Here is a 142,625-nt window from a genome sequence, read left to right as displayed (position 1 = left end):
GTGCGCACTCTCTCTTTCTGAAGTGAAAAAGAAAAAGACTTTGTAATGAATAATAAAAATGCTCCTCTCAGCCCATTACTCAGGAAATTCCAAGGATTTTATTTATTTATTTTAAAAAAATGTTTTAATGTTTATTCATTTTTGAGAGAAAGAGAGAGAGAGGGAGAGAGAGAGAGAGAGAGAGAGAGAGAGCGCTCCAGCCGGGGAGGGGCTGAGAGAGTGGGAGACACAGAAACCAAAGCAGGCTCCAGGCTCTGAGCTGTCAGCACAGAGCCCGATGCCGGGCTCCAACTCATGAACCTTGAGATCGTGATCTGAGACGAAGTCGGACACTTAACCGACTGAGCCACCCAGGCACTCCCCAAGGGTTTTAGAAGCTCTGTGCCAGGAACCAGGGAGGAAGACAAAATATATATTTCTTATTATATCACAAGAGCACAAAATAATGAAGTTATAGAACAAATTCATCTGTATTATGAAATATTAGATAGCTTTTTAAAAAAATGTAAGATCTATATGCTGTGACCTATGAAGTAAGTGTTCATGACATTTTCTTAAGTGAAAGGTTGGAGTGTAGTATATAAGGCAGAGAAGGCCAAACATTTTCTGTAAAGGGCCAAATAGCAAATATGTCAGGCTCTGCCATTGCAGTGCAAAAGCAGCTGTAGACAATATGTAACCAAATAGGCTTGTCTGTGTTTCAATAAAACTTTATTTATAAAAGCAGGCAGTGACTCAGAGCAGTCACGGTTCACCATGATTTGCTGACACTTGACACAGGGTCTTTGAAAAGGGTTTTTTGAAAAGAACCCTTGTATGTTCTGTGCATGTTTTGTAAAGATAGCCTCCAAACTGTTAATACTGGTCACTTTGAAGAGAAAAGTAGTGAAATGGGGAGCAGGAAAATTATTCATTTTTTCTTTATTAGGTTCTCTTTTGTTTGACTTGAAATGGAACACATGTATTGCTTTTGGAATTTCTTTTTCAGATTCCTAAAATGACATAACAAAGCATTTGGCTTTTTCAACTGTACAGGAGTGCCTCTGCCCGTATCATCTTGGAATAGTTTTGATTTGATTCAAAGAGGTTTTAGTTGACCGCAAGCTCCAGACAAACCTGCAATTTCTTAAACCTAGTGCAGTTTGAAAAGGGATAATGAAAATGTGATTTTATGATAAATAAAGGAGACGGTCTCAATGTTCTTTGTACCAGGCAAGTCACATGCAGGGCTATCTTTTGAGTTTGGGATGCTGGGTTGTAAGGCAGGTATGGACAATCTAGATTATTGCTTGGAGACAGAGCCGGGAAAGGTGAAGGGTGTGGAAGTTCTGCTAAGAGGAACACGGTTAGCCTGGAGAAGAGTGCGTGGGCGTGGGGGAGGCGATAACCTTCACCTAGTGGAGAGTGGAAAGGACCCGCTCACCAAGCTCCAGCATCTGTACCTGAACCACTGTGACCCATCGTCTCCTGTCAAGCAGAGGATGGTCTAGCCACCAGGGGTACTGAGTGAAAGCAGGCTAGATGTTCCTTACGTGGCCCTTCCTGACGTACTTCGGAACATGCTGGTCTCTGCAGCACTGGGTGTCAGCCGCTATGGTGGTTCAGCACTTGAGCTCTGGGGTAGAAAGACCTGGGTTTGCAGTTGGCCTCGCCTGTAGAGGGCCCAGCCACCTTGGGGAAAGTTTCTGAACCTCTCTAAGCCTCTGCTTTTCTTCTGTAAAGGAGAAAGAGTTAATAATAATGATAATAATGATAATAATACCTATTTCATAGGGTTACCATGAGAACCGAATGAGTCAATACACAGCATTTCCCATGATGCCTGGCACAACAAATAAGTGCTTACTAATTGTTAATAGTTTGTTGTCATGGTTATTATTGCTCGGGTTTTTACTAAGACAACTGCCAGATTACTTTTAGTTTCCTCCTGAAGTTGTGTTTGACAGGCCTGCCTCCTTAACCTTACAACTTTTTACCCCACACTCCATGGTCTTCTTTGGCAAAATCAAGCTGATTAGCGCTTGGCTGCTTGTCTTTCTCTGGGTCTCAGTCTTCTCATCTAGAAAAGAGATTTCATCGTACTGTTGTGCCTCTCCGGTAAGGCAGGCGATGCATGAAAGATGCCAGGGATATGTACCCAGAGAGCACAGAGAAGGTGGCAGGACACCCAAAGCCTGGAGCTCCGCACCTCACCTTTCTGCACACCACGCTCCTGCTCTTCTGATCACGTAGGTTTCTTCCTTTACAGAACATACGGGCACTTCTGTCCATGTGCCCATCTGGGCTGGTAATGTTCTGACATATTCCTGGTGTCATTAAAGCATCATTTCCCATGTATGCGTCACAGCCACAGCTGAAAGCAGGAGCTTGGAAAGCTGGGATCTGTCCTATGTATTCTCAAGTGATATCTATTAATAAGAGATGTATTAAAAACTAGTAATAGATGCTGAACTCAAGGAGATTGCTGTGCATCAGATATGGGCCTAGATGCCTTCACATCGAATTAAAATTTAATAATATCACAGCACCCTGCAAGGCAGCTACCAATGTTCCCGCTTTATTGATGAAAAACGGGGTTCAGGAAAGTACTTCAGCAGCTTCAGTGATTAAGTACCGTCCGAGCACATTAAGAGGCGGACTCTTTCCTTCTCTTTCAGTGCTACACAGAGCATCAGTACACAGTAGATGCAGGGTGAACAGGAAGGAAAGTACCTTCAGTGCCCCTCTCTGATGAACCGGAGATTTTAAAAATTGTTCTTTCTTTTTTTTAATTGTTCAAGTTTATTTATTTATTTTGAGAGACAGAGAGTGAGCAAGGGAGGGGCAGAGAGAGAGAGAGAGGGATAGAGAGAATCCCAAGCAGGCTCCACACCATCAGCATGGAGCCGGATGCTGGGTTCAAACTCACGAACTGTGAGATCATGAGCTTGGCTGAAACCAAGAGTCAAACGCTTAACCGACTAAGCCACCCAGGGGCCACTAAAAATTGTTGCTTCTAAAAGCATTCGAGTTAAAGTGAACACACACACACACATACACACACTGTATGAGTGTGCACTTGGCCCTTTCTGGCATCTGTTTCTCAAACAGGCGGAGAGCTCACCGGGAACTGAGCCAGGGGCAGTGAGGGAGGGGAAGCAGGAGGCCCCAGCAGGGCCCAGGTTTCCTGCAGGGAAATCCAGGGGCTGAGTGTCCCTGCTTCCTTCTGGCCAATTGTTCGTGGGAAGGAAGGCTAAGACCTCCTGTTCTTTCTCCAGAATCCCATGATGCCCACTCTTAAGCAAGCAAGAAGAAGTCACCCCCTCACCCTGCCCCAGAGCTCTCCACATCTTCCCCTACTTAGGGGGCTGTGGGGATGGGGTGCAGCTTCCTTCATTTCTTCCTTGATGGCAAGGACATGAAGCTTTAGCCTATCATTTTCTTAACAACTCATTTTCTGAACCCCACAGCACCTAAGGCATCTTGGGGTGGCCCAGATGTAACTGGGCTCATTCTTTCCTCCAATAACCAGAAAAAAAAATACTCTGAGACCTGCCCATCCGCACAGAGGACTCAGCAAAGGAGAGAGACCAGCACCATCTTGGATCGCCTGCCGCCTGCCTCCTCCCCATCACCTCTAGCCCCATCCTCACTGATGCTAGGGGCTACCTTCAGCTCTGTGCACCACTTGGCCTCCAGGGTAAGGAAGGTTCATGTAGTTCTCCCTCAGTTTTACTTCCTGTATTTTTCTGGGCTAACAGACTTACATCACAAAGCAAACACACTCATCTGAATTATTAATAAAGTCGTTAAAAGCACAAATCCTCAAGTCAAACTGCCCAGGTTTGTATCCCAGTTGTGCCTCCTACCAGCTGTGTGGTTCCCTGTGTCTCATTTGTAAAAAGGAGATAATAAATAATACCAATGGGATTATTGTGGAGATTAAATGACCCGGTACTCGTAGGGGGCTCAGAACCATGCCTGGTGCATAGTTAGCACCAGATGATCAGCTATGAAATAATTGCCAGAGTGTCTAGGATGTCTCTGACTTTGACCGGGTCAGTTTCGTGTTGCTGGGGCCTCTGCCCTGCCCTGACCCTGGGGAGCGACTGGTTTTTTTTCTTCCCTTACAGGATTCCAGGGCCTGTCCAACATGTGTACGTCTCGAGTTGCAAGGGGAAAACAGAGAATTCTTGTTACTTAATTATGGAGACCACTTTCCGCTTCCTTTATTTCTGCTTCCTCATTGTGGTCTGAGCTCTTTTATATTGTTCAATCTCCATATTTTTCTAAACAAAAGATCAGTCCACTCCTCCCCTCTCTCACCCCTGGGACAATAGCGAATATCCCTAAATGTGCACACAATGCAGAAACAACCATGGCCAGTAGTTTAATAATACTTTGGGACGCCTGGGTGGCTCATTCAGTTAAGCATCCGACTCTTGATTTCAGCTCTGGTTATGATCTCACAGTTTGTGGGATCGAGTCCCGTGTCAGGCTCTGCACTGACCTCCCTCCCCCCACCTGCTTGGAATTCTCTCTCTCCCTGTATCTCTCTGTCCCCCCCAAAATAAATAAGTACACATTTGAAATAATAATAATAATAATAATAATAATAATAAAATACTTTTGCCTTTGTAGGGGAAGGAAACTTTTCCTCCACCCTCTCAGATTCCAAGACTCAGAACTGTGAGCTAAGCTGACAAGTAACAGAAGAACAGGAGAAAAGCACACACCTTTTATTCGATGTTAATATTTTTACGTAGCATGGGGATCTTCATAGAAAAGAAATGAAAATCTCAAAGAAGCAGTGTTATTAGGGGGCTTAGTTGCCACTTTAAGATTTAAGGGCAATAAACCTCCGAAAAGGGGTTAGACGAGGGAAAGGGCTTTGGGCCTCTGGGGGTGGCAACTTGTTGGACAACGACTAGGAAATAAATGGGGGAAACTGAGGCAAGATAAGGGCTGTTTATTGTGCAGGCTCATCTCAGGGTCAGCTCTCCATCTTGGGCAATAAGAATGTTCTTTACTTCCTGGTACCAGGAGGGCATCTTTCGCAGGGGAAATTTATGCCCTGCTTTTAGGCAGAGAAGGGTACTGGAGTGTGAACAAAGAAGAGGTATTTCTGCTGACTCTGCGGAAATTTCCATGAGGAAGGATTCTGAAGCATCCGCTGCCCTCCAGGGAGGGTGGAGAGCAAGAAGATGAGAGAGAACGTGACTTAGGTCACATATTAGGGGCTGCTGGGAATCCTGGTCAAGCTGCCGAATCTCCTGAGAATTTACCCTGGAGAAAAGGGGGTCAATTAGGAGCGGTGCCCTGTAATCCAGGCGGAGACAGTGAGGGCCTGGGTGGAGGAAGTGTGTGTCTGTGGAGAGGCGATTGCAAGAGGGTCTTAAAAGTGAACATAAACCTATAAATCTTGACGTGCGATTGGTTGTGAATCGGGGGGATAAATTTATATATATATTTTTTAACGTTTATTTATTTTTGAGACAGAGAGAGAGACAGAGCATGAATGGGGGAGGGGCAGAGAGAGAGGGAGACACAGAACTGGAAGCAGGCTCCAGGCTCTGAGCCATCAGACCAGAGCCCGACGCGGGGCTCGAACTCACGGTCCTTGAGATCGTGACCTGAGCTGCAGTCGGACGCTCAACCGACTGAGCCACCCAGGCGCCCCAGGGGGGATAAATTTAAAAAAGAAGTTTAACTTTTGGAATTTGTTAAAACTGGAGGTATTTTAGAGCTAGAAGGGCTCCCCTCACACACACACATATTTTACAGATGAAAAGTTGGATCCAACAACTTGCCTGCAGCAGTAAATCATGTTAATTCTAGGTCTTAGAGCCAGAAGTTAGATCTCTGGATCCTCTAGCTGGATCCCCAATTTCTCCTGTTCCTTCCATGCAAATAAGAGGCCAATGCCAACCCTGGGCTTCAGTAATTGGCACTCAGATAATCACTAGGGCTTGTACATCGCTGGCCCATCTCGATCACTAGGACACTAGTTTTAGGAAGACAAACACTTACATCAGGTTTCTCAGCCTCAGCATTTATTGACATTGTGGGCCAGATGGTTCTTCATTGTGGGTTGTAGGACCTTGCCATTAGATGCCATTGGCAACCTCACCCTTTCTCCCCACCCTCAGGTGTGAGAGTTAAAAATGCTTCTAGGGGTGCCTGGTGGCTCAGTTGGTTAAACTTCCCACTCTTGATTTCGGCTCAGGTCAAGATCTCACGGTTCGTGGGTTCGAGCCCCACATCAGACTCTACACTGCCAGCACAGAGCCTGCTTGGGATTTTCTGTCTCCTTCTCTCTCTGCTGCACACCAACTCCCCACCACCCTGCTCATGCTCTATCTCTCTCTCTCTCAAAAAAGAAATAAAAATAAACATTAAAAAAATGTTTCTAGACGTTGTTGAATGTCCCAGGCAGGGTGGAGGTGGGGGTACAAAATTGCTCCTGGGTAACAACCAAGGCCTTATATCAGTGTGCTTACAGTGAGTTTCAGCATTGCATGGGCCAAAAAACCCAAAATCTTAAAAGATGAAGCTCTTAGATCATTCATTGAGTAAGAAATGATTCCTATTTTCCAAATAACCATTAGAAAGGTGATTTGTTCATTCATTCAACAATAGGGATTGTGTATATACTGTGTGCCAGGAGCTATGGAAGTCTTTAGAGAGATGGGGGTAAATGCGATGGCTTTGAAGAGTTGACAGGCAAGAGCAGTGATGTGAAAATAAATGCTCACCTCTAGGACAGAAAGAGTCCCACAGGGAGTGGGAGAAGGGGGAGAAGCCGGGCAAGACATGGGCCATCAGATGTGGATGGAAAACAGGGATAGCATCTTGCTGTACACATCAACCCATAAACTGAGCCCCGGAGAGCCTGGGCTTTGAAGTCAGATGCACCTGTGTCTGAACCTCGGCTTAGTATGACTTGGGCAAATTGTTTTCTTAACCTCAGTTTCCTTATCTGTCAAATGGAGATAATAACAATACTCGGTTCATGGTTGTTTTGAAGATTCAGTGAGATAATGCATGTAAAGCTCTCAGCACAGAGCTCGGGACCCGGTAAGCACTCAACAATGCTAGAGAAGTTTCACTAATCATTTCGGTTATGCTATTTTATGATTATATCGTTTTACAGAATTTTCTTAAGGAGGCTCCACACCCAATGTGGGGCTTGAACTCACGACCTTGAGATCAGGAGTCGCACATGCTACTGACTGAACCAGCCAGGCACCCCTATTAGTTTATACTTAAGAACAACGTTGTGCTCTAGGCAGAAAATAACATCCGTCATCCCCAAAGAGAGGAGTAAGTCATCGGGGCCGTTATTTTAGCTTCAGCCACCTGATGGACTCTTATTTATGGCTTCTTCGTTGTACGTATGCTTGGTTTTGAGGTGTCTTACCAATAGTACTACTAAGTCCTTCATTTCCTATATGCACAAAAGCAGTGAGATTGTTGAACGTGCCACTTAAGAGATGTATCTGCTCATAATGGAAATGAGAGCAAAGATTATTTTTTTAAAGTTGACAGTGAGAAAATGCAAAATTCTTCATGTGCGTTTGAGGCAAAGCATTGGAGAGTGGGGATGATGATACATATAAAGTGCTTAGAAACAACTTTTGCACATAGTAAGCACCCAAGAAGTATCTTCCATTACCACCACCACCAGCACCACCATCATCATCATCATCATGCGGAACAAGGAGGGAATCATATAGTATATGGAAGATTTTGAGCTGATGCACTCTGCAGTTACAGCCAGAGGCAAGGACAACTGAAAAGCAAATTGGAGAAAATCCCAAGTATGTGGCTACAGCTGAGCATCAGCCTTAGCGACCTCATGCAAATTTAGGACCCTGCTGGGGATTGGAGAACACGAGGGCTTAGCTTATGGGAAGTGGAAATTGCCATTGGGCGATGTTTGTTGCAAACCATGGAGGTCCCATGGATTTAAGGTTCATTTAAATGTGTTCCTCGTTAAAATGAATCTTGGGTGATCGGGCTCTGGATCCCATAAGGTCTCTGAGACACTCAGGGACACCATCTGGGGAAGAAGGGTCATTTGCCTAAACAGATTTCCACATTGTGAAGGAGAAGAATGTATGAGAGCAGCAAGGAGCGTGGTGGCTTTGCACGTGGATACTGCAAATGTAAACTCTTATTGGACACCTCAGACTGATAAATTTTATATCAACCACTCACCTTTGTTGAGCATGTATGATGCGCCCAGACTGTGTTCTAAGTATATTTCATGGACGTTCACCCAAACTCTAAGAGCGAGACACTGTTGTGTTCCCATTTTACAGATGTGGAATCCGAGGTGCAACTTGCTTAAGGGATCCAGCCAGTCAATTTTGCAAGCAAGAGGTGAATCAGGCAGTCTGCCTCCGAAGCGCATGCTTTTACCTAACTGATTTACAAATGTCCTTTTAACACGACCTATTTTTAAGCATAAAAGTTTCCACATTATCACGACACCTATCACTCTTAGGGAAGCATGGCTGTTGAAGGCGAGGAGAAAGCCATTTGATTTAGAAAGAAGCACATCATTGACCCTTGAGTGGGTGGTTTCTGCAAAGCACTGGGATGGCAGCCAGACTGTCAGGGCTTACCGGAGTCAAGGGAGGTGAGAGAAGGGAGGCCTCCATGTATATATCACTTCCAGGAGTTTGGCAGTAATAGGCGAGAAAGAACTAGAATTACAGCCACAGGGAGCAGCCGACCATGTGAGGGCTTGTTTTTTTTCTTCTCCCCAAGGTGATTGAAGACACATTGGAAAGAAGGAGAGGGTGCTGGTGGAGGGGAAGAAGATAAAGACGTTGAAGAGGAAGGCAAGATGTTGCGAATAAACATCTGGGAAGGGAGAGCCCTCGGGGCTAGAGAGCAGAGGGTTTGAAGTCTGGCTGAATTTGGAAGAGATGTTTTGGGTTTTACTTGTTAGTGATCCCCTGATGAATCATGGTTTAAATTTTCCGTTATCTGGACTCACCTTGTCCTGAAAGCCCACATTCTCCTGGTGTGGATGGTCCATTGTCTAATTTTAGGAGAAGTGGGTGTGTGTCCCACAGCTGCTACTCGATAGCTGTGTGTTCTTGGACAAATAAGTCTCTTCTTGTCTCTGAGCCTCAATTTCCCCATCTGTGGAGTGGCGGAGGCCAACTACAGGTCCTGGGTCCTTCCACCTGCAACGGGATGAACTTCCGATATGAACAGAAAAATATCCTGCCATTTTAGGGAAGAGATTAATTCCCTTATTGTGTGATTTTTGTTTGGGTGGGAGAAGCAACCACAGTCGCTTCCCTCTGCAGGAGAGCGGGTGATTTGACCAGAACTTAAAGTGGGTCTGCATTATTTATAAATGTGTGTAATGTTCATTCAAATGGATTAATTTGTTACCAAGATTCTAAGGGCATCATCCTAAATACTATAAAAACGTATGTCCTTCACTAGCCATATACATACCTGAGCCTCAGGTATGCTCTCTCGTTGCTGGAGAGAAGTGCACTGTCATTTGAATACACAAGTCCACCCACTGGTAGTGGGATTGCCAATCTCCCTAAGAGCCTAGTTCTCAGGAAGGAGGACAAAAGGGTGTACTTTCGTTGCCAACCACCTGTTGTTAACAGCATTTAATGAGTAGAATTTCCCCCACCAGAACTATAACTCGACAGATGCATAGAGTGCCTACTGTGTGTCAGGCACCAAACAGGAAAATGGGGACCGTAGATATCAGTCTTGCTGATCAAAGCCTGTAACCACAATAAAAACACAAAACAGGAAACCATGACAAGTATCTGACTATCTGGTGTGCAGCCATTTGGAACACAAGGGGTGCAGCGCGTCAGCTAGAGGTGTGTGTGTGTGGTCAGTATGGAATAATAAATAGGTGGTATAATAGGGTAGAAGTGTTTGCAGCAAGCACCCAGGAGAGGCCTGCACAATTACGCCTTTATCTCGTTATGGATAGATTATAGATCAAGAATACTTATACCTACTGGTCCTGCAGCTCCGACAACACACGCACACACACACACACACACACTCCTACCTCTACAGCACCTTGGTGTGTACTATGGCCCTAAGCCAGCCCTTTGATTCGAGATGCAGGTAGCATTCTATAGAAGCAGTTCTCACAATGTGGTCTGGGGACCTTTGAAGTTGCCCTCAGAACCTTTGCAGTCACAAGGGGCCCCAGGCTCAGAGGGGCCCCGTGTTGAATGTAATTATTACTCTGCTGTGGCTGTCTTGAAATTCTCACTAACTTTTGGACAAGGGACCCCCACGTTTTCAGTTGCACTGGGATTATGTAGCTGGTCTTCGTTGTTTGAGGTCCTTTCATGGGGCTCATGAGCTCAAAACTATTTTAATAATGATAATGATACATTATTTGCCTCCTTTTTTCTCATTCTTAACACAAGAACACGGTGGAATTTTCTGGCAGCTACATGACGTTTCCAGCAGCTACTGCAACAGACTGAATACAGAAGCAGATCTGAGGACCCAGCTCTTTTCTCTGAAGCCAGGCATGAAGGAGATTGACAGAAATGAAAAACAATGCTAACTCTTCCACTGCACATCATTTGCTTTTGGAAAATATAGCCAGTTTTCATAAAAATCTTGGTGTGCAATGGGTTTTTTAAATTGTTTTGAAACGAATTAACTAACGATGTTTTTTTTCTCAGTTTTAGTTTTTAACATATTAAATCTCAACAGATAAATCTCACGAAAAACAAAGTTTTGGAAGATTATCAATAAATTCTAAGAGTGTGAAGGGTGAGCTCCCGGCTAGCCTAGTTGGTAGAGTGAGTGACTCTTTAATCTCGGGGTTGTGAGTTTGGTGCAGTGATTACTTAAAAATAAAATCTTAAAAAAAAAAGAGTATAAAGAGGTTTGGAGTTCAAAAGTTTTGAAAGCCACAGCTCTATAGATATTTACTATTTCTATTGGAGGAAAGAAACTATTGAGGAAATGTGATCGGAAGGTATAGTTTATCTTTGTTTATACTTGTTGTATTAGTCAGGGTCCTCCAGAGAAACAGAACCAACAGGAGAGATATATCTATATATCTGTGTCTATATGTTTATATCTATATCTGTATCTGTATCTATATCTATATATCTATCTAAAAATGGAGATTTGTTATAGGAATTGGTTCATACAACTTATGGAAGCTGAGAATTCCCACAATCGGCTGTCTGCAAACTGGAGACCCAGGAAAGTCGGTGGTGTAATTCATTACGAGCTCAAAGGCCTGAGAAGCAGGAAGGGCAATCATATAAAGCCCAGTCTGAGTCTGAAGGAGAAGCAGGAGAACCAGTGTCCAAGGGCATGAGAAGATCCCAGAGCAGGCAGAGAGCAAATTCACCCTTCCTTTGCCTTTTGTTAGATTCATACCCTCAACGGATTGGATGAGGCTCACCCACGTTGGTAAAGATGATCTTTACTGGGTGCACCAATTCAAATGCTAATCTCTTTGAGAACACCTTCACAGACACACTCAGAAACGTTTCACCAGCTATCTGGGCATCCCTTACCCAGTCAAGGTGATGCACAAAATTAACTGTCACACTCGTTCGTTGATGTAAGTACATCAATGTCTATTAAAAAATGAGGCAGACACAATCTGTTCCTTACCGTTGCACTTCTGCAGAATTTCCCAAAGTGTCATCCAACACAAATCACTTGCTTTACTTGTTTTTCTCTTCCATAAAAGTTTCAGGGGCTCCCGGGTGACTCAGTCGATTAAGTGTCCGATTTTGACTCAGGTCCATGATCTCATGGTTCGTGAGTTCAAGCCCTGCATTGGGCTCTGTGCTAGCCTGGAGCCTGCTGCAGATTCTGTGTCCCCCTCTCTCTCTCTGCCCCTCCCCTACTCGTGCTCTGTCTCTCAATAAATAAAAACATTAAAAAAAATTTTTTTTAATTAAAAAAAAAAGTTTCAGATCGGCTGGTTCTGGGTCACATCTGGCCACTGGAGTGTTCCAAAATGGAAGAGCTGCTTCAAGAGGCAGTGAACACCTCTTCCCTCAAAGGGTCCAGGCAGAAGCCAGCTGTTCACCTCCAGATGGGTTCCTGCCCCTGCTTCCTATGGGTGCTGGAGAAGGTTTGGCGTGAGGCAGAGTTGACCTCTGAGGTCCCTTGCACTTCTGGCATGTTAGATGAGAAAGTCCTTTGCCTTACCAAGTCCAAACTCCCTGGTTGAAGTGATCATGAACGGGCCCATATCTTAAGAGGAAGACAGAGAGAGAGAGAGAGAGAGAGAGAGAGAGAGGACATTTTGTCAGCATCAAAGCAGTGATACAGTCACTAGAGATTCCAATCTTCCTTATGAGACTGAGGTACCAGCTGTAGCCTGAAGAGAGAACTTTCTCTCAGGGATGTGTGCGAGAGAGAACGGGGTTGATGGGACAGAGTGGGAATAGGAATTGTGTGTTCACATTCTGATGACTCTGACTCACTGAGGTTGACATTTAAAAAAAATTTTTTTTAATGTTTATTTAATTTTGGGGCGCCTGGGTGGCTCAGTCGGTTAAGGGTCCGACTTCAGCTCAGGTCACGATCTCGCGGTCCGTGAGTTCGAGCCCCGCGTCGGGCTCTGGGCTGATGGCTCAGAGCCTGGAGCCTGCTTCCGATTCTGTGTCTCCCTCTCTCTCTGCCCCTCCCCCGTTCATGCTCTGTCTCTCTCTGTCTCAGAAATAAATAAACATTAAAAAAAAAATAATTTTGAGAAAGACAGAGTGTGAGTGGGGGAGGGGCAGAGAGAGAGAGAGACAGACAGACAGAATCTGAGGCAGGCTCCAAGCTGTCAGCACAGAGCCTGACACGGGGCTCGAACTCATAAACCGTGAGATCGTGACCTGGGCCAAAGTCAGCCGCTTAACCAACTGAGCCACCCAGGCACCCCAAGGTTGACATTTTTTTAAGTCACTGACATCTCTCTTCCCCTGTTTGGGGCCCCCTTTCCTTCACTTTTAGCACCAAAGCCCTGACAGGCTTTTTCCCCACTTGCCTTTTGAAAATCCATCTTATAAAGGAATGCTAAGGTGCTTGGCTGTTAATAGTTTAACACATTACCTTTGGAAAAGAAACAAGGAGATCCTGGAGATAATATCTCTACCCTGAGGAACAAATCTCCTTAAGCAGGAAATTTTAGATGCTGGGCAGGCTGTCCAGACATTTGGGGGAAAGAACCATGCCTACTGCTTTCAAGGGGTAATCAATTATGTCTGTCCTCCCTTCCTCTCTGCATCCGCCTTTCCTTTTTCACTCCCACTTTTCCTCTTCCATACAAACCTCTGTTATATCTGAGGAGTAGCCTAGGTATTGGGATTCGGAGATGAATAACTTGGCGTCACTGATGACTTAACCAGTGAGTGGAGACAGGGGAGGGGATCATGTGATGCACTGGGACAAGGCTGTAAGGGAGGCTGTCCTAACTGCTAGTGCAGCTTGCCTGGGGTGCAGGGGAAGGATGATCCCTTGACCTGACTCGTGGAGGGGGGGGGGGAAGGATGATCCCTTGACCTGGCTCGTGGAGGGGGATGTGGGTGTTTATCAGGGGGATCAAGAGAGCAAGGGGCTCCAGGCCCAGGGAGGTGAAGTGAGGTGCCCGAGTTCACACTGGTTATGTTGCTGGACCAACACTGAACCTGGTCTGGCTCCACAGCCTGCACCCTTGACCTGTATGTGGTACTGCCTTTGCCCAAACCGCCAGCCATTCAGTGTGGCCCGGCATAGGGTGAGGTGGGGGGAGAGAGTGGCCAGGAATGAGGCCACGGTCAAGGTTTCACACAGCATCCCTTTAGTCGTCCAGGGAAACAGAAAAGCATGGTAAACATTTATGGACCAGAGAAAAGTAAGGCCCAACTCTTTGAGGCGTTGTTAACTTATATTCATGTCCCGAGATGATATTCATTGAATGCCTGCCCTGCTTTTGGACAGCTATCACTCCCTCCCTCTCGAGCTCATGCCTCACATCTTCACAGTCTCCACAGCATAGGTGGGGACAGTCTTACTGAGCTAAGCAGGATTCACCGTTGAGGGCTCATTGTCATTTCCACCGGAGCTGTATGTAGCTCTTCGTCACTTCCTTCGAAGACCTTTTGCCCCTTCTAACAAATAATCCCACGCGTCTTTTCTTTCCTCTTTTCCTTCCTCTTGCTCCCTGCGTCCAGGTTCAGAAGGAATGTGAATTGACCCCCCGGGCAGGTTTCCTGCAGTGGGGAGGATGGCCCGGCCCCTACACCAGCCAAACAAGCAGGAGTTGACCCATCGGTGCCATGCACTCCTTGCTACAGGGTTTTGGTCCCCGTTACCTGCCTGACGCTGGCTGACAGCTACTGTTCCACAAACAGAGGCTCAGGAGAATGGCCCACCCCTCCCGCAAGAATGCAAACAATCAGCTATGAATTTCCAGTGGGACGAACAGGAACCCATTCAGCCAGGAAATCTAAATTGAACAGGATTAAGTCACTCAAGCTCCCTGGCCCCACTTAACTTCCAGGACTGTAGATGATGCCGTGTTCCTGTTTGCGACCATTTTCGCAGCTGCTCTCGGGAGGGTATCTCACTTTTAAATGAGGTGCCTGCTTGCTCTGTCTGTGCAGGCGGCACTCTGTGGTGGGTCAGCCCAAGGACTAGGGAGCCAGACAGTCTGGGTTTGAATCCCATGTCTTTCACTTGCTGTGTGGACAGGTTTCCCATCTCTGGAAACTATGTCTCAGTTTCCTCATCTATGAAATGGGAATCATAACAGTACCAGCCCCATGCTGTTGTTTCATGGTATTATGAGAATTAAGCGAGTTGATACTAGTGATGTGCTTAGAACTACGCGGAGCAAACACTTTTAAGGGTTAAAGTAATGAAATAAATATGTTTCATTATCCGGCTACGGGTGGTACTTGCCCCTGTCTCCTTCCTTCAGGATGTCTGTCGTTCGACAGAGGGCACGGATTTAGGGAAGAGGCTACGAGCAGGGATTTAAGAATTAAACCGCCTCCGTTCAGATCCTCCTTCACCTCTTAATGGTGGGTTGTCACCTAATCTCTCTGCTCCTCAGTTTCCTCGTCTGTAAAATGGGGGCTCTAATTGTACCTATTTCTCAGGAGGGGCATGGGGAACGAATTCTGTCAAGTTCTTAGTGTAGTATCTGGCACAAGTAAGTACCCAATAAATTTTAGCTGTTATTGTCAGGCACTCCAAAACAAGTGGCTTATAAATGCACCAATTTTGAGCGCACAAACAACAATAATGCCAAAGCAAACGCCCCGAGAAAGTGTGGCCAGGGCCTCGAGGCAGCTCCTGGGGGCTGGCCGTGTGCGAGCAGACAAGGAGCGTGGCGGCTTGGCAAGGCGTGGAAGAACCCAGCCGCTCTGCATCTGAGCCCTGGCTCTCCTCCTTGCGAGAGGTGTGGCGTCGTGGGGCCGGTTACCATCTACAAACCTCAATTTGTTTCCTTCCTCCCTCCCTTCCTTCCGTTAATAAATATTTATTGAGTGTCTACTCAGCAGAGACACAGTGCTAAGTGCTGGGTATTCCCCCAGTGCACAGGCCGCTGGCGGACCACGGACAGAGAATGTGCTGGCCTGGGGGCCTGCTGCTGAGTGTGTGCGCAGTCAACGCGCGGCTCGTGCGAATTTGCTATCAAATACCCTTACTTCACCTCTTTCTCTGGTCTCATCAGCCTTTCTTATGAAGAAGGTGACTGGTTCTGACTCTTTTCTCCGGCCCAGACGAGGTGCTTAGGCAGGTCAGGAGAACGATTGTTCAAGGTTACTCGTTTTGTTTCTGCGGTGGAAAGTGAAGCAGGGATATTTTCCCCCTGTAAATTTAGGAATACTATCAGTAGATTAGTCATCCAAGAAATTAAAAATCAGAAAGCAGAGTCTACTGAGTAGACTCAATTAAGATCTCCCCTTGATCTTATTTAGTCCTGGGCCCCTTTCAAAGCAAATTTGACTGGCGTGCAATCCTTCCGTCTAGGACAAAATTTCCCCAGTTAGGTTCCGTGGAACGCCATATCCTCAAACTGTTGATTGGAAATGAAAAAGGAATGAAATTATTGAATTTCTTTCCTGCAGACCGCCTGCACTTTCTCAATACACTGATGCGTATTATGCTCTCGTATGTAGTACTTCCCGAGATGATTTGGCTAAGGAGCCTTTCTCCTGCAGCAATAGCTACCTCTTGTAGTATTGCCTTTCCTCAGAGAACAGTCTAAGAAATACCCATCCGTGAGATCTCATGGGCCGGTCTGTGCTCCTGTCAGACCAGAACTGGCCCATTTAATGCTAGAGAATGAACAGAGAGTTCTTTGTGAAGGGCAGCCATCCACTTGCCGGCTTGGCTCTCTTTGACGGAAGGAGACCCTCAAGCACTGCGAGGAACCGTTGTCCTGGGGGACGGGGCATCTTTGCTCCATCCGCTTTTGCTACTGCGGAGTTCTCCTTATTTCCTATGTCCAGCAGAAAACCTCTCTGCAGTTGGTGGTTTGGATGAGAATATTTATCTTCCCCAAACAGCTATGCAACTTCCTCTCCACCAGTTGGGAGGTCAAGTTGACCAAGAGACGAGGGAAGCGCTTACAATGGGAAATAAAACCTTGTAGTTATTTTTACTCCTGACAAGTGTGTGACCTTGAGAAAGGACTAAACCATTCGTGTGAGCCTTGATTTCCTCATCTGTAAAATGGCAATAATAATAATAGTACTCATGTCATGTGTTGTCTGAGGAGTGAGAAACTGCCTTCAAAGCACCTGGCACTGTATCAGCGGAACATACGTCTGCAGTTAATATTAATGTCGATTGTAATTGTCGTTAGTGTTGATTCCGCATTTGTGTTTTCCTGTGTGTGTGTGTGTGTGAGAGAGAGAGAGAGAGAGAAGAAGAAGAAGAAGAAGAAGAAGAAAAATAAGAAGAAAAAGAAGAAGGAGGGGGAGGAGGAGAAGGAGGAGGAGGTAGAAGGAGAGGGGGAGGGGGAGGAGAAGGAGAAGGGAAGAAGGAGGAGGAGGGGAAAGAGGAAGAGGAAGAAGGAAGAAGGGAGGGAAGAGAAAAGCAGGTGCAACGCTTAGGGTATAACGGGGATTCCATCTTGCAAAGGAATATTTACATTAAAATGGAAAATGAATAAATTTCCTACTAATGCTGAGTCTTTCACCTAAAGAGATCATTTATCAATGTGATCCTAGGTTGACTCCTAGAAACCAATATTGCTGGTTATAGATTAACTCGTATCTTAGTTTATACATTAGTCTCTAGAGAATCTTATTAGTAGGAGTCAATCCCAAAAAGCTTACTTTGCATGGGATGTGCCTTGTGAATATACCATGGTACCCAGAACACCAAACTCATGGATAGGGTTGTGTGCTGGGTTCTGACTCTAAGGAAAGTGGCCTAGATTGCCTCAAGGGGTTTTTCATGAGGCCTCTTGACCATAGCCTAGATGAACTATCCTGGCCAGGACTCTTTCTCTTTCTCTCCCTGCCTCCTTCTTTCTCCTCTTCCCATAGCTTCCCCTCCCTCTCCTGCCCTCCCCTCGCTCACAGACAGGAATGAATAAGCATAAACCCATTCTTGCTTATTCCATTTGTCTTTGGATATATCCAATGCAGACTACCGTCTTAGGGTCGTTATGTTAATGTAGTTATGCTCTTTATTTTTTTTTTTATCTGTTTTCGACATGGGGAGGATATGAATGTCATGTTTTAAGGTTACCATTTTGCTTCCATGTTCTTGGACCACTAGTTGAAGTCTCCCTTACATTCAAGAGCATTTTTTAATACAGCGGTATGTTGTGTTGTAGTGATATAATAAACATTTGAGTGTAAAGAAAGGCTAAGACATATGTGAACCAAATTGGGAGTCAAAGATAATATTGGGCTTTCCCATAAAGGAATCGGGATTATTTATCTAGGGAAACAAACATTATGGACAAGAAACACACAAAGATCTTTTATGTTGAATGCAGTATTTCATTACTTTTCTTTAGCCAATGAACATATCGTACAAGAGTGTGGCAAGCACTATACACATATTTCACATAACTCTCATAAATCTCACTTAAACCTTACAAAATCCCTGAAAACCAAGTTGTGTCTGCAACTGGGATTCCAATGGATTAAGGAATTGCCCCCAAACAGTACCACTCAGTCTAAACCAAAGTGGGGGCTTCTTTCCCGAAGGAACTATTCCTTGTCTACAAGGTTGTGCCTATACTAGGATGACTGTCCTGATCCAGACATGTGTTGCAAAGGACAGCCTTACCCGTGCCCTGTACTATCTCAAATGAAGGGGTCAGAGCCTTTCACAAAAACAAGTACAAGCTGGGTTTCATGGGACCTGGGGCCAAGAAGAGTCTTCTCACCAGCCTTTCCCAACCTCTCTCTACCTGGGTGTGTGTGTGTGTGTGTGTGTGTGTGTGCATATGCAACTCTTCTATTGTGAGGTCCTCATGATCTGAGGATCTACCTTGAGGTCCTCATGATCTGAGGACTCATTCATCCATTCCTTCAACAAGTGTTTGTTGAATTCTTATGTGACATGGAGATCACCGATAACCTTGACAGTGGTTTCATCAGAATGGAGAGGATGAAAGCCTGATTGGAGAGAGTCAAAGAAAGAACAAGAGAAGGAATGGTAGGGACAGTGAATATGGAAAGCTCAAGGTGTTTTGCTCTATGTAAACAAAGATGGTGGGAGTGGAGGGACGTCCCACACACCCCACGAAAAGATGAGGAATGTGGGGGACGGGGTCTGGTGCACAGTGGAGGGTTTAGCCTCAGATTCAACTCCAGAAATAGGAGGGAGGCAGAATAGGGCTGCGAATCCTGGCAAGTGGATTGGTTCGGCAGTGGCAGCATGCATGTCTTGGCTTGGGGGCTGCTAGAGCAAGTACCCCAGGCTGGGAACCTTGACAATAGACATCATTTTCTCACAGGTGTGGAGGCTGAGGTGTCCAAGATCAAGGTACTGGCAGATTTAGTTCTTGGTGAGGACCCTCTTCACGGCTTGCAGATGCCCTCTTCTTGCTGTGTGCTCACGTGACCTTCCCTTGGCTGAGAGACAGAGAGAGACAAAGAGAGAGACAGAGAGAGATGAACAGTCTTGTGTTTCTTTCTCTTTTCATTCATGTATTACTTATTTATTTTAAAAATGTTTATTTATTTTGAGCAAGAGAGTGTGAAAGAGATTTAGAGAGAATGAGCAGGGGATGGGCAAAGAGAGAGAGAAAGAGAGAAAATCCCAAGCAGGCTCTGCACTGAGCACAGAGCCTGACTCGGGGTTCAATCTCATGACTGTGAGATCATGACTTGAGTCAAAGTTAAGAATCAAACATTTAACCAATTGAGCCACCCAGGTGCCCTCTTTCTCTTTTTATAAGGGTGCTGAGTGCCCTATCCTCATGACCTTATCTAACCCTAATCACCTCCCAAAGGACCCAACTCCAAATGCCATCACACTGAGGACTAGGGGTTCAACATATGAATTTGGGGGATGCAAACATTCAGTCCACAGTATTCTGGAAATTTTGTTTCCATGTTCTTGCTGAAAGAAGGAAAAAAGGTTCTCAGATGCGAGTGAGGCTATGTGAGAAAATTTGGGAATGTTGGAGAGAGTGGGACAGTGACTAAAGACATCTAGTGTGAGTGCTGAGAGACATTAGAACCCAGGAGGATGGTGAGTGTGAATTTAAAGTGAAGTCAGGCAGTGTGGTTTTGTGTGTTTTTCCAGCCACGTTCAAAGTGATGCAAGCACCAGGTAGGAAGAGAATTGGACTGAGCAACCTTGACCTAGCAAAGCAAATTCAGTGAAGTGAGTCTAGGATGCATGCAAGAAAGTTAATATAATAATGGAATTTAATCTGGGTGAGGAGGGAAGTGATGGGTGACAGGCCACGAAAGGTAATAAATTTCAGGGAGTTGCAGAATCATGGGAGTCCGGGTACTGGAGGGGTGAACTGGGAAGTTAGAGAGTGGGAGAGGGTAGCAATAGGAAATGACAAAGTCAAGGCTGACCATGAGAGTGAGTGGCCATGGTCGAGTGTAGAATGAGGTCATTGGAGCAGAGGTCAAGGAACTGAGCTGCCAGGACATTGGAAAGATTTTGTCTACGAATATTGAAATCATCAGCAATTGTGACAAGAGCAGTAGCTAAGACAATGACCATGAACCAGGAGTTAAAGCATCAAGAAAAGGGGAGGAATAACCCTGGAATCTGCAATGGCCACCACAAGGAGGGGAAGTGAGTAAACTAGTCCGATGGTTCGATGGGGATTTTTAGGAAGGGAGTGTGATCTCAAAAGCGGCTCAAGGAGCAAAGAACACAAGCCCTCTCCTTCACAGTCCACTGTTAGAAGGAGGGTTGGAGAGAACCTACCACCATCTGAGAGGATTTCGGGGGAGGGAAGGTCCTCAGAGGGTTCAATTAGAACAGTGATTCTCAGGGCATCTGGGTAGTTTAGTCGGTTAAGTGTCCAACGTTGGTGGAAGTCGTGATCTCATGGTTCGTGAGTTCAAGGCCTATGTAGGGCTTTCAGCTGTCAGCTGGAGCCTGCTTCATATCCTCAGTTTCCCTCTCTCCCTTCTCTCTCTGCCGCTCCCCCTCGCCCCCTCTCTTAAAAATAAATAAATATTAAAAAAAAAAAAAAAAAGAACAGTGATTCTCAAAGTGTAGTTTAGGAAAGTTCAGGAACTCTAGGGAGTCTCTGAGGCCCTGTCAGGGATCCACAAGTCAAAAACTATTTTCATAGTAAGACTACAATATTATTTGCCTTTTCACTCTCATTCTCTCACAAGTGCACAATGGAATTTTCCAGAGGCTACATGATGTGTGATAACACCACAGATTGAATGCAGAAGTGGATAGGAGAGTCCAGCTGTCTTCTATTAAGCCAGAAGTTAAAGAGATTTGCAGACATGTAAAACAACGACATTCTTCCCATGACTTAAAAAATAGTTATTTTTCATGGAATATTTGATGGTTTTATTAGTTATTTTAAAATCATTAAGTTAATGTGAACGTTTAGTTTCGAATCCAGTATGCACTGATAGATATAACCTGCACAAACAAAAGTTCTTTGGGTCCTCAGTGATTTCTAAGAGCCTCCTGAGACCAAAATGTTCAAGAACCACCAAGCGAGGGCGTAAAGGCTAACGGAATGTTCAGAAAAGAAGCTGAAGACCCTATGGGAGATTTTTCTGATGATGGGCCGTGGGCTCCAGAGCACACAACAGAAGGTTCTAAGGAGTGGGGAAGGGCTGGGAAACAGGTCAGAATGGAAACAGTCATGTGGTGATGACAGTCTGGAGGATTAAGGGCAACCTTGAGCCCTGGCTTCTCATGTTGATGGACAGAGACCGGGTGTGAAGGCCATAGGGAGGCCAGTCCTGAGTACCTACAGGCAGAGGGTAGTGATGATTTTGTGGGTGCCGCCAGGAAGCCAGGAGCACACCGAGCCAGCTCATGCTGGGAGAGACGTGGCTCCAGGAGACCAGCCATCTTACATAGTCTTTGAAATCTTTTTTTTTTTTATGGGGGTAGGGGAGGGCGTTGACATTTCGTTTGTTTATTTTTGAGAAACAGAGTGAGGCAAAGCATGAGCAGGGGAGGGGCAGAGAGAGAAGGAGACACAGAATCTGAAGCAGGCTCCAGGCTCTGAGCAAGCAGTCAGCACAGAGCCCGATGCAGGGCTCGAACCCATGAACTGTGAGATCATGACCTGAGCCGAAGTTGGACGCTCAACCAACTGAGCCACCCAGGCGCCCCTAGTCTTTGAATTCTTGAAGAGAATCTGGCTGGTGCTCCTCACCTGCTCTTGGGTCAGGTGCCCTCTCCCAAGACCGGTCACCTGTCACAAGTTGTAGGATGATCCACTAGCCCATCCTGCAAAATCTGAGGTGTGCAATGGTTCCTAGAAAGGAGGGTATGGTCTGGGCAGGCATTCCCAAATGCCTATTACAATGACTAAGGGAAATGAAAAAAACAAAAACTTTTTTTGGAGCAACTCTGAGTATTTATTTGGAATGTTTCCCATTTAGTCTGGCCTGAAGGTGCAGAGGTGGATTGAGCATGTGCTGATCTTACACTGTGACACAAAAAAATTGGGGTACGCGGTCCGCTACGAACTTCTTCCGTTGCCTCTGGATGCAAAAGGCCTTCTGAGAGGGGAATCGGGCAATACAATGTCAGCATCTTCGGATGTGGCAGTGGTGAGTGGGTTGATGTACACAGCCAGATTCCTGCAGCAGTGGAGATAGACAGATTTGCACCAGTAGTTGGCTGGTGGAGGGGCTGGCCCAAAGAATCTTTAGGTCCAGTCTGCCATTTTGCACAACTTCAGAAGACACTATTCACACTGTAATTCAAGCGACGGATGTCCCCTATAGTTGTGTAATGCACCAACCCTGACATGGGAACCCTCCCATGGGTCAAAGCCTCCCATGGGATTTTGTCAGTCCCAAAATCTGACTTTGACAGCGTTCACCCAGACACCTTTTCATTATAGTCTCAACACATGAATGTATTGCATTTAACAATGTTTAAACCTTTCAAGCAGATCAGCACAACATCATAGTCACAGGAAACATAAAACAGTTTGCAAACATGAACATTCAGTGAAGAAAAAATAAGATTTTAAATAACGTGTTTAAATGTGCCATATTTGGAGAATGTGCTCAAAAGAGCATTTATGTCTCCTACCCTGTCCCAACAAGCTGTGAGTAGGAACATAAATCAATTTCCCTCTCCACTGGATAATTCCAATCAGCCTTCAAAATATAGTAAGGTTACTAGTTATCACCCATTTATATAGTTTTTAAGTTTATTTATGTATTTTGAGGGAGAGAGAGAGCCGAGTGGGAAAGAGGGGCAGAGGAAGAGGGAGAGAGGGAATCTCAAGCAGACGCCATGCCCAGGGTGGAGGTGGGGGTGGGGGCGACACAAGGCCCAACCATGACCACGTGGGGCTCAATCTCACAATTGTGAGATCATGACCTGAGCCAAAACCAAGAGCCAAATGCTGAACCGACTGAGCCACCCAGGCGCCCCAGGGATCACCCATTTTAAAGTAATCAGACCATCAAGTCAACAGAGTTTCTCTTGACCCTGCATCCTGTCCAGGTTCAGCCCCACTTCTCTGCTTCCCTTCACGGCAGAACTCTTCAAAGGAGTTGTTAGTGTTCCCTGTCTCCTTCTCTTCAACTCTATCTCCTTTCAGCCCACTCTGATGGGATTTCTTCCCACACCACTCCACTCAAAAGGACCCTTATCAAGATCACCAATGTGTCTTTGTCAAAGAAAAGTTAATTCTCTGTTCTCATTTCACCTTTTGACAGCATTGGACATACTTGACCAAGCCTTCCTTCCAAAACACTTTCTTCTCTAGGACTCTGTCTCAGACTCCCTTGGACTTTCCCATCTCATTAACAACTCATTTCTTTTTTTTTTTTTTTCCTCTGCTGGTTGCTCTTCTTCTATAAGACCTCTCTATAATTTCTGGCTTCTGCTTTCCGTCCACACTCACTCCCCAAGGCATTGCACATAGTCCCTTGGTTTTCAATGCTGTTTATATACACTGATGGGTCTCAAATTTACCCATCCCTCAATGCCATCTCATATATTCAAATGTCTATTTGACATCTCTGCCTGGCTCTCCCTCAGGCATTTCAAACATAACAGAGCTGCCACAGAACTAGGGATTCTCCTTCTAAATGCACTCTCCATTCTGTCTTTCCCATCTCAGTAGTGACACCGCTGTCCATCCCACTGCTCAAACAAAAAAGTCAAAGCCTCACCTGTGACATGTAGCTTTCCTCATGTGGCAAATCCATCAGAAAGTTCCATCATCTCCGATTCCATGTTTTACAAATAGAATTGTTCCAGACCGAATCCAAGCATCATCATCTCTTCTTTGGTCTACTGAGGCCACCTCCTCAAAGTGACTGCCAACCCTCACTTTTGCTCTTTTTCTAGTTCATCTGCAACCTGTTAGCCAGAGGGATCTTTCTAAAGCAGAAATCGGATCATGTTACTTCATTCCTAAAACCCTCTGATGACTTCCAACTGTGGCCAAGCTCTTACCCTGACTTACCAGGTCCTTTACGATCTGACCCGGAGCTGTTTCTTGGACCTTATTTTGTTCCCCTCTCCACCTTGTTGCCAAGCTTTAACCACAATGGTTTTCTTTTCATCCTTCTTACTTGTCAAGCCTCTTCTTGACTCAAGGTCTCCGTATTGGCCACGTCTTCTGTTTGGACCATCTCTTCGTTCCTATGGATTCTTCTTTTCATCATTTAAGTCTCAGTGTCGGAGCTCTGGGCTGAAAGGCCATCCCTGCCAACCCCGGATGAAGCAGTTCTCTTCCCCACAGTCACGCCAGTGCCCCATAGCCTATTCTCCTCGTGCACAGACCAGTACTTGAAATAATCTCCCTTAGGTGTTCATTTGCATGTTGACTGTTTTCTGCCCCTTGATGGTAGAGCCTTTGTCCTGCTCACTGTGACATCCCCAGGACTTGATACCAGTAAGTGACCCTTAGTATTTGTCAACTAACTGACTGACTTGGAACTGTGAGAAGGAATCACTGAAATCCAGATTATCCAGGGAGAATTCATGTAGGGTTGCTAAGCTCTTTTCACTTTTAAGATTTGCTCATTTAAGTCATTCTTAAAACACAGTCTCAAAATAAATACCAGCCCCTTTAGTGGAGGCCAGATACTTCCCCACACCAAAAGACAAAAAAGAGACCAAAACCAACATTCCAGAAACACCCCATGTTTGCCAAGGAAAGGATGAGGCAGACAAAAACAATTTTTTGTTTGTATCATCCGATGTTCTTCAAAAAACAAACTTCGGTTTCTTCCATGTTTGTGCTGTAGAAGTTAAAAAGGGGCGCCTCAGTGGCTCAGGTGGTTAAGCATCCAACTCATGATTTTGGCTCAGGGCACGATCTCATGGTTTGTGAGTTCGAGCCCCACGTCGGGCTCTCTGCTGTCAGCGCAGAGCCCACTTTCCATCTTCTGTGTCCCTCTCTCTGCCCCTCCCCTGCTCGTGCTCTCTCCCTCTCTCTCAAAAATAAACATTAAAAAAAAGAAGACAGAAGGAAGCCAAGCTTTTTTTTCATCTGTGTGTTAAGTCTTCCTGCTGTACCAAAGTCACTGATTTTACATCCTGGTGTTGGATCAGATGCTGAGCTTATCCCTCAATGGCTCTGCCTTCATGGATGGTGCAGTGCTGTGGATGTATACTGCGTGCTTACGCAAGTTCTATGTCTAGATTGGTATGTATCCTGAGTAACGACATTAACTTATTTTATGACCGGAGCTCTGAGAACCTGAAAACCTGTGTGTTCTAACACTGCACGTACCTGGGGGACCTACCTGTGCTTCTCACAAACTCTGTGGCCAGGCATTAGCAAAGGATCTTGGATTTTCGGGGCCTCTGTTTTTCCACCTATGAAGAGGAGAAAACGTATGAAAAGGTATGATGTTTTTCTTCATTGGAATGCCTTTAAGACATTGTGTGAGACATTGAAGCAGTATGGAAGGAGGTCTAACCTTGAACGCCTGAAGTTGGCAGATACGTATTTTACACCCACTGTATACTATAGATCCTCAAGGCATTAAATACTCTGATTTTGTAAACTGAAGTGACTTTAATTATTATTCAGAGACAGACGCCGTTACCCTCACCGAGAGGGAGTATAGTGGAGTCAGGGAATCCCTGCCCTAGCCTATCTTTACCTTGTGTATAACTTCAGACAGGTCACCTTGCCCTTTCTGAACTTGGCCCGATTAGACTTCTGGGGGTAGAAATGAGTTATGAAGATGGGTTGAGCAGGCATTGTTGCGGAAACAAAGAAAAAGGAGAACGACGCATCTCTGGAAGAGTGGGAACCGGAGGGTGGTTTTGATCCCAAGGCAGCCCAAGGAGGCCTCTGCTTCTCCCTGGCTTGATGCCCACTTGCCTCCGTATTTATCCCATAGCTTCCTTCACCTCAGTAGTGTTCAAGCTATGCAACGTCAAGCAAGATTTTAAAGAAAAGGTTCTCTTGCTAGGGAGAAAAATGATTTGAACCTATGCTGTTCTATTGCATCGTGTCTGCTTATCCCCAGCTCTGGCGCCTCCTAGGTGCCAGCATCCCTTCCCTCACTGCGCCGCCACGGGTGGCCGGGAAGTGGGTGAAGCAGGCTGGGGTCAGGAGAAATAGGGAGTATGAGTGGTTGGGACTGTGGCAAACTGAACACCCCATATCCCGTCTACAGGGAGAAGCATTATAGCAGTAGCCCGTTGTGGCTGTACCAGCCTACGGCACAAACAGTGCCACATATTTCTGATTTTCCAAGGCAAGCTGAAAATCCATATTTTTGCACGAGGTGTTCTGATTTTTACATATCGGCAAGTAATTTAAAAAACGTTGACGCTACTGGGTTCAAAAAATATGCTACATCTAATATATATCTAGCTGGTCCACAGGTGGCCAATCTGCAGCTTCCAGAATCCAGAGTTTAGATAAAGTCATGACCTCTCAGCTTCTGTTCTGGATACTAGCTGTGTGTGTGTGTGTGTGTGTGTGTGTGTGTGTGTGTGTGTGTTCTCATTCCTGAAATGGAATCTGATTGGTCCAGTATACCATTGCAGGGCCAGAGTTTGTCACAGAGGTTTGTCACAGAGTTTGGCTGCATTTGGGTTAGGCACCTGCCCTTGATCTTAAAGGCGTTGTCTAAGGCCTGCCTTTTCAGGAGGGACCTTGATTGGGCCAACTTCCATTCTAGGGGCTGTGGCCATGGCAAGCTGTGTACCTGATATGTCTTATAAAGACCTAGACTTTTCACCTCCATGAATGAATATTTACATAGAATGATCTCTGTGTTGGTTTCTCCTAACAAAATCCTGTTTCTTAAGAAAAGGCAATGTTGCAGGAGCATCTGGGTGGCTCAGTCCATTGAGCATCTGACTCTTGATTTCAACTCAGGTCATGTTTCCCAGTTCATGAGTTCAAGCACCACCTCGGGCTCCACACTGTCAGTGCGGATTCTGACACATGGGATTCTCTAGCTCTTGCTCTCGCTCTCAAAATAGATAAATAAACTTATAAAAAAATTTTTTTTTTTGAAAGAAAAGGCAATGTTCCATTGGCGTTTAGTTGAAGTTTTGGTAAAAATGTGGGTGGTAACAAGTGTGAGATATTGGTGGTAGGAAGCATTATTAGAGAGAAGCTCTGACTGATTTACACCAGTGTCGGCTACTTCTCACTTTGAGAAAATTCAGATTACAAAATTAGCAACTCTTAGGTTTAGAAGAGACTGTAACCTCTTTAAACCTCCATTCCAGTCCTTGAATATGCTTTTATGGCATCCCCACCAAGCTGGTGTTGCCTACCTTGTGGGTACTTCTCTTTACTAGGGAGTATACTTCTTCCAGAGGGAGCCTCTTTTATCCCTATCCCTGGATAGGCCTAGTGATTACATTTTTTTTCTTATTGCACAGTGCCCAATCCATTCACGGATTCACTCATCTGATATTTACTGGGTGCACACTGTGTGCCAGGCACTGTTCTAGGATCTTGAGCAATATCAGTGAATGGAATAATTCCATGTTCTTGGAGAGCTGATGGTATGGCCTAGAAGTAGGAGGCGGTGGGAGAGAGATAAATTTTCTTAAAAAAGTAAAATCTGTAATATGTTACAAGGTTATAGATGCAGTGGAAAAAAAGATAAAGTAGAGTCTAATGAGGGGGCTTGGGAGGGAGGGCTGAGTGAGTTACAATTTCACACGGACAGAAGAGGATGGGCCTCACTGAACAAAGACTTGAAGGAGATAAGGGAGTTAGCCATGTAGAATGAGTGTAGAATGAGTTCGAATGTAGAATGAGCCCAGCGAAGGGCTTCCTGTAGCCCTGTAGAAATAGCTCCTTTTTCACTTCCCTGACCTGCAGGATAATACAGTAATAATAATGGCTTAAGTTCTGTTGAATCCAGGCAGAGATTCTAAGCTCTTCCTCCATCTGAATTCATTATGTTCTCATAACAACCCTGTGATCACCACTACTTTCCTCCTCATTTTCATAGGAGTAAACTGAGGCATAGCACTGCTAGGTAACTTGGCTAATATCCTGCAGCTAATTACAAGAGGAGGTGGGATACAAACTTTGACCTTCTGGCTCTAGGCTTGGGCTCTGAAGACCTCAGCACAGCTGCCTTGAAGATGTCTCCCAAGTCACTGCCCCTCAAGCGTTTCTTTCCGAAGCACATGCTGGAGCCTGGTCCTCTCCTTGTGTGTGCTTTCTGGGATGAGATTTCATCACCCTGGGGTTTGAGAATACTTTAATATCATTGGACAAGTGGGGCTCAGGGAGCTTCACCAAACCCCTTCCCTTGGGCACACCCTGACCAGCAACCCATCCTCAAACGTAAGTTTTTTTTAGGACACAGTGATCAAAATAAACACTTATTTTTTTTTTCTCTCAGTTTTGACATAAAAAGACACATACATCTTTTCTTCAGCAAATGTCACTGTGGTTTCAAAGCCTAAGTGTGATATTTGAGCGGGCAGCATTTTAAAAGTATTTCCTGCTCAACCATAGGCTGAAATTATACAAGCCAGTGAGTCCTGAAAACAGCTGCCTCAAATTCTTACCACCTGCAAAAAAAAAAAAAAAAAAAAAAAAAAAAAAAATTGAAAATAATTTTACATTGTTTTTAATTTTGCGATTGGTTGGCTTTCTCTTGTTTCAAACTCTGAGGGACCCTCCAACTCACTAAACCTTCAGCTGGAAAGAGAATTTGAGAGCTTTAAAAGGGTTTTGCAAATCTAAGGGAGACTTCACCGGAATTACATTTTCATTAATGCACTTAAAACAACTGTTCCTGGAATCGGCCTGGGGACTGTTCCTTGAAACAACAAAAGTCCCTAATCTCTGGGACTCTAGTGAACCTTAGAATCAACCCCATGGCTTCTTGGTAGAGTTTCCCAGGGTGGGGGGACGCTGCGGAGATCCCTTGGTGGATCTCTTGGGGGGGTGGGGAGTGTGTCGTCTTGTGGGAGCTCCCTTGACCTGTTGCATCCTCCCCCGCTTTTCAAGTTAAGAGTTGGATTTCCTGAAATTGTTGATCTGGATGAAAGTGCAGGCGCCCCCTCCCCCTTGCTCTCCTCCCCAGCAGAGTGCGAGTCGCTGCAGGGGAGGAGGAGTGGGAGGGGTTGAGGTGGGGTGAGGTGGGGTAGGGGCTGCAGGAGAAAAACTAAAGCGATGAGCACAGGACAGGAAAAGTGGGAGGAGGAGGAGGAGGAGGAGGAGGAGGAGGAGGAGGAGGAGGAGGAGAAGACGAAGCAGGGGGAGGAGGCGGCCTTGAGAGGAGAGAGGAGGGAAACGTGTCACCAGCCCGGCTCGGGGAGCTCCGCGGCCGCGGCTTTTGTGGACCCGCGCTGGGGGACCCGAGGCCAGACGGGACCCCGCGGAGGCCAGCGCCGCGCAGGGAGGGAGGAGGGAGAGCTGGGCAGAGCGCGGCGGGAGAGCCATCCAGGTCCCTCGTTGCTCTTTGGTGAGAAAACTTTCTCGGGAACACCGGAAACTTTGTCCTGGGCGCGCAGAGGGGAGCTGCGGGTGTGTGCGACTCGAGGTGACTCAGCCCCGGGACCCCCAGGGGGGGAGTTGGGAAGTCCCCGGGAGGGGCTGGCGTTGTCGGCTCAGCAACCGCTCTGGATTGAGAACGAAATCGCCGTGGACTCCGGTCACAGGCTTGCGGGGCGCGGGCAGGGGGTGCCTGGGGAGAGCGTCACATTTGGGGGCAGCCGGATGGGGACCCCCGTGCGGTTAAGGATCCTCGGATCCCACGCAGCAGGCGGGCGTAGAGTACCGAACGGGCGACCCCCGAGTTGAGGCGGGGGGAAGCGGTGCCCAGCGTCTGCGGCTTAGCGCGGGTTGGGGGCGGGGGGATGCCGCCGACCGCGGGACCCAGGCTGGGCCAGGAGATCGAAAAAGAAAGTTTGCTTGCTTGCCTCTCTAGTTGTCCCTCGGCCCCAGGGTGCAAATCTAAAGAGCTGCCCCGGCTGGGGCGCGGGCGATTGGGAGCCCAGGAACAGCCCATCTTTTCCTGCGGTCCCCCTTTTGCAGAAGCAGGCGTGGGAGGGAGGACAGCCGTTTTGTCCCGCGGGCCACTGGGCTCCGCCGACTGGGGCGGGCCGGGGCGCAGCCCGCGGGACACCCGGCTGGGGCGGGCGGCTGTCGGCGTCAGCCGCACCCCGGTTCCGCGTCGGCTTTCCAGCCCGCCCTCCATTTGGCGAGGCTTTCTCCTGCGCGCCTACTGTGCGCACGCGGGCTGCCCCCTGCGCGCTGGGGGGCGCTCTGCAGCCCCGGCTCCCGGGGCCGCGACCCTCCCTCGCCGCCCTCTGCCCCTGTTCCCGAGGGCGGGCGCCCCGGGTCAGATCAGGCTGTGTGCTTGCAAACTGTGCTTCAGGAATCGGTTCTGGGGTACCTCCCTGTTTGGCAACAGGGTTTTTCCCCTGTTGTAGCCAGCCCCTGCCCTCGGTCACATGCCGCCGCCTCTTCCTCCGCGGTGCCGGGAGCCCGCGTTTTGTTTGTCAGCAGTAAAGCGGTGAGTATTTATAGACGCCGCTGCAGTCCTGCGGTATGTAAGGTTTCAATTACTGCGATGCGCCCCACAAGACGGAAGGCTCACGCGCGGCAGCTCAGAGGCACGTTTACAACGGAGACCCGCATGGAAAAAAACTCTGTGCTGGAGTCTCCGGGCATCCCTCCTGGGGCGGGGTTCTGGACCTGTTGCCCGCGTGCAAATTCAAATGGCCCACGGGGAGGACCAAAGCAGTCAAGGACGCCGATGGTCCACACTGCCTCCATAGTCTGCCCTGCTTCCCCTCAAACGGTGCTCGCGGATCAAGCCTCGAACACTGCCTTTTTCGACCTCCCTTTGGTAATCCTGACCACCGTGGGTTGCTGTCATGACATTTCGTTGGCCTACACGCTGCAGAATGTCCCAGTGCTGCTCTCTGGGGAAAGGCTGCTCTTGACACCATAAAGCAGCAAGTGGATCAGGAGGGGAAATGGAGCTTGCAGAAGCTAATTTAGCCACACATTAAATTTAGCCCCTGGTGAGTTCTCTACCGCTGAGAAAGGTGACTGAGAAAGGTGTGGTGGGACCCTCCTCTCCGTGGAACCTGACTGGTAGGTTTTCTCTGGTGGCAGCGTGGAGCCCTTCTAAGCCACGAAGGGTGCTGTTGAGAGCTTTTTCTACAGGAATCTAGCAGATACAGGAAACAGTGCTTGATCAATCCACAAAATCGTCTTCAGTGTTTCCAACCACAACCATTGATTGTCCTTTTGGGATTTTATTAATGCTTCTTCTAACGTCCAGAACCACGAATAGTGTAAAAAAGAAAGGCCTTAGCAATGAGCTAGTCTAACTGGTTTATTTCTCTAGAGCCTAGTTGAGACTACCATGTTTCTCAACGAGAAGACCTCATTTCGTTCACAACCAGAAGTTCACGCATATGTATTTATTTCAGTGGGTGAGATTTCAATAATGGTTATTATTTGAACATTATACAGATGTTCCCTTTATTTAAAAAAGGAGGAAGGGGACAAACACCTCTTGAGTTCTTATTATGTCTTAAACTTGGCCCTAAGAGACATTGACGATGTTGTATAATCTGCACCAAAACAATGTTTAGGTAGGTGCTATTATATCTCCATGACTATAACAATGAGCCCACTGAGGCTTAGAGAACTTGGGTAGTTTGTTCAAAGTCACACACATGCAGGGGTGGAGCTTAGGGTGAGTTCTGGGTCTGCTACTCCAGGCTTATAGTGGCAGCCAGTATTGGAGATGACTTTCCCTCCAGTTCCTCAGCTGTTAATTAGATCATCTTATGGTCGAATAACTTGGTGGCTTTTTCTTTCTTTTTCTCTGTGTCGCATAATATCACAGAATGGCTCAATTGTTGAAGAAAAAAAAATCCTAATCTTACATTTAGAAAACTGTTCCACTGCTATTGACAATTTCATTCTGGGAGCCCAGACCCCAATGTCATAATCTTCAGTGTGTTCACTAACAGTGTGTGTGCAACATTTAAACCATTTATCTGTGGAAAATTGGATTGTTGGGACTTTATGGATTTCTTCATTATTTCTCTTTTCTAATTACTTCCTGTGGTCATTCCTTTTGTAGTGCCCTTGTACAAGATCAAGTATACTGAAATCTTTCTTGAATTTCAGATTGAATTGAATTGAACTGACTTTTTCCTATACTGAAATCTTTCTTGAATTTCAGATTGAATTGAATTGAACTGACTTTTTCCCTTTAATTGTTTTTGCAGAGCTAGACCAATACAGAATTGATTTGAGAAATAGAGTGTGGGCCCCTCAAAGATCCCTACTGTGTTTAATGTTTGCCATTAAAAGTTTGTTCTCTAGGGGCGCCTGGGTGGCTCAGTCGGTTAAGCCTCTGACTTCAGCTCGGGTCACGATCTCTCGGTCCGTGAGTTTGAGCCCTGCATCGGGCTCTGGGCTCTGGGCTGATGGCTCGGAGCCTGGAGCCTGGAGCCTGCTTCCGATTCTGTGTCTCCCTCTCTCTCTGCCCCTCCCCCGTTCATGCTCTGTCTCTCTCTGTCTCAAAAATAAATAAAACGTTAAAAAAAAATTAAAAAAAAAAAAGTTTGTTCTCTAGAACTGCCTCTCTATATGCAAATGTTAAAAGTAATGCTTGCTGAAAAGTATCATCTGTTAACAAGTCGGTGTGAATATCTGTATTGCTGAAGGAAGGTTGAGAACACAATATTTTGTGGATTTTATACTGGGTTAGGAATTTGGGAACAGAGAGAGCGATATCCTGATAAGCAGAAAGCACGTTTTTACAAAGGAAGATTGCACTTTGGAACCAGAAAAGAGGTTGGGAGTGCAAATGATGCAAAGCAGTGATGAGACAACAGAGGTGAACTTGAGCTAATTAACATTTTTGTCAGGGACTGGTGATCCAAGGTTTACTTTGAAACTTACTCAGTTAAAACAAACAAGCCAACTTATGTATTGGGCAACTATTATGAGCCAGGTACAATCATGGTAATGTTATTTGAGCCTCTCAGCAACGCAAGCAGGTGAATATTCTTTTCTCTATGTTGAGATGGGAAAATGGAGGCTCAGAGAGGTTAATTACTTTCCTGGTGTAACACAGCCATTAACTCAAGCCCCTTGTCCTCTGCAGCACATTTTGATATCTATCCTTGAAGGCCTTTCATGAAAAATCTAGGGTGCCAAGTACTCAAGAAAGGCCTGGCGGTTCACATGGAAGTTCCTGGATCAGAAGTGGGTGCAAGGGCAGTGTGGGAGCTCTAAAATGAGGGGTTAGGAGGTGGGTGAACAGTGGAGGAACTGAAGGGACAGTGTGGATCATTCTGACAGTTGTTATTCCATGGAAGAAGGAGAGAAGCCCTGCAGATACTTTGAATATAGAGAATTGGTAGCATTGGTCTGGCAGGGGATGGCTGTCACACTGTACAAGACCTGGAAATTGGCATGCCGCACGACGTACCCAGAGGGGGGACCCCCATCTCCCTCAGCATACCTTCTGTTGTGATGATGCCTGGTTAGGAGCCCCAGTTCGTAGGCAATATAATTTAGGGAGCTTGTGAGACCTGTTTCCATTTTAATTGGACTTGGCCCTTTGTGGTAATAGTCACCCAATCTCTGGCTTTAAATATTCTTTTCTTATGCTTTGCCAGTTTATGGCCTTTGTAGATCAATCCTTGGATTCCATTTAGAGGAGAGAGAGGGAGGAAAAAACCAGCAAAGGTTAGTGATTACCTAAATTGGATTAAGTTCTGTCTCGCAGCGTTTAAAGAAATGCTGCTTGCTCTCTAATTACCGTCAACTAGGAATTTAAACGGTCTATTAAATTTAAGCTGACTTTTTTTTTTTTTTTAATCCAGGATAGTTCTAGTTCTAACATATTCCGGGATTTTGGAAGCTTTTTTTTATATTCTTTAAGTGTGGAGAGGGCGTTCTCTTGTTCCCCACCTTTTGAAAATATTACATTTCTGTAGCAGGATAATGAATGATGTTATTATATACCTGCTTCATTGAGAAGCACACTCACAGCCAGGTTCATCCAGCTTTGTCAGACTCTGGAAAGCAAGCCAGTGGGATGAATTCTTTGTCAGAAATTTAGGGGCGCCTGGGTGGCTCAGGTCCGACTTCGGCTCAGGTCATGATCTCACGGTTCGTGAGTTCGAGGCGCACATCAGGCTCTGTGCTGACAGCTTGGAGCCTGGAGCCTGCTTCAGATTCTGTCTCAATCTCTCCGCACTGTCCCCCTCAAATATAAAAAATAAAACATAAGAAGTTTCTTTTAAAATAAAAAAAAAGAAATTTAGGGACACCTATGTGAAGGATGGGGTATGGCTTCCTCCTTTATCTCTGTAGTGAAAGAATAGGCCTATGATGCAAATCAGCCACCTTTACTCTGCTTGAGCTTTGAATAGAAAATATGAGTTATTCTTTGTCGGAGTGGGTGGTGGGTATGCTCTGGGGCTGAGACTAGGTAGGCATCAAGGCTGCAACCTTGAAGGGCATGACCCCGAGAGACAGGGCCTTACTTGCCTCCTCCTCTCGTGGGCCCTGGTGTGCTTATGATGAACTGCACCCAGAGGGTTTCAGTGAGTGGTAGAATTCACCAAAAGATCTCTCCTTCTTTTGACCATGGCCTATGGGAAGATAGGGTCAACCCCTAAACAACCTATCGTAAGTATTTGTACGATTGATTTTGTGTATAATTGTACATTACCTAAAAGCATGGATTTACCTCTCTAGGCTTTCATTCTTGTTCCCTCTCCTCAATTTTGGGGTACAAATAGATGATTTTTCGAATGCATTCATCAGTGTTCTGGTTTCGCTTTAGCTCGTTGCCAAATGGCAGCAACATCTCCAGTTTCCCGCTTCTCTTTACCTGTTACAGAACTTTGTCCAGCTTGGCTCGTTCCTTTTGATGCACGCTGAGTTCAGTGTCTTGTTGAAGGCGTCTGTGACTGCGGTTACGTTTTTAGTAAACGCTAGGATGAAGGAACCGCTTTGGGCTCCCTCGTTCAGGAACTAGAGTATATATATGTCAGCTTGAGCTGAGCCCGGGAGGGCACCTGAAGGAAGCATTTGTTTTTGTCTTCTTCCCAGGGACTGGGGGCCAGAGTCCAGCAAGCGCTGGGATGTGTGTGTATGTTGTTCTGAACTAAGCTGCCTCAGACCCTGTCGCAACCTGCTCGTGACCTCAGCCGCGTAAATCCTCCCTGGAAACCCATTCACGCTTGCTGTTTAATTCCAAATACTCCTTTGGAACTGGTTTACCTTAATCCCCCAGACGTCTTTGGGGGAGATCACGTCAACCGTGCCATCATTTTGGGGAATTCTGCCCAGTGTGCCAGCTGCTGGAGTCCACCACTGTGGGGGTGTATGGCCCCTTTCGCTGTAAAGTATCTGGAGGCAAAATTAGTGGGTGAGCAAGGTGATCCCTTGTGGCGTTCTGAGAAAATGAAAAAAAAGAAAATTCTTGCCAGCGGAACAATTGATTCCTTTCAAGATACCTCGAAAGGTGTCGGTGTCAACTTTGAAGAGCGGGGAGCTGGTGAAAGAGTCCCCGCATTGGGGCTAGCTGGCATCTTGGAGACAACGCAGGTCAAGGAACTGAGATCTGAATCCTGATCTCCATTCTGCCAGGGGCAAGCTGTACGAGTCACTCGATTGCTCTGGGTGTCAGTTTTCCTAGCTACAAAATAATGGGATTGGCCTACTGCTGGTCTGTTAAAATTTAAAAATTGGGAGACTTGACATCTAAACTCAGGTTTCCAGCTTTAAAAAAAAAAAGTTGGGGGGGGGGACTGGATTCTCTAACGCGGTGGCATTCCCTGCCTTGGCCCCACTGAGAATCGAGTTTACTGTGCTGGCTTCAGGCCTTCCTGTCTTTGTTTTTAATCGTGACCAACTTATTATTCTCTCTCTTCTTGTTTCTTTATTATTGGTAAGACTATATCTGGCTTGCCTTTGTGTTCGGGATAGTAGGTGCTCATGAAATATTTGTTGAAATGTGTGGGTTTTTTTCATTCCTGTCCTTGTCTGTCACAAATGAAAAAGGATACTCAAGCTTGGGAAGTGCTTACCTATGAAAGCTTGTGTTTCCTTCCCCAGATTTCCTTTCTAGGCTCCAGTGTCCATGTTCTTTAGAGGAAGAAAATGGAGAGCCTTATTTTTCAGTTGACCGCATATTAGCCTTGCCTTGTAAACTGGAAAAGGCGAGCTAACCTTTCCGCCTCAATCTTGTCTCAACTGCCGTTCTTCCCTCATAGTCGTCAGCTTGCATGTATAATGTTAACTTCTGAGTGTTTACAATGAGCCCCTGAGCCCCACAGAAGCACGTATTTTATTCTTCTTTACCCTCTATGCTTCCTCTTCTCAGATCCTGGCACACACCCAGACCTCCTAATGTTTGGTTGTTGAATGAAATGGAGTTGACCTCATGAGCTCCGTGAAGTGATCAGATCCCGAGAGCCTCTTCGGTTTTCTGAGTCTCTGTGCAGTGCTCTTTACACCTGGCTACGTGTCATGAAGAGAAGTTTCCTTTCCCTTGATCCCGTTTTCTTATGAAAAAGCATTTCATCCATGGGAGGGTGAAGCTCCTTTTGAACAAACGGCACAAGTTAATCTGGAGCACGCTTCCCCACACGGAGAGCTCTTGTCTGCCGGGCAGTAGCTTTTGTCCGCTGTGTCCCCCACCAGGGTTTTAGAGGGTACGTGTCAGAAATGCGATTGCTCACGTAATGGTCAGTCTCAGCCACTGCTTGTGTCTAGACTTTTCAGTTTATCATCTGGTAGGCCCTGTGGAATCGTTCTGGATGGCATTTATGGGCCACACCCTAACAATTTGCACTCCAAGAAACTTAATGCTTAAAGTGGGGCTTAGAGATGAGTAACTGAGATGTGTTGCTCTTCCCCACAGTTTTGCTTGAGTTGTACCAGAGGAGGGGATTTTTCTGGTGATTACATAGTGGTTTGCAGGCCAGGCTGATGGTGATGATCTGATGAATAATTACTGCTAGCTGCATCTGAATCGTCAGTGCTTTGAGTCGTGTGGGCACTAAGAAAACTTTGCTAAGCAAAGATAAGGGCTTGAGCTTGCATCCTGTTTGCGCTAATATTTACTGTTGCCTAAGTTCAGATTCTCAAGACTCTGTGTCTGCATTGGCGTCCAGTGTGAGCACTGAGAAAGTGGTCTCATTCTTCCTGTGGAGCCTTTTGCATAGTCCACACTTGACCCTTGACATCTTCTTGCTTGTGGGAGTGTCTGTCCCTCCGCTGGCTTTTGTCTCCTAAGCGTTGTGAAGTTTGGTCCTTAAAACAAACGCTCTGTGCTATGCAGCAGACACCTGTCCCCTGCCGTGTCTGTAGGCTCCACTGACCGACACACAGACCCAGGATTCCTGGCCCACGCGGCCGAGGTCCACATTCCTGTGGACAGTAATACTTAGGTGGACTCCAGTTCAGTCATCTGGGAAGGGAATTTTTCTGGTTTCTGAAAAATAGGAAGCCTGTTCTGCCCGGTGGCCTAGAAGCCACATGTCGCTCCATCATTCAGAGATGTGGTTGTGGTTGTTGTTTTAATTTATTTATTTGGAGAGAGAATCCCAGGCAGGCTCCAAGCAGTCAGCAAAGAGCCCAATGTGGGGCTTGATCCCACAAACCGTGAGACTATGACCTGAGCCGAAATCCAGAGTTGAAGGCTCACCTGACCGAGCCCCCCAGGGGCCCTGGAGATGTTTACCTTGTATGTGCCCGGCACTGTGCTTGCAGTGGGATACAGCAGGGAGGAAGAGAGGCAGGTCTTGGGCTTTGAGGAACTTACATGCCATCGGGGCTAGTCAGTGAACAAGTAAACAAACACGATGACCTCACAAGCTGGTAAGGGCCTGAGAAACAAAAGCCTCATCCTGTGAGAGACTGAGTGTTCCTCATGCCCGGGCCCGGCAAGAAGCTGTTGATGAAGGGAAGCCGTGGGTGACGGTCACCTCTTACCTCTGCGTGTGGCAGACGTGAGTGTTGCTTAAAACAGGCGGTGTAGGAGGTCAGGCCCTGGAATCAGGTAGGATCTGACTCTTGGTCCCTCTTCCTCCTCTTCTGAATTTGGACAAGTTAACCCCTGTGCTTCAGTTTCTTCATCTGCGAAATGGGATGAATTAAACCTACCTTGTTACTTTCAAGTGGAGATGAACCGAGATGCTAGATGCAGATAGGGGGTTGATACCATCCCGGTCATCCTGGCCATGATGAAAAGTAGTGTATTCCTTTTTTTTTTTTTTTTTTTTTTTTATTTATTTTGAGAGAGAAAGGAAGAAAGAGAGAGAGAGAGTGCACGAGCAGAGGAGGGGCAGAGAGAGAGGGAGAGAGAATCCCAAGCAGACTCCACACTTTTCGACACAGAGCCCAATGCGGGGCTTGAACCCACAAACCGTGAGATCGTGACGTGAGCCGAAATCAAGAGTTGGGACGCTCAACCAACTGAGCCATCTGGGCTCCCCAGGAGTATATGCTTTTCAGGAAAATTTTAACAAAATAGTCACGGTAGGCAATTTGCAAAATGGTCTCAGTATTCTTGAATACCTACTTCTGACTCAGTTTCCATCTGGTGAGCTGGGGTGGGGTGTGTGGGGTTCAGATCTAGTTTCCTGGGCTGGCTTGGGGGCTTCTGTTTGCTGTGTGTTTCTTCTAGAAATATCCCAAGCCAGCGAGCTGTTGGCTTGCCCTGTTTGAAGAGTGCATATGGATATGTCTATACTACAGGAATGCTTGTGGTTCCAGAACGGAATCAGTGATGGGGTAGGACTGAGAGAAGACAGTTGATGAGGTAAGAGGCTGGTCAACTAGATGACGTGGTAGGTGGGAGCTGAAACACCAGAGGAGGCCAGTTCTGGGTTTGTGCTGTATCAGGGGGTCATCCGCTGCCACGTCTCTCAGAGGCTCTCAGTTCTGTAGGGCAATGAGGGGAGGGACTGAACATAGAGCTGGCGATGCTGAGGTAATCATGGCCACTAGCTAAGCCAGACTCTTTATTTTTCTTTAATGTTTATTTTTTGAGAGAGCGAGCATAAGCAGAGGAGGGGCAGAGAGAGAGGGGGACAGAGGATCTGAAGCGTGCTCTGTGCTGACAGGCTGACATCAGAGAGCCTGACGTGGAGCTCAAACTCACGAACCGTGAGATCATGACCCGAGCTGAAGTCCGATGCTCAACCAACTGAGCCACCCAGGTGCCCCAGGCCAGACTCTTAATCAACTGATAAGCCAGCAGACCTCAGGAAGACCACTTGTGTGCCCAAGCCCATAGTGACTGGTTTGTGAGGGCTTATGTTATACCTGACTTAGGCCCTGGGGAAGGGGTGTGAGAAGGCTGGTGGTCATAGTTGTGAGGGAGAAAATAAAGGTCCCAAACCTATATGTTAGTCCCCTAAAGTGCTAGTGGGCTTGGTGAGTTCATTGCTAACACTTATAAATCACATGGTTTAGCATTTTAAAAAATCTGGGTTTTTGGCATCTCTGGGAAAATTCAGATCCGGCAAAACTGAACTTGTGCCCCGAGGTGGCAAAAACCAGATTGGATTGAGTAGTGACTGCCTCCTTTAGCCTGGGCAGATCCTGCCCACTCTCTGTGATGTTCCACAAAGTATGGCAAGTATGTGGCATATCATGCAGAAAGGAAAGAAATCAGTCTTCCTTTTGTTTGCTTTTTTCCCCAGGGTTTGTTTTTCTGGCCCATGTGTCCCTGTATATATACAAGGCAACTCCTGTTGTAGAATAAGTGCTAAAGAAATAAATTTGCGGGGGTGCCTGGGTGGCTCAGTCGGTTACTGATCCTTCAGATCTTCTGTCTCCCTCTCTCTCTGTCTCTCCCCTGCTTGCACACGCGTGCTCTCTCTCCCTCTGTCTCTCTCAAGAATAAATAAACATTAAAGAATGGTTATGATGGTAAATTTTTAAAAAAGAAATAAATTTATGTCGAATGAATGAATGAACGAACGAACTATAATTGATAGAGCATCGCATTTGGGATCAGAGCCAAGTTCAAATCCTCACTTCTTCCGAGCAGCTGAGGGACTTTGAACAAATCAATAACCGTTTTTTGCCTTTCTTTTGAGGGGCTGGGGGAAGGCATCACTGTTGTTTTTAGTTATTTCTTTGAATAAGTCGTACGTGTTCACGTTTCAAAATTCAAAGGCACAAACAGGTTTATGGAGAAAAATCTCCCTACTGTGTCCCTGTCACCCAGCTCTTTTCCTTGGGGGAAACAGGTGTTCTCAGTTTCTGGTTTGCCCCTTCCAGAGATTCTTTATGCCGTGCAATGAGATTTGTAAATGCTCTTTTTTTGTCTGTTTTACCTAGATCGTAGCATACTGCACGTGCGGTTCTATGTTTAGCACACTTTCCTTCGGATTGGAGAGCACGCCAGTCAGTACACAGAGCCCTCCCCTTCTTTCCTAGAGCTGCACGGGCTTCCAGAGTGTGAGATACTCAAGTTCACCTAGTCGGTCCTCTGTGGCTGGGCATTTCGGTTATTTGCAACCTGTTGCTGTTGTAAAGGAGGCCGTAGTAAAAACCCTGCTTATGTAAGTCGCTGGAGGTCAGAGGGCACAGCCTTTGTCACTGTGGCAGATCTTGTCACATTTCCATCCACAGCAGCTGCCCCGAACTGCTCTGCTTCCAGTAATGTGTGAGAGTGCCTGTCGCCCAACACCCTAGTCCTCTGTCACCTCTTCGAAACGGCGAGCGTTTCGTGAAGAACACAGAGTGTTACAAAAATATTGACACTAGCTATAGTTTGAGGGGGCCCCTTCACGGGCCCAGCTATGCTCTAGATTATCTCGTGTAGATGCATACCCCACTCATTTGAAGATAAGGCAACTTGGGAGTCATTGACTCGGGTCACCCAGCTAATAAACTGTAGATGCTGGATTCCAGGCCGGGCTTGTCAGATTGCAGTACCAGGATGTTTTCGTATGGGAAAGCTTTATGTAATTTTAGGTGCTGGAATTCTCAGCTGACACATGCATAAAGTTCCTGTGTCTCCCGGTAGTACCTCTCATGTGGCTGGTTCATTTGCTCATTCATCAAGTGTCTGAAGCATTCCTGTACTGTAATAAGCACCCGAGAACAAGGTAGACATAGTCCCTGCCTTTATGGACCTCACAAAAATAAGAAATAATTCTGTAGTCATTTATAGGATGCCAAGACAACAAAGGGGGTGAGGAGGGTGTTCACTGGGGTCTCCTAATCAGGAGAAAAAATCAGGGGAAAGAGAGCTCTGTGAGCAAGTGCTTATCAAGATAAGTGATAAAGGGTCTGTGGGTTTGAGCCTGGAGAAGTGGATGGAAAGTATTTCACACAGAGGGCATGGTATGTGCAAAGGTCCTGGGGCAGGGAAGAACTGGTGGTGTTGGAAGAAATGAAGGAAGATCAGTGAGCTGGCATGCAGAGTAGCAGGTGGTTGGTGAAGGTAGGAGGATGGGGTATTTATTCTAAGAGCTGCGGGGAGCCTTTGAAGGCATTGAAGTAACATGAGCACCAAGGGCCTTGGGCTGTGGGGTTCTTGTCATGGACAGTATGACCTTAGACAAGGTCAACATTGGGCACATCCATTTTCTTCTCTGTAAGGTGAGGATGGTCACAGCACACAGGGGTTTTCAAACATTTTGAGTGTTACATTCATACATATGAAATGTGCAATTCACTTAGACTCTGTACACATGGGCATGTGTGTCATATACACGTGTCCCCAAAATGTGAGTCACGCTGATATTTTCTATCCTAGTCTGTTAAAGGTTTTGGCTAAGACCCCTACAATCCTTTTAGAAACACTGAGATAATATATGTCAAGTGCATGCTTCACAGCTGGCACTCAGTAAACTGTGCTCTCACTCATCACTCATCATGATGCTGGTTGCGGTTAGAGAACACATCGGTCACGTTAAGGGACAGTATCCAAATCCTGACCGATGCTGAAGGACATTGGCTCTTCATCTCTGTGTTCAGGCCACAGGGAAAGGAGTCGCACCCAGGGCCTCCTGGCTGCAGGAACTGCTGAGGGGAACGTGGAAATTGTACCATCTGTACAGTTTCCCTGGGAACTAGCTTCTCCTTGTTTTCTGGGCGGTCACATCCGACTCCGTTTTCTTTGACTTCTTTGTTATTTACACTCAGAATGGCTTTTTCCTGGAAGCCTCAGAGTCATTATAAGCCACTCACTTCTTTATTTTAAGTTGTGCCATGGTTCTCCTTCCCTTTTCAGAGTTAAGGGTTGGAGCCTGAGTGGAATTTATTTGCATTTTCCACCAAGTGTACTGCCTTCTTCTGCCCGCGGGGCTGGTTTGCGGGGCTGTGCCCCACTCCCCGTGCCCTGGCCGCTGGGAGAAGAAAGAGAGGCACATTTTTTTTTTTTCTCCAAGAAACATATTCTGGATCCTGTGTGTGGCAGTTTTCAAAGAAATCCCTGTGCGGTGAGCCTGGGAGAGTAAGGCCAGTGATAATACCCAATAACCCTGTAACCACCACAGCCCTTCCTGTGTCCAGGACCCCGGCTTTCCAGATCGCTGAATGTAAGCACCCAAAGCTGCACCATTTAAATCATTTTAGATGCACATTTCTCTACATGTTAACTGCATTGGCCCTTCACAGGAGAATATCCACCAAAACACTGGTTTCTTTAACTCAGAGACATTAGGCCAAGAACTTTTTGTGATGATGACGGTGGTGGCTGAGTCGTGTTCCTCCCACTACCTTAGAATGTGACTGTATTTGGAGATGGGGCCTTCAAAGAGGTGATGAAGTTAAAGGGAGCCTGTCAGGTGGGCCCTAATCCAGTCTGACTGGTGTCCTTGTAAAAGGACGCGTGGACACACAGCAAGAGATGCGTGTCCACAGAAGAAAGGCCATGTGAGGACACAGCGAGAAAGTGGCCACCTGCAAGTCAAGGAGAGGCCTCAGGAGAAACCAAACCTGCTGACATCTTGATCTTGAGCTTCTCGCTTCTGGAACTGTGACAAAATCCATTTCTGGTGTTGACAGCATGCGGTCTGTGGTCTTTGGTTACGGTGGCCTGAGCAGACTGATACAGTGGTGGTGGTGGTGGTGATAGGAATAAACAACAGGTAGTATTTATCCAGCACTTACTGTATACCGGGACCGTTTTAAGCCTTGCTTGAGTCATCTCATTCAACCCTCAGACCAAGCCTAAGTCACCTGCCCAGGTCACACCATAAGTGGTGGCACTCAGCCCGGCTCTGGCAGCTGTGCTCAGAACCTCCACTGTACCTGTGTCGTGCCCAGTAGTTCCCGGATCCCTGCCAGGCACTTCCTAAATCATCTTTCTCAACACCGCAACGCTCCAAGGTCACACTTCCTGTTCCCTTTCTTTCCGATGTAGAGACTGCAGTTCAGAGTGGCCCAGGGCCACACAGTGAGTGTATTTATTTCTTGTGGCTGCAATAAGACATGACCACAATCTTGGTGGCTTAAAACAACAAAAATTTATTCTGTTGTAATTTTGGATGTCAGAAGGCCAGAATCAAGGTGTCACGGGGCCATACTGCCTCCAGAGGCACGATGGGAGAATCTACTTCTTTCTTCTAGCTGCTTCTCATGGCTGCTGGCATTCCTTGGCTTGCAACAGCATCCCTCCAGGGTCTGCCTCTGTCTTCACATCACCTCCTCCTGTGGATCTGTGTCTCCTCTTCTGTCCCCAGTCTCCTTCTGCATCCATCTTATAAGGAGACATGTGATTATATTTATGGCCCCCCTGGATAATCCAGGATGAGCTCCATATCTCAAGATCTTTCACTTAATTACATCATTTGCCACCTAACATAATATCTACAGGTTCTGGGGACTAGAAAGTGAGTATACCTTTGGGACACCAGTGTTTCTGCCTCTCACAGTCAGTGAGCAGCAGAATGAACATTGGTGCCAGGGCTTGCCTGATTCCCAAGCCACCCATCCTTCGGAGCTACAGGCAAGAGACCTCTCAAGTCCCTTTCTGCAGTGCTATTTCTGGCTGCCGTGGCATTGGGTGTAAGAGGCAGGATCCCTGAGACTGGCAGATATGCTCATTCTTTGCAGTAATAAAAAAACTGGAGGCTACCAAAATACCCATCCATAGGGGACTGGTTAAATCAAATATGGTGTCCCCTAAATGGAATAAAGAAACCATTATAAAGAATGAAATAGATCAATCCATGGTGCTGTGGGAAGGTAGCCATGATGTGTTAAAAGGAAAGAACAAATTACCCATTTTAATTGAAATACCGTGTGTACACATCTATATGGCCTTAAAAATCACATTAAGACAAAATAAAATGAAAGTTTGCTTCCTCAGCCACACTAGCCACATTTTAAGTGCTCGATAGCCACGTGGCTGCCACAAGTAGCCACCACGTTGGACAGCACAGATATAGAACATTTCTGTCATCTTAGAAAGTTCTGGGCAGAGAGCTTCTCCACATTCAGTGGCCAGAGCGAGAAGCCTTTCTCACTTTGTATGTTACAGGTATACATGTGTGTACCTTTGTCGTGATAAATAAGGAGGTGTGCTATTATGAGAAAAATAGGAACACATGGGGTTTCCAAGGAAACATTCTTTCTTAAGCAGGTGGTAGTGTATTATTGTTTACGATACATGCAATTGATTTTTTCTTTTTTAATTAGGCTTCTTGCCCAGCGGGCAGCCCCACACGGGGCTTGAACTCATGACCCTGAGATCAAGACCTGAGCTGAGATCACCTGAGATCCTCAACTAACTGAGCCACCCAGGTGCCCCTAAGATACATGTGTTTGTATGTGTCTATGAACTCTTTTTTATGTATGTTGCTTAATGAAAATATTTTAAAATATATAGGGAAAAAAGAAGAATTTCCTGGCAGGGCAGGTTTGAGGTTGGGAGACTTTGGGTGGGATCTGGTTCCCTGACCACGTAGCCTCCCAGCCATGGCCATATCACGTATCCTTAGAGTTCCGATCCTATGGAATCCCTACTCAACCTGCCTTGTAGGGTTAGGTTAAGATTTACAAGTGTGGGGCTGTGTGGAAACACTCTGAGACTGAGGGATGTCCACACGGAGGTGAAGGGTCAGTGAATAAGTGAGTTACCCAAGGCCTGAGGAGGCAAGGCCTCAGTACTCTGTGACCACAATGGCAGCTTGGAGGCCTCGCATCCTCCCGAGCGGAGTATTTTCCAGATGTTGCTGAGGTCGCCAGAAGCAGGGGGGACGTGTTCTTGTATTTCAGCTGCTGTCATTGCTTGGAGATTTAGAAATAACAAAGTATTTAACTTATTTCACAAGCACTTACCTAGCACTTACTATTTGCCGTGCACCGTCCTATCTAAGTGCTTTACAAATAGGTACTCGTTTTATCCTCACACATCCCTGAGGCAGTCACTGGCTGTGACCGTACCTGGCACCACGACAGGCAGGCAGTTGATTCCTTATTCGTTCCCGTCCTTCTTTGGTCTGTATCTAAAGCAGTGAGCTTAGGCCTGGGGATACAGAGACGAGTAAGCGCTGGGGACTCTCTTTGAGGAGTTTACAGAATGGCCCAGGTGGGGCCTGGGGAACTTTCTAGATCGGGAGTCAGGGAACCTGAGTTCTGGCCAGTGCTGGCTCTCCGACCTCAGAGACACTGGCCAGGCTCCTCTGGGCTTCACTTTTGTCGTCTATAAACGGGGGCCCCGCCCGTCTTGTCATTTTCTGACTTGTCCTATTTGGGTCAGGACATGCCTGTGCCTGAGGGGCCAGCGTGGTAGCCGGTGGATCCAGGGCGCACCGGCTTTGACCTTGAGGCCGCTCGTGTCATCCCACCAGCATTGCTGGCAGCCCCTCTCGGCAGGGCTCTGGGGGGGCCTCGTGGCTCTGTCCGGAAGCAGGAATGGTGGAAACAAAGGCGGCTTCCAATGGTCTTCAGCCAGTCAGGGTCTGAGGGTGGCAGATGGTATGGGTGAGAAATGAGTCAGAGGCACCTGCTTGTCGTGTGTGACTCTACACCCAGGGACAAGGTCATGGGAGCCGTGCTCATTGTTCTTTTGCTGAAAATTATCCTTATTTAAAAGGGGACGCAGGCCAGTGGGGCTGCCCGTCTGTGTGCCTTGCTGGATACGCAGCCCGGCTTGCAGTGGGGAGCCTGGGGGCTGCTGGCTGAGCGGCAGAGGGGGACGGGAGCCGGCCCCGTGGTCCTCAGTGTCGCACAGCCTCCTGGAGAAGTGGCTGTTGCAGCGGGAAGCCGGGAAGTAAACACCTGGATGATCCATTCAGCTCACCTTTCCACTTCCCTGCACGAGTGCCTCTGAGTGGGAGGCGGCTCCTTCACCTCGAGTCTAAGGTCCTCGTAAATGGAGTTAATATCCTGTAATTACGCAGATGTATTGCACTTAGCAGGCCCATTTAAAGAAGGGCAAAATGGGTCCTCTTTTAATAGTATGACCTTTACCAGGCAAGTTAAATCCCGAAGCCATCTGGAGTAAGGATTCTGAAGGGGCCCCATGGTTTTATTTCTTCTTTGCCTCATTCACTGATTTGCATAGATCTTTCCAAATTCTAGTGGCTCTTGCGTAGCCATTGAGACTCTCTGAAATGGAGCAGGCCTGTTTTGACTTCTGTGGTACTTACCGATAAATTTGTTACTGTTGGTTCACCCTGAGAAGCAGGTGGAGGGGCAGATCACTCGAAAAAGAAATGGTACATGAGCCTGCTTTCGTTTAAAAAATTTTTTTCCAAGAGGTAGTCCACGCCATTCCTTTTTTGGCTCTTGGTCTTGCCAGTTCATTGCCAGCGTGCCCGCTGTCTGCAGACAGCATCTGGCACCTCCCATGCCTTCTTGATGGATCGCCTGGGTGCCCATCCCCAAGCCTCAGTCCTCTGCTGACGGGAGCAGCATGTTTAACTGGGGGCGGCCCCTTGGTTCCTCCTTCTTCAGACGCTGTAGCTGGGACTGCAGAATGTACTCCCCTCTCCACCTGGAGACTGACGTGTATGGCTGGGATCCATCTTTTTCTTCCAGCACTGGTTCGTGGGAAACAGCAGCATTAGCTGGTGGGAGAGGTGGCCTTGAGAATACGTCCGGGCTCAACCCTAACCCCTCGAGAAAAAAGTGACTCTAACCTTGGTGCCGTTTCCTCTGTCCTTTACTCCGACCAGCTCCCAAACTCGTTTTAACTCAGTGATTTAGACTTTAGGTTCACTGGAGAGTCAGAGACTGAAATGAAAGGAATAGAGGCTGTGAGGAAAGCAAGCTTTGGGCTCCAGCAGAAACAGGACCACGCTCGAGGGTCTTGGGTCTGCCATTCTGCTGGACACACATCACACCATCTCATGTCGTCTCTCATCGGTCCTGTGCAGTTGGCACTGCTAACAGCTGTGGACTCTTGGACTCAGTGTGCCCAGGTCACACAGCTGGGGAGGGGCCCAGTTAAGACTCGAACCCGGGTTCACTCCAAAGCCATTGCCATTAGCCACAAAGTCATTAAGTCCTAGGAACTGCTCAGGGGACAGTATCCTTGAACCTAGTTCTGCAAGGTAGGGTAGATTTAGATAAGCATAGGGGAAGGAAAAGGAAGGGAATTCCGGGGAAGGGAAGCAGTAAATATAGTTCAGGTGGGGAGAGGGAGGAAGCATAGGCTGGAACCATGCCTACCGGTTTGTAAGCTCCACAGGGCAGCCACCACGTTGTCCAGAGCCACCATTATATCCCGGATACGTAAGTGAGTGGCTGTTGCATAGGGTGTGGTCAATAAATATTGATTGCTTAAAAATCGAACTGCCCTACAATCCAGCAGTTGCACTACCAGGTAATTACACAAGAAATACAAAAACACTAAGTCAAAGGGATACATGCACCCGTATGTTGATAGCAGCATTGTTCACAATAGCCAAACTATGGAAACAACCCAAGTGTCCGTCGACTGATGAATGGATAAAGCAGATATGGTGTATACATATATACAATGGACTATTATTCAGCCATAAAAAGGACAAAATCTTGCCATTTGCAATGACATGGATGGAGCTAGAGAGTATCATGCTAAGTGAAGTAAGTCAGAGAAAGACAAATACCGTATGATTTCACCTATATGGAATTTAAGAAAACAAACGAGCAAAGGAAAAAAAAGAGGGAAGCAAATCAAGAAACAGACCCTTCACTACAGAGAACAAACTGATGGTTACCAGACGGGAGGTGGGTGAAGTAGGTGTTGGGGATTAAGAGTACACTTACTGGGGAGCCTGGGTGGCTCAGTCAGTGGATCGTCCTACTCTTGATTTCCACTCAGGTCATGATGTGAGTTCGAGCCCCACATCGGGCTCCACGCTGATAGTACAGAGCCTGCTTGGAATTCTCTCTCTGCCCCTCCCCCCTCCAAGATAAACAAATTAAAAAAAAAAGTATACACTTCTCATGATGAGTACCGGGTGTTGTATGGAAATATTAAATCACTGTGTTGTACACCTGAATCCAATACAATGCTATAAGTTAATTAACTAGAATTAAAAGTTATTAAAAAAATAAAATCAGGAAAGAAAATAAATATTGATTGTGTGTGTGAATACACAGACAGCTGTTTTCTCAACAGACCTTGAGCCTCTTGAGGGCAGGGATCACATCTTAGAAATCTTTGGATGCTTTACAGCTCCCAGTGGTTAATAAATAATGAACACTCAGTAAATATGCTCTTACAGAATGAATGAATGAATGAATGAATGGCAGGTAAGGGATGGTGGGATGTGCCTGAGTGAGGAGGTATTGATACTTTGGAAAATACTGAGCAATACACATGGGCTGGCATGCTAAGGGCATATCATGGAAGGTCTTTAGTGCCAAGAGAAGGAGTTTTTGTGTTCTCCTTGAGGCACTTTTTTTTTTTAATGTTTTTTTTTTTTAATTTTTTTTTTTTTAACATTTATTTATTTTTGAGACAGAGAGAGACAGAGCATGAACAGGGGAGGGGCAGAGAGAGAGGGAGACACAGAATCCGAAACAGGCCCCAGGCTCTGAGCTGTCAGCACAGAGCCTGACTCGGGGCTCGAACTCACGGACCGTGAGATCATGACCTGAGCCGAAGTCGGACGCTTAACCGACCAAGCCACCCAGGCACCCCAATGTTTATTTATTTTTGAGAGAGACAGAGACAGAGTGTGAGTGGGGCAGGGGCAGAGAGTAAGGGAGACAGAATCCGGAGCAGGCTCCAGGCTCTGGGCAAGCTGTCAGCACAGAGCCTGACGCGGGGCTCAGACTCACAAACCACAAGATCATGACCTGAGCCAAAGTCGGACGCTCAACCGACTGAGCCATCCAGGCGCCCCCAGGCATTTTTGAAAAAGCCATCTCTTTAATGCGCAATGTTGCAGGGTCTACAGAAACCCAGCCAGTGCCCATGCTTTGGCATTTGTAGGCATTTAGAACCACATTCAAGCACAACTTAGAAATCACTTTTCTGTAGGATTGACTCAACCTGTTCCCATTGTTGCTGCCTTCCCACTTTGGGGTAACCAGACGGAGCCCCGTATAAATGCATGAGTGGGAGCGTGTAGGGTATAGATGTTATTTCAGGACACTGGAGTTGTTTTTAACATAGCGCGGCCGGAAAATCCCAGCCAACCTCGTCTAAAAAATGTTCTGCCCGACGCGGGAGTTTTCAATAAAAGCTTCCCTCTCTTTTCAGGTGTGGGCTAAGTTTGTGGTTTTAAGAAAGCCTGAGGGCCGGAAGGCAGCCCCGGAAGAAGCCCCTGCCCGTGGGCCGCTGGAACCTTGTGGTACAGAGGAGAAGCCGTCCCCTCCCCCGGACTTATGACCCGTGGCTTCGCGCCCAGTGTGCCCACCGCGTTCCACGAGATGGGCTCCTTCCGCAGGCCCCGGCCACGCTTCATGAGCTCCCCGGTGCTCAGCGATCTGCCCCGCTTCCAAGCCACACGGCAGGCCCTGCAGCTGAGCTCCAGCTCGGCCTGGAACAGGTAACGGGGGCTGGTAGTCCTGGGGTGGAGGGCCAGGGGACTGGCTTAGCGTCTGCTCCTCCTGAGAGCCCTGCTTCAGAAGGTCGGCATTATGTATACAGGCACATTTTCTTGCGGAGACCGTATCCGCTGGCCTGCCTTGTTTGGGTGGAGACGAGGTGGGCCACCGGGGGCCTCCGTGCTACCAGAGTCTGTTAGCCAGTCCGGGACAGTTGGGTTGGGATTTACAGTGACAGTTCATGCTCCTTAGTCACGCCCAAGACTGTTCGAGTACCCAGGGCTGGGGCCATGTAAGTCACCTATAACCTATTTGGGAAGATAAGACCTGTATCTGTGAAAAGCTAAGTGAGGGGTATAAACCAAGGACTAGCCGTACCTGTGAGCCACAGGTGGATGGGAAAGGAGACACTGCGCTTTTATGGGTGTCTGGCTGACTTTTTGTACACCAAGCATCGAGTAGCGACTGAATCAACACTGCGTCTTGTGTTCCTGTGGGCTACTACTTTTCAAATCTAGCAGTTACTCTTTGGATGAATTAAATGCATCACTATTTTAAAGCATTCCTGAATTCTTTGTCCTTTGGTTCATTTTGGATTTTCTCAGTGAATGCGCACCTCTTCTGATGGGGAAGAAGAGGGGGCTGTGAAACGTTCTGCTATGGATGGATCCATGTTCTTTAAAAAAGGCTTTGGATCCTTGATAAAGACAAGATTGTAATCTGCTCCTTGCTGAAATACCTGGCTGGAGTCTCAGGGCACCTAGAGTTAAGACTTAACTGTGGCTCCTCGAGGGACTAACCCCCTACACCTCACAGGAGGGGGAATGGAAGGGGCAAGAGAGGCTGGCCTCGGTGAAACTCTTCCAAAGAAAAACTGTTTAAAGGCAAGGAATTAGCATTTTATATTAGCCCCAGGCATGGAGGCTGCCTTGTGAGGACAGGGACCTTCTAGGTGAAGGAACCCAGTTGGCTCCTGCTTGTAGCAAGCGCCATTTTGGATTCCTCCAGGCACAGATCCTGAGAGCAGATCCCACCACCTGCCCTTGATCAGTGCTGTTTGCCATCAGGGCCACCAGCGAGGCAAGCGAGGAAGACCTTCAGGCCTTTGAGAGAGTGGAGGGAGAGGAGCTGCTTTTGGATCCTTTTGGCCTCGGTCTTTGTTTCTCTCCAAGGACCCTGGGAAGGAAATGATGGTTTCCAGGGATGGAAAGTGGGCCATTTTTGTGCCATGTGCTTCCTGGCCCTTACACTTGCCTTTAGCTCAGAGCTGCTTGTTGAGTTTGCCCCAGGCAGGCAGATCCTCTAACCAGGGGTCATTTCTGTTTACCCTGTAGTGTGCAGACTGCCGTGATCAATGTCTTCAAAGGGGGTGGCTTGCAAAGCAACGAACTCTATGCACTGAACGAAAACATCAGGTACGTGGATGGCCAGGTCACGGACTATTCTCCCCTGGTGGGATTGAGCTGGGGCAGGGGGACTATCCCCCATCGGGAGCCCTATCTTAAGGTTTTTGTCTGCTTGGTTCTTGTTGCTTCTGTTGACTTTGATGTGGCTCATGTGGCTATTAAGTTCTGAGACCCTTACCTGTCTAGACTTCTGATCCGTAGATGGTTCATCCATTTATTCATGTATATAACATCTGTCAGGGGGGCAGAGGGTTGATACACAGGCAGATATCACATACTGTGTAAAGATGTATTGTGCCTTCCTTAACCATTTGGTGCCATCGTAGGCAAGATGGCCTCGTGGTTGGAACCAGACTGCTTGGGATTTTGTCACTCTTAACACTTCTGTTAAGACCTGGCCAAGTGACTTACCCACTTGGTATAAAGTGGTTTATACCCCTCACTTAGCTTTTCACAGATACAGGTCTGTGACTTAACACTTCTGGCCAAGTGACTTACCAACTTCTTTGTGCCTCAGTTTCCTCTTACATGAAACAGGGATGAGAAACGTGCCTCCTTCCATAGGATTCTTTTTTTTTTTTTTAGTGTTTTTATTTATTTTTGAGACAGAGAGAGACAGAGCATAAGCAGGGGAGGGGCAGAAAGAGAGGGAGACACAGAATCCGAAGCAGGCTCCAGGCTCCGAGCTGTCAGCACAGAGCCCGATGCAGGGCTTGAACTCACAGACTGTGAGATCATGACCTGAGCCAAAGTCGGATGCTTAACCGACTGAGCCACCCAGGTGCCCCCATAGGATTCTTATGAAGGTTTAAATCAAGTTATTCTATAAATGACCTGTTAGAACAGGGTTGGAGCACACTGAGAACTGATAGCTCTTATTACTGTCCATGTTGTCTCTGTCATTACCGTTACGTCTTGGAGATACAGCCCTCAACAGGACGTGGTCCTTGAGGGGTTTATTGCCTTCCAGAATCTTCCCAGTAGAATAGTGTCAGCTTTTCGTAAATGTATTCACTCGTTCAACAAATATTTGAGTGCCTCCTTATTGGCCAGGCACTGGAGAGACAACTTGGAGCAGAGATAGATGTGGACCCCGCTCTTCTGGCATTTATATCCAGTCAGGGAGATGATCGTTAGCCAACTAATCATACAAGTAAGATGTTAAAGAGCCGCTTTGACAGCTCCTGTGATGCAGCTGATGTGATGAAAGCATGTTAGCGTGACTTCCTCTTGCCAAGGAGTGGCGATGTCCTGCCGATGCTGTCTTCTGGAGGATCAGTGGGAATTAACTAGGTGAAGAGGGTTCTGGCTGGTGGGAACTGCAGGTGCAAAGGTCCTGTGGTGGCAGTGAGCAAGAAGCCAAAAGAAGGCCCACGTGTGTAGAATACCAGAGGCTGGGGGGTGGGTGGTTGGGTTTGTGTCTTGGTGAAATGAGGGCAGAGAGGCAGGCAGGGCCCAGAGCACTAGGACCTCCTGGGGACAGGAGGTTGTACATCAGCCGTTCTGGTGTGTTAAGTGCAGAACATCAAGGCTAAAGCCCCAACCCTGGAGGGAGCAGAACAATAAACAAGGCCATTATCTGAGTCCTGTTTACATTTAGTTAAGTCTTATTTTAAGGGTCAGTGAGGTGTTTTAAGAGCTCATTAAAACCTTTAGGGCTCCGAAATAAACCAGGCTGTGTTGAATTTCTACCCAGGAGCTTGAATTCCACCTAATAATTACACAAATATGGGAAGAGACAATAGAGCTTGTCTAGCCCAAGGCCTCCTTTTACAGAGGAGGAAACTGAGGCCCCACAAACTTGAGTGACAGGGGCAAAGCTAGGTCAGCCAACCTCTGGGTTGTAAGAAATCTATTTTACTCCAAGAACTAAGATCCTGGCCTCTCTGTGAGGGTTCTTGAGCTCACAGTGGAAGTAAAAATAAATAAAACAGTGACTCAGGAATGTGCTAATTGTTCCTCACTTTGGAAGACTGGTCCTGAAATTGTACTTAAAATCTTTGTTCGTGGGCAGCTAGGAAAAGTACTGGCCACACCAGATTCCACCAGCCCTTTCAGCCCAGGGGCTGCTAACTCAGAAGCCTTCAGGTGCCAAGTGGGTGTTCTGAATGGGTAAGGTCGCCTGGGTGCATGGAGGTGAGAGGTCACCTTCTGATGAGAGGGGATTGCCCTGGCAGAACGCAGGGCCGGTGACATGTCAACCTATCTCTCAAACAGAATTTGAGATTTTTTTTTTGCATGAAACTTCCTGGCTTTTAAATGTTGATTAAATAACCCAAAGTTCCCCCAAACATTAGTTCAGGACAAACAAAACACATCTGTGGGCTGAATGTGACCAATAGGCTACCTATTGGCAAGATGAACCACGGCGTGCATCAGGTCATTGCTGATGGGGGCTGTTGTAGCACAAAAGCCGTGTGAGGGATGGACGTTCCAGGAAAAGCTCTGGGCACCTTTCACATACATCGTCCCATTCAACTGTCCTCACAGCCCTGTGAGGCGACCATGGTTCTCATAGTTTATCCATAAAATTGTGGATAAGAAAAATCAAATGACTCGTCCAAGGTCACCCAGCTGTGTAAAGGGTGCAGTCAGGATCTGAACTCCTGGCTGATTCAGGCACCTGTATTAGTTTGCTCAGGCTGCCATAACAAATACCGCAGACTGGGGGTTTAATAATAGACATTTATTTCTCACTGTTCTGGAAGCTGGGAAGTCTCAGGTCAAGATGCCAGCAGGTTCGGTCCCTGGTGAGAGTCCAGTTCCTGGCCGCTGGCTCACCGCGTCCTTACAGGCCTCTCCTTCGTATTTAGCAGCCTCTCTGTGTTTCTTCTTATAAGGCCGCTAATCCCATCTTGAGGACCCCATGCTCATGACCGCATCAGAACCTGATGACCTCCCAGAGGCCCCATCTCCAAATATCATCACTGGGAGGGTAGGGCTTTAGGTTCTTTGTACCGTATTGTAGAGTCTGAGAGGTTTTAGGCTGGAAGAAAGGTTAACCTGGCGGTCTTGGTGTTTCCTTCTGCATTCCTTCCACGAGGCCCCTGGGACCCCATCTTTCATCATGCACTGTGATTCTTAACACCCCTCTGAGAGGCGTAACACCCTCCCCCAAACTCCCTTCCAGTGTTGGGTCTAGTTCCCTATGTTTGGGGCAATTTTCAGGCTGGTGAGAAGTACATGTAGTTGGGGTTTGACACTGATTGTCCAGATATGACCTGAGTCCAGAATAAGTCAAAACTGTCAAAAACCAGAGTTTGAGTTGCCACGATTGTGGACCTTCTATTCTCTGGCCTTCTCTAGGATAGTGATTAAAATAGAGATGGGTTTTCACATCACACTCAGAGTTACATGACTGAGAATGTGAAACACACCCTGGGCAGATGTGTGACCTGGTCCCAAGTTGAGTAAAGTGAGCTGGCCTGGCACGTGTGCCCACGTCTGCAAGTGCCTGCACAGAAATACATGCCACTGTCCCTTAGTTCAGCAATTAAAATGCCAAAATGGGCATGCCACTCGCTGGTTACATTCAGGTAGACATTTGGGATTTGATTTTCCTTTTCTTTGCTCTTTTCGAAGACCTGTTCGCAGAATAGGTCCATACACTCAACAGGGTTGAGGCATGACCGGTGGGGAGGGTGTATGTGAGGGTGGGGGAACCGGACAGTAGGCACATAGAGAAGAGAATATGGAAGGAGGGGAGACTAGTGATTCTCAAGCCCACTTTGCAATCAGTTGTGAGAGGTCTTTGTCCCAGAAGATCTGTGTGGGTCCAATAGAATTTGTGAACATGTTAAGAGAGTAGCGTCCCGATTCAGAGAGACTGGGGATCAAGACTTAGACTAGCTGTGTGACGTTGGGCAAGTTACTTCATTTTTCTTGGTCTCTGTTTTTCCTTTTATAACATGAGGATAATAATAGCGTCAACCTGATGGTGGTCTGGGGAGACTGAGATAATGCCACACACACCATTAGTCCAGGATCCAGTGCATAAGAAATGTTAACCATTATTGGGGTGCCTGGGTGGTTCAGTCGGTAAAGCATCGATTTCGGCTCAGGTCATTCATGATCCTCATGGTCTGTGAGTTCAAGCCCCATATCTGGGTCTGTGCTGACAGCTCAGAACCTGGAGGCTGCTTCGGATTTTGTATCTCCCTCCCTTTCTGCCCCTCCCCTGTTCACGCTCTGTCTCTCAAAAATAAACATTGAAAAAAAAATGTTTTTTAATGTTAACCATTATTATTCCTACTATTGTGAGATTTTAGTAATAATGAAGTGATGAATGATGGGTGAGAGCAGAGGGGCAGTATGATGACTCATTGCATGAATGGAATTGTGTAGAGATTTCTCTAGCAATTTGGATGCGGGGAGCTCACTTTGAATGAGAGCGGTCCAGGACAGGCCCCTCCAAGAATGTGCTGGACTTGAAATTTGGGTGAGCCGGAGTTCCAATCAGGAGCCAGCTGTTTCTCCTTTCCTCAGAGACAAGAGTGAGAGGAAATGACTCCATTCTCCATTCTACTCAAGCCAAATGGTAATCAACTTTGATGGACTGTCCAAGTCCAGAGTCAAAGCTGAAATCAGCTTCCTCAGGCCACCCTGGCCAGCCCTGGCCTTCTTTCTAATGGCGGACTTAGTATGTGCCCAGGAAATGTGAATTCATTTACACATTAGCCGATGCAAAGGATGACCAGGAAGGTAGAGGCCTTATGTAACTAGGTTTTATAATGCAGTCAGTACAAACAATTGGTCCTTCAGTTATCAAGAATGAATTCCAGTTTAAATTTTGGCAGGTAGAGTTTGGGGTAGTTACGGGGAAGAACTTTGGTAAGGATGGGCAAGTTCTAAAACACATTATTAGATCAAGAGTAAGATGTGGAGACCTTTTAAGAGCAAATTGATCAGGAATGTCCACACCTCAATAAAGCAGCAATTTTTCCCAAATACGTCCAGGCATATGGTCATTCAGTATGAAGACTGTAAATCAGAGTTGCCTTAAAGCAGGCCTTGCATATTCTTATATCCCTAGAGGCAAGAAAATGACTGTTTAGAATAGACCTATTCTAGTGAGATCGCTGGTCATCACCGTCCACAATTCTGCCTGCCTTCAAATTCCATCTGCCCTGACTGGGGCTGGCCCTGAGTATCCTGTTGGTTTCGGTTTTCCGTGGGGCATTGATGTGGTTTTCTGTTTGTTTGCTTTTAAAGTTTACTTATTTATTTTGAGAGAGAGCAAGCGTGAGTGGGGAGGGGCAGAGAGAGAGGGAGAGAAAGAATCCCAAGCAGGCTCCACACTGTCCGTATAGAGCCTGACTCGGGGCTCGAGCTCACGCACTGTGAGATCATGCCCTGAGCCAAAATCAAGACCGACTGAGCCACCCAGGTGCCCCCGTGTGGTTTTTAATACCCTCCCAGCTTCAATCCTGATGTGGCTGCATTTTGGCAGTGGGGACGCGTCTGGGTCTGAGGCCTGGGTTCCCTGGGTTTTCCCAGGAACCAGACTGTCCAAACCTCTCTGACACAGGAGCACCCTCCTTCCTTTTCAGCCAAGTGTTCTACGGATTGTGTGTGACTACGAAGAGTTAGAGAAGTATGAGAAACCTATGATTTACATTTGCTGGTTCTTACGAGAACCTGTACAAGTAGATTCTTGAAAGTGCTTTCAGTTTTTGATTGGTGGGGGGGCGTGTGTGGAGGGAGAGGCCACTGGTGCTTTTATTCATGTAGTCAGTGGATATTGGTGGATGCTGTACCGGATACTGGGCCAGGTTTGGAGGAAGCTATTGAAGTAGGTGGTTCTAGCTCTTGGGGAGCTTCCTGCAGAGTGAGTGGGGGGCCCTGCATAGGTGGTGGTGACCCTACTGTGTCTTCAGTGGGGTGTTAGCAGAATCCAGAGTGCGGGGGGGGGGGGGCAGAGGATAGGCACGTAATTATTTGGGGGAAGGTGACACCTCAGTTGAAATCTGAAGGATGAGCAGGCAAGGGTGAGGTGGAAAGGGCAACTGAGGCCATGACCTCCTTGCTGTACTTCTGTCTCCATGGCCTCCCACCCTCTGCTTCTCCCCCCAGGAGGATTTTTTTTTTCTCTCTCTGCAGAAATGAATGCTCAGAGACAAGGGTTCCGGAAACCAGAGATGAGTTATCTGCAGCTGGCCTGAGGCAGGAAACTCACATTTTCCTTCTGTCTCCAACCACACTGCTTCTGTTCTTGTTGGGAGGGAGGCAGCATGGAGGAAACCCCAGAGATTTTCAAGGAAAGAGGAGGTTCCAAGAACCATGCTTGATCTTTGATGGCTCTGAGTCGACACGCCCTCCTTCTGAGTCATTTGGCTGCCCGAGTCCCCCCGAAAGGGAACGCACCTCAGGTTTTCCCATCTCTGTGAGGGAGCCTGGTGACTGTGGCAGGACCCTCAACCCCGGGGAAGAGCTGGGAAGAGCTGGAAAAGGAGGAGACTTTGGCCGCGGCCCACAGGCTGGCAGAGTTTGAGGCGAGACTCCCTGAGGTGATGATAATAGCAGACATTTACGTAGTGTTTAGTACATGCCAGGCTTGCTTCTGAGTGCTTTCACTGTGTCAGTTCTTCTAAAACTCACCACACCTCTGTGAGACGGGTACTGTATCCCTGTCTTGTGGATGAGGAAATAGAGGCACGGAGAAATGGGACGACTTGCCCAGAGTCGTACTGCTGGGATTTGAACCCGAGCCTCCCGTGATCTTAAACTTCTAGTAAGTAGGCTGCAGGAGGCACACAGAGATGGCCTTGTCCAGATTTAGGCCTGACGTCCCAGGGCACAGAATCGTTACCACATCAGAGGGAAGCAGGGTGCTGTCTTCTGAGGGCCCTACTTTGGGAGGGCTTGAGGTGGAGTCTCTTTTCAGCCCAGGTGGCCCTGCCTGAGTGTGTGTTGTTTTTCTCTCTGCTCCGGTTGGTAAACACATTTGATTTTGGGGGAGGGAAGGGTAGCTAAAGGGAAGTGACAAATGGGAAGCCTCTGGGGCTGGCCCCGTGTGGTGGTTGGTCTGCACAGTGTTTAGAAATGTGGATATCTCCCCTAAAAATCCAGGCCTCTCTGGAAAGTTCACGTCGGGCAGCGCTGGATGTGCAGCCTGGCCTGGAACTGATCAGCTCCCCTCCAGGAGCCAAGGCCCGGCTGCTGGCTTTAGAGAAGCCCACTACAGCCCCCCCGCTATTCATGCCCACCTGCTTCCCTCACCCACCTTGCCTACCTGCCCCTGTGAGCCTGTGGGGTGCCATGGACCGACTTTCAGGTTGGCCTCGCGTTGAGTGAGGATCTGTATACATGGCCCTGGGCAAGGTTCTGAGCGTCTGTCTCATCTTGCAGATGAGGATAAATTCCTACCACAGAGGCACTGGAGAATCAGCAGCCCTGTGCGTCAACTGCCTAGCAACGTGCGTGTGACATAATTAGGTCAACCTTTCCTCCATCTTTTTCACTGTCCCCAGTGCCACCCACTGGGGTGCAGGAAACTGAGATGTATGGGAGTCCTGGCATTTTGCCTGAGTCATGGACACCACTTCCAGTGGCCCCGATAGAACGGACCCAAGGAGGAAATGGGGCATTTCCATGTTAGTGCTTAAAGGTGCCACTTCCTTGGGGCGCCTGGATGGCTCGGTCAGTTAAAGCATCTGACTTCAGCTCAGGTCACGATCTCACGGTTTGTGAGTTTGAGCCCGGCTTTGGGTGAGCTCGAGCCGCACTTCTCTCTCTCTCTCCCTCTCTGTCTCTGCCCCATCTCTCATCTTCGGAGGATTTCGCAGTCGGGTCGGCGGGACACTGATCAGCATAGCATCAGTAACCGAGTCTGCAGGTCCCCTGCTGTTCCTGGATCCTGAGGAAGTGGGGTTGGACCCCGCCAAGGGACCAGGTTGGAGGGCCTGAGTACGTGGGGCAGCCCCTAATTGCCAAATGGCACAGAAACGTCGAACAACTCATCTGGCTGTCCTGACGCGTGCTGGTTAAACACGAGCCCCGTGGCATCTGTCTCCAAACTGCTTCGTCATCCCTTGGGATTTTGCTGCTTTGGGTCTTTCCGCACGTGCAAGGGAGATCATGGCTCATACCCGAGGTGGTTTCTCTACATCCTTCGTGCCGCTCCTGCGCTGCCTGTCACCCTGTGGTCCCCACGCCCCCCAACCAGCATCCAGCTCCGGCAGGGCCTTGTTTACTTTCGAGTCCACAGAAGTGGGAAGTTGACAAGACGGTGAGGGGCGAGATGGCGAGTCTGTGTAATAACAGGAAATCTTGTCATCTGGGGTGGTGTCTCGCCCAGTCAGCCTGGGAGGGAGAAGGGGTGAGATAATACAGACCAGTGAGTGGTTCCCCATTTCTTTCCCTATTGTGGCCTTTTTGGCTTCTGACTGAACTTCATGCTCTGTTTCGCTTTGGGGCCGGGTCCACATAAGTGTTCCTTTGCCATTACTCCTGGGGCGCATTACTCCTGAGGCCCCACTTCCTTCTTCTGGCTCCGTGGCTGCAGCTGCCACTAGGGGTGGTGGTGGTTAGCTTAGGATTCGGTTTCCACACGAAACCTGGCATGGAGGCCCCGTACGTGAAACAGATGAAGCATCTCATTAAGCTGAGATGTTACTTCCATCTTCGTCACAGCCACATTTCCCCCCAAGTATGGCCCCATCCTATGCCTTTACCCTTAAATCAGTGAGGTCTGGCCCTAGTGTCCAGGCCCCTTCATGAGTCTCACCTGGGTCCTTAATGTCAGGTCTGGGAAATGCTGGCCCGGCTGTCCTTTTAAGAAGATGCTGGAGCTCCTGGGTGGCTCAGTCGGTTGAGCATCCAACTCTTTGATTTCAGCTCAGGTCATGATCCCAGGGTCATGTGATCAAGCCCCATGTCAGGCTCTGTGGTGAGCGTAGAGCCTGCTTGACATTCTCTCTCTCTCTCTCTCTCTCTCTCTCTCTGTCTCCCTCTCTCTTCCTTCTTCTGCCCCCTCCCTTGCTCATGCATGCACTTTCTCTCTCTTAAAAAAAAAAAGATGCCAAGAAGCAGTGAAATTGAGTTCTTGGGAGTGTGGGCTTCAGGGTCTGCAGCCCTGGGTAGAATATGCACCTGCTGAGTCTTGTGTGTGCCAGGCTTCTTCTGGGAACTAACTGGTCTAGGATGAACTCCCTTAACCCTTACGCTATCTGCGGAGTAGGGATCCTCATTACCCCTGAACTCCAGCTGGGGAGCAGATACAAGGGACTAACCTGGGACATTGACTTACAAAGGTTATTGCTGACAACAGTTTTGAGGCCCAGGAGCTGCCTCTTGGTCCTCCCACTCTGTGAGGCTCCTCCCATCTTGTCCTGTGCTTGCTGCACACCCTCCTGAGTGACCTCTGAGCATTGGTTTCCTTAAAAAGTGGAGCTGTCACTACAACTGTATGGCTTTGTTTCTAGCTTACAGGAAGAAACACATGTTGTGTATGTTGTGGAAAACAGTGCCTGGCACCTAGTAAGTGCTTAGTGAAGCTTTAACTGGGGGAAAAGATCGTCCAGCTCCATCCTAAGAGCAGTTTATTTCTTCTTCCTTATTTATTTGCTGCAATAAGTCCCTACTTTCCTGTCTTCAGGGAAAACACCCTAGGAAAGGGTGGAAAAAGTGGAAGAGGGATGCTGGATTCTTGGCCCCCGTGCCTGAGACAGAGCATGCATCGTAAGGATTGGAGATCAGAGATTTCCTGTCTTTTGCATCTAGGGAACCACAAACCATAGGCTCGTTAATTCTGTTGTCTTCCTCCTGCTTTGCTCTTCTTTCTCGTGCTTTACAGACTAAACTGGCAAAGTTGGTGAGGAAGTTACAGGGCGAGTTGTTTTTCTGTGAATGTAGGTCCGCATACCTCTAATGCCTTGATACTTACGCTCTCCATTTTTGGAGACGTTGGTGCACCTGGTGCCTCCTGAGACCGCGGCCCCGGTGAGAAGAAATCACTGTCCGAGCCCTGCCTATCCCTTCTCTTAGCGTCTAGTCTAGCACTGTGGCTGGCACACCGCAGGTGGTCAGGAAATGGTTGTGATTCAGTGAATGAATTCATGGATCTCTCTTCTCTTATCAGTCACTCTGGAGGGAAGCGACTGCCGAGTTCCCCCTGGGGATGGTGTATCATGACAGAGGGGTGGAAAATCCCTCTTTCTCTCAGTTCAGCTAAGATCATGTTTTTCAGAAGTACTCGTTCCTTGTAAACCCAGTGCAAGCAGAATAAACACCGAGTAGAGAAACAGGTTGGAGATTTTGTGGTATGACTCAGCGGCAGTCTGCTCTCCGATGGCTGGGCCAGCTCTGGCCTTTCCTCCCCGCTTTTCTCTCTGAGTTGAATTCTCAGGCTGCCAGGCTGAGGAGGGTTTGCGTTGGCAGGTTCTCTGCTTGTGGGGTTCTCCGTTCCCTAGGACTGCCTGCTTCCTGACTTCACGCCCTTGATGGGAACTCACTCCCAGAATTCCTTTGCAGCTGCATCTCGTGGTAACCTTGGGGGTGGTTCTTGTTAATTACAAATTTTTAAAATTTAAAATTTTAAAATTTAAAAATTAAATTTTAAAAATTCAATAGGACTTTGTTTACAGGGTATGAAACATTTATATAGTGAGTTGTACCTTGAAGAATCTCCCTCTCCTGTACCCCAGAAACCCAGCTCTCATTCAAGCCCCTGCAAAGATAATTATTATAACAGCAATTTAGTGGACTTTCTCCCAGACCTTCCTTAGGCATATGTAAGGAACATCGATATGGAAAAGCAGCTGGGGATATTCAACAGTTCATAGGAGGTCCACAGACTGGGTTGATCTGTAGGAGAATATCCCCTAACTTCAGGGAATAAAGTTTGCTAAAGTGTTTTGTTGCCCCACCAAATTTCCAGCAACAACTTCTGCTTCCTCCGTGTCCTTACTTGGGGAGATGGAGAAGAGGAGACCAAACCCAGTATTTATATATAATCCTCTATATAATTTTTTAAATGCATACACGCTTCATGGTTTAAAAATCAAGGTGCTATTTTAGTTCAAAGGGCCTGTTGGAAACCAAATCACATCGCTCTTGCAGAACAGCAAGTGAAGAGAGCAGATTTGACAACTGAGTTCATTGGTATTCTGTAAATAAAAATCTATATATTCTTCCTTTTCTTTTATCTTTTCACAAGGTAGCATATTATACACACTATTCTGTATCCTGCATTTAAAATTTTTTTTTTACATTTATTTATTTTTGGTAGAGAGAAACAGAGCACAAGTGGGGGAGAGGCAGAGAGAGAAGGAGACACAGAATCCGAGGCAGGCTCCAGGCTCCAAGCTGTCAGCACAGAGCCCAACGTGGGGCTCGAACTCCCAAACCGCGAGATCATAACCTGAGCCAAAGTCGGAAGCTTAACCGACTGAGCCACCCAGGCGCCCCTGTATCCTGCATTTTTAAAAAATTAATTTTTGTATCATTAGAGTTCTTCCCTCTCTCTGTCTCGAACAATTGCATAAAATTCCATTGTATGAATGAACCACAATTTTTTATGAGCACTATTGGTGCCCATTTTTATTGATTCCTGTATTTTCCTGCAGCAAAAACTCTGTACACATATGCAGTGACCTTGTGTAATGCATAGCATGCCCAGAAGTCCGACAGGTTTTGTAAGGGACAGAGCAACTTACTGACACGCCTACCCGGGATAACAGAATGTTGGCTTCAGTGATCCAATGGGGTCAGTTCTGTTCAGCTAGGTCTAACAATAATACCTAGTGGACAGGGTTTTAAACTCAGGATAGATGAAAGGACAAGTGTCTCATTCTCTTACCATACCTGGTTATAAATGGTCCATGGTGCTTTAAGTTTATACAGCGGGTTGTTGTGCACATTCCTGTGCGGGTTCCCCCTCGGTAAAGGACTGAGGATCGCCCTCATCAGTGTGCAGGAAGCAGCTCTCTGTGGTCTGTGGCTTGTTCCCATCCATCACCCTCCCATCGCTCCTGGTGCGGCTGCTCGTAGCTTCAGAGTCCTTTCTTCTGTGCCTTTGTCTTGGTGGTTATGTCAGGTTCACTCCTTAGCCTCTGCTCCTTTATCAGCTGATTTCTACCCCGTGCTTTGTGTTCCCTTAACGCTCTGCAGAATTCTGTCTGCGGCCATGGCTTGCTGCAGCCCTCGCCTTACCATAAGGTGCTGTATCTTCCTCTCACTGGAGGCCCCAGCCTTTCTGCATGCCCTGATAGGTAGGGGAAGATACTTCTTGGATTCCTCACTTGGGTAACATCAGGATGCACTCAGAGTGCCATTGTGAAATGTCCCTGGGCAGTCATCGCCTGTTTAACCATGTCTAGCCTCCATTAACAACTGTTACATTTGCATAGGTCCCTCCTCCAACGTGCTCCAGTAGGGTTTTCCATGGTTGTTGACCTTGAAGGACTACCCTTACCCCTGACCTCTTTCTCCTTCCATTTTACCCAAAGCATCTTCATGAGCACAGAGTTTCCCAGCACAGATTCCTCAGAATGCCAATTCCATAGCGTATTATTTGGTCTCAGAGCCGTGTCAGCCCCTCAGCATTATGGGTACCTGAGATGTGTGTGGGAAACTTCATTTGAAGTAGCCCATTATTAGGACTTGGTTTTCTAAGTCCTTTTGAGGAAGCCTGGCTTCTTCACCTATGGTTTTGAGGCTTCCCAGTGGCCATGAAGACTTCCCAGTGGCCAGCAGTCAGAAGCAGCCTCTCTGACTCTTCCTGTTTGAGAGCCCCCATCTGTGGCTGCCCGCCAGGTTTCTGTTTTCTGTCTGAGAGACACTTCTAACCTCCAAGAGCAGCGATGAGCAACCTGCCCTCAGCCTCCTGACTGATGAAGGTTCCCCTGTTTCTGTCAGACCTGCCCACCATCTGGGAGAGCTTCTGGGTTGTGTTGATGGGGCAGCCTTCCAGGAGACTGCCATTAAATTGGATCTCAAGATGCGGTATCCACACAGGCACATTGTCTTGGGAAAAAGAAGGTATTTTCCGTGTGCAACCCGTGTTTGCAGCTTTCCAGGGCTCTTTCTGGTGTGAGAATTGAGATCATGGGTGTCTCTTTCTCTTTTTTGATCCCGTTGCATCGATGATCTGCACATAATGATACCTCACTGTCACTTCCTGTTTCTCCAGGACACGGAGAACATGTGGGAACACATTTTGGGGGCGGGGGAGTTGATATCCAGCGGGGGTTGTCAGAAGGCTGAGCCTTTGCTCCTTAATGACCGTGGCTGGTGGGGTGAAACAATTTGAAGTCAATGAGGAGTGTACCCTCTAGGGAGCACGTTGGATCCAGAGAGCCAGTTATTCATGTTTTTAGATTCATTGCCTTGTTTGGATCAAGTTAAAGAAGGATCAGTAGGGCGGTCCCACGATTTGTCACAGGGAGATGGGGACCTGGTGCCAACACCTCTATTTTTAAAATTCTTTTTTAGCTCTAAAGACTCTCTGAAATTATCCTGCGAGTGTATTTATTAACACACTATCGATCCACACCACCGAGACCTCATCTGTCTTGGTTGTTCACTTCCATCCACCTGGTGCTGGCCCAGTGTCTGGCACGTCAAGGGAAGCTCAATAAACTGGATAAATAAAATCTGTTTTCCCTGTTGTAGCCCCCTTTGAATGACTGCCTCAGTCACTTGGTGGGGGGGGTGGTGGTAAGACCATCCAAACTATGGCACCATGTTGAATGTCTCTGATGGATTTGGAGGAGAGACAGAGTGGGATTATGGGGAAAGATGTTGAATTTGCAGAAGGCCTGGGTTTGAATCTTCACTCTGCCACTGGGGGCCTCTCTGAGCCTCTGTTTCTTTACTTATATTGGAGGATAATAATTGCCCTCCTCTCACACATACTTTACAGGTCTTCAATCCTTGGCTGAAGAATGCATGAAAAATATGTTTTAAACCATAAAGTCTACAAATATGGAAGATTACAAAATTATGGTCTTTCTCTCTTTCCTTTTCTTTTCTTTCTTTTCTTTTTTCTTTTTTTTTTTTTTTTTTTGCTTCCCATGAAGCCAGAGTCCCCTAGCTTGCTTCTACCAACTCTATTAGAATTAGAATCTCCCGCGACTGCCCTCTGGCGATGGTTGTCTTTGTAGAGCGAACTAAGGAACAGATACCCTTTTAGGACTTCCATTGCCTGAATCCCATAATAACTTTGGTACAGAGGTATTATTAGAGCCTAGCACACTCCTTTCTTAGACCTGGCCTTGGCCCCTATGCCACTGGGGAGCACTCTATCATCGTATGTGTCCGTGAGTTAGGCACCGGGAGCTCTACTATCATGGGCTGCTTGATGGTGTTTCTCTCTCCCCAGGAGGCTGCTGAAGAGTGAACTTGGATCATTCATTACAGACTATTTCCAGGTAAGCTGTGTGAGTCTGAGTATCTGTCATTATAGTGCACATGGATACATGTACCTAAAGGGATGGCCAATACCATACACCTGGGCATTCCTTCAACATCCAAAATTACATATGCCGAGTCCCTGATAATGCACAGGGCCAGTGTGGTCCCTGCTTTTATGGAGATTACAGTCTTGGGCAGTGGTTCTCAGGCTTCTTGGTCATCCTTACACTCTTAAAAATGATCGGTTATTTGGGTTATCTCTGTCTTCACCATATTGGAAACTGAACCTGAGAAACTTAAAAATATTTAAGTCATTTAAATAATAAACCTATTACATGTTAGTCTAAATAGCATTTTTGTGAAAAATAACTTTTCAGAATAAAAAAAAATAGAAGAGAGGCATTATTTTACGTTTGCAAATCTCTGCACCATCTGGCTTCATAGAAGATAGCCGGATGGATCCTCCTGTCTGTTTCCCATTCGGTCTGTTGTGACATTGCACATCATGTGGTCTCTGGAAACCTGCACGGTACACTGATGGAAGATGCGAGGAAAAGGGCAAATTGTGGCTTAGTGTCATTAAGGAACTAGTTTTGACCCTGTGGAAAAGGTCTGGGGATATGGGACCTCAGACCACACTGTGGGAACTGCTCCTCTAGCAACATTCCCTCTCACCCCCCGGGGATGGCATCTAATTCGGTGTAACTGTATGTACCCTTCAGCCAAGTGACTTCTTGTCGCTAAGCCTCCTAGTCTGTTCTGTTAAAGATGATTGGATTCGGCGACCTGACACCCCTCCTGCCCAAACACTGTTGTTATGAGGCTAATGAACTCAAGGTTCCAGACTCTCTTAGAGGATGGTTTATTTTTCTTCTTCATTTTTTCTTAATTTATTTTGAGAGTGAGAGTGTTGTGTGTGCATGAGCAGGGGAACGGCAGAGAGAGGGGGAGAGAGAGAATCCGGAGGAGGCTCCGTGCTGTCAGCGCAGAGCCTGACCTGCGGCTTGAACTCATGAACTGTGAGATGCTAACTTGAGGTGAAATCAAGAGTCAGAAGCTTAACTAACTGAGCCACCCAGATGCCCCTCAGAGGATAGTTTCTAATTGACTGACACAAGTTGTTTTCCTGACTCCACCCACAGGCATGTGGGAGAGGGCATGGGGATGTGTTGTTTGACAGTGAGTAACTGACTGATACTTTAGTGAAGTCAGAGTTACTACTTTTCCCCGCTAATTAGCTGAGTAGGTCTCGGGCAAGATGCCTCATTTTCCCCATCTGTAAAATGGGAACAAAAATATGACCTACCTTAGAGGTCGTTGGTTTACGTGAAATAACACATGCAAAGCATTCAGCGCATAGTGTGGGTGTTGGGTGGGGGACAGAGTAGGGGAGTGGTCAAGATCGTGGCCTCTAAAGCCAGACTACCTGAGTTTAGTGCCCAGCATAGCCTCTTACCAGCTGTGTGACCTCGAGCAAGTTGCTTTACCTCTGTGTGTTTTAGTTTTCTGTTCTATAAAACCAGGGGTGTTAAGACCTAACCTTATAAGATTGTCGTGAGGACTAAATAAATTGTTATTTGTCAAGTGCTCAGAACAGTGACTAGCACAGAGGAAGACAGAGTAATGCGGTTATTAAACTTAACTGTATGCGTATTTGTTATTCTAAAGTGCAACCCTTTTAATGGGAAACTAACATAAAAATACCTAACATCTTGGTTTCAGGTTGGTGGTGCTATTCTATACCCACGGAGAACATACTTTTATTTAAGACAGGTTAAAGAATTTTTAGATCTTAAAAACAATACTGACATTCTTTTTTTTTCTTCCTTACCAACATTCGGGAAGCTTACATTTTTACGTGCACTTTTAAAGAATGACAGATGTTAGTCCTTTAAAACACACACACACACACACACACACACACACACACACACACACACAAACACAGCAGAGAATGGCCACTATAAATATGGACAAAGCAAGACCCAACAGCAGCCTGGAATTCTATCGGGTCAGATGTCTCAGCTGCTTGAAAGAAAAAGCCCCTGTCCAGGGAGAGACAAACATAAAGATTAAGAAAGAGGTAATTAGTTACAAATGTGAATCATCTCAGTTGCCCTTGACTCAAAGGTCAGCCTTGTCCTCAGTCTCTTCTCTTGCTGTCTGTAGTGATTGATTTTTAAATCCAACTACAGAGAAGTGGTTTTTCAATTGGTCCTGAAGAAACCTGCCAGGCCGGCAGCCTTCCTCGCTGACATTTAAAGTAGACAGAGTTTGGTGTGGTTTCAATCGGGTTTTAAATGTCAGTTGTCTTTTGGCACGGGGGGCTACCCCTAGGATGGGTGGGGAAGGGCACTTGGGTGGGGACTTGTTTATCTGGGAAGCCCTGAGGTTTGGGGGGGTCGGTTAATGCTGCTTACAAAGTATGCCAGCCACTTAACTAATAACCACATGTCATTTTCCATCGAGAGCTTAATCAGAGAAACAGCTTGGTGAATATTGAGTCTCTTTCTGGGGGTGTGGGGTGGGAACTGGTTTTCACAGTTTTGAATCTGGGATTTTCCTTAGTATTAGACTGGAGAGAAAGCTATCCTGGACGCTGTTTATTTAAATGTAGGTTTTAAGTCTCCTGTAGGTGCAGAGCCCTTTAAAAAAAAAAAAAAAAAAAAAAAGGTGTTTGGCTCCCCAGTGCCTGGAAAGTACCTGGAACATAAGAGATGCCCAGTGAAGTTTCTTGGGAGAGAGGGAGGGGTTGTCTACCACAGATACAGGAGATGATATTAGGTGGTATGCACAATGACGTTAAGTAATACTGGTCTTCATGGCTAGAATGTATTTTCCTTTCTTTTCCTTTCATGCTTCAGATTGTGCCCAGGGAGAGTCTCGCTTTGCACCACTGTATCTTTGACGCTCCTGCAGGACTTGGAGATCTCCCTTGTTTCAGAAAGAGAGAGCATGCCTCGAACTTAGTGTCTTCAGCTAGGAACACTGATTAGGATTTCATAAAATTTTTTTTCTTTGCCTCGAGTTGATGGTTGAGTTACATTCTGTTTATGGCAAATGATGTTGCTATAGTTTCATTTTTTAAACATATTTATGTTTTAAAAAGTGGACTGAATTAAGAAAAATAGTATGCAAAGAATAACAGTTTAGGGGACCCTGGCGATGGCCAGATGGTGAAGGTGGTTCAAGAGAGAGTCGGGTTTGGAAAGCCCAATGCTGGGCACTGCTTAAAGGTGGGCTGGTTCCAAAGCCATGCAAGGAAGAACTGTCCATGAAGGAGGATGGGAGGGAGGAGGGAGGTCCAGGAGGGAGGGCCATAGAGGCCAGCCTTCACATTCAACTAGCAGACGTGCTGTGAAGAAGGAAAAGTCTGAATGGGCTCCAGAAAGAACACGCCTCCAGCAAGGAGGAAGGAGGAAGTCCATGGACAAATAGGGAACAGATCATGAGGGTGGAGGTGAGACCCCAAAGCCATGGATGTGGCTGTTGGAGAAGACGATGAATGGGCTCTTTGGGCTCTGGGCTTTTCTGTGTGACATGAAGGATCGGGTGCCCCCTCCCTGCCATCTGCATTTAGCGATGAACTCGCATCTCCTGGGACCCAGAGAGATCTCTTCTGGGTTGGGTTGGGTCGCATCTCTCCAACCCAGAGATCTCTACTTGCAGAACCTTCTCTGTGGCTCTGCTTTTGAAGGTGAGCATTCTCAATTTGTAGCTTCAAGGAAAGATTCACTGAAGGGTATCTTCAGTCAGGAATAATGAAAATGACCTGAGGTGAAGGCAGAGGGGAAGCAGGTGGGAAAAGAGTGCTTATCTTGTGTCTGCACACAGAGAAGACAGGCCATTTGATCCACAGAAGCATAGAGAGATTTCCATAAGAAACTGGCGGGAAAAAATCTGACATTTCCAGTGTTGAATTTTCTCTTTCCCTCTGTTTTGGGCCTGGAAGGAAAGCTGGGGTTTCCCAGGGGAACTCTATCATAGAGACAGCTCTGTGGGATAACTGTTTCCTTAGAACTTTGGAAATGATGATCGGAAGTGCTCTACATTTTTCTATCACCTAATTAATGGTTAACCACGTTGGTGGTGCAGGGCATGGGGATGGGCAGGGGGTGGGGGGGTGGGGGGGAGTGGCTGCAGATAGAGTATTCTGTGCTCCTGTATCTGCTGGCTGTGTTGTGTTTGTTGCAAGTTTTTACCCCAAGCCCGGAAAGTTAAATTCCCTTTGGTGAAACTAGAGTTTTGCTTGATACAGAAACTCAGTTTCTAGTCAGTCGCTCTGAACAAGATAGTACCTAGGAAAAGGGGAAATTTAGTCACCCCAGTGCCCAAAGGCCACAGATGGCCTGGTAGTGTTTGATCTAAATACTTCCATTACTGCTCATGTCTTGTGAGAGCCCCAGGAGGCCAGTCCCTCTTAGCTCATCATTATCAGGGAAGGTTCATTAAGGGCTTGTGGCACATGGCAGAACCAAAGGAGGAGACCCATGGAAGTGTCATGGTCACCGTGAAGTTTGACATTGAAGACAGAACAGGGATGTGGATACCTCTATGCAGGTACCACACAGGGTAGTGTTAGCTGAAAACCTGAGTGGATGGTAAAGGCTTACAAACAGGCCCAGGATAAGTATACTTTGTAGGGACAAAGCTGGGTGGGACTTGTAAGAATCCACAGATTCTTCCTGGGTGGAGAGATGATAAAGATTGGGGAAAATCACTTTCATGTGATTTTTTTTTTTCCAAACCCAAATTGACTAGAGGCGAAAAGTTTCAGCTCCTCTTTGGTCAGCCTGGGAGGTCTTCCCAAACACATGGGGTTCCCCAAAAGGAAAGGGGTGATTAGGTGGATGGAGGGGAGCAAGAGATGGGGCTTTGAACAAGTGGGCTGAGCTCCAGCAAAAAGACAAGGGGGGAAGATGATACCCTTAGGAGAGAAGATCGTTGCGAGGTTACGTTTTGGATTTGGCCAGTACTTGGAAGAGAGCCCTTGTGGAGTCTGTAAACTTGGGAGTGGCTCACAAACTTTGCTTGGGCACTGTGAGGGGAGGGAATGGGGTGGTGCCAGTCTGGGGGCTGCAAGAAGGACCCCTGGATGTCCCAGGCTGCACTGTGTGGGGCTGCCCGCCAGCCAGCCGCGTTCCCTGTCAGCAGCTCCGCCATGCTTAATCTCCTCGGCGATTGCCTGGAATCTGTGCAATTATTTGAATATTTTTATTGTACTTTTTCTCACATTTTATGAGGATAAGTGGGAAAATGGGCCTTGAAATTGATAACCATAGGTCTTAATATAATTGAGATAAAGATGAAAATCCGCGGGCATGCTGCAATGGCGGATCTTTAGCCTCATTGGACTTGGGTGATTGCACATTCTATTGTTAAAGAAGGAACATGTAGGTACAAAATGCTGAAAATCTATCACCCGAAGATGAGCTCCGAAGGTGAGGTGTAATTAGGGATTTTATAATCCTTTTTAGCTCTGTGGGAACAGAACTCCGAACATCATGTAAGTGTCTTGTTCCACACGAATACGTGTTTTCAGGAACCCACTATGGGTGAAATTGGGTGATTTCCTATAGAGCAGGCAGGGAATGGCAGCAGCCAGGTTTAAGGCACCAGTGAAGGGAGGTTGGAAGGCAGGGGTAGATGCTGGGAATGCACGTGTGTTCCGATAAGTGCAAACATTCAGCAGTTCAGTGGCCATGAGGGGTAAAGACTGAGTTGGAAGGGCTGAGAAATATTTGTTAGGCATGGAAAGCACCAGGGCAACTGTCTCTGAGGCTGCTTAAGAGCTATATGGAGGGGACGCCTGGGTGGCTCAGTCAGTTAAGCGTCTGACTTTGGTTCAGGTCATGATCTCATGGTCAGTGAGTTCGAGCCCTGTGTCAGGCTCTGTACTGACAGCCCAGAGCCTGGAGGCTGCTTCGGACTCTGTGTCTCCTTCTCTTTCTCTCTGTCCCTCTTCCACTCACACTCTGTCTCTGTCTCTCTCTCAAAAATGAATAAATTTTTTTTTTAAAAAAAGGGTTATATGGAGGACAAAAACATCCATAGTCACGATGGCGAACATTTTCATGTATTTATGCACCAGCCACTCTTTGAAGCTGATGGTTCTCGAAGTGTGGTCCCCGGACCAGCATCTTCCGCACCACCTGAGAGCGCGTTGCCAAGGCAGATTTTCAGGCCCCTCCTCAGACTCACAGAATCAGACACTGTGGGGATGGGGCCCAGAACTCTGTGATTCTGATACCTAATCAAGTCTGAGAAAACGCTGGAAGCATTTTCCCTGTGCCAAGTCACTTATTCCTCCTGACAGCTGATGAGGAAGATTTTGTTATTACCGTTCTGCAGATACTATGACTGCAGCTCTCAGAAGGGAGGTTATCCAAGATCGCACAGCTGGTAAAATGTAGAGCAAGTGTCAGACCCAGGCCCTCTGGCCATGGAAGAAAAATCTTCTGGATTATACTCTAAATGTTAAAATGCCCGTAAGGCATTCCCTGAAAAACTCCACGGAAGAGAAATGTCTGTGTTTTTAAATTTTATTTATTTATTTTTGGTGTCCAGAGAAACAGACAGGGACTGTTTTCCAGCTTCCTTTAAAATGAATTTTTTAAGAGCCCGAATTCACCCTCTACCACTGAAATGGTGCTAAATGAAGGATTCGCATAAGTAGCAAGTTTTTCATCTTTTTCACACTCCCATCTGGGGATTTCTGTCTGGTCTCATCACACTGCCACATCCCCTCCCCGCCCCCATCCACACACCAGGACTGGTTTATTAGGAACTCTCTGGGCTTGGGGGCGAGTCGTGTTTATAAGGTTGCTTATGTAGGAAGGCATCCAGGTTCACAGGAAATGCAGACATTACCTTAGAGATGATGGCTGTACTTTCAAAGGTGCAGCAGGGAAAAAAGGAGGTGGCCCACAGTTTCCATCCCTGGCTTAGTGCCAGTGCCAGGAACCTTTGTGGATCTTGATATCACTGGAAACATGCCTGGAGTAGAAAAGAATTGTTGGCTAACAAGAGTTCTCCGTAGGCAGAGTGGCATGCTTCTAGATGCCTCCGGGGTAGGAAAGAATGTCTCATTTGGGAATGGAACCCACCCAGGAGCCACGTGTGAGCCTTGCTGGACAGTGAGTGTGTGTGGATGGCAGAGAGGGAGGCCCTGAGGAAGTACTTTGGGGGAGGCAGAATTTGGGAAGCTGGTAGCAGGGTTGGGCAGCGGAAATGGCCCAGCTGGATAGAGGTTTCATGGCGGAACTCTGTCCCATCACCCGAGATTGCTAAACGGACTGCTCCCCGTATGTGTGATCCTGAAGTGGATCTCCTCTCCCTTCCCCTTTGGGCAAGGACACAAGAAACCTCCCCAGTGGACAGGGCAGAAGAACAGGATGGCTAAAAGCACCAGACCTTCTTCCGGGTGGGTCTGGATTCCCATCCTTGCTGGAACGCTCACTGGCTGGGTAACTGCAGGCATGTCACTTAACCTGTCTGAGCCTCAGTTCTCTTAGTGATACGCTAGCTGAGATCATGGTACCGACTTCAAGAAGTTGATGTGGTTACTAGATGAGATGTTGTAGATGCAAAGTCCTTGGTATTTAGGGAGCGGTCAACATACAGTAGCTATTTGTATCTTTATATATATTTTTTTATTATTGCTAAAATAAACCAGGGGAATATAATGGGGGTTTGGATTCAGACCAATCTGGGTGCTAGCTCTGGTCTCACATCTGCTAGTTGCTACTCTGAGCCTCCGTTTCTTCATCTGTACAAAAGGCATAGTTTGTGGCAAAGGTACAATGAGCTAGTTAGTGCATGCAAAGGGTTTAATACAGTGCCTGACAAGAGTAAAAACCAGTGAATAACTCTACCATCATTCTTTCTTCTTCTTCTTCTTCTTCTTCTTCTTCTTCTTCATCATCATCATCATCGCTAAAGCAGTGGCAGGCAGACTTAGCATTTACAGGATTCCTGCTGTTGGAAAGTTCTTTTCTCTGGGAAGATGGGTTAGTGTCCTTCTCCCCACCCCCACTCCCCAGCCTGTGGGTTCCCTGTTTCCCTGAGTCCCTCCGGTGGGTTTGGGGAAGTACCTGCTTGACAAGAGGTGCACACTGTTGACAAGCCCACCTTCTCCTCTGTCCTCCCCTGCCTCTTCCTGCCTGCCCTCCATGATCACCTAGGATGAGCTGAATCTGTCCCACCCACTCAAGATTGGGTGGTTTTGGATGCCTTTCCCCAGACATCCTTGTTTTTTTGTGTTTTTTTTGTTTTTTTTTGTTTTTTTTTTTTTGCATTTTTCCTAGCTGAACCTCATTTTTCTGTTGGTGGCGTATTTTTTGATGTCTTAGACGTGTCAGCTGTCTTTCACATCCAGGCTCCTCTGCTGCTTGATTCAAGTGATGTGTATTCCACATCTAAGTTCATTTATGGGGTGGGGGAAAGGCACCAAGTAACAATGGGCCTCATTCCCAGTCCCAAGTCATTTCCTAGGTGGCTGCTATTTAATGTAAACGGTTGTTGGCTCCAAGCCATCGGGCCGGGGAGGTGGTGCGGTTGCCGCCATTGGGCAGGGAACGGGACCAGAGAAAGGTCAGGTTCTTCCCAGCCCTGGCATCACACAGCTCCATCACCACGGCCTGCAGCAAGCATGTCCTCGGCGCCTTCCAGAATCATGCCTTTGTTAAGGGCCGGGAATGCGGTGAGGCGAGTTCCAGGGAGAAGAGATGCTTAAAAGGACAGACCGTGCAAGATGGATGCCTGAGTCAAGGCTGGTTCTTTCCGTTTTCCTTTGTCCTTTTGGGGGGAAGGAGGGGGATGTCTCAGCAGCCTTAAGCCCCACAGATGTCCAGTTGGCATATCCTGAGGTGAAGCGAGCAGCATACAGAGTGGCCGCAGCCAGGGTTGGGGAGGTCGGTCTCCCTTTCCCGTGGGCCTGCTGCTGCAGCCTGTGGTGGACAGGAGACCCCCCGCGAGAGATCGGAACCTTTGCACCCTCAGTACACACATCCAGGATGGTCAAGAGGCCCTCCCTGAGTTACCAGCACCTGAGCCACAGCTCTGCCAGCCCTGGGGTGGGGAAGGCTGCCCCCAGGGCCCCTCCCCAGGTGCTGCAGGGCCTGCCCCAACCCTACCCTCCCTGCATTTGGGCCTGGGCCCCCCAGCATTTCGGGGAATAAGAGGACAGTGTGGGGGTGGAGGCAGGGTGAGGGAGACCCTGTGGGACCAGTACGCGCAGGGGTGGGGGAGTGGGGGGCGAGCAGGTGTGGAAAAATCCTCCTGGGGAGGTGGTAGGAGGCAGGACCACAAGTGAACCCTATCAGATTTCACTTACAAAACACAAGTTTGAAGATAAAAAATACTGAAATTAAAATGGCAACTGCAGAGCATTAAACCCCAAGCAGGAAGCCCTTCAGGCCATGAGGCCCGGAGGAACATAGGACCATTTGGAGGGTAGGAGCCTGTGTGACTGCAGATTCCCAGGAGAGAAGACTGTTGGCTCAGTTTGAGACCTGGGTCAGCAATGGGATAGGAAACAGGCCAATCAGCTAAGCCGGAGATGCAGGCTGTGATCAAGGGGTTTGAGCTTGCACAGTGGGGCACAGATCCATTGAGTGCATGGCGGGAGATTCTCTGGAGAGCAGGGGCTGTGGGCTAGGCTGGGCCCAGTGATCCTTCCTCTGCGTGCACGTGACAAACAAAAGCTGGAGACCAGTTATTCAGCTGTAAAATAAGAGCAAAATCTACAAATGCCTACGGATAGAAGAATCTGCAAGATGCTTTTGAAAGGTGCTTTAGTTTCCTGGAAAAGGACGAGTCCACCGAAACAGCCTCAGAACTGCGTGTGACCAGTGGATTTTGACCACAGGGCTGGGGAGATGGCAGAATATGGCTAGAGGCTCCTTAAATCCCCTCCTGAGCCCAAGTTTCTATTGCTCTTATTTTGACCTAAGTTATAGAACTGCCATGCTGTGTATCATGAGGATTTTAAAAGAGTATTTTCTTTTCCATTTCTCCATAATACACAAATCATTCCTTTTCATTGAAAAAAAAAAAGTCTTTTTTTTCTTTCCCCAAATGTCTCCTTGAAGGGGGAGAAGTACGAGAGAGAGGGAAGAAGAATCTGAGCCATCTTTTAAAGCTTATCCCTTAAGGTACAGATACAGAGTGATTTTTATCAAGTAAAGAAAACGTCCACAGATTTAGGGACCCTGTATCACTTTCTCCCCTCTTCTACGTATTCTGTCTCTTATCTTGATTTCTTAAAAGTTCAAAATGGGCTTCAGCACCAAAACAGGCAATATATATATTCAGCCAATGTTTATTAACATCTGCTATGTTTGGGGCACTGTTCTCAGAGCAGTAAGAAATGACCTTCACCCCTAAGGACCTAGTGAGTATGATACAGGGTTTGAATTTGTTTCTTTAACTCATGACATCGCCTGGACTAGGCTTTTTATCTCTCTGTTGTCAGTACTTCCTGTTCTCCCACCACTCTACCCCCACCCCTGCCGTTTAAAATGTAGACGTCATAGGACAAAGTCACAAAAACTGCATTAAGAGGGAGGTGCAATCACATTCACAGGTGCATTGCAGAAACATGACATCTTGGAAGGTTGTAAAGTTGTTTTGGAAGAAGCCTGGGACATCTGTGTTGGCATCAGAGGTGTGACAGAGACTAATGGCATCAGGAGCCCTTGCACAGAGCACCCAGGGGGAGTTCTGAGAACTTCACCTGGATGGGTGATAGGGACCCACACAGAGACTTGAGGCCCCACCTGCTCAGAAACATGCAGGTGGAGCGACTGCCTTCTGGAAGGCACCTGCACAGTCCTTTCCTGTCCAGCCCGGCTGTCACAGAGCCTTGCTTCTGATAGTCTAAATTTGGTGCAGTGGTGTTTTCTTGCTTTCTGACCCAGAAGCTGTTGGGATTCATTTGCTTGGCTGGAAGGTGGAGAATGCAGGTGGGGTCTCACTGAAACTACCTCTCTGTTCCATCGTTCTGTGTAAAGGAATTGATTTTTGTCTCCTTTAACACAGTTGGGGTTCCATCTTGACACTAAACACTGGCCAACTACTTTTTGAAGTTAGATCATCTCTTGTGAATTTTAATAGGGCTTCTGAAATGTGGTTTATATGTGTGAGTCACAGAAATGTGACAGTTCCTTTGACAAAATATTTTAATATATTTGATGTAGGCCCATTCATTACCGACTCTCTTTAACTCCCACTCCTTTGTGAAGATAGATGGGCTAAGAGAACAGCTATTATCATCAATGCCCATTACCACTGAGTACTAAGGACATGAGATACTCTGTGTGTGTGTGTGTGTGTGTGTGTGTGTGTGTAATGACTAAGTCTTATAAGAACTTTATGATGTTGCTGGTATGGTGCCATTTTACAGCTGAGGAATTCAAGTATTAGAGAAAGTTCAAGATCACGCAGCTCGAGTGTGGCCGAGCTGGGACTTGAGCCCCCGTCTGATATCCAAATTCTTTCCGCTCTGCTATGCATGAGCATAGCATCATTGCTATCGTTGCATCATTGTCATCGTTGCAACAGGGTTTTAAGGTTTTATAAAGGAGAATACTAAGAAATGCATTAGGTTTTCTGTAGGATACAGATCACCATGGGCCCCCTGCCCCATAAGCATAGGACTTTGATAATCTGATAATGTGAGGTGAGTGGAGAGGCACCAGCGCATCCTTGCTCTTGGAGCTTCCGTGACCTGTGAAGAGGCTGCTCCACTTATGGGACCAGCGCTAGCCCCTCAAGGGGGCTCTGGGTGGGGAGACTTGCTAGAAGGCAACAAAGCAGAGTGGGGAGAACATGGCTTCTGGAGCTAAGAAGACCTGGCCTGTCTCCTGTAGGCGGTCTCTTCACTGACCATCAGTAAAATGAGGGTCATGGCACCAACCGGATAGGACTGTTGGGAGGGTAGCAATTAGGTGAAATGAAGGATATAAACCCTCTGACGTGCGCAGAACACTCAGCAGTTGCTAGGTACAATTGCACAAGGACTTAACCGTACTCTCTCTTTCCACAGCTTTCCATGCACACCCTCACTGGTGGACACATACTCACGGCTGCTTAAGGTTTTGCATACAGTCTCTTTCATGCTTGCGTGGGAAACCCTAAATTCATCTCTTAAAAAAATATATTATCTCTGCACAATTTCCCATTACCTCAACGCTCCCTTTTCTGAGTTTAGATGAAGGGCTTGAAGGACATCGGGTGTCCACCACAGGCCTGCCGTAGGACTCAGCCAAGCCTGTGGCATGCCTCCTCCCTGCTTGGAGGGATGGAGTGGTGGTTGAGTTTGGCTCTCGTCTCCCTCGTTTGCCGGGGGATGTCTTGTTGACTTCTCCCGAAGCCTGATCTTCCAAGAGGACAGATGGCTTCTAGTACTTGGAAGCGTGACTGGCATCCAAGGGCCCAGAGCCCCGCGCCCTCGCCCATTGGACGTGGAAGAGGTTTTGTCGGTGCGTGAAGTAGCCCAACCCTTGTGTTCTTTGTTCTCTCTTGACAGAATCAGCTTCTTGCCAAAGGCCTGTTGTTTGTGGAGGAGAAGATTAAGCTGTGTGAAGGCAAGTACAAGGCAGCCCTCGTACAGTGGGCCCTGTGACTCAGCCTCTGCTGTTTGGACAGCTGAAATGCTTCTGTCCAAGAGTGGCAGGCTCCAAGTGAGTGATTCACCCCGTCTCGCGCTCCCCCCGCGAGCGGCCTCACTTGCTTGGAGCCAGCCACTGTGGCTGTGCCAGTCAGATCTGTATTTTGAAAAATGAGGTGGGATTGGGGTGGTCTTCTCCGAGAACCCTCGCCGAGGGTGTTTCACGGGATGCGTGCTGGCGGTCCGCTGTGGAGGGATAAATTCTACCATGGATCCTGACATGCTGTTCTCCCTGGTCTGACCCAGGCTATTTCTAACTGGCCTTTTTCATCTTAGTTGAGGTCCTATATGACAGGAGGCCTACCTGTTTGGGGGGCATCAGGCTAAACAGGCCCCTGCTGAATGGCGTATGATTTCATAGGCAATGGAAGATTCCTGGCCTTAAAAGATTTTAGAGCCCAGCAGACAGAATAGAAAGGCACCGAATGGAGATGGGAGATGGGACCAAGGCAAGAAGTGGCCAACCCCGGGACTCTATCAAGGGCTACCTCTCAACTGCCTCCAAGGTAGATTCTGACCTTAGCTTACCACCTACTTCTTTGGTGACTTTTGCCAAGTTTCTAGTTCCTTTGAGCCTTGGTTTTTACTGATTATTTATTTTTGAAAAATTTTTATTAAAATTTTTTTAAGTTTATTTTGAGAGAGAGAGAGAAATAGAGAGAGAAAGAGAATCCCAAGCAGGCACAGAGCCCAGTGCAGGGCTTGAACTCGTGAACCGTAAGATCATGACCTGAGTCGAAATCAAGAGTCAGATGCTTAACTGATTGAGCCACCCAGGTGCCCCGGTTTTTTATCATTTTTAAAATGACCAAATGGGCTAGGGGTTATAAGGAGTAGGAGTGTACCTGGCATAGCACCATACTTGGCATGCCGTAGGTCCACAAACTGGTTTCTTCTTTTTTTTTTTTTTTTTTTTTTTTTGGTACTTTAGCCTAAAGACCTCTATCTGTAGGTCAAATTTTCTACTAGTCCCAGACGTATCAGGCCATAGAGCATCCCTTTTTTTTTCACCTCCATTCCCTGGGAAAGAGATTCTTGTTCCATGAAGTGTCCCCTGGGAAGACAAAGTAGGAGACAAATGAGAAGCTGACACCGGAAAGTTCCGGTGCTTGGCCCACAGTAGGTGCTCAGCAGACCTTTGGAAGAATAGAGATTAGAAATTAACTTCCATATATGTGACAGCTGACTGAACTTGTAGCCTTGTTTTCCTTCCATATAGCTGTATTCAGGCTTTTTCAACCTTGTAAACACCCACTAGCCCAGGGCCTTAGTTTTAAGTGAGTGGCTTTGACAGGGATTTTGTGCCCCTTTTGCATTTAACAGCCGGGCCAGTACACAAGTATGGAAGGTGGCTGCCTAGTAAAGGGGGGGAAGGGAAGCGTGGTCTCTGGCCACATTATTTGTCTGTAAGTCACCTGAGGGGTTACTACATGCTCCTGCAAGTGTGGGAAACCAGCTTCATGGAAAAGATACCGAGCAAAACCAGGTCTGTAAGTGTTTTCAGGGAAGAGTCGATGTCTCTTATTCCAGTGACGCTTGACACAGATACATTTGGAGTGAAGGCTCAGAAATGGTGCTGAATGGGGTAAATGAAGGTCATCTGAGGTTCTCTGCCTCTGCCCTAAAGCACGCCATGGGGCACCAGGGCGGGGGTTCTCCCCGGGTCCGTGCTGGCCGTGAGGTCTGCATGTCACCTCTGCACAGTGAAAGAGGTGGAGAACCTTGAAGGGCCTTCCCTGTCTTCAGCCAGAACTTCTCCACTTTTTTATTTCATGTATTACAACCCCACGAAAGATTTTATTTGACAGAAAGGATTCCCTTGCTATAGGATCCATCCTATCACTGAACAGACCGTACTCTGTTGACCTGATTGTTTTATGGACACATTGTACATGTGTCCCTTATGGCTGCAGAAAGGACAGAGGCAGCTCTTATCCTTGTGTTGATCTTTTGTGGGCAGGATCTGCCGTGTTTCTTCCAGGAATCTTTCCCAGAGCTTTCGTGGCGTTGACCGTAAGGAGTCCCTGATTCCCCTTCTATGGGCTTCCGGTGATCTAAACTCCTGTGGCACATTTAGAGGACAGTTTTTATAGGGTGGTTGTCTAGAAGCCTCTGTGCAGCCCCCTTCATCTTTGCAGGGAGCTAAGTCCTCAGGGGCTGTTTCTGGAGGTGAAGTCACCTCCCTGAAACTCTTTCTTCCCCGGGGTCACCCTGTTTTGTTAGCCTGTGTCAGTCGGACATTCTTCTCTGAACACTTTCCAAAACCTCCATTACTCTGTGAAGTTCGAAGCCAGCAATTAGACCCGGGTTCCCAGGAGAGGTGCCTTTCTGCTGCTGGGTTGAAAGATTACCTCATGTGCTGACGAACTCTCCGTCCTGGCGGTGGAGGGGAATAAGCGGGCACCGGCACGGATCTGCAGGATTCTCCTGCCCTTCCTTCGTGTCGGGAAGGCCTCTGCTGGGCTTTGTAATGGAAGGCTTAGGATACAGGCCGTCAATAAAGCAGCTGGAATATAGCCTTTTCTCCTGTGCAGTACGTTCCCCGGGTGTTGGGTTCACCTTGGTTTTGGGTACCAGGATGGCTTAACATGTCAGATGTTCCTTTTGAGCTCCCCGACTCCTCCCTGCCACGAACTAGCATAGCCTACATTTGAAAAGATTGGTTCGTTCAGCCATCTACCAGGCACTTTGCTAGGTGCTGGGGACACGGTGGTGAACAAAACCATCCTAGGATTCCAGGCCCTCGTGGATTAGCTCATAACCCAGTGGTGAAGAGAGAGATTAATCAAATCATTATGAAATATAACACTGTAACTGCACCAGGTACTAAGAATACAGTCTGGGGCACCTGGGTGACTCGGTTGGACGTCCGGCTTTGGCTCAGGTCACGATCTCGCGGTTCGTGGGTTTGAGCCCCACATCGGGCTCAGAGCCTGGAGCCTGCTGGGATTCTCTGTCTCCCTTTCTCTCTGCCCTTCCCCTGTTCCTGCTCTGTCTCTCTCTCAAAAATAAATAAAAATTTAAAAGATTAAAAAAAAAAAAAGAATACAGTCTGTAGGAGGGAGGTTTGACCCATGGGTGAGACTTTGCTATAGAAATGATGCTGGAGCTGAAACTAAAAGAATAGGCAGATGTAGGTGAGGCAGAAAGAGGGGTAAAGAATAGTCTAGGCAAAGGGACTAGCACATGCAAATGCCCTGTGGTGTGCAGAGCATGGTGAGCCTGAGGGACTGAAATAAAATCCACATACTTAGGGGAATAGAGAAGGAGGGTGAGGATGCAGAAGAAGGAAACAGACTGTCCCCTCCAGATTGCCCGTATTGCAGATGTTTCCTTGATCTAAGAGCAAAGGAAAATGTTGGAGCTAATTATTAAGTCCTGTTGTGTCCTGTCCTATGTTGGGGCTAAACGTTAACCCCCTTCGCTCACCAGCCGCAGCATCTGCGAAAGCCTGTACCCTTGATACTTGTGATTCATTCACTCAAAGATTTCTAAAAAGCAATTTATTGATCTGGCAACATGCCAGGCACTAGAAATAATAATGGTGGAGCGGGACAGACAGGACCCAGACACCCATCCCATTCTAGGAGAGGAGACAGAGAAGTCAATCAGTGATTCCAACAACGTGTAATTAGCACTTTGTGAGGCAAATTACAGGGGACTATGGATTTGCATTTTCCCCTAGCGTGTGTCTCTCCAAGCTTTCAAAAATCCACGCATCTTCGGCCCCACTAGCTGCTGGTTCTGCCCTTGTTCTGTTCTTTCTCCCAGCCACTGCTTTTATTGTCCATTAAATTAATAGGCAGAAGAGGCTAAATGAATCTTTCAAGATCTGTTCAGTGGAACTGGCAATGTTTTGCCAAACACATCTTTCAGTGTCTAATCTTGGCCGACCCAGTTTCTCGGCCTCAGATGAGCAAAGACGGTGCCCAATCAGCTCTGTTATCTAGGTCATTAAAAAGCAGCCACCGTGCAGGCTCCTCTCTGCCAGTGCCGGCCTTTCCTGCAGGTGCGCGGTTCCTGGCACGGCCTTCTGGTGGCATTGGGTGACCCATGTACACCCAGCCTGGGAGCGGTGCCTGACCAATGGCTCAGGATCCCAGGGGTGAGCGTAAGTATAGCATCAGGAGGCGGGGCCTGAGTTCTGCAGGTGCTATGCTGCCTCCCTCCCCCCGCTGGTTATTGCAAACCAGTGGGTGGAAGTGACAGTTTCCAGGCCCTTCTTTTCACCTCCTTGTCCCAACAGCTCAAATCCAGAATAAAAACCCAGTGTCGTAGTGATTAGAAAATCAAAACAATATATAATTGTGCACGTGATCGTCCCAGATAATGTTGGTCAAGGGCATGGATTCTGGAATCCCAGCTCTGCCTTCTAGCCGTGTGATGTTAGGCTAGACACCTGGCCTGTCTCTGAGCCTGTAAAGTGAGGGAATAGTTTATTCATGAAATGTAGACGAGAAGTTTAGTACAGTGCCTGAGAATGTTGTTACCATTCTCACCACAGCAGCAACTGTTCTGTGATTTCCAGACTTCAGCTCCCTTTCCTGGATTGGGGGATAGAAGACATATTTGCCTCTTTTCGGTTAAGTCTTTCCACTCATTCCCACATTTACTTGTAGCAATGCCTCCTAGATGAAATGTAGGTCATGAGTTACCTGCCCCCATGCTCCCTTTGATACGGAGCAGTCTCTAGCCTCTCCTGCAAGTAATGACAAATTCTTTTTCTTTCTTTCTCCCCTCCCATCTTCTCGCCCTCGTGTAGGTGAAAATCGCATTGAGGTTCTGGCTGAAGTGTGGGACCACTTCTTCACTGAGACTCTCCCCACCCTGCAGGCAATATTTTATCCAGTTCAGGTCAGTCTCGGAGGAACGACCTCCTGCCGGCCTCAGCACTCTTGTCTCATTCCTTGGCCTTTGCCAGCTCGGGCCTCCTGGTGAACTGGGGAGAGGCAGGACGTTGGGTGCCTGAGTCGGCTAAGGACCTCGGAGCTCTTTGAAGGGCTCTCTGGTCTGTGTTTAGCATCTGACCTCCGGCAAAGAGAGAGCGCCTGCGTAACTAGCAATTTGTAGGCTCTCCTCACCCTCTTGGTTTTGAATATGCCTTGTATGTTCTCGGAGTGGTTTGTTTCTTCCAGCTTCTCAGAAGCAGAGATGGGGTAGGGAGACTGTTTTCTTTTCTGTCCCTTTCTTTCTTTGTTCCCCCCTCCCTTTCTTTGAAGCACAATTTTAAGGCAGGGTTCCTGTTGTACCAAACTGTGGGAAAGGAATAATGTTTCTTGCCCTCTGTAAGGGATTCCCGAAGACAAGTAGCCACATGATGTAGCAGAAAGAACACTAGACTGAGAATCAGTAGTTGGTCCTGGGCAAACTCATTTCACTTCTCTGAGCATAGCTCGGTTTCATCTGCAAAATGTGGAATTTTGTGTGAGCAGTGAGTAGCATCTCTTTGGTATTATTGTGTGACCTGGGCTTCTCCTAACACTTGAGGTGATTTCCTTCCATCTTTCCGCAGAGTCTAATAGTAGGACGAGGCATTGCCAGTGCAGAGTAGATGCCCCCGAAGGCAGGTGTACCAATCGATGTTCCTCTCCCAGACTCACCTCTCCGTCCTGCATTAACACTGCCCCCCCGACCCTGCCCCTGGGCTTAAGGCTCCTATCTCACCTGGCTTTGGGGAAGTGTGGGTGTGGGGCATAGCAGCTGAGCCATTAACAGTGGTAGGAATGACCCTGGTACCAGACCTAAGGGCCCACATGCTTTGTTTGCTCTGAATGGTATTTTATGGGAGCTTGGAATTCTTTTAAATATGTATCAGTATTTAAACATTGGGAAGTTATGCCTACAGAGCTCCTTTCCATTTCTGGCCTGCCCCTAACAATTTTTAGTAGAAGCCTCTGGCCTGCACAGCTCACTGCTCTTTTGATCCCTTCCTTTATCCTCGGGTCCATCCTTTACCCCCGTGAGGGGGTTTGCAGCATTTATGTAGACAGTTCAGCCCCCGTACCCTGTGATAGTCACTAGGCCAGCACTGGATCCTAAGAAGACAGACCTAGGGGTAGGATTCCCAGATTTAGCAAATAAAATGACAGGATGCTGAGTTAAATTTGAATTTCAGATCAACAATGAATAATGCAACATTTGGGACGTACTTCTACTAAAAAATGATTCACATTCTACTGGACATCCTCTGTTTTATTTGGCATCCTGTTGGCGGGGGTGTATAGACCCGGGTCTCTCTCTTGGGACCTGGTGGGCATGGAATTTCAAGGGGTGGGTGTATCCAGATGGGTTTAGAATGGAAGTGTGGCATCCGAGTGAGCATGGCCCTGGGACAATCGTCAGATGGCCAAGAAGGGCCCTCACATACATCCAAGCGGGAGCCCAGCTGTGAGGGTCTGAGGACGTTACTGTCCTGCTTCTCTCGAAGAATCAGAAGCTCCGGTGACAGGTGATGCTGCCCGTCCATCCGCTTCGCCACACACGGTTTCCCAAGTGCTGTTGCTGCCGCTGCTGTTGCGGACACCCCACCGCGGGAAGCCCTGAGTTAGCGGTTCTCGCTACTGGTGGTAACACACCGAGGTGTCTGTTTGTCCGGCTAGATCCTTCTTAGAGCCCCCTGCCTGGATGGGTGTCTGACACCTACTTCCTCATTGGACAGTGTGGTTTTGAGTACCTACTGGGTTCAAGGGTGTGGAAGCTTGCCTTCATCTTCCTACCTCATAAGGGGAAAGGAACCCTGGAGGGGAAGCGAGGGCAGAGACCTAAGAGACAGGCGGTCAGTGTCGAGTGCTGGCGTGTGGGGCAAAAAGTAGCAACCGTAGCACCTTAAGGCGGTGGGGAAGGCAATCAGGGAGGGGGGTGGTTGACCCGAGCCTGGAAGGCACTGGTGGTGGTTGTGTGCATCTCTTGGTGGAGGGAGTGGGGGGATGCGAGGATGGCAACCCTAAGGAGTTAACGGGAAATGTAAAACTTCCTTAAGCCTTGGCAGACTTGTGGGATGAAAAGCTACATCCTGTTTGGCAGGTGCCTTGATGATATCTTTGGCTCTCCCACGAGCAACCCATCTTTGGTGTGTGCTGTATATACATGTGCAAAGGAGAGTCTAGGAAAGAGGCCCTCCTTTCTCTTTTGGGAAACTTTGGCAGCTCTAAAATCAACCGGTTAATGTTTGAGATCCAGCTCTTCCCTGGATATAGTACCATAACCCTGTCCTTCAGGGTTTTCATCTGCGGGGTAGGTTTTGTAATAGTACCTATCCGAAAGGGTGGCGACTAAACGTGTTACTTCCATCTAAAATATTTAGAGTCATGGCTTGCACATGGAGCTTGGGTAGTATCAGCTCTTAGGATTATTAGTTATGTTCATCCTCCGCCTGCACCCTGCATGGTCAAAACGAGTCCCTGTGTTTTTCCTTCTTTGCCTGTCATGCGCCAGGTGCTCACATATTAAGCAAAGTTGAGGAAGCAGCCTTGAAGGTGGGGGCAGGGCTAATGTTGATCTTTTCTCTCACTTCCCCCCATCTTCCTTTCTTCCTCCTTCCTGAATGCCCCTTGCCCCCCATGACAGCATAGCCCCCATGTATCTTGTACCATCTTGGGTCACTTAGGCGGATTGAGTGAGTCACACCTTATCTTTTTTTCCTTTAATGTTTTATTTATTTTTGAGAGAGAGAGAGAGAGAGAGCACAAGTTGGGGAAGGGCAGAGAGAGAGGGAGACACAGAATCGGAAGCAGGCTCCAGGCTCCGAGCCGTCAGCACAGAGCCCAGCACGGGGCTCGAACGCACAAACTGTGAGATCATGACCTGAGCTGAAGTCGGACGCTTAACCGACTGAGCCACGAGGCACCTCTGAGTCACACCTTAATCTTAAATGAAGTTTTCATTCGGAAGGACGGGGGGGGGGGAGGAAGGGGCCAAATCTTCGACTTTTTAGCAGTCTTCCCCCCACCCAGGTCTGCAAACACCTCATCCCGGCCCATCGTGGTGCTCTGTACACACTGGTTGTCCTGGAACCCCCGTGGTTAGTGGCATATTCTGCGGGCTCTCACCTCCCAGCCCTGCCCCCTCTCTCCTCTCCAGGGCCAGGAGCTGACCATCCGCCAGATCTCTCTGCTGGGCTTCCGCGACCTGGTCCTGCTGAAGGTGAAGCCGGGCGACTTGCTGCTGTCCCGGTCCCAGCCGCCCTCATCCATTGTCCAGATGTTGCTCGTCCTGCAGGTGGGTGAGGCCCCGGTGGAGATGTGGCCACCTGGCCAAGGGAGGAAGAGACCCTGTGGGACGGCGGAGGGACCAAACGACTTGAACGTCTTAGCTTAGCTCGTATTCTTCAGTGTAGCTGTTCCTGTGCCTTAGCGCATTTGTTCCCTTGCTGCACCTCCACTGAGCGCCTGTGAGGCCCCTGGCACCGTGCTCCATGCTGGGATCCCAGTGGGGGCCAGAGAAGCAGGTCTTGTCATTCAGGAAGCACCTTCCCCCCTCTCCTGCATGTCAGTGATCCATAAATCACACGCGACCACAAGAGCCTGCTGTAGCCTAGCTGAAGCCAGACCAGGAACTCCCTAGAGGGTTCCCGGGCAGGTGGGCACCCTGAGAGACTACAGCCAGAAGTAAGACCACATCAAGCCCCAAAGCTGCCAGCCTTTCACCACTTAACAGTCTTGCCTTGTTTCTCTCTGCTGCTACCTCTCCTGGCCCTGCCCGGTGCCTCGTGGACTTGGTGTCTCTCCCTTTCTCCCTCCTTCTGCAGAATTGTATTCAGTGCTTTGGTTTGCACCTGACCAAACGTGGCATCCCCCACACAACTCCCGTGTTTCCACCAAGAGCTGACCCAGATGGTTGTCTCTTAATCCCAGTTCTGAATCAACAGTGGGAAGATGAGCTAATGCTACTGGCTGATTTCTGAATCAGATAATCCAAACGACCACCTTATGAGGCGGACAGTGTTGTTATTCCCATTTTACAGATGAAGAAATGGAAACCCGGGAAGTGTGTGTTTGTCCAAGCTCCCTCAGCAAGAGGTAGTAAGATTCAGAGCTATGTACACTCAGGGGAAAGAATTGGATTTGTCTAGCTCTGGCTACACGACTCCCCTTTGCCAGTCAGCCATGACCTTGGGTCGAGTACCATAAACATGGCGTCAGGGAGCCCGATCCGATGGACGGGGGTGCATAATTCCCAAGAAACAGAGCTGCAGCCCAGGGACAGCCCCAGAAGATGGCAACTATGCCTCCACCTCTGTACCAAGTTCAGCTGCCACAGCATCAGGTCTGAGCCGTTCCCCAGGGCGGCCGGTTCCATCCTTGGTCAGGCTGGTGGTGACCCCGCTGCCCTCTTGGCAGGGGTAGAACAGCAGGCTTGGGGCCCTGGTCTCCCCCTCCCCCAGCTGCTGTTGCCTTCTGGCTGTCTAAGCTAGGCCGTCCTTCTGGGCATTCTCCCCCTTTCCTGAAGTCAGAGGAGCAAGAGCTGCCTAATAGGACGAGGGGGTGCTTAAATGTCTGGAAAGCCAGCTCAGGCATGTTTATGGCAGGGAAGGAGAAGGCGTGGGGGTCAGAAAGTGTGTGTGTGGGCTCATGTCTGGGATGCATAAAGCAGAGCTTGCGTCCCACGGAAAAAGTCTAGAAAATGAGCCCTTTAGGGTTCGGATAGGACAATTGGGAAAGAGGAGTTGGGCTTTGCCCCTCTTATTTCCATTTATAATATTTTAGGGATGACAGGTGTCCTTTATTGTTGTTGCTGTTTGTTCTTTTGGAGGGAGAACTGGGGCGGGGGTCCCCACCTGCTGACAGTAGACCAAAAAGGACTGTCTCTGTACTAATGAGAAACGCCCACCACGTTCCCACATTGGACAACCCAAGAATCACATGAGAAAGCCGCCGTCATCCCCCCGAAGCCCCGTAGGGGTTAGCCTGCTTGCCTGGGAGATGCTTCCTTCATCCATCCTGGCCCCCAGTCCACACCACTGTCTGTGGGGTTCCCGGTGGGATCTTAGGAGAGCAGCCCAGTCTGTACCCTGGCCTCCGGTCCTCCCACCTCCCCAGTCTCACCTGGAAACTGCGGCCACACTGGCACCCCCTTTGTGTCTCCCTACACAGCAGAGTCTTCCAGGGTCCACGGTCCCCTTCAGGCCAAGGCAGGTCTGTATGTTTGCTCCTCCCTCTTGTTCCTTCAGCACATAGCAGGCCCGGGGAAGGGTGAACGAAACACCCATTCCGCAAGTGATGGCACAGCCAGAAAGAGCCTGAGTAGGACTGACCCCAGGTCTCTGGCCTCAAATCCCCTGACAGTGACCATCACGTAGTTGGGATTTGTCTCTTGGTGGACAGAAGTACAGTCGGAGAAACTCCATGGTCGTGACAGAGGTCTGGGAAGTTGGGCGAGGAAACCGTCCCTGTTTTCCTGTTTTCACAGATGAGGTGGAGACTCAGAGAGTTGGCCAACCAGCTTAAGGTCACGTCCTAATCTGTAAGATCTGGATCTGTCATCCAGTCCTCAGCTCTTGCTACCTGCCCACCGAGCCGTGCCCAGCTACAACTGCCTGCCCCCCAGCAGTCCCCCCAGGGTCCTGGGAGATGCTACATAAGCTTCTAAGATGGTCCCCTTTAATGCTGGGCATTTGGCATTATTTCCCCCAAGGGTCTTGTGGGACTAGTTCTGGCCCACGTTCTTCCTCACCCTGGGAGCTATAAAGCCCAGGGCTGGGAATGTGACAGTGACGAATCGGGATCTTTGGCCAGTCCAGGTCTGTCGTCTTGAATAGCAGGATGGCAGCTGCTGGGTCTGAATGCAGCTTGCAGGTTGCCGTGCCCTGGGATCATTCCAACTGCAGGAAATTTGGGTCCCAGTAGTTAGAATTGCTCCCTTCTCTCCCCAGACCCCCACTTTCCCCAGTGCCATGAGATCTGGGGCTGGCTTTTCCCTGCCTGACTCGTACAGAGAAAAGAGCCATTTCTTAGGCCTTCTCTCCCTTTTCCAGTGCTCTTCCAAAATGTCACTGAACAAACCTCTCCCTCCCCAAAATACGCAAGGGGCTCCAACTTCCCTGCTATGGGCTGTATGCTCCCAAGCTACCCCAGGGAGAGGCTGAACCAGCGGTCTTGACCACTATAGAGATCTGGTTCCTCCTGGCAGGTACAGACAGGTTCTGAGATCATCCTAGAACAGTGCCTTCTGAGGGGTACCCGTGCAGTCACCCAGGGTCCCATGCCAAGCGGAGCCCTGTGCTTAGTTTAATTCTCTCCCACTGCCATCTTGAAATTCTCAATAATTTTTCAGTAACGGACCCCCACATTTTCATTTTGCACTGGGCCTTGCAAATACATAGCAGTCCGGCGGCCAGGCTGAGGGCTGTGTGCAAGCCAGGCTGTCCAGCAGCTACCCTGGGAGAAAACCATCCAGCTCCAAACCATGCACTTGTTACCCATTTTCTTCCCACCTCTTGCCTCCTCTCCTTTCTCTGTTGCCCCTCTCTGTTTAGCGTTTATTAATCGTAGTGGGGGAAACACTTGGGTGGGGGGCGGGGGAGGAGAAGGCAGAGAAATAACAGAGAAATATCTCAGAGAAATATCCCTTGAGAAATAACAAGGAGGAAAAAAATGAAAAAGAAAAAAGTCTCCTCAGCTCTGAACACCAGTCGAGGTGGTTTTGGGGCTGAAACTGCTACACTCTTGAGGCCTGGGTGGTTCCCGGGGAGCATTAACAAGGCTCCGCTCTCCCCTCTGTGGCCTTGAGGATTTCCTTCCCCAGTGAAGCAGGCCCTGTGCTTTCCCCCTTTGCTTCCATGGCTTCGGCCCACGCTGAGGGGTATTAGAGCCCGGGGGGCATGAGAAACATCCTGCCTTCTTCCCACCGTCCCCTGTCCCCTGTGCCCTGCCAGTGCTAGGGAGTCTGAGGCCCACTCGTGTTTATTCTGCATCTCCTCCCTTCCCACCCCTTCCCAGCCCCAGCCTCCAAGTCTTCTGTCCCCACAGCCCACTTCCGCAACCTCCTTTGTGTTTACTTAAGCCACTCCTTCCTTGTCACTGCCCCCAGCCATCCCTGTCTCCGTGGTGGGGGGAGCTGACAAGGGGCCAAGTCAGCCTGTGTGCAGGGGAGCCTCCACCCCACCCAGGCCTCCCCCACCTGTGGGATGGGCCCTTCCCACTTCACCCCTCCACCATCTTTTCCTCTAATCCCTGAAAATTCCAGCACAGTGAGGAGTTTTTACTTTTTAGGTAAAGGTGATTGTAACATCAATTCCAATTTGAGAATTTGGTGGGACGTCCTCTTGGGCCGAGGGGAGCCCCCACAGAGCCTTTTCTCTCTGCCTTTCCGCAGTCCCTCAACACAGAGCAAGGCTTCGAGCCCTTTCCAGCAAGATATTGGATTCCCTAGGAGTCTACTGGTCTTCTAGAGAACCTTCGTCATGTTTTGTCTCCTTTTTGGTTTTGACCATTGTCATGTGTTTTAGTTGGTGTCTGTTCAGGCTTAGCCCTGAGGACTCCTGTCCTGTTGGGCTTTGAACTAACTCTTCTTCATCTTGGTGCCTAACATCTGTCTGGCTCCACAGTGACTCTCCCTTTCTTCTACTGTTCTGGATTTTTCCATATTCTGTCCCCCTTTCTTTTCTAACCTCCTTAACAAGTGCCAGTAAGATGGGTTCAGAGCCAGACAGCCGGCATTCCAGTCCCAGGTTTTTGCCACTCACCAGCTGAGTGTTCCTGGGAAAGTTACTTGAGCTCTCTGGGTGTTACTTCCTCATCTGTAGAAGGTGGACGATGAGGGAGGGTCCCTGGCTCCTTGCGTTGTTGAGAGGCCTCTGCTTTGGTCCATGTAAAGTGCCTGCATTGTGGCGGTGGGGTGGGATTACATGGTTGGGACCAAAGTGGGCAGTCCCACCTGCCCTGGACAGTTCTGATCCCTGTGACCCATGGCAAGTGACTCGGGCTATAAGCCTCAGTTTCCTTCATTCCAGCCACAGCGATGCTGCCTGCTGGTGTCACCACTTTGAATGTAGTAGGAAGGCAATCAGGACTTGGTGGCTGAGTGCCAGCTGGCCCTGGCAACTTTTGACTGACCCTTGTCTCTCTTGGATGTTTATTTCCAGAGTGTTCACGAGCCCACAGGCCCAAGTGAGGGTTATTTGCAGCTGGAGGAACTGGTGAAGCAAGTGGTGTCTCCGTTCCTCGGCATCAGTGAGGACCGCGGTGTCTCGGGTCCCGCGTTTATGTTGGGTAAGGGGCAAGGCTCTCGGGCTGCCGGGTGCTTTAGTGATAATGCTGCCAGCTCTGTTTTCCTGAGCCTGGATTATGTCCAAGCCCTTGGCTTCTGATGTGGGTCCGTGCAAATCTGTGCCTGGTAATCACTCCTGTGTCCTGCTGGCCTGTGTGGCCGTAACCCTCCCCGCCTGACGATGCCTCCCCAGGGACTGTGCCTCTGTGGTGTTGCTTGTCTGATCCGCATCTTTGATCAGTGGCTTTGATCTTCTCTGTGGGCCTGCAATACTTTTCCTGTATCTGATCACCAGAAACTATGCCTTATTACACGCCCCACACACTCGAGTGCAGAAACCACCCGTGATGGATTTTCCCTTGAAAGCAGCTTGAAATGTGAAGCCAACTCGTTTTATGTGCAGCCAGGGACAGATGAAATTGAGCTGCTGTCACCCCCTCCTTGTCTGTAGGTACTGCCAGGGCCCACATGCCAAGGAAAGGGGCTCCTGGACTGGGGGACAAATCCTGTTGGTGGCTGTAAGGCTAGCATTAGCGTCAGGCTCTGCATTTGGCCCCCTGGAGAATCTCGAGGTGAACGGGATCTGTTCCTTCTCTCTGTGAAACCATGGTCCAGATGGGGAAATAGCCGTATAACAGGCTTATCATAAAGACACATTCCTGTCACTCTTTGAAATGAAAGTCCCCCAGAGGCAGGAATTTTTCTATCTCCAGTGACTTTAATGGTGGTTGGTGATAGTAGGCACTCAAAAAATACTTAGTGGATGGACGACAGGCAGTTGCACCCCAAGGCGGGGCTGACTGGCGCCCATACAGAGCTGCAGAGGTGAAAAGCGACTCCCTGAACTGGGAATCTTTTGCCTCCTCTCCTTGCTTTAATGGAATTGCAGCCGAGCGTCAAAGAAAAGGGCAGAGGAACAGCCTCCAGCCTGGCTCCTACCCCTTCCTGGGCCTCACTACTGCAAGCAAAGCAGGGCTGGCTGCCAGTTTTCCTGGCCCCTTCGTGTGTTTTCTCTGGAGACACCAGCTTAGCCACAGCCACCGCACAACTGGGGTGCTGGCCCAGCCCGCCTGCCCAGTCCTTCCCCCGCCCTCTCTTCCACCCTTGCTCACTCACTCATTCCGCCCAGGGGCTGGCACGAGCCAGAGTAGCAATGGCGGCTGAGGGCAAACCATCCCCTGCCTCTCTGGCTGTGAGCGGGGTGCCACGTTGCTACGCCCTCCCTGGAGCCCACCTTCTTACTTCAGCTCAGCCCACTGGCTTGCCGGCTCACCCACTTTGGGACAGGAGGATCCGGGTAGATGTCAGGACACCATCAGGTGAGCTGGGCCACATCGGGGACTTTGCCATTGGCTGGGCCTAGAGCCAGGAACAGGGACAGATTTGGAAGTTTGCTCTGGGAGTACTTACTCCAAGAGGGGACACCTTTGGCTTCCCAGTTAGGATAATACATCCTTTTGTCAAAGTATAAAGCAAAGGCCTGAGGTTTTTGGTTTTGTTTTTTTTTTTATACCAAGGAGAATCCTTGTGTGGGGCGTTGTCTCAGGAGGGACAGAAGGGGAAGAAAATGACTCTTATGGAGTGTTTGATTATGATTATTTTAGCAAATGTATACTGAAACCTTACCCCTGGTACCTTAGGAGGTGCTGCAGGTATATCCACGAGTAAAACCGACCCATCTCTGCCCTGTGGTGCACACAGTCCAGTGAGGAGGTCTCAGACAGTACATCATGACTCATTAGTGAACAAGTTCTCTGAATGGGGGAAGTACATCGGCCACAGGGCCCAGGGCAGGGGCACTTCACCTGGACTGGGGGAACCAGGGGAGGCTCCCCAAAGGAAGTGATACCTGTGCTGAGTCCTGTAGGATGGATTTGAGGTAGTCTCCCTTCACTGTTTGCTGAGCTATCCCAGGGAGAGGGAAAGATCTTTGGGAGGCCTTTGGGGTAGGGAGAGTGGTGAACGGGGCGGGGGCAGGGGGAGGGGCTGGAGCATTTGAAAAACCAAAATACCGTCAGAGTTGCAAAGTGGCTGGTGGCCCGGGAAGGCACAGGCCACAGACTACATCCTGGGCATTATGCTGGGTGGGCTGGAGACCATACCGCAGAGTGGGCACCATTGTTCCCATTTTACAGCTGAGGGTTCAGGTCACTTGGCTGTTGGAGCTGGGATTTGAAAGCCCCAGGTTGTTTGCACTTTACCAGTTATCCTACATGCTCCAGCCTCCCCCCGCCCCTGTCAGTTTCTAGAAGGTCATTGTGATTTTACTGAGGGACAGCTGAGGAGGTGATCCTTCCCCCTCATTCCTTAGCTCCTCAGGGCTCCGGGGCCAGACATTTCACCCCAAACCTCTGGATGCTAAAAAGTTGACATGGCTACAATGGATCTCTTCCCCGTTGAGGACACCCCTTTGCCAGATAAAGTGAGGATTCTCTGTGCCTCATTCTTCCCCTCAGTAAAACATGGAGGCCATGACGTTTATCCTGCCTGAAGGAGAGGAGCGTGCAGACCACCAACTGAAGTGTGAAGCCACAGGAGGGCTTTGCCGTGGTCCGCTGGGGCGGGGGTGGGGGTGGTGGTGAGGGGAGCAAAGGTGGGGCGGGGAAGGGGAAGGGGAGGGGGGGCATCCAGGGGTGAGGAGCAGTCAAGGGCAGCTGGAGCGCTCATCTCAAAAGCCACCACTTATCAAAATGCCTGTCATGTTTCAGGTGCTGACCGGGCACTTGTCCTCTTTGCACAGCCTGCTGAGGGGTGGGGGAGTGCTGTGGTTGCCTCAGTCTCAGACTCCGGAAGAGACCTCCCCAGGGCTGCGTGGAGTAGATGACCAGAGACAGAGAAGCGGTTTCTCCAGGGGGCGCCCCTCATTGCACCCGCCTGTCCAGGCACGCTTGACCCCACGGGGATTCTGGGGAAGGCTCTCTTCCTGTCAGCCAGGCCGATGGGTGTGAGGAGCGAGCCTCACCCCCTGATATACGAGGCTTGGCAGAGAGAGAGAGAGAGGACTCTGAGGCTCATGGAAGCACCTGTGTGTGCAATGTGGCTCTCCTCCAAAGCAGTCCCTTTTCCAGAGCTGTGGGGAGGTGGAGGTGAGGAGTAAAATCTTTAAACAAAAACAAAAACAAAACTGTTTTGTCAGAGGCCAGGCCCACATCCTACCTTTCTAGTTCCCGAAGTCTCCAAGCTGCTGCCCTGGCTGCCTCCCGGGCCCCCCAGCAAACACTCAGAACACTCAGCCGTACTGTGTTTCTCTCACACAAAAGCCCTGGCCTCCCACAGATCTTCCTCCATTGTGTCTCCAGGGGAGGGCCCTTTTCCTCAAGACCCTGTAACTTCTCCTCGTGACAAGTAGGCATTCATGGGCTTTCAGGTGCCTGGGCCTGGAGAGGGACGTCCACAATGGGCTTGGCGTGCAGAGAGCACAATACCCGCATTATGGCGGCCACTCCTTCGAGCTTGGGAGATCAAAGGCCTGGGAACGGAGTCCCCCACAAAGGGCCCGAGGACCGCCTCATCCAGGCTTTGCTTCTCTGGGGTTTGAAAGGAACTGCCATTGCTGGCTCCGGTGTAGGGGGATGAATGCCAGAGCTCAGTGGGGCGCCTGGGGAGTGATGAAGGCAGAAAGGCTCCCCTTGCCCCACCCCGTGTGAAAGGCAGGAGGAGGAGGAGGAGGAGGTCTGGAGGTGGGTGCCTGCCCAGGTGGCACGACACGGCTCCTCTCCCAGCTCAAAGGGTACCGTTGCAAGGGAAGGACCCATTTCAGCCCCCGAGGGGTGACCACAGCTTAATCAGCCTCTTAAAGGGAGATTTTCTTCTCTGAGTGGCAAGGCCTGACTTTCCCTGGTACAAATGAGAAGGCCGGGAAGATGATAGGCAACAACAGTGTGGGTAGCTGTCTCAGCTTCAGCCTGGCCTGTGGTCTGACCCCACTGGGGCCGCAGCTGACGTGCTTGTCTGAGGTTGACTCTGGAGTCTGATGGGAGCTTATCCAGGAAATGCTGTCTGCCCCCGGGGGACTCGGCACAGCCCAGCGGCCCCTGTGGTCTCCACTCTGCCCACACCCAGTCTTGGGAACCAAAACACTCCACCCAGCAGGCAGAAGGAAGAGTCCTAGGCCTCTCCTGTGAGTCATCAGCAGGGAACAGCCATAAGGAGAGAGGCAAGGCCAGAAGGAGCGGGGCCTCAGAAACCACAAGGGCTGCGCTTTGGCTGTGTGGCCTAGAGTCAGTTACTTGATGTCTCTGAGCTGCAGAGAGCTGAGCACAGAGAAGGAAGATGCCACCCTGTCTCAGGGCAGGGCCCAGGCAGAGCTGCTACCTGCTATGATACGGTCCCCAGCTAGAGGCAGCCTGGCCCCCTTGGAATGCCTCCAGATGAGAAATTGTATGTGCCTCTCCCCGGACCACATCCCGACCCTTGCCATGCTGCGTAGTCATGCCTGATGATTTGTCAGTCTCCCCCTTAGACTGTTAGCTCGTCGAGGGCAGGGAATGTGTGGTTCCTCTTGTACCCCAGGCCCTAGCATAGGTGTCTGCTCTGAGTGAGTGTGTGAGTGAATGTCTGGGTTCCATCCGTCAGTCACTCTGGAGCAGGCCCATCCAAAATGACTCCTCTTCAAGACTTCTCCTCCTCTGACTCCTCAGAGAGCTCCTGCCTGTACCTCTGCCCTGTCATTCGTTGACCTTGTTCGTTTTTTTTTTTTTCCAGTAGAGTTAGCATGCAGTGTTATATTAGTTTCAAGTGTATGATACAGTGATTCAACAATTCCATACTTGTTGACCTGGGTTTTTTTGTTTGTTTGTTTTATTTTTTTTTTTAACGTTTATTCATTTTTTGATAGAGACAGAGCGTGAGTGGGGGAGGGGCAGAGAGAGAGGGAGACACAGAATCCGAAGCAGGCTCCAGGCTCTGGACTGACGGCACAGAGCCCGACACGGGGCTCGAACTCACAGACCGTGAGATCATGACCTGAGCTGAAGTCGGATGCTTAACCGACTGAGCCGCCCAGGTGCCCCCACTTGTTGATCTGGTTTTAACAGGTACTTGTGTGTAGGCTTCCCAGTGGGCATGCAGGAGCTCTGCCTTGAGGCCTGGGCTTGAATCCGGATTATACCGCTGACTGGCTGGAAAGTTATTTCACATCTTCACTTCAGGTTCCTTTTCTACAAAATGGTCAGAAGATGATCATGTCGGTGAGGCACCTCCTTTTTTGATACAGTATGTGGCACGTACTAGATGCTCATTGACCCAACCCCCCACCACATACATGCACATGTGCACACACACACACACACACACACACGTGCACTGGGCTCGGGCCCCTGAGGCGGGCCCCATGTCAGATTCACATTTCTCCCTCCCAGCAGCGACCACAGTGTTTTGCATGTTGCAGTTCAGAGCGTTTGGGGCAGGAGAGGGCAGATGTCATGGAGACCCCCTCCTCCTTGTTGGCCACCCTCACTGTGGCTCCAGCTTGCAGCAGCAGCTAAAGTGGTCTCTCTTGTCTCTTCTGCCTGTTAACCACTACCCCCCACCCCCCGCCCCCAGGACTTTGGGCTTCTTGGCTAACAGTGTGGGAGAGAGACGGAGAACATCCAGGCACCCATCTGAAACACCCTTCCTGGCTCATTCTACTGGAGTAGGGCCCCTGGAAACGATCAAACAATCCTCATTTCCTCCAGAGATGCTGTGTGTGTCCCTCATCTATCCCTCATGCCCTCAACTTACCCTGTGTCCTGGGCCCAGCCCAGCCTTTGCTCTAGCTCTTTCCCCTTCCTGGATCTTCGTGTAGTAAATGCTCACCGAACAGTCTAGCCCAGTCTCCTGCCCAGCTGGTTGAAGGTTTGGGCCACAACACAGATCTTTGCAACTGCCGGTCGTAGGTGCTTGTTTCTAATAGCAGGGGACGAATGGATGGTTTTCGAGGGCATTTTTTTAAGGATCGTTCTTTAATGGGATCCTTGCTTCTTGGTCGCTCTTTGCCACCTCATCTCTCCTTTTCACTCTTCCCCAAAGAGAAAGGCCGCTGAACTAGCCTCTCCCAGCCAGTAGCAGCCTCTTATTTGGCACCTCAGGGGACAGTGTTTGCTATTACCTGGCATCAGAGGGTGGGGGTGTGGGGGGGTCAGGCAGCAGTGGAACCCTGAGACACAATAGCATGCAGTGGGGAAAGTCTGGGCATGGCTGTTGAGAGCCTATGAGAGCTGGGCTGAGCCTCAGTCTTCCTCATCTGAAGAATGGAAATAATGAGAGTAGCCTTGGTGTTTCAAAGGGAGATTGGGACTCAGCAGTGAGAAAGTGGATGGGAACACAGTAAAATTCTACATATTATTTGGGTCTTGAGAAATAATTAGTTACCTGCCAAAGATTTCCTGTTGGGCTCAGAGCCAGCAGACTTGGTGACTCCATCCTAAGGCTTAAGATTTCATTCTCTTGTCACTGCCTGTGCATATATGTGTATATAAGGACATGCAGAACCGTCCAGTGACAGGGGTCGCGGAGAGCTTTGCAGGGGACATGGCCCATCTCACTGTGATGCCCGTCTAGGAGCTTGAGCTCTGGAAGTGACGACAGTGTGCATCTGGGCCCTCCAGACCCACAGGAAGAGCCAAGAGTAAACTAAAGCAGAGTGGGCCGTGTGTCCCCAAGGACAGTCTCTGAGCAGCACTGTTTGCTTTCTCTTTAGGGACTAAATCTTCCCCTCTGATCCTGCCAGTGTTCAGGAATAGCAGCCCTGTCACACTTCTCCATTGCGGCCTGCTGCATCCCCCTGCTGAGAGAGGGTGCTTTTGGGGGGGCCTTCAGGGTCTCAAGGACATGGGAGCTGTGGAAAGTCGTGATGGGAAAATGGGGTGGGTGGCTGGAAAGATGGGAGAAGTATGCCCTGGTAGAAAGAGAGAGGTTGAACAGAACCCACTTGGTCCTCAGCCCTCCATTCTCAGTCCTGTCTCTCGCTGGGGTCCTTCATCCCACTCGTGATACAGATGAAGGGCCCACGTGAGAGAAGAGGTGGGCTGCCTCTCCAGGAGCGTGGGGAAGAGACCTCCCTGACACAGAGGGGATGTAGGTTTGTCATGATCCTGGCTTTCCTCACTTCTGGGCCCTCGGGCTCCAACCCTGCATAACTCCTGCGGGGTGCATCTTCCTGGAGCACAGCCCCCATCCTGCGCCGTATCCCCGGGCTTGTCTGATCACCGATGGTTCCATCTGGCTTTCAGGGGCCCTCCTGCAGGACCAAGGGCCATCTGCCTGCTTGTGCACGTCCCCACTGTTTCATGCATACAGTGTTCGGCCAGGCTGGGGCCCGGTGGCGCACCTGTCCCGGGCACCTTGCTCGGGCTGTTCCCGCTGCTCAGAATGCTGTCACTCCTCCCTTCTGGGAGCTCTGCTACTCTGAAGACCGGCTCCGGGCTACATCCGCCCTGACACATGGATACACTTGTCCCTGCCTCTGAAGCCCATGCACTTGGCTTGTCCTTCCTTCCCTGGCAGTACTCAGCCTATTGTAGTTACGTGCGTGTTGTGTGGGTGTCCGGGAAGAGCAGCGTCTGCAGGGAGGCCACCCTTAACTCCCCGCTGTACCGCGTTCTAGCGATGCACACGTCGGTAAGTCATCACCTCTCTGATACTCCCGTTTTCTCATCTGTAAAGTGGGAGCCAATAAACCTATCATGACTTAAGCTCAGTTTTTAGGAGTCAAAAGATGAGTGCATATCAAGGCCTAGCGTAGTTTCTAGAATGTGGGGAGAGCTCAAGCAGCAGTGGTTTGGTGATGATTCATGTCCAGCCCTCCTCTGTGTGTCTGGCTCCACGGGGGCCATCCATGGAGCCCAGCCCGTTCTTTGATGGTGCCAGAGGCTGTTGGAAGCGAGTAGGACGTGAACAGCACATAGGTCTCGGGCCAGTGGCCTGGTGGGAGGGGAGTGCTGTAGTCCTAGTCAAGATGATTTGGAGGACGTCCCATTCCCTAGCTTTAATAGCCGAGGCCCCCTCGGGTAAGCTGGACCTTAAGCTCCTGGGGCCTTTTCCACTTCATCTGCTGACACTGGGGAGGCCACTTCCTGCTCCACAGAGCTGGGGGTTTTCTTGTAGAAGCTGGTCCAGCTTGTGCCCAGGCCTTTGGAGGAGACCGGCTGAAAGGAGATTTAGGGCAAATGCAGTGAAGTTCAGGCAGCAGCTGAGAAGGAGGGGAGATCCCCTTGAAGCTAGTCTGTCCCGGAAAGCCCTTTGGTGACCCCTACTACGGTGGGAATGTCGGCGGGGCAGTGTCGGGCGCACGCAAGTAAGGCTGCGAGGGAAGCAGGCAGACCTTTCTGGTTCCTCCCTTGCATCCAGCCGAACTGTGCCTCAAGCTACTCCTGAAGGTGGAGCCACCACCTCCCTCTTCCCCCAAATTGATGAGTAGGCGCAGTTGACCCTGTGTCCCTAGCAGTTACCGCCTGTGCTGGTTTTTGTCTTGCAGCGAGACGCCACTCCAGGGTCCGGCCCAAGGTGGCTGTCCTGAACTACGCCTCCCCAACGACCACCATCAGCCGGCCGCCGAATGAGACGGCTCTGACCCCTCTGACGGAGCAAGAGGGGGAGGCCTACCTGGAGAAGTGTGGCAGCGTCCGAAGGCACACGGTGGCCAACGCCCACTCAGACATCCAGCTGCTGGCCATGGCCACCATGATGCACTCAGGCTTAGGCGAGGAGCCTGGCGGTGAGGACAAGTGCCTGCTCCTGCCGCCCAGCTTCTCCCCACCCCACCGACAGTGCTCCAGTGAGCCCAACATCACCGACAGCCCTGATGAGCTGGAGGAGGTGACAGGGGGCAGCCAGGGGGACTCTGAGCTGAACTGTGCTTCCCTCGGCTGAATGCCCGCCTCTGGGACTTCCCAGCTCCGGCTTGGTCACCAACACGAGGACCGCCCCATCCCCAGGGGCTCACCAAGGGGCTCTTCCTGCGGGTGACGCTGCCCGTGTCAGGCCTAGCCCAAGTGCCCTAGTGGAAATCCCGGGTGTGAACCTCTTTGTTTTTGTGACTGTGACCATCTCTTTACAGCCACACAGACCCAACTGCCTAATGTTCCCTTTCTGCTTGCCTGACTCCAGACCCCCCTCTCTGGGCTTTTCTCCCAGATAGCGGACTGTCCGACACTCCCAATGATGCGGCCCAGGGCCCCCCTGGCGTTATGATAGCAGGACGTCGGCTGAGCCACACACAAAGCCAGCGAGGATGCGTCGGCCTCTGGAGTTCCCCGTTAGGTTCTTGTGATGCGGGGCTCACAGGTGAGAACAGGTAGTGGAGGGGTGTTCTTCCCGCCTATTCTGTGGGGAGTGGAAGGAGGCAGCAGCCCGGCCAAGCACGACTCTGGGAGTGTACTTTCCTTATTTTAGTTTCACAATTACTGGAAAGAGTTGCCCCCCTCACGCGGGTGAGGGCCATTCTCACCCGTATCCAGATCCTACCTGCCACCTTTGCCTTTTGGCCCAGGAGGGCTACGGGGCTGGGGAAGTCCCCTCTTTGACAAAGCCTCAGCATTTCCCTCTCAGGCCTCCCCACCAAGCTCAAGGAACTAACCTCCTTGGTGGAGTAGCTGGTGCCTTCATTCCTCTTTCATTTCAGACACTGACCATTTTCCTGTTGTGGGTGAGGGGCCAGCTGATAACCAACCAATTAGTCTGTTCCTGGATTTGACTTGAATTTTGTAAATGTGCATCGTTTCAAAAGGAAGTGTTTGCAAATATTTGCACGTAGGATCTTGCACTGCTCATTTCCAGTGGGGTGTGTCCTCAAACTAGAAAATAGCCCCCCTAGGAAAGGAGCCTGGAAGTTGTTCAGGGCGCAGGGGATCCGTGGTGGGCAGGGCTCATCAGCTGCTGAGTGCCGGAAGCCACTGGACTTGAATCCAGAACGGCCTGTGTCTGTGAGTGTCACGGTCGACAGCACTGAGGCTGGGAGCCTCACTTTGCCTCGTGAGCAGAGGGTGGCAGCAAATGGAATGTCTCAATGCTTCACCATAGAGGGAGATGGGGGAAATGTGGGCAGGACCTTTTGGAGAGATGTTCATTCCCTGTGATTAAAGAAATGCCAGAAGTGCCTGGAATTTCTAACATCTGAGCTCTCAAAATGCTATTTGGGGCAGCAGGCTTTGATACTGTGCTGAATCCTTAACACTGCTCCCCCAGGTCTGGGCTTTTGATCCACCTAGAACCCCTGTTCTTCTCTTTGTATCTGCCTGTTGGCCTCACTGATAACACATCCAGAAAAGCGAGAAGGATCCCCCGAACCCTTCTGGCACCTTTTAGGTGTGCTGTTGGTCTTTGGAAACTGTTTATAAAATCTCAGAGACAGGAGCCAGCTTGGCCTCCAATATGGCAGGAGGAGGCTGGGAGAGGACAAGGACAGTGTAAGCTGCCAGCAGGGGAAGAGGCCTTCTAAGCACATTGAAGCCTTGATGGCACATCCCTTCTGGGTGAAGATCTGGAACGTGACCAGAGTCATGCTTTCTTGATGGCTTCTGATTTGGAAACTTTAAGAAGTTGTCTCATTTTTATTCTTCTAAGAGAGGGTGGAAGAGAAGTGTCCAAAGGAGGTCTTCTGAGAATTTCAAACAAAAAAATTATCTCTGTGTATGTGTTGGATAAAGTCCACAAATTGACTAACGTGCGTTAGCAAATAGAACGTCAGTAAGTAACAACATGATGATTTATTTAACTGATGGTGTGTGTCCTTACTGGTACACTTGGCACTTGGGACTAGTATTTATTGATCCAGGCAAGGTAATTAATCAGGCTTGGGTTTGCTTTTTAGTTTACAACGTTCAAGGTCTATATGCTTTTAAATGCCTTGTCCGTATACTAAATGCCCCTGATGAGGACAGCAGTCATCGGTTAAACATGTTAGCTCTTAGGATGAGAATGGGAGTGTCAGTCCAGACCCACTGTACTTTCTTGCTGATGACTATTAGCCAGTTTACAACTTCACCTTTGATGTACCTGCCTGATCTCGTACTGTAAATATTTCAGACTACACACGCCATTTTGTTGATGCTTATGGGCATTTTAGCCATCTGAGCTACGGCAAGAGTGATGGCTGCAGTGTTTGCAACCACTTTTTTGCCCCTTTAGAAGATGAAGCTAGAATCTTCCAGTGGCTGAGTTCTAATGACAGGAAGCTAACACGACTCGGAGCTCTGAGTGAGCTCACAAACCAAAAACCTTTCATGTTGCCTGTTTCCAAAATAGATTCAATAAACGTCATTTTGTACACGTCCTCCCTGTCCCCGTGCTGTGTGGCCAGACAGAATCTGCAAGCGCCACCGCCCCCAGCTCTTCATGCATCCTGTCCTCACGCTCTCTGTGCCGGCTTCCACTCCAGGATTAGGCAGCAGCCTGACCTCAGCCAGTGTCCCCTGGGTTTTGTTTGCCGTCCTCAGCTGGATCGGCAAGTCATTTCCTGGAGGGGCGGCCTGTCTGCGGAGCTTGGAAAACACCGAACAAAGTCTGAGAAGGCAAGGCCTCTTCTAAAACCAGTTTGGGCTCTTCCCGAGCCTTTAACCTGGAGGGGGACACTTAACTGTGTCTGTTCACGGACTCTCTCGTCATATGCTTCCCTCCGATCTGTTTGGCAGAGGGAATCCATAATATTTTACTCTCTGCGTGTGTTTTCCTAGGAGGGCTGGAGCCGAGTTGGCCTGAGATTGAAGGCTGATTAGTAAGAGCATTCAAAGAGGTGGGACCTGAGCTGAGCATCCCGGGGGAGGGTGGGGGGTTGGGGGTTGGGGGAGAGCATGTACATTTGTGTTGAGCCTTCAGAGGCTATGTGGTGGGAAAGAGCTGCTGTATGTTGTGCCTTGGCAGATCTCTGGTCGTGTCACTGGTGCACCGTCACACTCGCTCATCTATCCACCAGGAGTTTGTGGAGCGGCCACTGTGTCATAGGCACTTGCTTTGGAGCTGGGGATGCGGTGATGGACAGCCAGGCAAGGTGCCCGCCCTCCTGGAGACAGTCTAATGGGGGAAGGTGGGCAATCGGATCAACACAGGCGTTTCAAATAACAAAAGACACCGGAGGAAATCAAATGCAAACCTCAGTGGCTGGGGGGGTGCGATGAGAGGGCAATCCTGGGTGAGGTGGCTAGAGAAGTTCTCTCTGAAACGCCCAGCGTTATGATCTGCTTGTGTTTCCTGTCACTGCCATCACAAATGGCCGCCAATGGCAATGGCATTGAGTGGCTGAAAACAACACACAGTTATCGCCTCACGGGACTGGAAGTCTGACATGGGTCTCACTGGGCTAAGATCCACGCGTCGGTAGGGCTGCGGCCCTGGCTGGAGGCTCTGGGGGAGAATCCGTCCCCTCGCCTTTGCCAGCTTCTGGAGGCCGCCTGTATGCCTGGGCTCATGGGCCACCTCCTGAGGTTTCCAGGCCAGCGACGGTGGCCCTGGGATTCCATTACCCACCCACCCCGAGATGACACAGCATGACCTCCATCTCGAGATGTCATGGGCACTGTCTCCACTGCCTGCCTGTCCCAGCAGGAGAAGGGCCACCACAGAGTGTGCTGGGGACCCTACAAAGATGAGACTGTAGTGGGCGGGCAGGTGCCTTGGCCCAGACTCCCATGCCAACCATGATTCTGGAGTCTCTTGCTCCAACCTTTCTCTGATTTCTAATCTCATTTGCTTGTCAAGCCTTCATCCTGCCCCGTCTGGACTCCTCCAACTGGGAACTCCCTGTATCTGTCTCCAGATTCCATCTCTCCCCATGCACGTCCCCAGCAGATTTTTCTAAAACGTAGTTAAAACTTCTCCCTGGCTTCCAATAAAATCCACACACTGGAACGTGACTTCAAAGTCCTTCCCAAGCTGGCCCTCCTCTGCCTTCCCGGCCTCCTTTGCTGCCCCCTGACTCCCTCCCTGTGAGGCGTCAGTCTCACTGGATGGTTCGTTGTCTTGGAAGGCGTCCTCCACGTGCATGCACCCCACCTTGTTCCTGCTGCCCCCACACCCCGGACGCCCTGCCCACTGCTTCTCTGGGTAGACACTTCTGCCTCTACATGTGCAGGTGCCTCCCCAGGAAGGCAAGGATACGTGGGACTTGTGTTTGCATGCCTAGGGCTTAGCAATACAGAGAAAGTTCTAAGTCAGGTGCACTGGACAATGAGATGGTGGTAATTCTGACCGCCACTCCTTCCCTCCCATGTATTCGTACAGAAGACCTTCATCCCCTTTCCTTTCTCTGTAGGCAGAGACCTTCCCCATGCCACTTTCTAGAACCATGTTCCAGCTGAGGCTACGTGGCCCGGTGACCAGTGGACACCGCTGGGGGCCAGGACCAGGCCCTTCCCTGCGGCCCCTCCCCTTCCTGCTCCAGCCGGTGGCTGCCGGTCCCTGTGGAGCTCTCAGACCCTGTCCATCAGGCTGCTGCTTTGCTCCCGAGCCAGCTGCTTCCTTCCTCGCCTGTCCCCTCTCTGTCTGTGGTGAGAGATTCCTTCAGGGCCTGAAACGTGTGCTTATTGTTGGCGGGAGGCCATCTCTTTGAAGTTCTCCTGCCAAGAAGTGAGCGGGAGTATTCCTGGCCCATGTGCTCAGGCAAGGACCTCCTGGCCCTAACCCAAGGGAGGCCCAACACGAGGGAGCTTCAGACTCTGCCCCGGTGTGCCAAGCACTATGCTGATCCCCACAACAACTGTGCGTGGCAGGTATCTCCTCCATTTTGCAGATGGGAAAACTGAGGCTTGGGTTCTCCTGCCCCACGTCCAGTGGCCATCCTTCCTGTGTTCCATGAGGTGTCCTGGCTTGGTAGAGGATGAAGAGGCAGAACATCTAAGCCAGGGGCACATTCCCTCAGTCCACTACACAGTGGGATGGTTTCAGCGTTTCCAGAGAGCCGAGAAACAAAGCTGCCTCTCTTGCTCTTCTCCAACCACTTCTAGAAAACCTTGTGGGGGAGGGGTGGGGGGTAGTGGGGGGATTCTGCCATCCTGAACAGCTGATTTCCTGTGCAGGAAAGATAGCAGTGGGTTGATTTTGTTTGTTTAAAATTTAGTAAGTTTAAATTTGGATTTAAAAGTAATATTTTAATAAGTTTAATAATTAGTATTCATTTAATAAATAATTCAGGTAATAATGTCTTCAGAGTCAATATTCAATTTAAGATACAAATTTAAAAGTCTTAGGCTTTTATACAGAGAAAGACAGATACCATATGGTTTCACTCTTATGTGGATCCTGAGAAACATAACAGAAACCCATGGGGGAGGGGAAGGAAAAAAAAAAAAAAAAAAAGAGGTTAGAGTGGGAGAGAGCCAAAGCATAAGAGACTGTTAAAAACTGAGAACAAACTGAGGGTTGATGGGGGGTGGGAGGGAGGGCAGGGTGGGTGATGGGTATTGAGGAGGGCACCTTTTGGGATGAGCACTGGGTGTTGTATGGAAACCAATTTGACAGTAAATTTCATATATTGAAAAAAATAAAATAAAATAAAATAAAATAAATAAATAAAATAAAAAAATAAAAGTCTTAGGCTTTTAAGTTTAACTCACAAATTTTATTATTCTATTTATAAATCTAGCAGATTTTAGCATTAATTTTGGAGGAGCCTTTGAATAATGCTTTGCTCCCATTTACAAGCCTAGCTTAGCACTTCAAACACTTCTAAATACATTTATAAATTTAATATTTCTTTTTTAAGTACTTCACTTTTTCTGACAGCATACAAAATCTTCCCCAATCCTAAATTCTTACAGAAACTCAAAAGTTAAACTTATGACTAAGGGAAACTTTAAATGTTTTTATACTCTATTTAAGCTTAGAAGACATCATAAAAAAAACAAACACAAGTCTTAATTAATTACTCAATTATACATTTTAAAGTGGAATTATAAAACTGTCCCTGAACAGGGCCTTATTCTCTTAAATATCATGTGTCTAAAATACCAAATATGCACAGATTCCTTCCTAACACAAAAGTCTTAGTGCTCTAGTTTGTTTTCTTTTAAATCTTCCTACACTTGAGTCTAAATCTTCTTGGTATGTTGGTTGTTAAGCTGTCGTCTCTCAGCTTCCATTCTTTTCTGTATTTTGGGTTGCTGGGGCTGGAAATCTAAAACCACATTTCTGCTTTGTCGGCTGGGTTCCTGCTAGGCTCTGCCTGCAGGGGGCGCTGGAGGGCGGCTGGGCAGCCAGGGGAAGGAGAAGAGACAGACTTACCCCAGCCTCCTGCCTTTGTCAACATGGCTGGCCCAATGGCAGTGGCTAGGATCAGCTTCAAGTTTTCCTCACTCTCAGAAGCAGCCTCAGACGTCTCCCTTCAGAGGCAGCAGCACCAGCCGGCCTGGGCCCCTCCTCTAGCCCTTTCAACGTCGACCATCCCCACCTCTGCCTTTTGGGTCCTGGCTCCTAAGGGTGGTTGCTGCTCCCTGCACTCACCACGTCTGCGATTCCCCCGTGTCTCCTCTTTGCCATCTGACTTGTCCAATACCTGATGAACAATTTTTTGTGCGTTAAATTCTCCGTTTGGATGTTGGCGTGGCTTTTGCCCCATGATAGACCCTGACTGATAAACCACTCACTAAAGAAGACACTGATTCTCTCAGTTAACCCAGGTTACTCATGACCAGAAATTTCCTTTGGGTATGCGATCCAGAGCCACAGACACACACAGCGATTCTTGTCACCCTGACCTAAGGACACCACGACATCTTTTCAGGTAACTTTGGTGACTGTTCCTCTGCATCCTTGAGTTTACTGGTGAAGCATATTTGACTCTTGTCAGAATCCCCAAGAGAGACAGGATGCTATTTCTGATGGCTTACTCTGTGACTTCATAACCCTAAGAGAAGTGATGTTGTAGGCAATTGCCTTATCCAGTTGCCTCGTTCTTTGGTCTCCCTTCGGAAATATGACCCTCTCACCAAGCCACTCATTAAATTCGTTCTCATTTTCCATGATCTTTTGGCCTAGGTCTGGTCCTCTGAGAAGAATCCTAAGCAATATAAATACCTTGTACCTACTAGGCTCCTGAATTCTTGCATCTCAGGGCCGCATAACTTAACAGATGCCTAAACTTCAGTCTGAGATGAATGAAACATCTCAGCTTTGTCTGGGAGCCAACTTACGAGGTCATCTCACTCCCCGTTGACTGAACTAGGATCAAGTCAGTTGCCTGCCAACGGAAACTTCTGGTGTCCACTCTAAGGCAGTGGTGAGAAGGGCTTAATAGATGAAAGTACGGTAACACTTCTGCTTCTGGCCAGAGGGCAATGGCTTGTATCAGATTAATTTTTCTGTCAAAATAATTATAAAAGCTGGACACAATATGTAGGGTAACCGTTTGAAGGAACTGAAGAGCACTGGGTGCAAGGCCACGTGGCTATGATCCCTGAGAGAAGCAAAATGCACAGTCATCCCGGTTTTTCCCAAAGGCATTTTCCCAGATCACAGGCGGGGTGGGGAGGGGAGGAGTGGGTGATAGCAGAGAACTGCAGTCTTACTGGGCTGAGATCAGAGGTGAAGGCTGCCAGAGGAGCTGGGACTCGAAGGGAGAAAGATGGAGAGGAGCAAATGAAAAATCTGCAAATGTGTTTCCCTCAAGTTATTGTCTGACTCCTAAGCTGGGCATGCAGGGAGAATTCCAGGGAACCAGCTGAGAACAGAAGCTGGGAACTAAAGAGCTGAACGGATTTCACCTGCTGCATAATGCCGAGGAGCCAGAGGCCTGAGTCCCACCGAGGGGGAGGAGCTTTGGCAAACCTCCTGGACTTTTGGTTGAGAACCCAGAAAGGAAACACGGTAGCAAATGGTAGACGTAAACACAAGTACAGCAGTAATTACGTTAAACGTAAATGGGCTAAATACTCCAATGAAAAGATGAAGATGGTCACATCAGATTAAAAAATAACAACAGGCTGCTTATAAGAGACATAACTTCAAATATTGGGACACAGAAATATTGAAAATTTAAAAGATGGAAAAACATATACCATGTAAACACTAACTAAAGAAATTTGGTGTTGTTAATTTAGAGTCATGCATATTTCTTTTTTTTTTAAGTTTATTTATTTTGAGAGAGAAAGAGTGCATGTTCATGTGAGTGGGGGAGAGGTAGAGAACGAGAGGGAGAGAAAGAATCCCAAACAGACTCCTCACTGCTGCCAGTGCAAGCCTGACTCCGGGCTCGATCGCATGAAACTGACCTGCGCTGAAACCAAGAGTCAGACACTGAATTGACTGAGCCACTCATGCGCCTCTAGAGTCATGCATATTTCATAAAAGGATGATTCAATAAGTGATAATATGTAAATTATCATTTATTGGTCATCAACTATATGCCAAGTACCACCATAAGTATTTCATTCATTGTTGTGTGTAATCATCTGAGTGATTTTATGAAGTAAATTTTATCATCCCCATTAGACCAGGAAATTGAAGCTCAGAGAGACAACCATTTTCCTAAGGTCACACAGCTAGAAAATGGTAGCGAAGATTCAAACCTAGTTCTGTCTGACCTCTTGCCAATGGGCTTGAATCACAGCTCTGCTGCCTGTGGTGTGCTTTCTCGAACCAGTTGGAGAGGAGCCCTGAGGGTGCAGGAGACCATTTCAACACAAGCGGACTGTGGGTACTGCTGGGACGCTGGACTGGAAAGCCTTCAAGAACTAAGACCCTTAGATTTTCTGTCACACACTCTCACACTTTACGAATGCGCTACTCTTCTATACACATGGTCTCCAAGCGGTACAGAGACTTTCCAATTCATGGGCTACTGCAGCCTGATTCTTTGAATTTCTCAGTCCAAATTCTCGAGAACCTCGTGTAGTTTAAGAATCATGTATCCACTCCTGATCTGATCAGCTGCCTGCTGCTCGGGAGCGCCATCTTATCTGGTTTTAGGTTTCGAGCTTTTCAATCCTTTGGAGTTGAAGGGGAGCGTTCGGCAGTTCTCAAGAGGAGAGACTTGCCTACTCCATGATGAAGTCATGCGTTTGTGGGTGGGTGGGAATCAGAGTCGAAAACCCCCAGAGAATCCTTCCCAAGCCACTGCTAGCTCTGGTCTTCACCTAAAACACAAAGATGCCTGGAGTGGGGGGGCAGATAGCAGGATCAGGCAGAAGAGGCTGGGGGAGCCCCAAGAGAGAGTGGCGGACAGATGGGCCCATCGTTAGGGTGGGAGGGGAAGCTGGAGGCAGCCATGAAATGAAGCATTCTCTGAAGTGGGCAGTCTGGGCTGCAGCCCTCTCTGCCCTCGAGCTCCAGGGGTATTTCCCTCAGAGGATATTTTCACCAGTTGCCACTTCCCTTACTACGTGGGCAGGTGCATCTGGGAAAGCCTACAGAGAAAACAGGCTGAAGTTTGGGGCATAATGTGCTGTGGTGATGGCTAGTCAGGATGACGTAGGGGCCCCAAGTGTCTTCTAAGCTCCTGGGACTCCAAGGATAATTCTGTAGCAAGTAATTATAACATTTAGTACTTATTCAGGACCTGCTATGGCCAGGTGCTAGTGTAGTCTTTGCTGTCTCTATTATCTCATTTATTTTTATTTATTTTTTTAATGTTTTTTTTTAATGTTTATTTCTGAGACAGAGACAGAGCATGTGGGGGGGAGGGGCAGAGAGAGAGGGAGACACAGAATCTGAAGCAGGCTCCAGGCTCCAAGCTATCAGCACAGAGCCTGACGCGGGGCTCGAACTCAAACCATGAGATCATGACCTGAGCCTAAGTCGGTTGCTCAACCGACTGAGCCACCCAGGTGCCCCTCATTTATTTTTTAATGTTTATTTATTTATTTTTGAGAGAGAGAGAGCACAAGCAAGGGAGGGACAGAAAGAGGCAGACACAGAATCTGAAGCAGGCACCAGGCTCCTAGTTGTCAGCTTAGAGCCTGAAGCAAGGCTTGAACTCATGAACTGTGAGATCATGACCTGAGCCAAAGTTGGAAACTCAACCTACTGAGCCACCCAGGCGCCCCTCTCTATTACCTTATTTATTTATTTTTTATTTTTTTAATGTTTATTTGTTTTTGAGAGAGAGAGAGCAGGGGAGGGGCAGAGAGGGAGGGAGACAACAGAATCTGAAGCAGGCTCCAGGCTCTGAGCAAGCAGTCAGCACAGAGCCCGACGCGGGGCTCGAACCACAAACTGTGAGATCATGACCTGAGTCAAAGTTGGAAGCTCAACTGACTGAGCCACCCAGATGCCCCCCTATTATCTCATTTAAACCTTAGAACAACCCAGAAGGGTAGACACCATTATTATTCACATTCTACATATAAAGAAGCTGAAGCACAGAGAAGGTAAATAACTTGCCCCCGAGGCCAGGGAGCTAGAAACTGGCAACAGCAGAATGTGAACTCAGGTTGTCCAGCTCCAGAGGCCTTGCTTTTAACCGTGATACGCTCTTCCTCTACTCTTTGGAAAATGTAACCTAAATTACCAAGTAGAGGGCAGCTGGGTGGCTCAGTCGGCTCAGAGTGTCCGACTTCGGCTCAGGTCATGATCCCATGGTTGGTCAGTTGGAGCCCCGAGTCGGGTTCTGCGCTGACAGGGAGGAGCCTCCTTGAGATTCTGTCTCCCTCTGTCCCTCCTTCTCCCCTGCCCCTCCTCTCCTCTGCTTACACGATCTCTCAAAAAAAAAAAAAAAAAAAAAAAAGGTTTAAATTACCAAGGAGAATTACAGTCACTGAGAAAAGCAAGAGCTTGCCGGGCAGCCCCTTGGAACTCCTGGTTTCCCACAGGGAAGTTCTACTTGAGGGAAGTTCCCTCTGTGAGGCTCCCCACCCATGTGTGTGAGGCACATCGAGGCTGGGCCTCCAAAACCTGCCGCCTGAGAGCCAGTGAGCACATGGGAGGGGGCCAAGTCCACAGACAATCCAGACAGACCTCTGTCTCCTCTGTCACCCTCATGTCACTGCTGTCAGTCAGACCTTTGTCGATGCCCAGCAAAACGAGCTGGGTGACCCTTCACAAGTTACTTAACCTTTCTTCTCTTCTGTGAAATGCAGCTAATTATGCCTGTCTTGCAGGATTCGAGAAAAATAATATCTAGACATATGCATATGCATACACACATACATATGTGTGTGCAGCTAATTATGCCTGTCTTGCAGGATTCGAGAAAAATAATAATATCTAGACATATGCATATGCATACACACCCATATATACACACATATGTGGGCATATATACACACATACATATGTGTGTGCATAGGGCATAGAAAAGGTTTAGGCTGTCTCTGGGTTAGGTGAAATCATGACTATTCTTGGCAGCCATCACGTGTAATAACCAGAAACTAGGAGCAACCTACACATCTGTCGACTGATGAACGAACGGGTAGATAAACGAGGTGTATCCACACACTCAAGTTCTATTTGGCACTAAAAAAGGAACAAACTATGGACGCGTGCTACGTCACGGACAGCCTTCAAAAATGTGACGCTAGGTAAAAGAAGGCAGACCCAGAACGCCACATTTGTGTGACTCCATATATACGTAATGTGCAGAAAAGGCAAATGTTTCGAGAGAGAAGGTAGGTCGGTGGTTGCCCTGGGGGTGGAGTGGGAATGGGCACCAGGGATCCTGCCACAGAGATGAAAACTCCCTAAAACTGCTTGATGCTGCTGCTGCATCACTGGGTAAAGTTACAAAAAGCGACCTGAACTGTACATCTGAGGTTGTGGGGGTTTCTTTCTTTTTTTTTTTTTTTATTTTTTGTGGCAAATGTACAGAGCATGAACTTTGCCACTCTGATAACTTTGGGATGTACACTTCGCTGGCATTAAGTACGTGCGCATCGTTGTACAACCATCACTGACATCCACCCTCAGAACGTTTTCATCCTCCCCAACTGAAACTCTGTCCCGGTCAAGCAGAAACCCGCCTCTCTCAGCTCCCCACGGTCCCTTACTCTCTTTGAATCTGACTACTCTAGACACCTTAGGTCAGTGGAATCACACAGTATTTGTCCTTTGTGACTGCCTCCCTTTGCTTAGAATAATGTCTTCAGGGTTCATCTATGTTGTCGCACCTGTCAAATTATCCTTCCTTATTAAGGCTGAGTACTATTCCACTGTATGTATAGACCACATCTCGTTTATCAAGTCATCCAGTGATGAACACCTGTGTTGTTTCCACCTTTTGACTAGTGTGAATAATACTGCTGGGAACATTGGTGTATAAATATCTTGACATGCGTGGACTTTATGATACATAGCACATATCTCAATAAAGTTATTTTAAAATAAAACTTTATGTTTTCTGTCTCTCTCAAAGATCAACAAACTATAGGAGCGCCTGGGTGGCGCAGTCGGTTAAGCGTCCGACTTCAGCCAGGTCACGATCTCGCGGTCCGTGACTTCGAGCCCCGCGTCAGGCTCTGGGCTGATGGCTCGGAGCCTGGAGCCTGTTTCCGATTCTGTGTCTCCCTCTCTCTCTGCCCCTCCCCCCTTTCATGCTCTGTCTCTCTCTGTCCCAAAAAAAAAAAAAAAAAAAAAAAGTTAAAAAAAAAAAAAAAAAAAAAAAAGATCAACAAACTATAAAAAAATTTTAAGAATTTATTGTTGTCAAAACTTAAAGAGCCAATAGATGGTAGGTGCTGTTATTATCAATAACTTAAGGAATGGTAAATTTCACCAATAAAGCGAGTTTTAAGAAAATAATGAAAAAGATACGTTCTTGGTTTTTTCAAAAAGGAAAAACACGAAAAAGTACAAAGAAAAAAATCTCGGTAATCTCACGTAGAGAAAAACTGCTGGAAGGTTACTTCACAAAAATTACTAAATTTTAATTTTACCGGAAATTAGTAGAAGGAACTGAAATGAAATGAAATACTGCTGAACCTCAGATGTTTACTCACAACAGAGATACATTCATTCCTAAACTAGCCCTCTAAAGGCAAAAGAAGCTATGAAAAAATATGGAGGTTGAGTTGGGACACGCGATATTTCCATTCCGGTTCATGTTTCTTGAAGCTGAAAGTTTAATTGTTCACCCGAGGTGAACAATTGTTTTGTAAAAATCAGAGGATATTTTTCATGTTTAAGCAAATAAAGCGCCTGAATTTTTAGATTAAAAACAAAAGAACAAAGCTGAAAACCTTAGCAGGCTGTTCAGAGAGACTTCTAAGAAATTATTAGGGAATGACGAAGTTGTAAGCCAGATAACTAGAAAGAGGACCAAACACTTTATTTACAAAACAAGAGAAAGTGATTGTGGCTGGTGTCTGAAATAAATCCAAGAAGGCTGTACGTGAATTCTGAATATCAGTCAGTTTTCTCCTCCCTCTGAATCAAGTGTTTCTTGTGTTTGAATAGATCTGCTCTAGCCTGAATTTTCTCGCTGCTCCTCTGGGAGCAGAGTCCACACATTTCATATTGTGTTGTCTTCGTTCACTGTAAAAAAGAAGTGTTTAAAACTTGGAAATAAGGCAAAAAGTTGGGCTGCAAGTCCTTTCAAAGTCCTACTGGGGAATTGTTTAACTAAGTCACCCCAGGATTATTTAATTTTCTAGCACAATATGTCTGTGTTTGACTTTGCTATTTATTGTTTGGTGATAGCCAGATACTGCAAAGTTATGGGTTAATTTGTATTTTTCTATCTGGTAGGAAAGATAGCCCCAAAGGTTACGGTTGTGTTAGCCTGCAGGATATTAACTAGTTTTTTTTTTTTAACCTAGCAATCTTATTCTAACATTCTTTTGTTTTGAAATGCTTTCCCTGGGAGATTATATCAACTCTTTTTCCTCAAATGCTCTTGGAATCAGCTTTGCCATCTATTGGTTCTGTTGTAAATTTATGAACTGAACAAAACCTTTGACACGTGTCCATCCTATATTTGAATGAGAGCCATGATTTTACCATTTTAACAATTATACTTTGATATAGCTGACCAACCTCAGCTCATTCTCTCTCCGGCCTCCTGTGATTACTTACTCTCTTGTTTTGCTGAAGAGTCACCTGGGAGCCTATTTAGAATGCAGATTACCTTGCCCACTACTCATTCTAATTCTAGGGTTTGGCATGGGGTCTAATGATATGCATTTTCACAAGCACCCCAGGAGACTCTGAGGCCCTTGATCAGAGATCCGACCCTTTGAGAAAGCCCCCCAGTAACCTGGGTAGGGGGTGATGGCCCTAAGGCCATCTTGGTTTTCACAGTTCAGAGTGGCCAGAAAAGGCTGGGGTTAAACGTCTAGGCCTTGGGATGGACTGGGGTCCAATAGTCCATTTTCCTAAACTTCAACCTGAAGATGGTAGTTGATCTTGGACGTTCTACCCATTGGCTGTATCACAGTGAGGATGACCAGGAATCCCTATATGAAAGTTGAACCTCGACAAATTGCCAATATTCATCTCTTCTAGTGACCTTACAAAACAACAGGTTTGTAGGGGCCAACCTAATAACTCCTAAGGTGTTTCCAATATGAAGCTGATTTGGCAACTAAGTTGTGACTATAATAATCGGGACATGGAATTTCCAATATTGGGGGAAATTGCTTTGTAGTTTCATCAGACTTAAAGTAGGGGGAAAAAAAGACTCTCCTACCAGAAAAATGCACAAAGTACAACTTTTTGCATACAATCTCTGAGAGATTTATGGACTCAAAAGTCCATGGTCACTCCTATTTTACAACTTTCTTTCTGAAGTCTGCAATCTTTAGGGATGGAGCTTTGCTGCCCCCTACTGCTATGTGGTTCTTAAGCTGGGTTTGCTTGGCTTGTGACTCTCCCAGTGTGGAGCTTTGTAGGAGCTACAACCAGCTGTCACCTCACTCCAGCTGTCAGAGTAGTTCACTTCTAGGTACAGGAACAGATATTCCAGACGTATTTACTTACAATTCACATGTTGCAATGAATTATTACTAGGACAGGGGTGGGGGAAATTTTGTGTTTTGATGAGACGCTGCATTATCCTGTCTAGAGTACACCCTTCATTCTGACTCTAAGGAAGCTATTTTTCAGCTCTGTCCTGTAGATAACTGAGAAAATGCAAAATAATTCTTGTTTTTAGAAGCACAAATTATATCTTGTGGGGAGAGGTTCACTTGACATCCCTCCCCAGTGGAGGAAGAAGCTAGCTTTGCGTCCATTTGGACATTCATTTAAATATTCCTGGACTGTGTCTGTTCTTTGGATTCTGCTAGTTATAACGTCCACCTGGTTCCCTCATTTAAAATTAAATTAAAAATTTAACTTGTGTTCATTTGAGATCCGTAGGAGACAGACTCTCTTTTGAGAGGGCCAGGATCATATCAGAGATTAGAAGGGCTGGCCCTTCCCTTGAAGGCTCGCTCATAGTCTGATGAAGGAGACACTTAATGGTTGCCAGTAACTCTGACATAGCAGGAAGCAATCTGCCTCTCCTCTTTTCACCCTCCCTCCAGCCCCCTGTATTCAAACAGGTAGCACCCTACTAGGTGGAGAGAGATGGAATGCATATGAATTTGGCCTCCAATCTGGGCTATTTTAAATCCTCAGATCTTGACTCAAAAGACAAGTTGCATTCTGATGAACTCATCTGGGTTCTGGGGCTACATTTAAAAAAGAACAGAAAATATCAGAACGCATCAGATGGTGTAAAAGCAAGTGTTTCAAATACCTTTTGTCACAGTTTAGTCAGGGTACATATTATTTATTCATCTTACCTCTATTATTTATCTTTTATCTATCTATATATCTATATCATTTACTGTGGTTCATGAGCCAAAACAACAAAAAGCAAACAAAAACACACAACAAAAACCGTTGCAAAACACTGACCCTAGTTGTACCCAGAAAATCTGCTTTCTTTTTTCACAAAGGCTCCAAAAGAGTATCAGATTAGGTTTGAAATAAACTTTACTTTCAAGCCCCAAACTATTCTAAAGGGAATGACTAGTTAGCTTCAGCTTCCTTAAGCACTGCTGATGGGGCTTTGTCTGCATCTAGACACTTCGAGGACTGGACAGAGGGAAACAGAGCTGGGATTACCGCGCCAGACCTTCCCACAAAGAGTTGGTTTTTTTTGTTTTTTGTTTTTTTTCTAAATCAACCTCTGCCAGTCAGGGTGGAGCGGCCAGGAGAAAGTCTGGGATAATGATGAGGATTATTTTTTAGGATTTCAAAACCATCTCAGCAAGGTTTTATTATTTAGCTGCCAGAAGTATAAATTCTGTGAAGCTCAGACTTGCTGACTCGCTTTTATATTAAAATGTGCAAATCCCCACCCAGACCAAGCAAAAATTATTGCGATTATGCATCATTTCCTGAAAAGATTACAATTGTCACTTTATAAAGTAATCCTGGTTCCTGTTGGTCGCCATGCAAAAATTAATTTTAAAAATATGACAAGTGTAACAGCACATCTACAAGAATGGACTAGAAGTTAAGTGTCAAGAAGCTAACCCAAATTAGAGGTGGAATGTTTAAAAAAATTTTTTTATGGCTTATTCTGGGATTAATACAAGGATTTCACTTTTGGAACTTTAAAAATGAAGGCGGCATTTTGTGAAGCACGTGCATGCTTTACCAGCTTTCATATCCCACTTGGGGAAATTGAGCCTCCTTTAGAAAAGACAAGGACTGACCCACAGGAAGCTTCCTGAAAATGCTGTTTTGGCATATGATAGAGGCAGCTATCGCTTAAAACCATGTCTGGACAGTCTGCCAGCAAGGGGGTGGCTGGGGACAGCCACAGCCTGGAATTGGTTTCATATTTTCTATTTACCTGGTTTTCTCACTGGGCCTAAGATGGTTGTAGGAAAGTTTTCTCTTTGGGCCTAGCCTTATTTTGCAAAATGCAGTTTTAAAAGCCCTAGGAAGAAAACCACAGCCTAAATGGAGCGCTAGAATGAATCCTCATTTACCATTTCCTGGAGGAGCCTTAATTGTATTTCATGTGTAAACTAGCGCCTGGGATCATTCTTCCCTCCCAATATAGCGAGTTACCGTCTCCAAAATAAAACAAAGATAAAGCAAAAATCCAAGCAGTATAGTTATTTTATTAAAACAAACACCCAGAATACCAGTTATATTTTAATATATGTATTTCACTTTAATTAAGAGTACTCCTTTGGTAAAGATGTTGGTGCTATATATAGGCTGACAATATCCACAACAGGTGGGAGCAGGCAGGCAGGTCAGTCTGGCATGTTTTCTTCTTTACAAAAAAATTTTTTTAATGTTTATTTATTTTTGAGTGCAAGCAGGGGAGGGGCAGAGAGAGAGGGAAACACAGAATCTGAAGCAGGCTCCAAGCTCTGAGATGTCAGCACGGAGCCCAACACGGGTCTCGAACTCGGGAACTGCAAGATCATGACCTGAGCCAAAGTTAGATGCTTAACCGACTGAGCCACCCAGGCGCCTCCTGGCATGTTTTCTTCTAAGTTAATATTCAGTGAAGGTGCCATTCCAGAAACTCTGTTTTGGTGATACTCTTGTAACCACTACTAATAATACATGATCTACTGTAAAATCTCCAAGTGCCTCTGTGAGATACATGTGAATCTATATGCATAACCTTGGGCTGGAAAGAACAGGTCACGCTTATCTACCAATGGAGTAGAGACCCTGCTTATCGCTCGGCCACCCCCGCCATCCTGACGGAGATCACCAGAGGCTGAGCCGGGGCAGCAGCAGGGCTTGCTGTCTGTGTTGTGCACGGTGATGGGGGTGGTTGAAGGGGGGGTTAGTGGAGGGCGTGTGGCAGTGAATCTTGGTAATGCCTTCAACGCACGCCCTTCCATACGTCCTGCTCAACACTGATTTTCGGTCTTTCTGTGATTAGCCTCCCCCTGCCACCTTTGCTTCACTCCCTGTCACAAAGCACATTATTTTGAGTCCAGGTGGATTAGCAAAACTGCTCACAAATTCCACAGCAATAGTAAATTCTGAGCAACAGCAGGCTTTTTGATAAGATACTCTGACCACGGCCCATGCTTTCATTTTCAAGTCAGCTTTCATCCCATAGCTTATCATACAGTTACACACTTAGAAGAGCCTCCCGGGCTCATAAAGCATCTTTCTGAACAGATCCAAGCATTAATAAATGTTACCCATTACTTAATAATATCCAAATTTCAAATTTTATCCTCCTCTTTACAGGTACCTAAACAGACACCGAGACAAAGAGAACAGATTTGCCCGTGGTCAGTCAGCAGTAACACCGAAGTCTCTTCACTCCTAATTTACTGGTATATAAGCTAAATTACACTGCCTCCTCAAGCCCTCTGGGAACATAATCCTGGAACCCTGTATAAGCAAAATGGGCCCCAAATTACATTCTCACCAGAGAAATTAATTGGATAATTTATCAAGTGCGAAAATAACATCAGAATATTCTGCACAATTGATCGAGGACTTTCACATAAATCCATTATAAAAAGGATCCCTTCAGGCAAAATAAATAAGATTAAAATTCAGCATAATAAATTTCCAAGTTGAAGACGAGCTGAAAGCGAGGACTACAATTCTAGCTACAGCTCACATATCACACGTTTCCTCAAAGAGTTTAAGATGACTCGGTAGAGGCTAATTATCTTAGATTTTTAAAGAGAAACCAAACTTGAGGAAGTCTCATTAAAATTAACACTTTCTAAGTAAGAAAGCAAATGTTCCAAAATGTTACTCGTGGAGGCTAGGTGGTGGTTGTTCACTGTACAATTCATTCAACATTTTTGAACGTTTGAAAAATATCATGAAGCGCGGAGGTAAAAAGCAAACAAACCAAAAAACAACAACAACAAAAAAAAACACAAAAAAAACCCGTCTATACACTTCCACCCAAGACTTACATGCGACAAATAAACTACCAGAAATCGGCCGGCGTGAACCAGAATTTTCGTTAGCTGCTCCTTACTAAAAGTCTGTGAGCGTGTACTTTGTGCCAGGCGCTGTGCAGTGGCACTCACCACTTCGGTGGTGAACGGGACAGTGTCCCTGTCCCTCAATGTTTACACTCTCCTGAGGACTGGAGTAAGTCATTATGGGCTTCTAAGACCGGCGGCATTTCTCTCTTGTAACACAGGAATCCGTACTTTCTCTTCCCCGCTGGCACTTTAGCTTGGACCCTGAAGTCCATGGGCAGGAGCACTGGGCGGATGCCATCGGTCAGCAGGGGCAGGGAATCTCCAGCAGGTGCTCTCTTCCAGAAACCCCACTGGGCAGCAGCAACGCAGTGTGCTTTGCTGACCTTCCAGGAGGGCTGTTTCAGCGGCAAGCCTTGAGGGAGCGTAAGAGTCCGCCTCTCCTTCCCTCTTGTCCTCAAGGCGGGGCTAGTGTCCTGCTGAGAAAGCACTTTGAGAGAGAAAAAAAGAGCACCACATCTCCTCATTCTACAAAATGTATGCCCCATCTGGCATTATTTTTTAGTATCTTATAAATTTATAGTAACAATTTGGGGGGAGGAAAAAGCTTTAAAGCATTAAAGGCTTAGGTGACATTTAGAGAAACCAGTAGTTCTCTCCTTGCAAGTGCATGACTGTAAGTGAAGGCTGGAATTGAATATTACAATCTGTAGAGCTCCATCTAACCAGGTTTCATCAAATCCTCTTTCTGGATACTGGGAATTTGGAAGTGTTGACCCCATTCCACAGATGGCAATGGTATCAGCTGTGAAGCTAACTATAAGCTTATCATGCGAATCTGGGAAATTTAAAGAAAAATGTATTCCAAAAGAAATATACAAATGACCATTGTCCATTTTTCATTTAAGGCACTGCGCTGCTTAGGCGTTGTAGAGCTAGGCATCACAAAAAACACCTAATGGTGTTTTGTATAAAATGATGAGCGTAACTTAATCGAGGCAAGCCAAAAAAATGAGGAGTAACAAGTAAAGAACATTGCTTTAAAGTCTTAAGTTAGAAAAACCTCTCTACTAATTAAAAGTGTTTTCTGGTCACCAGAGAATTGACAGTTCCCTGGATAACTGTTCCTCTTTATGGAGAATGTAATCTAACTGGATGCATAATTCCTCACCTCTTCCTGCTTACCTCATCTAAGACTTACTGGTACAGAAACAGTAATGGAGAACATCATTTTACACCTGTCACAGAAACTGCCAGGTATCATCCAACGTCTCTATGTTAATCCAGTATTAGAGGGACAAAACTTGCCTTTCACTCGACTTCACTTTATTCATCCCCACAATAAAAGTTGCATCCCACTGTAGCATAGCCAGAAACCGCCATTGCTGCAAGGGCTGAGGGTCGGTAAAAACTACCAAACTACCAATCGACATCCTGACTTGTTTTCCTGCAGCAAAATATATGACTTGCAACAAGTTTCATCCAACACTGGCTTGGACACCTCTGGGAAAAGAGGAAACAATTTCGCTAAGTTCAAGATGATGTCAGAAGATAAACATGTTTAAAAGGTCAGTAAAATAAAAATACATGGGGCAAACACTGGGTAAGCCAATTGAGTGAAACCAGCACGTGTGAGTGGGGCGGATTTGAAAACCCACGCTTGATTCTGAGTTGAAATCTTAACAAAAGTTTCTATTTAGAATGACAGTTTGACCATTACTTTTATTCTGTATTCACAATGAATGGCCAGTATAAAATAAGTGCCTGGTTTCTTACAAAATGTTTGCGGGTTAAAAAAAAAAAAATTGCTTATTTGAATTAAGAGGAGACCCAGCTGATGGACACTACATTTGAAGTAGAATATTATGTCAGCAAAAAATAAGGTTAGGCCATTTCCTACTGGCAAAACTCTTTAGTAAGTATTATCAACACTCTGCTGGTTACAACTTCATTTCTTAAAACAGAATTTTATGGCTGGAATGGACCTTAGAAACATCTTAAACCAACTCATTTTACAGATGAGAAACCTGAAGCTAGAAGTTGAAATCAGGCAAAAACTGTTTTTGTTTGGATTAAGTAGTTAGTAGGAAAAAAAATAACATAACCAAAGCAGGAAATGACTGGCCTCAGAACCTAAAGCACAGCCATGCTTTTAATAGAAATTTGACCAGGAAGCTTTTAAATAGCATTTCCTTTTTTGGTAGGGTTGAATGTTTTGTGGCAACCCCTTTTTTCCCCCCTCTGATAAAAGTTACGTTTGCAGTAGAAAATGTAAAACATATGAAGAAAGCACAAAGAAAAAAATAAGTCCTCAAAAATAGTTCAGTATATTTCCTTCAGGCTTTTTCTATGTAATGAAAGTAACTACCATTTACTTCTTAAATGGAACTCAACAGTTATTCACTGAAAAAGTCACAAGAAGGGCAGCGGTGCAGGGTTTCGAACCTAGATGGTGGTGCCGCAGCGCTTCCTGGGAGCTAGATGGAAGGCACGGCGGCTGAGGGACACAGACTTCAAGGAAGCAAACTGGGAACCGGTGATGAGCAGGTGGTACGGTTGGTAACTCTGGGGAACAGGATCCCTGCATGAGCTTTGTTTTTACTCTAGAACATGAACCCATCAGAGAGGAAGTCTAAACGTGGGGGGAGAGGGGCAGACAGACAGGTAAGGGGAAAGGCCACAATGACACTTGCTGGGTCAGCCTGGAACCGAAACCATTCTGCTCCACAGACAAGGTCTCTTGGCTTTCTCTTGAAATTAAGGCTGATCTTGAATGCTCGGATTTGGCTTCTCTAAACAAAAGTGCCGTCTCTCATGACCAGACAGCATTAAACAATCTTGTAAACAGCAGAGTGTGTGGGTCCTCTCAGAGTCTTCTAAGAGCCTAGACTAGCTGTGGGACTCCCTGAGAATGAGATTTCACCATATTTATACCTATAGGCCTTAACCAACAAATGGCCTAAAACCCATCTCTATTAGGAACACTTAGCCACTCTGATACATTCCACATGACTCTCCTCAGGTATATACTGCTGGACTAAAGAACCTATTCATGCTAAGTCCTGATAGAACCACCAGGATTTCCCACCCTGGTTTGATGACCTCTCAGGTATCTCCAAGGATCTCCCAGGTATTAAGAAATTCTGCTTTTAGGAAATCAGTTTTGTTCCATTTAACTAACTCCCAGAGAGTGTTCAAAAGAGCTGAAAATTGCTGGCTCAGATTGCTTCTGCCACCACCAGGAGATGCCATGTTGGTTGACTAGCTGATATATTTAAAAAAAAAACATTTTTTTTAATGTTTATATTTGAGAGAGACAGAGAGACAGAGTGCAAGTGGGGGAGGGGCTGAGAGAGACAGGGAGACACAGAATCTGAAACAGGCTTCAGGCTCTGAGCTGTCAGCACAGAGCCCAACGCGGGGCTCGAACCCACGAACTGTGAGATCATGACCTGGGCTGAAGTCGGACGCCCAACCGACTGAGCCACCCAGGCACCCCATGACATATTTTGTATGTTGGTGACTATATGTGTGCATCTCCTTGTCGTATAAGCCATGAGTAGCAGAGAACATACGTAAGGCTGTGGAATTCAATCTGCAGTGAACAGGAAAAAGGGATTTATGGCATAACACTGGGCAGTTGGTATCCATATGGTCCTCAGCATTCGAAACTCTAGAGAAGATGCTACATGTAGCCTCAAGGAAATATGCAAGCCAGGTAGAATGAAACAAATAAGAATTATTCAACAGACGTGTTCGCACTAACTAGGTAAGGTTATACCTGGGGTTTAAACTAGTTTCTGAATATCCTTAGTCGCACCCCGGGGATGGGGGGGAAACGGAGTAAATGAGAACTTAAACTTTCCAAGGATTAAGGTTCAAATCCTCTGAAATCTACAGAAGGTCAAATAAATGAGAACTCAGCTCCAGAGTAATAATTCTCGCTGGCACCAGCACGAGGCAGTAGTGATTCTCAAATTTAATATATTACATATAATATAAAAATAAGCTGAAGTTTTAAGGAACGTCCATTATTATTAAAAGGTTTGAGCTTTACTACTCCAACCCTGGGCTCTTTGACAATAAAACACACTGGAACAAAAAAAGCCCATGAAGTGCAACAAAGAGGTATACTGACTGACAGACAGACAGACAGCCGCTGCAATATGCCACAGGCACTCCAGTCTTTGTGAAACTGTGGAACATGTAGGTTCCAAGGGAAAAACCGCTTCCGAGATCTGTAACGGGAAGAAGCGGTAAGTGACCTCAGTAATAACATTCACTGCTGGGTACAATGTCTTTCCACTTCTTTTTTTGTTTGCATATTATTGAGAACAAGGCAAGGAAAGACGGCTTTCTCCAGACGGCTTTTTTTTTTTTTTTCAAACACATGCAGGGATGCTACATCCCTGAATCAGTACTTCGTGGCTGAAAACCCTCCCTCCGGAGACTACCCATGTCAAAGCGGGTAGAGACCTCACAGCGCACTAATAAAGTATCGTCCTTAATGAAGGTTCTGTGTCTCAGGGCTTCCAGATGCATAAAAGTCACATAGCCAAAACCTTTTGGGTTCCGTGGGATTGTGGGTCTCTGGAAGGCAAGCAGCTCTGGTTTGGCATCCATGATCTCTTCATGGTTTTGCCTTATAGGTGCCTCAGACTGATCAAGAATTGTAAGGCGGATTGTACCTTGGAAGGGCCAAGGGAGGTGGCTGTCATACTCTCCTTGCATTGTGTGCACAAAGAGGGATATGTAATTAGCACAGCGCTGAGCCGACGGTAACTGAAGGTGCAGGCGCATGCACAGTTTGTACCCGGGTTTGCCTGTGTAGAATCCAGGGCTATGAATGACAACAGGTTTCTCCTCTTCTTGAGATTTCAAATGCATCCCAAAGTTGCCAATCTTCCAGATGTAAATCCCATTGCACTGCTGTGCTTCTATTTCAACAACTTTGTCCTCAAGGGTTCGAATCGTTTGTTTGAGCTCACTTACGTACATGCTCTGAGTTTCCATTTTAGCAATTAGCTCTCGGATTTGATGGTCTTGTCTTACAAGGCGACCCTCTAACTGCTGAATGGTTTCTTGGAAATTCTGGACCTCTGGGTGACACCCAGTGGAAACCCGGGACGCAGAGGAAGAATCGTATGGAGGCATATCACACTGAGGTACAGGAGGTAACGCAAGGCTTAAACTCTGAACAGCCTGGGCCAACATTCTCATGTGCGACTGGGTATTCTCTTGCAGGTGGCGTGCCAAGTGATTCCTCTGCATCTAAAAACCAAGCACAAGCCTTAGGTTGGGACTAGATACTGTGAGGACTAGGAAGGGACCTAGCCAAGCCAAATAAAAGGTTTTCAAGTAATGTCATCACTTCCCTCAGTCCCCTACCATCTTCTTCAACAAATTCTTGATCTAGTGAGACGATCTTATCTTTTCATCCACTGGAAAAGTGAGGCTATGTGCCAAATACTCTCACCTTTCACTCAAGATAAACCTCCCTCCCACCTACGGAAGTATCAGGATCCATACCCATTCATCTGACTCAGAGACGACGCTCTGCTTGTCCAACATTAATGCTTCACCTGGGCTCTTGCTGGCACTCGCATTTTCAACACCTCAGAGGTTTTGCTCAGTCATCCCCCTTTTCCTTTATCTTCATTCTCTCCCCCTGACCCTTCCCTCCAATTAGTCTTTCCTACTAAAAAAAAGGCACACCTCTCTATTGATCTCACGTCTCTCTTTAGCTAATACCATTTTCTCCCTCTTTCTTTTACGACCAAGAGCAGTCCGTCTGCACTGTCCCCAAGTCATTTATTTTATAAATCTACTGCAAAGTATAATCTTCCGTGTCTCCACACTCTTCTTAGGTCGTCAAGAACATCCTGTTACATGAAAAAATACTTATGGTAACTTTTATTATAAAAGCAATTTGTGTATATTATAGAAAAACAAAATATAGACGACCAAGATGAAAGTTCCCTATTATCTCACCTAACTACCATTAACATTTTGATACATTTCCTTTAAGTCTTTTTCTCTACACACACATACAGAATCCTCTCACGAAATGTAATCACGGCATATATCATTTCCTCTTTTTCTTTTTTTTAAAGTTTATTTATTTTGAGACAGACAGAGAAGTGCGAGTGGGGAGGGGCAGAGAGACGGAGAGAGAGAATCCCAAGCAGGCTCCGTGCTGCTAGCACAGAGCCTGACGCTGGACTGGAACTCACGAAACCACGAGATCGTGATCTGAGCTGAAACCAAGAGTCGAAGGCTTAACTGACTGAGCCACCCAGGCGGCTCTCTTCTTTTTATTCTTAAAATTACTAAATGCATGCTTATTGTAAAAAAGTCAGACAAAAAAAGTATAATGGAAAAGCAAAAACATAGTTGTACTCTCCAGAAAGAATGACTTACAATAATCATCGATCTCAACCATGACACAACTGATCATTAGTCTTGAAACTAATTTTTTGGAGAACATAACCATACCATCTCCTCCCAGTTTCTAATACGGTTTGTTCACGACTCCTATGACGGTCTGCTTCTCCTTCCTGTACACACTCACTCTATGATCTCAATCGCACCTTCCATCATCATCAGGCATCCCATCAATATTCTGAGTCCAAGTTTCTGTTTGGAGCTCCAAACTCATACAACAGTACATGCCAGTCATCTCCCTGTCCACTGGTACTCTCAAATCCACTATGTAACAGAATTTTCTTCATCGGTATTCAATAATTAAAGAAGAAAAAACAAGCTTTACCTTTACATGGCAACCAAAAGTACTGAATGTGCATGGAATTGGGGCTGTAGGACAGTCCAGGTCGTAATGATTAGGCATCTGAAAATCAAAACAAAGGTTAAAAAATGGTTTTCCTTGCATATCATGTACTAGTTTGATGAGATCACATTTGAAATAAAGATTTACATTTCATCTAAACAAAATCATGTATTGTCTATGGAAGCTTTTGCATAATGCAGAGCTGAGTGGTTACAACAGAAAGCGTGTAGCCCACAAAGATTAGTATTTACTTCCAAAGTCACAGAGAAAGGAAACAGCAATATCTCATACCATCCCCCCGAATCGCTCAAAATTCCAGATAACGAGTTTGTTTCTATTGCTGGGAAACTAACGCCCTCTAGGGACACTTCAGAGAAAAAACATCTTCTGACGTCAACTACAACTGCAAACTCAAGGACTGCTGTGGTCCAGGCCATTTAATAGGGACCAGTTAACTGCATGGACCAGTTAATAGGGACCATGCACTGACACCACTGGCTGCACCCATTATTTCCCTCATGACTGTCTCATATGTCCTCTTACTTTTTTTTAACCAGGGCATGCCTTGATTACCATGGGAAGATGCAGATGTTAGAAGGTATTTTTTTTTTTTTTAATTTTTTTTTCAACGTTTATTGATTTTTGGGACAGAGAGAGACAGAGCATGAACGGGGGAGGGACAGAGAGAGAGGGAGACACAGAATCGGAAACAGGCTCCAGGCTCTGAGCCATCAGCCCAGAGCCCGACGCGGGGCTCGAACTCACGGACCGTGAGATCGTGACCTGGCTGAAGTCGGACGCTTAACCGACTGCGCCACCCAGGCGCCCCTGTTAGAAGGTATTTTAAAGCACATTAATAACAGTTCTAAAGAAAGTCACAGCCTTTGACTTGGGGACTCTAAAACACATTCTTCAAGGTGACACCCATTATGCAAAATCATGTTCTTTGACAGTGGTACCAAATTCCGTTTAGAAATTTAGTTTGGCTCTCCTCATAGATACTTCAATCAGAAATGACCTTTGAGACCACTTACTCCAATTCTTCATGTTGTATAGTCTAGGACAGCAGTCTACAAAATGTTGTGCAATGAGACGCATAATAAATATTTTCAGCGTTGTGGGCCTTATGGTTTCTGTCCCAAGTACTCAACTCAACTTACCACTGTGGTACACTAGCCATATACAACGCACAGACACACGGGCATGGCTGTGTTCCAATAAAATGTATTTGCAAAAACGAGCAGTAGGCCAGACTGGCTGGTGTGTTGGTTTGCTGATTCCTGATCTAGAAGGTCAACTTTCTTGTCAGAGATCAGTGGGCAGGTTAGTGGCACAGCCAAAATCAAAACCTAGGTTTTCTCTCTTAACCTAGAGTTTTTTCCTACATTGTTTTATTTTTACTGGGTTTAATATGTGATACATATTAAATATTAAAACAGAGAAAACAAAAACTAAGGAGGTGAGACTTCATAAGCAAAAAGAAGTTTAACACCTTCAAATTAAGGCTCTGTTGGGAAAGAAACTAAAAGACTGTTAAAAAACAAATGGAAAAGTTTAGTCAACTGACTAAACTTGGTTTGCTTGCTGCTACTTAGTAAGGTAATCAATTATGATCTTTGGGTTTGCAGATTTCATGGGTGTGTAAATATTTAGTGACTAATATTCATATTTTGTGGGTAAACTCTCCAAATGTCAAAAGATAGTACTCAGATGGAATTTTCCTTTCTCTATTAATACAAATGTACAGCGTTCTACTATAACTACTACTTCTGATGATGCCCATTAGTGACCTATAGCACAAATGACAGAGGCGCTACCAATCCTGGAAATCTCAAAATGTCCCAACGTTTCTCAGGGCCTACAGCTACAAGTAGTGCTCTGCTACTGACCAGGTTTGCTTTCTTCTATTTCACTGTTCTCTCACTCTTTCGGCTGGTCTCTGCAGACCCAAGATCCTTATTTCACAGCGTGCAAATATGTATTTCTCAAAGAGTTTTCTTTCTTTACATGGAGATTTTTTCACTTTTACCTTACAAGTACCTGGGTTTGGTGGGAATTTTTAAGAAAACACATAAACATGGGTATTATGTTAATGACAGGAATTTTAAGTACTTACAGCTGAATATTTTGTTCTTTCTGAAAGTACTATATTAGTTTACGTGAAAATTTTTTCAGTTTTAATACTTCAACCTATATTCATTGTGCTTTACTGATTTAAATTTTTAATTGAAAACCTAACTTGTTTACTTCATCTGATGGAAATATTAACGTAGGAAAGGGAATCATTATACCTGTTCTCTGATGAGCATGGTACTGCAGTATTCACAGATGACATTTGCCAAAGGACAGTTCTGGTCGTGGATCTGAATTTTATTAAAAAAATATGTAAAAAGCATGAGAAAATCTGAAAAAGTAAGAACAGTCTATTTTTATAAAAAGTAGTTCTTTCACTATAAACAAACTAAGGACCTCAGTTTGTGCAAAACAAAAATGTAAGAATGATATACAAAGGTTATTTGCCCTCCCTCTGCCAGTGGAGTAATGAGAGATCCATCTTGCCTTCCAGCTCTTTAACAGAGTGTGAGTACACATAAGAGAATCTTCTACACCACTTTTGAACCGAGGCACAGCATCTATGACTAGTTTGGACAAAATTTACCAATACCAGGAGTCTCCAAAGGCCCCCTTCCAAAAATTTCAAATAGCCGCATGATGACTTAGGTAAAACTCTTTTCAAGAAGGGTAAAAGAAGACAAATATTATTAGGGCAAGAGGCTTTAGTGCCCAGGTTCTCATGTGCTCCAGACGGAGAGCTCTGTGTTCCAGAATACAATAGATTTGTTCAGTCGATGTGCCGAGAAATCATCAAGCTTCCAGTTTAAGTCCATTTAATTTACTGAAGTTTAGAGAGACATCAATTTGCTCTCATTATGCCTCAAACCTTTCTACATTTTTAGCAAGTTAGCAGACTTTTTTTAGTATTTCATCAACCTAATGAATATGCTTGATCTTCTAAGAAAGTAGGAAAAATTACCAAGATGAATTTATAAGAAATAAAGTTTAAAGAAGTATCTTATTAGTTATAAAAAAAGACATAAATTAGAAGTTGGTTATTTCAGTAAAGACATAAGACAGGGATCCAGTTCTAGGATCTCAGTGCTAGCTTTGCCACTGACTACACTAACATAAAATTACTTAACCTCTCCACATCTCACTTTCTGAATGGAAAACTGTTCTATGGTTACGGTGTGGTCAAGCACCATGAAGTTTCTTTTTAAAGATACACATTTTAATTGAAGTGCAACATGTACAGAAAAGTGAATTCATTACATGTGTACAACTCGATGAATTATCACCAAAGGAATACACTTTGTGGAATTTAATTTATTCTCCCTAAAGGTTTTAACAACCCATTCTTTTCAAAGTGAAAAGTGTGAGTCTGATAAAGTAATCATTCTACTTGTTTGTCTCTAATCCAAGACTGGTCATTAAAAAAACATATCACATAGGAAAGTAGATTAGCAAGTCTTTCCTAGAAGCTTGTGTTACTCACAGATCTACTATAGTGGTTACGTCGTATAAACAATGTTTTCTAAGAAAGATATACAAGTATAAACCCTACACTTACTTAACTGGTTTACTGAACCTTCTTTCTTAAACATCAAGCTTCCCACAAATGATCACAGAGACCCGGATTCGGAGTAACATCTTCATCTCTTACCCTCAAATGTACATTAAAAATTTTTTTTAAGCAGTAGAGAAATTAACAAATCCAAGCTGGTACGTGCCTCTTTATCTTCAAATGCCATCAATGCAGCACAGTTTACACAAGAAACCTGTCTCCTTGGACACTCCTGGAGAATGTGAATGTTAAGTTGGCATTTTTGGAAGGGACGCTGGCACTGAGGACAATTCATAAGAGCAAATTCACAATGTGCTTGGTGATCCTATAATAAGAAAGAAATAATTGATTAATATTTGCCAATCTTTTGAAATTTCCTAAAATAATCTCTTCCAAAAATGTACTGTTCTCTTTTATAGAAATGGCTACCGAGACTGCTTTAACACACACCATATAAAGGCCTTAAAGAATTTAAAAATAACGGTTGTGAATTATTTATACAAAGAATGTGAATTCTCAAGTTCACAATTGAACCTGAACAAAAAGGATCCAATTAGGCAACTTGAACTTGAATAAAACTATCCAATTAGGGAAAGAAGTCAGATTTTCTGATGATCAATTGAATATTGTGTCAAAAGGACCATTCCTTCAAAAGGAACTAATTATGGGGGGGGGGGGCAAGTTACAAATATGTTTTAAACACTTAATCTCAAATAGAACATAAACAATATTTAATTTCTTATAAAATAACTAAGCTAAGGGGGTGCCTGGGTGGCTCAGTCGGTTAAGCGTCCGACTTCGGCTCAGGTCACGATCGCACGGTCCGTGGGTTCGAGCCCCGCGTCGGGCTCTGGGCTGACGGCTCAGAGCCTGGAGCCTGCTTCTGATTCTGTGTCTCCCTCTCTCTCTGCCCCTCCCCCGTTCATGCTCTGTCTCTGTCTCAAAAATAAATAAACTTTAAAAATAAATAAATAAATAAAATAACTAAGCTAAGAACTGACTTATTTAATTTAAAAACAAATGCTTTTGGGTCACCTTCGAAGCTCAGTGGGTTAAGTGCCCATCTCTTAATCTTGGCTCAGGTTCTGATTTCAGTTTCCTGAGCCCGACACGGGGCCCGAACCCACAAACTGAGAGATCATGATCTGAGCTGAAGTCCAACGTTTAACTCACTGAGCCACCCATGTGCCCCAAGACATACTTTGTATGTTGGTGATTATATGTGCATTTCAAATATAAGTTAATATATTAATATGTGTTGGGGCACCTGGGTGGCTCAGTTGGTTGAGTGTCTGACTTTGGCTCACGTCACGATCGGTTTGTGGGTTTGAGCCCCGCGACGGGCTCTGTGCTGACTGCTCACAGTCTGGAGCCTGCTTAGGATTGTCTCCTTCCTCTCTCTACCCTGCCCCTGATCACAGTCTCTCTCTCCCTCTCTCTCTCTCAAAAATAAACATTTAAAAAAATTAAATAAAAAAATTGTTATGCTCCTCAGTTTTACTGCAGATAATGTTCACCTAAAAAACTTGTAGTAGAATACTGATTTTTCTTTTAATAAGATTATCCTAGATTTTTTTTTTAAGTTTATTTATTTTGAGAGAGACAGAGACAGTGCAAAGTGGAGGAGGAGCAGAAAGAGGGAGAGAGCCTGACATGGGGCTCAAACCCATGAAACTGCGAGATCATGACATGAACCGAAACCAAGAGTCAGATGCTTAACCAACTGAGCCACCCAAGCACCCCTGACTTTCTTATTATCGCCGGGGCAAAGCCACAGGAAATGGAATAAGAAATTTATGGTTTTGGGGCACCTGGGTGGCTTAGTCAGTTGTGCGCCTGACTCTTGATTTTGGCTCAGGTCATGCTCTCATTGTTGTGGGATCAAGCCCCACATAGGGCTCTGCGCTGACAGTGGTAAGCCTGCCTGGGATTCTCTCTCCCTCTCTCTCTCTGACCCCCCCCTGCTCATGCGTGCATGATCAGTCTCTCTCTCTCTCAAAATAAATAAACATTAAAAAAAAAAAAAAAGACGACTTCAAGTTGTTTTACAAAGCTGTAATCATCAAGACAATACGGTACTGGCACAAAAACAGACACTCAGATCAATGGAACAGAATAGAGAACCCAGAAATGGACACACAAACGTATGGCCAACTAATCTTTGACAAAGCAGGAAAGAATATCCATTGGAATAAAGACAGTCTCTTCAGCAAGTGGTGCTGGGAAAACTGGACAGCGACATGCAGAACAATGAACCTGGACCACTTTCTTACACCGTACACAAAAATAGACTCAAAATGGATGAAAGACCTCAATGTAAGACAGGAAGCCATCCAAATCCTTGAGGAGAAAGCAGGCAAAAACCTCTTTGATCTTGGCTGCAGCAACTTCTTACTCAACACGTCTCCAGAGGCAAGGGAAACAAAAGCAAAAATGAACTACTGGGACCTCATCAAAATAAAAAGCTTCTCCACAGTGAAGGAAACAATCAGCAAAACTAAAAGGCAACCGATGGAATGGGAGAAGATATTTGCAAACGACGTATCAGATAAAGGGTTAATATCCAAAATCTATAAAGAACTTATCAAACTCAACACCCAAAAAACAAATAATCCAGTGAAGAAATGGGCAAAAGACATGAATAGACACTTCTCCAAAGAAGACATCCAGATAGCCAACCGACACGTGAAAAAATGCTCATCATCAGGGAAATACATCACTCATCATCAGGGAAATACAAATCAAAACCATGAGATACTGCCTCACACCTGTCAGAATGGCTAATATTAACAACTTGGGCAACAACATATGTTGGTGAGGATGTGGAGAAAGAAGATCTCTTGCACTGGTGGGAATGCAAGCTGGTGCAGCCACTCTGGAAAACAGGATGGAGGTTCCTCAAAAAATTAAAAATAGAACTACCCTATGACCCAGCAACTGCATTACTAAGCACTTATCCAAGGGATACAGGTGTGCTGTTTCAAAGGGGTACATGCACCCCAATGTTTATAGCAGCACTATCAACAATAGCCAAAGTATGGAAGAAGCCCAAATGTCCATCAATGGATGAATGGATAAAGATGATGTGGTGTATATACAATGGAGTATTACTCGGCAATCAAAAAGAATGAAATCTTGCCATTTGCAACTACATGGATGGAACTAGAGGGTATTATGCTAAGCAAAATTAGTCAAAGAAAAACAACTATCATATGACTTCACTCATATGGTGCCTTTACGATACAAAACAGATGAACATAAGGGAAGGGAAGGAAAAATAATATAAAAACAGGGAGGGAGACCAAATATAAGAGACTGTTAAATATGGAGAACAGACAGTTACTGGAGGGGCTATGGGAGGGGGATGGGCTAAACGGGTAAGGGGCATTAAGGAATCTACTCCTGAAATCATTGTCACACTATATGCTAGCTAACTTGGATGTACATTTTAAAAATTAACTAAATTTTAAAAAAAGACAGTTAAAAATTTATGGTTTCTAATTATATTTATATTCAATTATGAAAGAATCGGGATAATAAGCAAAAATTTATTAACCAATCACTATATGCTAGGCACAGATGGGACACAGCAAAGTGCCTATTCTCTAGGAACTGCCTTGCATATATGCTAACTGCTAGAAAATAATTTTTAATACCTCAAGATGCCTCAGTTCCATCTTGTGCAAACAACCTTCATTTGGACATTTCACCATCAGAGAAAGAATCTCTCGTTTTGCAAAATTGTCAGGAAATAGTTGATTTTCCAGCAGTATTTCATTGTCAACTGGACATTTGTGACCTGCATCCCTAAAAGAAAACAAGTAAGATACATACATTTATTAGATTTAAACAAATGTTAATGTTAGAAAACACAAAATTTATGTTAACAACTTGAATAAATTTAAAAGAACTAAAAAAAAAAAAAAACAAAACCCACAAACTTTCATTTGCCACATACAAATTCTCCACTTACTATTTCCTATGGAAAATAATTTAACACCTTATATTGCATATCACCAAAATAAACTGTCTTTCGGTGGACAGTTCAACAGTTGTTCTTCACTGAAATGAATACAACTAGCACCATTTTGATTACCTATCAAAAACTATGGGATTTTAGATTTGGGGATAGATCTTAAGTAAAAAATGAGAAAAAATACTTGAATGAAATCTTATTTTGACTGGCATGAGCTGAAATGAGAGTTCAGGGTGGGAATTTTGGCAGTCTGGCAGGTTTCTGTTCTGTCGGCAGCCGTACTGGGTACCAGTGAGACAGAGCTCGATGTGCTGCTCACGTGCTAACATGTCTACGATGTGTTGCTCGGTTACAAGTAAAAGTTAAACCAATTAGCAGTACCCCTACCAGACCACATTTTTAGATTTACTCTGAACAATCCTTACAATATTCTGGCTCACAGGCAACAGAAGCTTTCCTTTACGTTTAAGGTACAAGTTAGACAACCTCTATGTCCTGATTCCCAGTGGTTTATTCGTTCTTATGATGGAAAAGCCATCCCCAGGAAGCTTGGTCGTCTGTCACTCCCTTTTAACTTTTTGAGACGTCTCAACCTTTAACTGACAAAATGTGGCAGGTTGGGGAGGCTAGACAATCACTCGAAAATTTGTTGAGCAGCTCCTATGTATAAACCAATAGTACTAATTGCTTTGGCAGGTAAAAAAACTGCTAAAAAATGGGGTCTGCTGTCAAATGTCTTAGAAGCAGTAAAGGTGAGAAGCATGGTCTTTATGGAGCCTGTCTCAAAATGCATACTGTTACTACATTATCAAATACTTTCTGACAAGCATAGAAATAGATGCTCAGGGGCACCTGGGTGGCTCAGTTGGTTGAGAGTCTGACTTTGGCTCAGGTCATGATCTCATGGTTTGTGAATTTGAGCACCACATTGGGCTGTCTGCTGCCATCACAGAGCCTGCTTCAGATCCCTTGCCCCCTCTCTCTCCACCCCTCCCCTGCTCCTGCGCACATGCTCTCTCTCAAAATTAAATAAAAACATTAAAAAAAAAAAGAAAGAAAGAAAGAAATAGGTGCCCCAAACCTAAGTGATGGATGACTAAAAGAAAATAAGAACAATCTTACACAGTAAACTGGAAACCACTGTCCACAGCATTAGCAATCACTCCAAATGGAAATGGAATTGGATTGAGATGTATTTTGATTCCTTGAATGACCATAACAGATGAAAAGTTTCAGAGCTGTTCCTTTAAGAATTTTAGAGTTAAAGCTAAGTGGTCATTTCTAACTTAGAGGGAGAGAGAAACAAAAAAAAGGCTCAGACTTCCTTTTGTGGGTTTTACTTCCTTTTCAGACCACTGTCCCACTACTTGCAAGAATATTTTGCTATTAAAAAACTGCTAAAGATTCGTTACCTTCCTGGGATGCATGACACTTGGTAAAATACTATACATTTCTACCTATAGGAAAATCAACAATCCATTTTTGTTACCTACATACAATATAGATAAGAATCATAATAAACAACAACAAAAAATTGAGCCTTTAACATCATTATCGTGTATATTCTAAACCAGTGGTTTCAACCAGGACAATTCTGTCCTCTATGGGACATTTGGCAATATCTGGAGACACTCTGGGTCTCAGAGCTAGGGAGGACGGATACCACAGCATCTATGAGCAGAGGCTGGGCATGCTGCTAAATCATCCTACAATAACTTCCCATGACAAAAAGTTCTCTGGCCCAGAACAGAAAGTGAGGAGGATAAGAAAACCTGCCCTAGACAGACCTTAGCAATCCAATAATGGGTGACACATCTTTTTCAAAAAGTGATACAAGCCACATGTTCCCTTCTAACTTAAATTAAGCCAAGTCCCAAATATGGATGTAGTTATCCAAAATTCAAGTTATATAGAAAAGTTAATTTAAAAGTTGAAAGAGAAAAACTTGAAGACTAGTGAATAGTCAGCTTAAGAATGATTTTACCAATATAACTAGATATTTACTGAAGAACATAAAATACCCCCACTTCTTCCAATATTTTTGCTCTGAATAGAACTCCTTAGTCACCCAGAAATATTCCCATCTACTTCTGAATTATAGTAAAATGTATCTATTTCTCAGGAGATGAACTTGAATCACCTGTGGAAATCCCATACACCTTCATTCGGTTAAAGCAACCATGATTTACTCATGTTTTACTGAGTACCTACTGTGTGTCAGCCATTGTTCTTGGTACTTAGAAAATATCAAGAAATAAAACAGATCTCAACCTCTGCTCGGAGCTTTCTTCCAGTTAAACCAGCAGACAACAAACAAATTGTCTGGTATTTCAGAGGATGGAAATTGCTAAGGAAAAAAGAAAAGTAGGTAAGGGACATTGGGAGTGTGGAGGAAGGTAGGCATGCTGTGGTATGAATAGGGTCGCCAGGGTACCTATGAGAAGGTGAGAGGTGAGCCACACTGGAGGAAGGGAAGGGTCAGCTAAGCAGTCAGCTGAAGTAAGAGGGCTCCAAGCAGAGAGAACAGTTAAAGCCAACTCCCCAGGGCAAGAGCACACTTGGCATGTCCAAGAAATAGCAGAATGAACTGGTGGAAGGAAGGGGAGCGTAGCAGAGAGGGAGTCAGCAAATGGACTGAGCCTATCATCCCAGATGACCTGATGCCATATTCTTAGCAGAGATGACATCATCCTACTTATTTTACCAGGTTTTATTTAGAACAGTCCGGAAGAAGGCAAGGGTAGAAGCAAGAGGCCTGTGATGGCTGATGGTGATTCAGCTGGCAATAGCAGTGGAGGCAATGAGAAGGAGTTCGATTTTAGGTGTATTATGAAGGTACAGCCATCAACTAATACTTTCTTAAAACTAGTGGTCATTTTATGGGTGCCTGAATCTCCCAGTCTGTTAAGCGTCTGACCCTGGATTTGGGCTAAGGTCACGATCTCACTTGAGATTTGTGAGTTCGAGCCCCATGTCTGGCTCTGCACTGACAATGCATAGCATGCTTGGGATTCTCTCCCTCCCTCCCTCCCTCCCTCCCTCCCTCCCTCTCTCCCTCCCGCACCTGCTCGTGCTTGCTCTCTCTCTCTTTCAAATAAATAAATAGAAACTTAAAAAAATAAAAAATAAAAATATTGGTGATTTTACAGTTGTCTATAGGCACCAGGTAACACAATTTTACATGGCTACTAAAATAACTGATCACTTAAGAGTAGCATTCCTTGTATGATTGAGACTTTCAGATTCTAGTAGCATCATCATTTAAGGTACATTTATTTTTTTATAAGCTTTTATTTTTAAGTAATCCCTACACCCAATGTGGGGCTCAAACCCACAACCCCAAGACTGAGAGTTGCACATTCCAACTGAGCCAGCCAGGTGCCCCTAAGGTACATTTATTGTATATTATTTTCTTAGAGCATAGAGACTCACTTCCTAGTGTGCAACAGAAGGGTTTTAAGTAGAAGTAGCTGATTTACCTGTTTATTTACCTGAGGGTCAGGAGGGGACAAGACAGCAGTTACTTTTCCCACCGCAGCAGAAACTGGAATAAGAATCTGAATTTCTCCACTTGCTGTCCAGTGTTCTTTTCCCTAAGTAACTTGTTATGTGTAAGACTAGCCCCAGAAGGGCCTGTGTTCTAGGTGATAATGTTGTCTGTGCTTGGCTCCGTTACAGGACACGGCTCTGACACTTACATACCTTATTGATTTGATGATGCAAGCTCTGCAGAACCTGTGGCCGCACGGTGTCTGCACTGCCTCCCGGAGAGCCATCAGGCAGATGGGGCACTCATACTTGCTCTCCAGGGGCGGGTCAAACTCCACGTCATACCCCTGGGTCTCTTCCATGAAAGAGCTGGAGAGGTTCCCCGTGCTGGCGGTTCCACTCACACTGTCATCTTTCGCCGCAGCACTACAGGAGCTGGCCATGGCGGCACAGCAGTCACTCTCAGACTGGCTGGATCCGCAGCTGTTTTCACAGTTTAGCAGACTCATAGTAACGTGATTATCAACCGCTCTGTAGGAACAGTGAGAAAAGAATGCATTAACACGTGCACACAGGCACACACGTATGTCATAGCCTACCTGTACACTTCACCTTTCGGTTGATATGCATTAGCTATGTTAACGTTATTCACAGAAGACTTTCAAAGTTCTTTGAGTTTTGCTTCATGACTACGATTCTTATTTTTAAAATATTTTTTATATTTTTGAGAAAGAGAGTGCGAGCAGGGGAGGGGCACAGAGAGAGGGAGACACAGAATCCGAAGCAGGCTCCAGGCTCCGAGCTGTCAGCACAGAGCCCGACGTGGGGCTCGAACCCACAAACCATGAGATAGTGACCTGAGCCAAAGCCAGACGCTTAACCAACGGAGCCACCCAGGCGCCCCATGACTATGATTTTATAATGAGCTAAGGGGTCCATGATCTAGGAGAAAGAGAGAATACGAGGTTAACGGAAGAGAAGCACCTCAACTGTAAAGCTTAGCTCTATCATAATTATCTGCTTATATGTCTGTTTCCTGTCACTGAAGTCAAGAATTTCTATATCCTCAGTACTTACGATCTTTCACATAATCGGTATTCATTAAGCATCTACTGAAGAACTGAATTATGCTACAGAAGTTCCTTCAAGTATCCTAAACCGAAGAGCATGGTGTGACCAGCAAGCACTGCAAGGAAGAGCACTAAACAAGGAATCAAGTGATCACCTGCCCTACTAGATGCGTGATTTGGGGCAACCTAACAATTTGGATCTTGGTTTCTTCTAGACTTAAAATTCTCCAAGTATTTCTAAATATTCAGTGTGGGGATTTCTATTACGTAGAAAGAATGGAATTAAAAATATATACGTGTATGTCCTTCTGCCTTCAGTCAGATCAAGTGACTGTGTCTCATTATCAATGACTGGAAAAACACGTGAGGTTTCATCTGCCTAAGGAAAACTATTGCTTTCACGGGTAGGTGGGAAACCTTTAAATTCTAAACCATTATAGTATTTATGAAGTATAAGCTAATGTCTAAAAGCAACTCACAGCCTATGTAACCAAGTCTCTGTTGTAGATAATTACACCTGAGGGAAACCACTAACATATGCTATAGTTCTAGAAACTACTGTAAGCCTCTAGTCAGTATGGTAGACAACTATCCCCCTGCCTGCTTCATTCTCCTATGAAAATCCTGGCTGCCACTATGCCAAACACTGGGTTAAGACAGTAATCCTGCATCTTTTTACGACTACAGATACCTTTTTCTTCTTCTCAAAAAGATCTACAAAGGAGGAGGCACTGTTCTGGCTAGAGTGTGTGAAGTGATGAGAAGCTTAGGTACTGGAATTTAACGATCTGGGTTTCACTCTCTTCTCCATCATTTGATGTATGACCTGAACAAGTTAGGTAACATTCTATGCTTCAGTTTCCTCATCTATAAATGGGGATAATAACAGAATCCACCTCAGAATTACTGCGGATTAAATGCATTATATGTGCAAGGCCCTTGAACTGTGCCTGAAAGAATGAGTTATTAATTATGTGCAGCTCTATACAGTAATTTTATTTAATAATTTTATTGTCCCCATTTTATCAAAGTGGAAACTATGGAGCATAAAAGGGTTAAGTAACTTGCTAGTAAGTTACAGGTAATACTTGAATTGTTTCCCAACATTCATACGAAGCATCCACTGACCAATTCCCTAGCATTAAAAAAAATTCTAATATTATAACCAATTACTGTTAGGAATACACAGTCATGGCCTTCTCACTATGTAAGCTGCTTTATAACAATATCCTGGGCCTCATTCCATGTTTTGGTTTGGCTGCTCCTAGTTTGCAGAAGTATTTTGGTGTGTACAATAAACTTTTACCAGTTACTACTTCAGTGATTCACTGATTTTTACTTCTATTATTTCTGAACTTTTGACAAAGCACTGCCTTAATTAAATATTGTGGGATGCAACCACTTATTTTTACTGCAAAGTGAATAAATATTGAAAACGGCCTTGTCATAAATCATGGCTTACATCCATGGTATCTGGGTATATATTATAATCCAAAGAGTATACTGTTAAACATCTTAGGCAAGGGACAGATGTAGTATGGTGATGCACAAAAATGTGCTCCTCTAAGATCAACAGGTGCTAAGGAGAAAGGTTCTAAGATAAAGAAATCAACATGGTAGGTCTCGAATCGGTCCATTTTAAGTCAATGGAAAATTCATTCATGGCGAAATACAGAACTCCTATGAAGTAAAATGATATAAAGCAAAATACTGAGCAAGTACGTTTAATCTGCTACTAGCTTCAGAAACAGAACTGTTCACCACCTCTTTAAAATCTATTCCTAAAATGCAAAGACTTGTTAAATGTCCTGCAATGACCAAGAAGTGTTGCAAAACAGTCCACCGTTACGTCTTAATTTTGAATATAAATTCAAGAGGGATTCCCCTTCCTAGGCACTAACGATTTTCCTCCTGGAGGCAAGGATTTGAACAACTTCTTTTGAAATCAAAGTAGCCCAAACTGCAAAGACCTCGCCCTTACACTTCTGAACTACTGAGAATATGATGAATGAAGACTGACACCCTGCTCATGATAAGGGCAACCAGTGCCTGAATGAAACACACACACATTCCTTCCTTGAATCACAAAAAGGCCACCCCAACCTCAAAATCAGAAAAACCTCTTCTATCTTCCCCAGTAATCACAGGGGAGCGGATAATATGGCAGTGGTCAGGTTCACAAGGCCAACATTCAGATTTTCTTTACAAGTTTTTCTCGTTTCTACGCCCGTGTAGCAAGACATTAGTAACAAGTTCTCCGGAGAAACACGCCAAGGCTATACATTCAAGCTGCTCATACTTTAGGTGCTTTCTGTTCACATTCAAGACAGTCCTAGCTCTTAACTGGAGTTCCCCTAAAACCAAATACTAGGAACAGCTTTATCAACCCCGCGTCTGGAACAATCGCTACCACTGCCGAATGCAGGGGCGGGGGAGGAAACATTCCTGTCATCTGAACCTTTTTTTTTTTTTCTTTTACTTTCTGCCTGGGATGTCTATCGAGTTCAACAGGGAACCTGAAAACAGCTTTCCCATGACAGTGACAGAAAACGGTGGGAACTTAAAAGGTCCCCCCCACCCCCCTTTTTTAAAAAGCTGGTAACAACTCGGAGGGACGGGAAAATCCAGGAGGCGATGTCCTTTTCTGGGAAGGGGAATACGCGGGGTGCAGAGAGGTAGGGCTAAGGAAGGGGGCGCAGGATTCCCGTCGGAGGATGGAATGACGAGGCCCCCACAAGCAGGGGGAGCAGAGGTGAGTGGAGAGGGGGCGGCGAGGGGACAGAGAGCGGCCTCCCCTACCTCTGGGGAGCGAGGGGACAAAGGGCGGCCTCCCTAACCTCGGGGAAGCAAGAGGATAGGGCGCGGCGACCCCAACCAGTGAGAAACGGGAGAGGGGGCGGCGTCGGCAACCTCTGGGAAGAGAGGCCGCGGCCACTGGGAGGAGATGTCCGAGAAAGACTCACCGCTCCCGTCCGCTGGGCCGCCGACTCCACCCGGCCGCACGACTCCGCTCCGCCAAGACTCCTCACTCCGAGCTGAGACTGCCTGCACGCCAATCTCTCCACCCGAAGGCCTCTTCGGCCGCGACCCCGGGCCGCCCGGAGCCCCAGCCCCAGCCGCGGACGCCCCTACTTCCGCCTTCTCTGCTTGCCCTGGACAGCGAGGGGCGGGGATCGGGCGGGGGCGGGGACAGAGCGGCCGAGCCGGGGCGGGGCTCCCCCTGGCGGCGGTCCTCCACGGGCGCGCGGGCTTCGGCGCAGGCTCGGGGCAGGGCCAGCTGTGGATCTCGTGCACTCCGCCTGGGATTCCTTTGCCGCTTGGATAGGTATCCATCTGGGAATTCCTTGCACCGCAGTCCTGAACTGGTGTGTGTGTGTGGTGGTGGTGTGTTTTTATAGCTTCCCTATCCAAACAGGAGAAAACCCCAAATGGGCTTAGATCACTTGACCTTCGGGAATTCTTAAATAGCTCCGCAGCTCCACCCTCCTTGCCAAGGAAGTTTCCAAGGTACTTAGAACCCTCTTTTATCATCTGGTCCTTCTCCTTCAACCAGTCCGAGGGAGTCAAGCCCATATATTAAACATTTCTCTGAAACTGCTGCCAATGACATCATCCTCTTTTCTGTCACTGTCATGAGAAAGCTATTTTGAATTCCCTGTTTAACTGGAAGCAAACGTCAAAGCAATGTAACAAGCACTTTGCAGGAGATAAACAAAAGATTTTCATCCACCTCTGCAAAGGTGGCTCGTGTTCATCTCTAAGGGGAGGCATTATAGGGTAGTGGTTGCACAGTTTTAAAATCACTTTTAAAGGACATGTGAGAGGGGGGAAAAAGACTACTAAGAGAGTGGTAAAAAGTGAAGACAGAAAGGCAGGTGAGGGCTAGATCAGGCAGGGTCTTGTAATCCACGCAAAGGAGATTTATAAGGAGAGAAGGGATATGATGTCATGTATGGGAATCACTCTGGCTGCTTTATGAAGAGTAAGGACAAGGACGGAAATAAGAGGAAGGGGGAAAAGAAAGATTGCAGTTATCCAGGAAAGACAGAGTCTTGAACTGGTGGGTAGCAGCGGATGTGATTAGAAGTGGGCAGATTCTGGATACATTTTAGAGGGAGACAGCCATGTCATAAAACTTGCTGATTGGGTGTGAGCTGGTGATAACAAAGGACTGTGATATTTTTTTTTTAATTTTTTTTTCAACGCTTTTTTATTTATTTTTGGGACAGAGAGAGACAGAGCATGAATGGGGGAGGGGCAGAGAGA

The 142,625-nt window shown here is 46.9% G+C and overlaps 2 protein-coding genes and 1 long non-coding RNA gene across 21 annotated transcripts; 2 read left to right on the top strand and 1 right to left on the bottom strand.

Annotated features, from left to right (window-relative positions):
- Positions 1 to 29,305: 29,305 nt before the first annotated feature.
- PRR5L (proline rich 5 like) lies at positions 29,306 to 102,905 on the top strand. Of its 19 annotated transcripts, none has more exons than XM_049648069.1 (10): positions 29,306 to 29,531; positions 44,729 to 44,856; positions 49,731 to 50,019; positions 51,352 to 51,432; positions 65,744 to 65,792; positions 78,305 to 78,362; positions 83,208 to 83,299; positions 86,525 to 86,662; positions 91,527 to 91,653; positions 100,110 to 102,905. In XM_049648069.1, exons 3-10 carry the CDS (start codon positions 49,856 to 49,858, stop codon positions 100,502 to 100,504), a joined length of 1,104 nt encoding a protein of 367 aa, XP_049504026.1. In that variant the 5' UTR covers positions 29,306 to 29,531; positions 44,729 to 44,856; positions 49,731 to 49,855; the 3' UTR covers positions 100,505 to 102,905. The 19 variants fall into 19 exon arrangements, 18 of the variants coding, with proteins under 18 accessions (XP_049504026.1, XP_049504054.1, XP_049504091.1 ...); XR_007461455.1 differs by lacking the exon at positions 29,306 to 29,531 and having other exon boundaries at positions 29,562 to 44,856; positions 100,110 to 100,918; positions 102,878 to 102,905; XM_049648082.1 differs by lacking the exon at positions 29,306 to 29,531 and adding an exon at positions 29,562 to 31,098.
- Positions 102,906 to 123,756: 20,851 nt separating this feature from the next.
- Positions 123,757 to 141,515, bottom strand: TRAF6 (TNF receptor associated factor 6). The gene is made up of 7 exons (XM_049647976.1): positions 141,323 to 141,515; positions 137,503 to 137,820; positions 133,481 to 133,631; positions 129,991 to 130,149; positions 128,494 to 128,565; positions 126,185 to 126,262; positions 123,757 to 124,686 (listed from the first exon to the last, which is right to left on the bottom strand). Exons 2-7 carry the CDS (start codon positions 137,796 to 137,798, stop codon positions 123,817 to 123,819), a joined length of 1,626 nt encoding a protein of 541 aa, XP_049503933.1. The 5' UTR covers positions 137,799 to 137,820; positions 141,323 to 141,515; the 3' UTR covers positions 123,757 to 123,816.
- LOC125934542 (uncharacterized) lies at positions 126,259 to 127,885 on the top strand. Its single transcript, XR_007461451.1, has 2 exons — positions 126,259 to 126,800; positions 127,041 to 127,885. It is a non-coding gene; the product is annotated as an uncharacterized LOC125934542 (long non-coding RNA).
- Positions 141,516 to 142,625: the final 1,110 nt, after the last annotated feature.

The sequence above is a fragment of the Panthera uncia genome, chromosome D1, assembly GCF_023721935.1.
Source record: "Panthera uncia isolate 11264 chromosome D1, Puncia_PCG_1.0, whole genome shotgun sequence".
Lineage (NCBI taxonomy): Eukaryota > Metazoa > Chordata > Mammalia > Carnivora > Felidae > Panthera > Panthera uncia.
This window is presented reverse-complemented; position numbering and strand designations above follow the sequence as displayed.

What these genes read in the sequence shown, in the direction of transcription:
- PRR5L (XM_049648097.1), top strand. Translation starts at nt 49,856, where the DNA reads ATGACCCGTGGCTTCGCGCCCAGTGTGCCCACCGCGTTCCACGAGATG. An exon ending in GCACTGAACGAAAACATCAG is followed by an intron (nt 51,433 to 65,743) that starts GTACGTGGATGG and finishes CTCTCTCCCCAG; the next exon opens with GAGGCTGCTGAAGAGTGAAC. An exon ending in CAATATTTTATCCAGTTCAG is followed by an intron (nt 83,300 to 86,524) that starts GTCAGTCTCGGA and finishes TCTCCTCTCCAG; the next exon opens with GGCCAGGAGCTGACCATCCG.
- TRAF6 (XM_049647976.1), bottom strand. Translation starts at nt 137,798, where the DNA reads ATGAGTCTGCTAAACTGTGAAAACAGCTGCGGATCCAGCCAGTCTGAG. An exon ending in TGCATCATCAAATCAATAAG is followed by an intron (nt 133,632 to 137,502) that starts GTATGTAAGTGT and finishes GTTTTCTTTTAG; the next exon opens with GGATGCAGGTCACAAATGTC. An exon ending in TGGAACTGAGGCATCTTGAG is followed by an intron (nt 130,150 to 133,480) that starts GTATTAAAAATT and finishes TTCTTATTATAG; the next exon opens with GATCACCAAGCACATTGTGA.